This window comes from Rhinoraja longicauda, chromosome 5 (assembly GCF_053455715.1).
Source record: "Rhinoraja longicauda isolate Sanriku21f chromosome 5, sRhiLon1.1, whole genome shotgun sequence".
NCBI classification, from domain to species: domain Eukaryota; kingdom Metazoa; phylum Chordata; class Chondrichthyes; order Rajiformes; family Arhynchobatidae; genus Rhinoraja; species Rhinoraja longicauda.
Window position 1 is genome coordinate 33,520,634 of NC_135957.1, and position 144,179 is coordinate 33,664,812.

General features: G+C 41.0%; 1 protein-coding gene across 5 annotated transcripts; it reads left to right on the forward strand.

The window, feature by feature from the left end:
• Window positions 1-664: 664 nt before the first annotated feature.
• On the forward strand, window positions 665-64,890 carry lpin1a (lipin 1a). 5 transcript variants are annotated; one of them, XM_078399271.1, is made up of 21 exons: window positions 665-728; window positions 5,704-5,904; window positions 6,524-6,619; window positions 18,155-18,489; window positions 24,697-24,807; window positions 26,594-26,701; window positions 28,818-28,947; window positions 30,711-31,026; window positions 33,577-33,670; window positions 33,767-33,954; window positions 37,246-37,339; window positions 37,904-37,973; window positions 43,052-43,144; window positions 45,302-45,369; window positions 46,492-46,633; window positions 47,467-47,615; window positions 47,705-47,791; window positions 51,936-52,088; window positions 52,975-53,089; window positions 57,305-57,408; window positions 62,815-64,890. In XM_078399271.1, exons 2-21 carry the CDS (start codon window positions 5,713-5,715, stop codon window positions 62,978-62,980), a joined length of 2,811 nt encoding a protein of 936 aa, XP_078255397.1. In that variant the 5' UTR covers window positions 665-728; window positions 5,704-5,712; the 3' UTR covers window positions 62,981-64,890. The 5 variants fall into 5 exon arrangements, 4 of the variants coding, with proteins under 4 accessions (XP_078255397.1, XP_078255399.1, XP_078255398.1 ...); XM_078399272.1 differs by lacking the exon at window positions 665-728 and adding an exon at window positions 1,254-1,329; XM_078399273.1 differs by lacking the exon at window positions 26,594-26,701.
• The last annotated feature ends 79,289 nt before the right edge of the window (window positions 64,891-144,179 follow it).

The window sequence follows — 144,179 nt, forward strand, 5'->3', positions numbered from 1 at the left end:
ATAAGATTTTTGTTATTTTCCCAGTAGGTTTCCAATCCAGTTCCCTCAATCTCACCCCTCTTGATCACTCAAGGTTTCCAAAATAGCACTGTTCCATCAAATAATCACAGCTGCCAGATCTTTCACTTGTATTAATGCCACAAAAGAAAAGCAAGTTAATTCCTGTCCTCCATCTCCCCTATCTCCATACTCGCTGATTGATGTCCTTTTGCTATTATGGACACACTCAGTTTAAGCAAACATAAAATAAAATAAAACCAAGCGATGTTCATATCAAACACTGAGTTCAATGAATTGATCCAATCATTCAAGTATTTCGAATAAAACAATAAAAAGATATTACGATTAAATAAATTCTGTTAAAATATGATGCATAATTATTTCAAAGCTCCTCGGAACTTTCACCTTGAAACTATTGGGCAAGACAAGGCAAGGATGGATGCGTGTTTTAAAAAATCCCCCGTTGATTCTGGTTTTGAAACATAACCTGCCCGGTAAGCCAATAGAAGTTTCCATGCAATGACGACCTTGTTAATTGCATGCAAATTGAATCATCCAAGTGTGCTTCCTTGAAGTGCCGACTCTTGCTTGATTGGCCGAGCAGATCGCCTCAGGTTGAGCCCACCGCCTGGCATGTTGGTCGTCACATTACAGACTAATGACTGCACTCAGGACATTGCGAACGGGAAATTCTCAGCCAAACCAGGAACCATTTCATCGGGCAGCAGGTTGTATTTCTTGCAATGTATTTTAGTGAAGAAAATATGTATTTTCTGAAATAAATTTTAAAAAGAAACGTTGATAACCCAACATCTGCGGTTGATCAAAAAGTTCTGCTTTCTTTCTGTTCGCAGTATTGCCTCAGTTTTAATACTGGTCTGAGGAAGGGTCTCGACCCTGACCTTCTCTCCAGAGGTGCTGCCTGTCCCGCTGAGTTACCCCAGCCTTGTGCGTCCATCTTCGGTGTAAACCAGCACCTGCCGTTCCTTCCTCCACATGCCTCAGTTTTGATATTGGCATTCTCTCTCTCTCTCTCTCACTCACTCACATATCTCTGTGCGGATTCATTGAACGTGTTGTGTGCAAACACTACTAGTCTGTGAGAACCTGGGGGCGGTGAACTTGGCGCGTGCGCAGACGGCGCTTGCTCCCCCGCCCGTGGGGAGCGACGTCAGCGAAGCCCCGCCCCGCCCCCGCGCGGCTCGAGCTCGGTGGCGCGCGCCGCCGCGAGACGCCAGTGCGAGCAACAGGCGGCCAACGGACGGAGAGGCAGCGGCGCCGCTCAGTTCCAGCCCTCGCCCCGCCCCCCCCCCGCCGCTGGAGCCGAGGGTGAGCGGGCAAGCAGGCGCCCCCGGGGCGAGGGGCAGTGATGGGTCGGGTAGGGGCTGGCCGGCGGTGGTGATGGAGGGGGACAGGCAGCCAGAGGGGATGGTGTGCGCTGGGTCCTGTGACACGGACATTGGCCGGAGGGGAGCGGGACGGGGGGGAGTGGGACAGGTAGGGAGGGGGGGGGCAGGGGGAGAGGGGGGGGGCAGGGGGAGAGGGGGGGGCAGGGGGAGAGGGGGGGGCAGGGGGAGAGGGGGACGGGGACGGGAGGGGAGCGGGACAGGGAGGGAGTGGGGGACGGGGGGATAAGGGAGGGAGTGGGACAGGGAGGGGGATAAGGGAGGGAGGGGGACAGGAGGGGGGGAGTGGGACAGGAGGGGGGGAGTGGGACAGGAGGAGGGAGGGGGACAGGAGGGGGGGAGTGGGACAGGAGGAGGGAGGGGGACAGGAGGGGGGGAGTGGGACAGGAGGAGGGAGTGGGACGGGGGCGGGACGGGGGGGGGGAGTGGGACAGGGAGGGGATGGGAAGGGGGGTGAGTGGGAGAGGGGTGAGTGGGAGAGGGGGGAGTGGGACGGGGGGGGCAATTGGGAGTTGGACGGGAGGTGAGCGAATGGGGATTGGGGCAGGAGGGAATGGGGCAATTGGGAGTGGGACGGAAGGTGAGCGAATGGGGAGTGGGGCAGGAGGGAATGGGGCAGGTCGTGGGGCAGGGGTGGACTGGGGGAGTGGGTTTGGAGGGACTGGGGCAGGAGGCGAGGGACTGGGGGTGATAGGAGATGATGGGATGGTGAGACGAGATGGGGAGAGAGTGACAGAGGGGGGGGGGGCGGGTGTTTGCCTGGGAGGTGCGGAAGCGTGATCGGAGGGAGATGGGGAAAGAGACATGACGGGGGGTGGGATACATGGGGGGGCTTGATGAGACTGGGTGGCATGAAGGTGAGAGTGACTGGAGTGGGGGGCATAGGAATGTGATGGGAGTGGGAGGACATGGAGGGGAGCGTGACAGTGGTGGGCGATGTGGGGAAGGGTAGGATCAGAGTCTTTATGTAATATGGACCTTGTGGAGAGTGTTTAAATGGTAATTGATGACTGACAATAATGTTGGACATTATAGTGGAAACTTTTGGTGTGCACAGAATTTTATGGGAATAAAGGGTTACGAAGAAAAACGTTAATGAAACGTAATTGTGAATGATAACAAAATTTACCTGTGTACTGTGATTGCAGTGTTAAAAACATTACATCACCAATACTAATGAGTTGAAACATCGAACTGACATCTTGGCCTGACATGTTTCTACATGCATGTAGGATTTTTGATCTGTTCCTCATTTTTGTTTGAGATGAGCTATCATAAGTTTTCAAAAGCACTCCTTTGCCTTCAGGCAGCTGCAATCTGTCATACAGATGATTGATGGACTGTCATGTAGAGACTTGACCAAATATCTCCACATTAAACGCAAGTCCATTACGCACATTCTGTAATAATTCATTGTAAAACAAGCAAACAGTGCGGTGAAGTTATTGCTTATGGAGGGAAATTTTTGAAGTGAAGTGAGATATTGGTGGGGAGTGGCAAGATGGTTGGGGGAAACAATATTGGAGATAGAGGAGATTACTAGAAGTTTAAAAAAAATGCTAATGTCTAAATCAAACTTTGAGCCATAAATATATAACAGTAAGAGGGCAAATAAAACTGAAATGGCAGCGTTCTTTAGTTGTAAATTATTTTCTTTTGAGTGGAGTTATGACGATGGGTATATCTTTTTGATTCCTGAGATATTTATTTGCAAGTTAGATGCCAGTTTGGGAGTAGGAACTAAAAATTGAAGACAAGATGATGATGCAACAGGAAAGGAAAGAGTCGAGTCATGAGTGTTTTATTGTCATATACCAATTAAATTCTTACTTGCAGCTGCACAACATATGTAAACATAGTACTAGCTTATTTGGAGGTTGTGTGGGAAGGAACTGCAGATGCTGGTTTAAACCAAAGATAGACACAAAAAGCTGGGGTAACTCAGCGGGACAGGCAGCATCTCTGGAGAGAAGGAATGGGTGATGTTTTGAGTCCCAAAACATCACCCATTCCTTCTCTCCAGAGAAGCTGCCTGTCCCGCTGAGTTACTCCAGCTTTTTGTGTCTACTATTATTTGGAGGTTGTAGTGTTTAATAGCTGGTTGTAGGGGAGAAGCTAAGAAGCTAAACCTGGATATTACAGTTTTCAGGCTCCTATACCTTCTTCCCGATGGCAGGATTGACATGAGGATGTGGTCAGGGTGGTGTGGGTCTCTGATAACGCTGGCTGTGTTTTGGTCCAGGAAAGTGACAACTGTTTGATATGGGTGGTGCGCCTAATGGAGCAGGAGACTCCAGGGTTGTGTTTGTGGCATTGTCTTGCTTTTTTTCACATTTGTTCATCCTTTTTGTTGTTACTTTGTGAGAATCCATTATTATGCTTACATAGAAAATCGGTGCAGGAGGAGGCCATTCAGCCCTTCGAGCCAGTGCCGCCATTCATTGTGATCATGGCTGATCGTCCACAATCAATAACCCGTGCCTGCCTTCTCCCCATATCCCTTGATTCCACTAGCCCCTAGTGCTCTATCTAACTCTTAAATCCATCCAGTGATTTGGCCTCCGCTGCCCTCTGTGGCAGAGAATTCCACAAATTCACAACTCTCTGGGTGAAAAAGTTTCTTCTCACCTCAGTTTTAAATGGCCTCCCCTTTATTCTAAGACTGTGGCCTCTGGTTCTGGACTCGCCCAACATTGGGAACATTTTTCCTGCATCTAGCTTGTCCAGTCCTTTTATAATTTTATATGTTTCTATAAGATCCCCTCTCATCCTTCTAAACTTCAGTGAATGCAAGCCTAGTCTTTTCAATCTTTCCTCATATGACAGTCCCGCCATCCCAGGGATCAATCTCGTTAACCTACGCTGCACTGCCTCAATTACAAGGATGTCCTTCCTCAAATTAGGAGACCAAAACTGTACACAATACTCCAGAAGTGGTCTTACCAGGACCCTATACAACTGCAGAAGAACCTTACATTATCTACCTCGTTACAAGTGACAATAATAACCCTAAATCATTAAGGAGATAATTGTTATATGCAATTTTACTTTGTTTGCTTTGACTTCAACTTGTTCCTACTCCAAGGCTGTTATCTGATATCTCAAGAATTAAAAAAGATATATAAAATAACAAATAAGCCCACTTGTTGGATGCCTAATTGTCAAAGCTCCAAAAAAAGTTGCATACTAAAGGACGCCTTCCATTTTAATTTGGAATTAATTTTGAGTTTCTCAAATTGAGTAGAAATTGGGGTTGCTCATAAATGAAAACAATTAAACCTTTTTCAAATGCTAAAGAGTAAAATTACTTTGTCAAGATTTAATATCACAGTTAATAAAAGCCACAATTGATAAGCAAATAACTTACAATTCCTGCATATATCCCGAATGTATAATCATATTTTCATCTGATCAGAAAAATCTGTAAATTGAATTGATACTCTTCACAATTGTTCATTAATCTTTAATGATGATATCTTTAATACAGGTAATGCTGCTATGATGTTTGTTTCCATAGTGCTAATTGAATATAACCAGAGAATATAATGTGGGTTTAATTGGTATAACTCATTTGTGAGAAAGAACTAGTGAACCATTTAAAATTGACTTTGGTAATTGGCAAGCAGAGAAAAACCTGTCTTGGATTTAAACATTGTAGGGGGGAAAACTGTTTCCATTTATCCTCCATGCAGTAATCAGCCACCATTGTTTTTTAAAAACATAGCTGCTCCTTGCACTGTGGTAGGCCAATTAAATTGACAAGTGATTGTTTCTGTTATCACGTGTAATGATAATGTGATATTCACGTTAATATTTTTAGATTGCAATACCAAAAAATAAACTTATAGTTATTAAAAAGACCTATAGTTTTGAAAATCCTGAGGGAGAAAAAGTAACTTTGTTATTGTGACTCTGAAACTCTCCAGCCCCTAACTCCCTTTTTTCCCATTGACCCATTTTTTATAACACAACTTTCTAAAACACAAGGTTTTCCGAGGGACACAACTCGTGTGTTAGCGGAACTAACTGTACTTTTGGGCAGACATTTAAAATTTAAAGAAACATCACTGGAGTTTAGCCGTGGAGTTTATACCTCCAATATTAAAGCCTATTTAAAATTTCCATTTCGAAAGAGTTTTTATATTTGCAATTCATTTTCCTGAACACTTCCCTCTAATGAACTTTAGAATCTCTTATCTCGATCTATTAGACATTATTAAAACCTATTTCCTGCCTTGTACTTTTATTAGAAAAGAATGAAACATTTTTGTAAAGAAATACTACTTTTGTTTCAAAGGCACAAACCATGAATTACGTTGGACAATTGGCCGGGCAGGTATTTGTCACGGTGAAAGAACTTTACAAGGGATTAAATCCTGCTACTTTATCTGGCTGCATTGATATCATCGTTGTCCAACAGCCAGATGGCAGTCTCCAGTGCTCCCCGTTCCATGTTCGCTTTGGGAAACTAGGAGTTCTTCGATCCAGAGAAAAAGTGGTAAGTCAGCAACAATCTTTTAGTTTATTGCGGGATATTCTTTTACACACAAGAATGACTAGTTAGAGACACATTGTAAAATTGGAACAATTGAATATGTTAAATGTTAAGAACTTGTCATGAGCCCTGCTTGAGTCTTTTGTTGGATAGCTAGTCCACAACAGAATATTTGGATATTAAATAATTGAATTATTTAATAAAGATAGAATCTTTAAGAAAGATAGAATTTATATTTGGAAGATCAGCCATGATCTCGTCCAGAAATAATGGATTTTGCATCTGTGGCATAGCTGTTGATTTTTTGAGAAACATGCAAAATATTGTATTTTCATTAGTAATGTAAAAAAACAATTTTTTATTAATGTATAAAATGACATTGACGCAAAATATGGTCCAATGCTGTAGGCAGTCAGGTAACCTAAATAGTGAATGTGATTAGGAGTGTTATGTAGGGTAAAACCTACAGTTCAATCTTCATAGATGCGTGTATACAGAGATGATTCATGTAATGTAACACGGCCAACCAACAAAATCAACTTTTAAGCCTTATGGAAATGTAATCACTCTTGGTCTGATTTTCGTATAATTTTTCATTGAAATGTGTTTTTAACATTTTTAGGTGGATATAGAAATCAATGGAGAATCTGTACAGCTGCAGATGAAGCTTGGTGACAATGGGGAGGCCTTTTTTGTTCAAGAGACAATAAATAATAAGGTAATATATCAGGTTTTATTTCTGAACTGCTTTCCATGTATTTCCAGAGAAAGACTGGGGCAAGGCTCCTGAAATGTTATTTAAAAAATGTTTGAATGAATGAATAGTCTTTATTGTCATCCAAAAACATGTTTTTGGACAAAATTACGTTACCCACAGACAACAATGAGAGGCAATAAAAAAGAAAGCAATAAAACACACAATCACAAAAACTAACATAAAACAAAAAACATCCATCACAGTGACCTCCTCACTGTGATGGCAGGCCAGAATGTCTTCTCTCTTCTCTGCCGTCTTCTCCCGCGGTCGGGCAGTCAAAATTGCCACGTTGGGGCTCCCGACATTGAAGCCCCCGCCGGGCGGTGGAAAATCCCGCGGCCTATTCCAGGCTGCACCGGACGGTGAAAGGTCCGCAGGGGGCCGACCCAAGTCTCGCGATTTGGGGGGGATGAAGACGCTGCCACTGCCGGAGCTCCCGAAGTCAACAGGGCAAAAATGCCTAAAATACTTTTTCAGGCCACCTGCTTCCCCACAACCCAACAATTTGCCCTTCTTTCTACTTCATTGAGACTTATTTTTCTTTGCTGCATATTGTACATAAAAAATAACTGGGGAAAAAAACAAGGTATGTGGTGGATGTGAAAAATCTGCAGAGGGAAATGAATAATTTAATTACAGGAGTAAACATTTTACAGTTGGAGTTTCATGTGGAAAATAAGAACTAATTCCACTTTGGTAGAAAGAAGAGAAAACCATTGCATTGTTTAAAGTGGAGCTTTTGAATGCTACAGGAGGAGGATCAGGGTGCCCTTGAATATGGTAAACAATGTTACCATATTCAGGAAGGCAAATTGAACATTTTCAAAATGATTGAGTGCAAAAATCTTGCAGAGCTGTGCAGTATGATGTTGAAGTTATATAAGAAAATAACGGCAGATGCTGGTACAAATCGATTTATTCACAAAATGCTGGAGTAACTCAGCAGGTCGGGCAGCATCTCGGGAGAGAAGGAATGGGTGACGTTTCGGGTCGTTTTGTTTCAGTCTGAAGAAGGGTCTCGACCCGAAACGTCACCCATTCCTTCTCTCCCGAGATGCTGCCCGACCTGCTGAGTTACTCCAGCATTTTGTGAATAAAATGATGTTGAAGTTATCCTGGAGTACAGTCTGGATATATTGTATCTTTGAAAGGAATCTTCTCAGATTCTGTGTTACAGATGAGCTCATTAGGGGACCTATGAGTGTGATGGAGGAGATTTTTGGTGGCATGGGTGGAAAAGTTGGTTGTGAAGTGGCGCACTCCATGTATCATTGACACTGGGTTCTGGAAACATGGACTCGCTCAGAGTGCTATCCTGAATATTCCTTCTTCGCACTAATTGATCATGACCCAGGGATTACAAGGAATCAGTGGAGATGTTACATCTTGTAAGGAGGCTTTGAAAACATCCTGCCCATCTGATAATCTCTTGATGATGCTCAGAATAGTCTCCTCTGGTTTCTCGCAGTTGCGCTCAAGCATCCCCTCTCCCTGATGGCACCTTTGGTTCTCAAAGGATAAAGGATCTTGACCCAAAACATAATTTGTCCATTCCCTCCACAGATGTTATTTATCCCGCTGACTTCCTCCATCACTTTTTTGCTCAAGAATGCCCTCTTGTGTCTCCGATGCTGACATGTATTTGCTTATTATTCTAGTGGATTTGGAGTACTTTACATTGAGGGCATTGGTAGTATCTCTCCAGTACCATAAGGCCTCTGCTGGTGATCGAAGGTGGGCAGGGATCACTGCTGCCCTGTAGACTGTATTTGTCCTGAAGTTGAAGTTTTAATCTTCAAAGAACAATTTCCTTAGTTGACCAAAGACCATGTTGGCGTATCGAAGACAATAATGAGTTTCATCGTCAATGTCAATATCTCTCCAGATATAAGGGATTTGCATCGGAGGCAGTTCAGAAATGTTTAACATCTGGTTTCCTGAAATGAAGAGGTGCCCTTAGGAGGAAAGGTTGAGCAAGTTGGGCCTATAGTCACTGATGTTTAGAAGAATCTTGTTGAATTATACAAGTTTCTGAAGGGATGATTCTGAGAAGGTGTTTTTAGCTAGTCACAGACCGAAATACAACCATCTACCACCACCCTCTACTTCCTACCATTAACCCAGTTCTGTATCCAATTAAATAGCTCACCCAAGATACCATGGATGTCTATGGCCTTGCCCTCGTCAACCTCCTTGATCTTCAAAAAACAGAATCAAATGTGTGAGATTTGATTGCCCATACTGACTATCCCGAATAAATCCCTGTCTTTATGCATCAGAATACTCTTCAGTAACTTGACCACCACAGTTATTAGGCTTAGTGTTTGATAATTCTCAGGATTTTCTTTACAGCACTTCTAAATTAAAGGCACAACATTCCTTTGGCACTTCATCTGTGGCTAATGATGATTCCTATCTTTCAGCAAGGACTCCAGCAATTTCTCTAACTTACCATGGGGGTCTGTCAATTTACCTGCTCAGGTCCTGGAGATTTTTACCTTCATGTTTTAGGACATCCATTACCACCTCCACTGTAATATGGACTATCCTCAGGATATTGCCATTATCATTCCCAAGTTCTCTTGGTTTGGTGATGCACGAGAATTTTATTTTATTGGGCAGCCTCGATAATTTAAGGTGTGTTGTTCCCCATCTGTTGTTCATCTAAGATTCTCATTGTCATCCAAAAGCCTACAGAGCACCCTATAAACCCCAGGGCCTTTGTTGAGGTGCTTCTATTATTGTCTACCTGCAACTTCCAGTGTTCCAGAGAAAACAATCCAAGTCTGTCCACCTCTCTCCCAAGCTAATATCTCGAATCCAAGCATCATTCTGTTAAACCACCTGTGCACCCTTTTCAAAGTCCCCACATCTTTCCTGTAATGGGGCTACCAAAACTGCATGCAGTGCTCTAAATGTGGCCTAACGTAGGTCCTATAAATCTGTACCATGACTTCCTGATTTTTTTTTCTAATCAATGCCCTGACCAATGAAGACAAGCACACCGTATGCCTTATGAGCTTGGACACACAAGATCCTTGTGTACGTCGATGCTGTTAAGGATCTTGTCATAAATTGTATATTTTGCCCTTGCATTTGACCTCCCAAAGTACACCTCACATTTGCTCAGATTAAATGTATCTGCCCATTTCTTGTAGCTGATTTATATCCTGCTGTACACTTTGACAGCCATCGTCACACTCCACAACCCCAGCAATCTTGACGTTATCTGCAAACCTACTGATCAACGCATCTAATATTTACTGTAATAAAAAGAAATGTGAGGTGTTGCATTTTGGGAAGTCTAACATGGGCAGGACCTATAGAGTGAATGGTAGGGCTCTGGGGAGTGTTGTAGAGCAGAGAATCTTGGAGTGCAGGTGCACGGTTCGTTGAAGGTCGAGTCGCAGGTAGATAAGGTGGTCAAAAAGGCTTTTGGCACATTGGCTTTCATCAGTCTGAGTACTGAGTATAGAACTTGGGCTGTTATGTTGCAGTTGTATGAGACGTTGGTGAGACAGCATGTAGATTATTGTGTTCAGTTCTGGGCATCATGTTGTAGGAAAAATGTTTTCACGCTGGAAAGGGTACTGTGAAGATTTACAAGGATGTTGCTACGATTAGAGGGTCTGACTTATAGGGAGAGGTTGGGTAGGCTGGGACTCAATTCCTTGGAGCGCAGGAGGATGAGGGGTGATCTTATAGAGGTGTATAAAATCATGAGAGGAATAGATCGGATAGATGCACAAAGTCTTTTGCCCAGATTAGATGAATCGAGGACCATAGGTTTAAGGTGAAGGGGAAAAGATTTAATAGGAATCTGAGGGGTAACCTTTTCACACAAAGGTTGGTGGGTGTATGGAACAAACTGCCAGAGGAGGTAGGCGAGGCAGGGACTATCCCAATGTTTAAGAAACAGTTAGACAGGTACATGGATAGGGCAGGTTTGGAGGGGTATGGACCAAGCGCAGGCAGATGGGACAAGTGCAGCTGGGACATGTTGGCCGGTGTGGGCAAGTAGGGCCAAAGCGCCTGTTTCCATGCTGTTTCGCTCTCTGACTATCTACATTTACATCCAAAGCATTTATATCACAAACAATAGAGGTCCCAGTACCGATCCCTGTGGAACTCCAGTGGTTGCAGTCCTTCGCCTGAATATTATCTTTCCACCATAAACCACTGTCGTCTATCAGTAAACCTGTTCCAAATTCATACGACCAAGTAAGTCACTGTTAATCCCGTGCATTTTAATCTTCTGGATCAGCTTACTATGTGGGACTTTATCACTTGTACTTGCAAAATAACACTGATGAAAATCTGAAATAAAAACAAAATGCAAAAGACTTGACAAGTCAGGCAATATGTGTGGAGAGAAACCAAGTAACTTCTGTTTCGGATGAAAATATTTTGATGAAAATATTCTGATGAAAGTTCATTGACTGGAAATGCTTAGTTCTTGATTTTGCCTGCACTACTGATAATTGAATTGTGTTGTTGCTTTCAGAGATTTATTTACATGCACCCCCTGGTGTCTACAGCAACACACTTTAAAACCATTATTTGTGCATTTTTTTATTACATTTTATTGTAATTCCTGTAAGCGAGCAATTTGCCAAGGAAGGTGAAGTACATTTATTTGTGATGCTATAGGTCCTTTATCCTCCTCCCCAATCAACGATTGACAAAATGATTGGGGGTGAGCACACATCTCTGCAGGGCACCAGTTATGGAGTATTATCATGGAGGATGTTTTGTTCTATCCTCACTAATTGTAGATTATGGATCAGGATGTTGAGGGTCCAATGCTGACTCCCAGGTCCAGGAGTTTGGAGATGAGTTTGGTTGGGATTATTGTGTTGAAGGTGGAGCTGTAGTCAATAAATAGCAATCTATCGGGGATGTCTTGTTACTCTGGATATTCCAGAGGTGAGTATAGGGCCAGGAAGATGGCATCTGCCATGGATCTGTTATGACAGTAGGCGAACTGCAGTGGATCAAAACTGTATGGGAGGCTGGAGTAATAGTGCACATCTCATGAAGCACTTCATAATGGTAGTGCCACTGAATGGTAGTCAGTAAGGCGCGGTATCTCGCTTTTCCTTGGGACCAGGCTGCTAGTGATGTAGGAATCTCAGAATAGAGCACGTAGTGGTTAAAGATTTCCTTGCATACTTCTGCCGGCTGGTCTACGAAGGTCCTATAGATGTGGTTGGGGACGTCTGGGCCAGTTGCTTTCTGTGGGTTCACTCTCAAGAAGGCCGATCTGGCCTTTGGGACTGCGACCGTGGGTGCAGGCACACCCAAAGCTGATGGTGTAGATGACATAATTCCACCAACCTACTGTTCAAAGTGAAGCATGCATTAATTCCGTTGATAAAACAACGTTGGCACAAAGACGGTAACTATTTTCAGGATATATTATGGATCAATCATATTTTTGATATGATAAGATTCTCATTCCTTGAATGGTTAGAAAGAAGGAATAGTTTAGAATGAATGTGACTGAACAGCATCACCTAACACTGGTATCTGTAGTGTAAGAAAATAACTGCAGATGCTGGTACAAATCGAAGGTATTTATTCACAAAATGCTGGAGTAACTCAGCAGGTCAGGCAGCATCTCAGGAGAGAAGGAATGGGTGACGTTTCGGGTCGAGAGTCTGAAGAAGGGTCTCGACCCGAAACGTCACCCATTCCTTCTCTCCTGAGATGCTGCCTGACCTGCTGAGTTACTCCAGCATTTTGTGAATAAATCTCTGGTATCTGTATGTAGTTTCACAATGTTATTTTTTATTACTGTTATAATGCTTTGAAAGATTATTGTCAGTGCTGAAAATCACAAAAAACAATTGGTTCAGAGTTTCAGCTATTCAGTATCACACATAAATTACTTTGATATCATAGTTGGAAATTATAAAGTTGGAGTCTTCGTTCCATATGATTGGGAGCTTTGCTATTCGGGAAAAAACCCAGCCTATGTATAAGGTTTGGAATTTTATACCGTTGCAGATTTATTTAGCTTGATGTGTGCCCAAATTTTGTAATGAGACCTGGGCGTAGCCTAAATATTTCCTATTACTCATCTGTCTATCCTCCTCCTTCCAGTCACTTTAACCTTGGAGATCTCCTATATTCACCACATTGGTCCATAAAGAAGCATTTCTTGAAGTAAGGGGTTTGATCAGTCTTTCAGTATCCCTTACCTGTTATCTTCACAATTAGTTTTACTAGTTCTTTCCTGAAGGAGGTTACAAATGTCAAGATGAGGGACTGAAAGATTCTGAACTTCCGTCTTTGGAGCTTTAATTTTAATCCAATCTTGACTGATGGGTGGAACTGTTCCTTTGTTCTGACTCTAAACATATGGGTCCATGAAAAATTTATGTGGAGCAAAGTTGGAAATCAGATGATGTAGGGCTGGTTATTTATCAATTTGAAATATATTGGTTTAATATTCAGAACGGTGAAAATAATTGATCTTGGTGTTTTAATTCTGATTAAACCATCACCTAAGCAACAGCATCATAATAGTGTGCTCCAATTCCAATATAACCAAATAGGATGTGCCGATAACTAAGATCATTTAAAAGGAATTCGGACAGATATCTTCACTGACTGAACCATCATGGTTTAATGTCTGCATTTGAACCTGAGGTGATTGGTTTTCCTTCTTTGCTGTGTCTCAGTCCAGATCTGCGTTTAAATTACATTGCTGTAGATTTTGCAATTGGGATTAGACCTTGAAGAAAGCTCTCCTTAAAAATGTAGCTGCCATTGAGGCATATAATTAGCTTTTCTGCTGTCAGGAGTTAGTTTGAGGGATTCTTGGAGTTCACCAGTTGATAATGTCATGAACAAATTAGGAAGGATGGAAGAAAATTTTAATTAATGTTTTAAACTCAAAGAGAGTTAAATAATTTAAGCAAACTTACATGGTTAGGGTAGAAGCTGAAATATAACTTTATAAAAGGATAAAAATGCAATTAAAATTTTCAACAATTCAATTAATTTCCTTGGTTACAATGCAGTGCAGACCTGTGGAGGAGGGTTGCATCACTAACAGCAACCTTGGCTTTCCACTTTTTATGCATGTGTGGAAATCTTGCGGCATCTGCACTTCCTTCCCACGCATTGATAGCTTCACCACTGACTATTGCAATGTACAGGCCATTTTATTGTTGTTGCCTTTCAGGTCAACATTGAGGCAATAGTTATCCTTAATTACTATATTGGGTAGGCAACATTGTATGTCTGAAACAGCACTGTACTCTGAGCCCAGCGTAAGAGGAAGTTACTAAGCGGACGGAAAAAATAAAAATCACCAGATGAAATAGTCTCTGCTGCCTGTATTCATCTTCATGCACTCAGTTCCATTTGCATCATTGGAACCAAGTCTGTGAAACTGAGCATAGCCATGGAATGCAGCACCTGCATCTGTTCTAGCACGAGCACCAACATCCAATGTCATCCCTGGGACTTTCTGCTTCACTTTATTTGCCTGATTACTTCCTAAGCGGCAGCCACTCTTTGACCCCATACTGCCTGTTTAACTCACTTACCGTTACAATGTCTTTAGTCCATAATTCATCCTTTGTGCATGGTTTCAACATTGAGGAGGAAACATATACAATAGCGCAATGGTTGTATTGCTTAGAAATCCGTGTTATAGAAAATTGCGTTCTAAATTAATTGTGTCAATGGGGAAAAGGGAGTTAGTTGGTGGCCAGTGAGTTACAGGCTCTCAATGACAAACTTTCCCTGCAGGATTTTCAAAATGAATGGTCTTTTCCATAACTACAGGTACTTCTGAATGTTTGCATTCATTGAATAGGATATAACAATGATTATATTAGGGAACACTATTTGTATTGCAAGGGCTGTGTTGTTTATAATACAATTTTGATCAGGAGCTAGAGAACTACTTAAAAGTTACTTTGGAAATTGACAAGCAGAAAAAAAGCTGCAAATAAAGTCAGGATTTTTAAAATATTTCTTAAGAACTTAGTATCAGTTTCACAGTCATTGAAATTGACAAGCAAATGCATCCATTGACATTTGTGCAATGATACTCTATTAAACAACGTAATGTATTGTCCTTTTAGTATTTTTAGCTTGCAATACCAAAAATAAAATTATTGTAATTTTACTTTTGAAAATGCTGCAGGGAAAAAAAAAATTGTTATTGCAAGTCTGAAATTTTCCAGCCCGTAACCCCTTTCCCTTTGACACAATTGCTTTTTTAACACTATTTTCTATAAACATAGAAACGTGGAAAAATAGGTGCAGGAATAGGCCATTTGGCCTTCATATTGGCCATTCAATATGATCATGGCTGATCATCCAAAATCAGTACCCCGTTCCTGCTTTTTCCCCATATCCCTTGATTCCTTTAGCCCAAGGAGCTAAATCTAATTCTAACTGGCTCTTGAAATATGAAGTTTCTTATAAACTCAGCTGTGGCAGAACTACCTGTGCAAGTTTATTTTTGTTACCCTGGCTAAAACTATTAAATGCTGTTTGACACATTGTTTAATAGCGTATTCCAGGGTCAATAGAAGCGACCACTTGTCAATTTCAGTGGCTCTCCATGGTAAAAGTAGCAGCTTTGTTCTCCTGAGACAATGATCTCTGATTATTAACTCGGAGGCTACATGGAAATGTCTTTTACCCTAGACAGTTTTTTCTCTCTGCTTGCCAATTTGCAAGGTAACTTTCAAGGGATCCTCTAGTTCCTGATCGAAATTGTATTGTAAGAATTAGGATATAGCACTATAGCAGAACTACCTTGTTTTACAAGAATGTTGTTTAAACTAATTTTGCCTGCATGATATTTTGCCTTGGTTATGAGAACAATGCAAAAATGTAGATATTCGTACAATGTTGGGCTACTCAGCTTTGAATCACCATAGCTGTTGTTTGCTATTGTCCATAAAGAATACCCATAATATACTTAAAGAATGATAATTATAGACAATAGGTGCATGAGTAGGCCATTCGGCCCTTCGAGCCAGCACCGCCATTCAATGTGATCATGGCTGATCATTCTCAATCAGTACCCCGTTCCTGCTTTCTCCCCATACTCCCTGACTCCGCTATCCTTAAGAGCTCTATCTAGCTCTCTCTTGAATTTATTCAGAGAATTGGCCTCCACTGCCCTCTGAGGCAGAGAATTCCACAGATTCACAACTCTGACTGAAAAAGTTTTTCCTCATCTCTGTTCTAAATGGCCTACCCCTTATTCTTAAACTGTGGCCCCTGGTTCTGGACTCCCCCAACATTGGGAACATGTTTCCGGCCTCTAATGTGTCCAACCCCTTAATAATCTTATACGTTTCGATAAGATCCCCTCTCATCCTTCTAAATTCCAGTGTATACAAGCCTAGTCGCTCCAGTCTTTCAACATATGACAGTCTGTTAAGGGTAGCGGAGTGAGGGGGTATGGGGAGAAGGCAGGAACGGGGTACTGATTGAGAGTGATCAGCCATGATCGCATTGAATGGCGGTGCTGGCTCGAAGGGCTGAATGGCCTACTCCTGCATCTATTGTCAGTCCCGCCATTCCGGGAATTAACCTAGTAAACCTATGCTGCACGCCCTCAATAGCAAGAATATCCTTCCTCAAAATCTTGTAAATCTTGTAAATCTTGTCTGACCAGGTTAGCGGTTACAGCAATGGAATTTAAGTCACGTCAGGTGTCATGGTTATAGTTTCAGTTCTACTTTTGTGATATGTAGAAATCAGGTGATGATAACTGAGTTAATTTCATTTTCCCAGAAGTTATGATCTGGGAAAGTAAATTGGAAGATTCTTGTAATAGGAATTTGACATTATATTTTGACTTACTTAAATGACTTTGATGTGCAATCAATGTTTTCTTTCCATCAGGGCTAGTACTATCCAAAGTGAACATAAATGTTATATTTAAGGCTTTTCATATGTGTTTTAATATATATACATTTATTTCTGTGGACATTGCTGCACATCTAACAATGGTGGCTGTGTGATATATTGTAGAGTGCAAAAAGTCATGACAGCTTTTTGTGCTTTGGATGTGTTGAAGGGGTACCAATTAGTCTCACTTCCTGTCTCCTCTCATGGTTCAGCAAATTCATCTTTTTCAAGTTGACACCTTTTAGTACCATTTTGAAAATAAAATTTGTAGCACTCTTTCTGTAAGTGAATTCAAATTCAAAGCATCTTGCTGTCGTATTTTCTAGAGCATTCATGCTTCTCCAAACCCTTTCTGTGCCATCTCCCGCAACCTCTTCCAAAATTGGTTTTGTTTGGCTTAATGCCAGTATAACAGCTGGAGCTAACTGTTTCATGTTACCATAATATTGTGACTGCAATGTTAAATTCTGTTCATCAGCTGTTTTGTTTTCATTCTTGCCTTGCTCATGTTTTGCTTATGTAGGAGGACATTTCCCCCACTTGGTTCCCTATAAAAGAGAATAGGATATATGTCGTATAAGAAAATAACTGCAGATGCTGGTACAAATCGAAGGTATTTATTCACAAAATGGTGGAGTATCTCAGCAGGTCAGACAGCATCTCGGGAGAGAAGGAATGGGTGATGTTTCGGGTCGAGACCCTTCTTCAGACTGATGGTCTCGACCCGAAACGTCACCCATTCTTTCTCTCCCGAGATGCTGCCTGACCTGCTGAGTTACTCCACCATTTTGTGAATAGGATATATGTCCATCTACTCCCCCCCGATTCCCCTGTCACCAGGGGTAATGCACAACAAGGTAGCATATCTTTTGCACATGAAAGTAAATAGGAGCACTCGGGGAAAACATGCAGACTTCACCTGCAGCCGAGGTCACCTGAGTGGCTGGAGCTCTGTGGTAGCCACATTCCCTGGTATAGCGCTGTGCCCTTGCTCTCCCTCCCGTCCCCTCACCTGTCTGTGCTTTCCCCTTTCAAGGTTAACATAAGCTGTTGAGATGGTGGGTGAGTGGGTGTCCAGTAGTGTTTGGAGGAGAGGATATCCAACATTTGAAGCAGTGAGATGGTCTTTTGAAACTGTTGCAAAACCTATTTAAAAATACTGCAGAATGACAAACAGTTGTACAGCTGAGACTTGTGTTGCACTTCTTGTTTGTCTAGCATAAGGACATCAGTATGACTCCTACAGTGAGTCTGTGCCTTGGACGTGGCCGAGAAGTTGTATACCACAAACCATTAAAATCCAACAGGAACTAATGAAGGGCACCCAAGTATTGTTGCTTACCCATTTAGTATGAGATATAAACCAGTAACTGTTCAGTTAAATTGTTTGCCTTGTACCTAAAATGCATAGCACAATGTTGTATTTGACCCGCTTGATTCACTGAGTTCCTCCAGCAGTTGTTTTTTGCACTTATTTGCCCTATTTCTTTTATAAAAAGTACTTGTGACTTTAAGCAGCTTCATGAGATCTATAGTCAGTGATACACAAGGGTAAGAGGACATAAAATTCAGCTGCAATTGAAATAATCATTTATTGTCTTGTAGGTAAATGTTCCTTCACACCTTGCCACTTCACCGATAATAACTTCTGAAGGTGCTGCATTGATGGAGGCCACAGTTGGAAGAAGCTTTCTTGATAAGCAGAGAAACCTGGAATCTACTGGAACCTTGCAAGCTTCAGCATCTGTTCACATTACACCATCCTCTTTAGAAAACCAATCAAACAGCAGCTCTGCGAAGAAAAGAAGAAAAAGGAGACGCAAATCGAGGCTTGATAGCACAAGGAGAGATGCTATTGGTGATACTTCAGAGAATGAAGACATGTTTCTTATTGAAATCAGCTCTGAAGAAGAGACGGAATTAACTGAGACTCCAACAAGGTATTTAACAAAACAATTCTCGTCAGTGCAGAAATGTAAGAAACAATTTAAAAAAAAATTATAGGATTTTTATACTTCTGTTCCACTCACCTGTAGCTTTGGATGTGAAGACATTGTATCCACTTGTTTATTGTTTTCTCTTGAATAGATGTATTATGGTGAATTTAGTCTTTGGATCAATTTTGACAATTTTTGGTTGGGACCCATATGAGTTTTTTGTTCCTCTCTGCACTTGGATTGTTTTCTCTGGAATGCTGGAGTTTGCAGGGAGATTTGATAGAAGTATATACAATTATGAAGGGCATGGATAGGGTAGACAGTCAGAACCTATTTCACAGAATGGAAATGTCGATATACTACAGGGCATATTTTTAACTTGAAAGGGGCAAAGTTTAAAGGAGATGTGCGGGACAATTTTATTTTTACCTAGAGGGTGGCGAGTGCCAGGAATGTGCTGCCGGGGGTGGTGATGGAGGCAGATACTACAGTGGCATTTAAGAGACTTTTGGATAGGTACATGGATATAGAGGGATATAGATTATGTGCAGACGGGCAAGGGTTATTCTTGGCATCATTTTCAGCATGGAAATTGCGGGCCCAAGGCCTGTTCCTGTGCTGTACTTTTCTTTGTTCTATATTTTGCTTTCATATAGAAGCTGAAGATGGTGAATTTTTGGGACTATAAGTCTCTCTAGTTTGATATACACACTGAGGTTGTAGTCAGTCTCCCGACTGAACATACCAGTTAAATGGGGCATACTACAAGAACCTATCAGAGCATCAGAATTTCAAAACTTTTGAAAATTGACTTTTTGTTTGTCATAATGTATACAGCCCTTCTCAAGTAAATCAAATCTCCTTCCTCTGCATTACACACCCTTCTGATCTCCTGTTGCAGGGTCTTGAGCTGAAATGTCAGCAATTCCTTTCCCCCCACATTCTTAGTCACGTGTGTTTTTTAAAAATCCGGTAGAACCTGCCAGTGTGTATGAATTTCTTGTTCATATCTATCTGCTAACTAAAGTGTCTGTAAAATAATGATGGGGCTTGATGGTAGCTAACATGGTGTACAATTATTTTTTAAACTTAATGTAAAATTGTGAGTTCTTGGTCAGCAATTATCAATTTAATGTTCTTTATTGTTGTCACAGCTCGTTTGGAGAAGGGAGCTAAGACTGTACCCTCTGGCTGCTCCGATGGTTTATGATGGCTTGCTTGGTTTGGAGGCATTTTCACTAAGAGGCTGTGTGGGGGGCATAAACATATTTCCTGGGGTCAATGATTCAACCTAACAATAACATGGTTAAGACCAGTTAGTTTTATTTGCCCATGCAAAGTTAATAAGTAATTCGGTCTATTAACATTGGAACAGACTTCAGGCCTTGTTCACGAAGCAGAAAACTGTGAGTATGTGAGGCAGCATCTGTGGCGAGAGAGAGAGAGAGAGAGAGACCAGAATTAATTTTGTGGGTCAATGATCCTTCATTAACTATTTTTGTACAATCTGCTTCTGTGGCTTGTAGACTAATACAGTCTGTGTGTGAGCCTCTTTTCCCATTATTCTAGTTTGCATTTATACCTTTGGAGCAGCTGCTTGAAAATATCTGGAACAAACAGAGTAGGTTGCATGGTAGTCTCCTCTGCTATATGATTCTATGATTCCACGACAGCTGATTAATGCACTCACTGAGTGTAGAATGTGAGAACATTTAATTCTTCAGGATGCCAGCGACTAAGTTTAGTAGCAAGCCGCATCCAAATTAGACTTGGTATTTGTTTTGTTGATCATTGCTTACGTACTGAATGTCCCATGGATCATCCAGCCCTTGCGGTGTCACTTTTCAACGTTGTATGTCATGTAATAGATTTTTAGAGCCCCAACAGTCTTCATAGATTTCCTTGTTGATAATCTCGGGCATTTTTAAAAGAACTTAACATCAATTATGATTTTAGAATACAAAACTGGGGCAGATCTTTCACCTCTGTTATTGCTTATACCAGGATTTAAATCTGGTTTTACCCCGAAATACTCAATTGCCAGCACTGGCTGAGCCTGCAGTTGCAGCAGCAGTACCTTCTGCCCTACTGCTGCCTTGCACTGATGGACTCTGCACGGTGTCCTGTAGCACAGCAAGATTTTCTACCGGGATGTGACAAAGAAGCCTGCACCATTCAACCCAGCATAGTCTCAGTGATCGCAGTTCAAATGGGAGAATCTGCTGCTGGGAGAAATAGTTTGTCACTCCTACTATTTAAGTTGGGCATAATAATTTAAATTGATTTTCCTATATGAATGTTTCCTTTAGTGCAAAAAAAAAAGAGATTTTAAAGTTTTTTACCATGACCCACTTGTTACTCAATGTTCGATTGTCAAGGACATTCACAAATATTCAGTGGTTCCAGTTGAGTACGTGAGGCATGAGGCATAGATTCACCAGCTGTCAAAGCCATTTTGAGTGCAGTGGGCTGGTTGTTGGCCCCTCTGCTGTACTAGCTGGTACCAAAGTGCTGTGAGCTAACCTACCAGGGATACTTTGTCCAAAGGCAGCCTGCAGTAAACTGCACAGTACAAAGCGAGATCACTGACTCTAGGGCAACAATAAATTTACTCCTTTATTTTCTTTGAAGAAAAAAACTTCTGTGACTGCATGGGATTTCTCCGGGTGCTCAGTTTTCCTCCCACATTCCAATGACATGCAGGTTTGTAGATTAATTGGCTTCTGTAAACTGGTGTATGGGTGATGGATGGCTGGCGAGGACTGAAGGGCTGGTTTCTGCGCTGCATCACTGGACTAAACGCTGGACAAAGGGTCTTTGACATGACAGATTAACCTGTTTCTATTTTCACATCTGCTGTTTGACAGTCGGAATATTTCCAGTATTTTCTGTTTCTCTTTCAGACTTCTAGCAACTGCAGTTTTTAGATTTCTTTTTTTTTCTATAGGAGTTGAATTTATGAAAATACCTGAGTACAATGCCCCTTAGTGCCTAGTGCAGCTTACTGCAGAAATGACTGGAGATCAGGGGATCTATGTTTCATACTTATATAATATGCCTTGGTAATCACATGTCTGAAATCTAAATATGTTAGTCACATGTCTGGAATGGTATGTTGGCATTCATAGCAAGAGGATTTGAGTTTAGGAGCAGGGAGGTTCTACTGCAGTTGTACAGGGCCTTGGTGAGACCGCACCTGGAGTATTGTGTGCAGTTTTGGTCTCCTAATCTGAGGAAAAACGTTCTTGCCTTAGAGGGAGTACAGAGAAGGTTCACTAGATTGATCCCTGGGATAGCGGGACTTTCATATGAAGAAAGACTGGATAGACTAGGCTTGTACTCGCTGGAATTTAGAAGACTGAGGGGGATCTTATAGAAACATATAAAATTCTTAAGGGGTTGGAGAGGCTAGATGCGGGAAGATTGTTCCCGATGTTGGGGGAGTCCAGAACCAGAGGTCACAGCTTAAGGATAAGGACTGAGATGAGAAAACATTTCTTCACAGAGTGGTGAGTATGTGGAATTCTCTGCCACAGAAGGTAGTTGAGGCCAGTTCATTGGCTATATTTAAGAGGGAGTTAGATGTGGCCCTTTTTGCTAAAGGGATCAGGGGGTATGGAGAGAAGGCAGGTACAGGTTACTGAGCTGGATGATCAGCCATGAACATATTGAATGGCGGTGCAGGCTCGAAGGGCCGAATGGCCTACTCCTGCACCTATTTTCTATGTTTCTATGTCTGTGGTGACTTTAATTGTGTGCATAGGTATTTGTTTCAGAATGAGAACAGAACAAATGATATATATTTATGCATTCAATCATTTGCAAATATTGTTCAGTGCTGGACAGTTCTTAAAAACCAAACTATAAACTTGAATCTGCATTTCACATTAACTCCCGAAAGGGATTAAAAACAAGTTTGTCCAAGCTGCCCTGCACATTTTCAATACATTTTTCATAGTTTTCATAGAGAATAGTTCTCTTTTATTCAGTTTACAGAATTTCGATAGCAGTTATTTACTTTGTAGGTTAATCACTCAATAATGAAATACAGGTAAATTTAAGACCGTTGTAGTTTTCAGTGTTTATTTTGTACAACTATATATATTCAGTCAAATGTCTTAAGAGATTTAAAGATTGGATCCCACTCTTCTCCAACAACCTTTTTCAGAAGATTTATTTATAAATATTGTTGATTGGTTGATAATGATCCTGTTTCATGTGATGTACACAGGTTACTAACACTGCCCAGTCACGTGCAATCCAGAGTTAGATCAAAGCTCAAAGTTATTATATTTGTTTAATATAAACAAAGCAGTGGATGCATAATGATGGCTTGTGTGTGCTAAAATGTAAGGTATATTCCTGCAAATTACTTACACATCCCAGAGGAGTTGTAATGTGCCATGACCAGCAAGAAAAATATTTGAAAGCACACCTTCAGAATATCAAAATTGTTGCAGCTATGCAAAGGTTAGTGGTTTTGCAGATAGTGAAGATGGTTGTGAAAGATTGCAGCAGGATCTGGATCGATTGGCCAGATGGGCGGAGGAATGGTTGATGGAATTTAATATAGAAAAGTATGAGAGGTTGCATTTTGGGATGTCGAACAAGGGCAGGACCTACACAGTAAATGGTAGGCCCCTGGGTAATGTTGTAGAGCAGAGGGATCTAGGAGTACAGGTGCATGGTTCCTTGAAGGTCTAGTCGCAGGTAGATAAGGTGGTCAAAAAGGCTTTTGGCACTTTGGTCTTCATCAGTCAAAGTATCATATAGAAGTTGGGAGGTCATGTTGCAGTTGTATAAGACATTGGGGGGACCGCATTTAGAATATTGTGCTCAGTTCAGATGTTTGCTTACACTAAAGATTGCAGCTTATATCCCAATGGTATGAATATTGATTTCCCTAACTTCAAGTAACCCTTGCATCCCCTCTCTCTCCATTCCTCCCCCACCCGAGTCGTTGTACAAGTTCCATTGTCGTCCTGCTTAGTTTCACTGTTTGTACCACACATTATCACCTCTACAGCAAACAATGGACCATTGTGGGCTCCACCTTTCCTTGATCATTGTTGCTGTCTATGATTTGTCCTTTTGCATACCTTTCATTAATTTGTTCTTTGTACATTTTCATATCTTTCGTTTTCCTCTCCTCTGACTCTCAGTCTGAAGCAGGGTCACGACCCAAAAGGTCACCTGTTTCTTTTCTCCAGAGATGCTGCCTGAACCGCTGAGTTACTCCCGTTTTTTTAGCCTATTTCCTGGCTAGAAATGATAGATGGATTAGGTGAGGGGGGGGTTTGATAGGCAGATGATTGGACTAGCTAAGATGGGGCACCTTGGTCGATATTGACAATTTGGGCCTGAGGACATGCTTAAAATTCCAAAGGTTCACTATCCTGAGCGTGAATATATATCTCCTTACCCCTATCCTAACTAGCGATCACCATATTCTGAACTGTGCCCCCAATCTGGGACTTCTCAGCCACAGAAAATATATTCCCAACAGATGCTGGAAATATGAAATAAATTAATAAAAACATGTAGAGGTCCAATAGCATTTGTGGAAAGAGAAACACAGTTAATGTTTCAGGTTGACCTGAAAAAAACTCATCCTGCAAATGCTAATTGACTTGCTGAGTGTTTCCAGCACCTTTGGTTTCTGTTTCCTGCATCTAACCAGTCATTTTCTTTAAGAGTTTTATGTTTGATTAGGACCTCCTCTCATTCTCAAGTTGTAGAGGATACAGGCCTCAATTGCTGGATCTCTCCTCGTGGCAACCCTACCTCCTTGGAACTAGTCTAGTGAATCTTTGCTGAACATTTTCTCTGTGGGAAATATTTACTGGATAAGGACACAAAAACTATGCTCAATACAGATATCCCAGGGGCAATATTGTCAAGACTACACAATTTCAGTTAGTTTTCATACTGCACCAATGCCATATCATTGATGTAAATATTTGCTCTGGAGATCTAAAAGCAGATGTTAAAATCTAGTATTTTATAAATAATTTTCACTTCATCTGATTGATAAATATTGTGAAATTGTATTCCAACAGGAAAATAATGATGAAAAGACTGACATGTTGTTCATACATTTGTCTTTTGATCTAGGTGGAATTCCATTCCTTTCAACAATTTTTCTTGAATGAATGGTAAATGGTCTTTGAACGTTTCCAACTAATTATTGCTTTCTTTTTCCTTTTCAAGGAACTCAACATATATGCACAGTGACCAACAAGTGCAGGCTAGAGCCTTGGTTAATATAACTCAGTCTTCAGTGCATCCCCATTCAGACAGTGAATGTTCATCCAGGCGCAGGTATTGATCTTTATTGAGTTTTCCAAAGCCTCAGACTCATTCCTGCACTAACTGTTATTGCTGTTTTACCTATTTTTTCTGCAGAATTTATGTATTTATTGTGGAAAACAATTTAAAAATGTGTTAACATGTGAAAGATGAAGTTACAAAGATGGTGATGAATTCTTTTTAGCCTCTATTTAGGAAAGTTAATTCCTTCCACTGCACCATCTTAATGCTGTTATTCATCTGCACAATTAAAGTGATGTCAGAGGACATAGGTTTAAGGTGAAGGGGAAAAGATTAAATAGGAGTCTGAAGGGTAACCCTTTCAGACAGAGGGTTGTGGGTGTATAGAATGAGTTGCCAGAGGAGGTAGTTGAGGCAGGGAACTATCCCAACATTTAAGAAACAGTTAGACAGGTACATGGATAGGACAGGTTTGGAGGGATATGGACCAAATACAGGCAGGGGGGACAAGTGTAGCTCCGACATGTTGGCTGATGTGGGCAAGTTGGGCTGAAGGGCCTGTTTCCACATTGTATCACTATGACTCTATCATTGAACAGAAGCACCAAAACACTCTTTAGATTTCTAGTTTCTACTCAAATGGCAGAATAACTTCTCAAAACAATTTATGGTAAATCAATGTTCTTTTGAGGACCAGTTTACGGAGGAACAATATTAGAGCAGCTATTGGGATAGCAGTTTCAGTAGTTAACAAAATCAAAAGACTTATCAACATATTAGAAAAGAAAAGATAAACTGCTCACAAAATGCTGGCATAACTTAGCGGGACAGTCAGCATCTCTGAATAGAAGGAATGGTGACGTTTCGGGTCGAGACCCTTCTCAGACCTGAAATGTCACCCATTCTTTCTATCCAGAGATGCTGCCTGTCCCACTGAGTTACTCCAGCATTTTGTTTATATATTCAGTTTAAACCAGCATCTGCAGTTCCTTCCGATAAACTGCTCACCATAGTTTGACAAAGGACAATAAATTTTCAAGATTAGTTCATTAGTCAATGGAAAAATCACTTGTAGTGAGTTAGTATCAAAAACTAAATGTATAGGCCTTTTTATTTTCACCTGATATATCCTTCACCCCCAACAGTTGTATGGTAATCAATCAAGTTTGGATATCCTGTACTGCTCCATTGAAATCTCCAGCTTTATCCATTTTATTTATTTAGGTCAGTTAAATTTAGGGTTTGCAGTCTTCATTATTAATTTCTTTTCTAATTTCAGCAATAAAATCGGTGCTTAATTTTCAACAATTACTTTAATTTAAATTGTGTTAAAAACTTAGGATTTGATGGCATAAAAAGATTTACTTTCAGTATTTGAAAGATGTGTGTACATCATATAAATATTAATTCATATTCATTCAACAATAATGTTCCATTTTTAGGGGAAAAATTAAGAACCAGAGAAATCATTAGTCTTATTATAGTTACTGGAGCAAACAGGAATTAATTTTAATTATTCAAATGTTAATATTTTTCTGTGAATGAGATGAAACCATCATTTGTTGTCCCGCACCGATTTTTATTGTATTCTGCTACGCTGAGCCTCTATTTTAAAGTGCTTTGCAAGTTCAGAGGAAAACGGTGCTGTGTTTGTCCAGCTCAGTAGACTTCAGTTCACATGTTGTTAATTGTTGATACAGCAAGTGTAATGCAGGGGTGATGTCTCAGCTGGTTGCATTGTTGTCCTTGTCATTTATACACTCTGTATTCAGATATTTCGGCAAGAACCAAGCAACGTAAATAATTCTGCTTTTTATGCTGCACTGCAAAACTCCAGTCTGCCTGTAGAAAGCAAGCAATTGACGTCACTTCTTTCGGTTATCGTTACTGGAGGCTTGTCTAGCTCTTGTCCACAACCAGAGCCTCTTTATCCATCAGTGCTCAGGTATAAGAGTGCTTTTGCACATACCAACAGGCATGTATTGTGATGCTACTAATGCATTAATTAGCTGCAATGATGGTGTTTGAGCATGTTGACGTTTTAAGTGTTCCTTCTAAAATGTTTCACAATTTTTGGAAGTGTGTTAAATTTCAGTTTGAAACCATACAATGCATATGTAACCCCTTCTGGTATATGCATTGTGGGACCTGGTGATATTTATGTGGAATATTTGCCTGTGAGCTGTTTTGCATCACATATTTAACCAGTAAAATTCAGCACAATGTTGTTGTTTTGTTGGCTTTATGGATGTGGAACGCTGGAATGTTCCTCTGAAATGAAACTCCTTTGGACCATCTGTTACAGTGATACTTTTCAGGAAATTTCATATGAATAGCTTTTTTGTTTTTAGAATGAATGATAGAGCCAGTTAATGAACCATACAAAAAACCTGAGAAGCAAGTTAAATTTTGCTTCAGTAGTTGGAAATGGCCAAGAAGGTCTTAATGCTCAATAGTATTCTGAATTAACCAGTTGGGAGATAAAAGATTCAAACTATGTAATACAGCAAGTCTTTGGATTTCGAGTAGGTTTGATATTGAAGGGAATAGGGAGTTAAAAATTGAGCAAGATTACAACTAAAGTGAGGAGGCTTTTAAAAGGGTGGCACTGTGGCGTAGAAGTTATAGCTGTCGCCTCGTAGCTCCTGCATTCTGGTGCAGACCTGATCTCCAGTGCTGTCCATGTGGAGTTTGCATGTTCTCCCTTTGACCTCATGGGTTTCCCCTGAGTTTCCTCCCACATTGCAAAGACCTGTTGGTTGGTAGGTTAATTGGCCACTGTAAATCATGCCAATGGATGTGGGCAGTAGAAGAATCAGGCTGGAGTTGATGAGCATGTGAGAAAGAATAGGTTTTCGGGAGATAAATAGGGATCGATGGGATTAACTTGATATCTAGCACAGGCTCAATGGGCCAGGTGGTTGTCTCTGGTTTCAGCAGAAATACGAGACATGGGTCACAATGAAGCAAGAGGGATGCCAATATGCTTATTAAGTCTTTTAATTGATAAGGCAATGTCAAATCTGAGCTTGCAGCACTGGAGGTTTGGATTAAGTATTGAAACTGAACTCAGAAATTCAATTATTTTACGTTTTTATTCCCAGGAGGCACCAACTTCAAAATGTACATGGGACATATTTACATCATACAATTAGAAAGCATAAATGGTTGCTGTTGATGAACATTGACCCTTTTTTTTAATCATCTTTAATAGATGGCAGATTTGTTTAATATGGATTCATCACGAGAGAGAGAGAGAGAGAGAGAGAGAGAGAGAGAGAGAGAGAGAGAGAGATTTAGTTAGTTAGTTAGTTAGTTAGTTAGTTAGTCTCATTGAATTTTAAGCCAGCAAGCATGGGGAAACAATAAAGATTTTATTACATGAATAGTTTATAAGGTCAGCTGGAAAAACATACTATGTACATATCTTTTTGCTCCCTGTGATGGCATTTCAATGTAGTTCAATCTATCAACATTTCCTGGCCCAGTTTTTACATCCCTTCCTTCAAACAATTCTTGGGAGTGAAATGTTTGCTGAGAGGAATCCTCAAAAGTCAATCGAGCTTTTAATCCATGTTAAAAAAAATTACATATTTAAAGAGCAGGTTAATGAGTCTCTTATCATCCATGGTACAATTTCATCTGAGCATTAATAACTAACTACTAATATATCATGTTTAATAGATAATGAGTGTATTTAATATTTTTGAATATTGTCTTTTTAAAGAAGCCATGAAAGGACTGCAAAATTTTCCAGTAGAAATACAAAGACGTGGAAAATTAGCTCCTCACATCACATTGAAAATGTTAGAATGGTCATTTTGAACCCAATATAGAGTAGTGCAAGTTTCCATTTGTATTCCATCGAGGAAAGTTGAGCTCATTAAAAAGCGGCAAAGAAACATTTTCAAAAGTTGTGAGCTCAATCTTCCATCTATCCATACTTAAATAAGTATAAACTTGTATTGTGCCATTGGTTTACATTGTGATAGCGCACTGATAGCTGTTTATTTTCCTTTTAAGAAAATTTTCCATTGAAGATTTCCTCAATTATCTTACAGTCATTCAAGGTTTCGCTCTACTACGCCTAATAGTGATTCCGAATTGGTCAACAAGTCATCGGAAAGAGGGCTACAAAAAATAAATATGCAAATGCACTGGGCTTGGGGAGAACTACCTCACACTGCCAAGGTATTTATTCACAAAATGCTGGAGTAACTCAGCAGGTCAGGCAGCATCTCAAGAGAGAAGGAATGGGTGACGTTTTGGGTCAAGACCCTTCTTCAGACTGATGTCAGGGGGGCGGCACAAAGGAAGGATATAGGTGGAGACAGGAAGACAGTGGGAGATCTGGGAAGGGGGAGGGGAAGAGAGGGACAGAGGAACTATCTAAAGTTGGAGAAGTTGGATAAACCCACTGACTCGCACAGCTATCTGGACTACACTTCTTCCCACCTGGATTCCTGCAAAAAGTCTATCCCCTACTCCCAATTCCTCCGTCTACGCCGCATCTGCGCCCGGGATGAGGTGTTTCACACTAGGGCATCAGAGATGTCCTCATTCTTCAGGAAACGGGGCTTCCCCTCTTCCATTATAGATGAGGCTCTCACTAGGGTCTCTTCTAGATCCTGCAGCTCCACTCTTGCTCCCCCTCCCCCCACTCGTAACAAGGACAGAATCCCTCTCGTTCTCACCTTCCACCCCACCAGCCAGCGGATCCAACAAATCATCCGCCAACATTTCCGTCACCTACAACGGGACCCCACCACTGGCCATATCTTCCCATCCCCTCCCCTCTCTGCGTTCCGCAGAGACCGTTCCCTCCGTAACTCCCTGATCCACTCGTCCCTTCCTACCCAAACCACCCCTTCCCCAGGCACTTTCCCCTGCAACCGCACGAGATGCAACACCTATCCCTTTACCTCCCCCCTCAACTCCATCCAAGGACCCAAACAGTCTTTCCAGGTGAGACAGAGGTTCACTTGCACCCCCTCCAACCTCATCTATTGCATCCGCTGCTCCAGATGTCAACTTATTTACATCGGCAAAACCAAACGCAGGCTCGGCGATCGCTTCGCTCAACACCTGCGCTCAGTCCGCATTAACCAATCGGATCTCCCCGTGGCTGAGCACTTCAACTCTCCCTCCCATTTCCAGTCTGACCTTTCTGTCATGGGCCTCCTCCAGTGCCACAGTGAGTCCCACCGGAAATTGGAGGAACAGCACCTCATATTTCGCCTGGGCAGTTTGCAGCCCAGTGGTACGAACATTTTAAATACCTTCGATTTGTACCAGCATCTGCAGTTATTTTCTTACACTATATTTTTCACACTGCCAAGGTATCAGGAAAGGATTTCAAGGTTATTTAATTGTGAAAGTATATTCATAATGGTGTTTTGTAAGAATACAAACACCTTTTTAAGTATAGAGTTTTTAGCCCCACATCACCCCAAAATCTTGAATTCTGTGCAATATCATTATACCCCTTCATCTCTCTCTACATTAATAAATATAACTTTTTATGTATATTTTAGCTGTAGCTTGTGCACCTAATATTACACCTGATATCTTGAATTTAAAATGTACTTCCATGTACGATTGACAGTGAAACTCTCAAAGTATTTGTGTGCAATGTTTTACAACCTGATCTTTTAAAATTGGCTGATATTTTCATTTGGGATTTATCTGCAACCATAAACACACAGGTTGCAAGCTAAATCAGATAAGTGGCACTATTATTTATTTTCCCTCTTACACTTTGGTTTTCTCTTCATTGTGCTTTTTGTTTTCCCCTTCTCACCCATATAACTTTTTTTTTAATGCAGTCATAGATAGTGCCTATAGCAATGAATAGTGGACATGCTCTTAGTAAAACTTCATCTGTAGATTATTAAACAATATTTGGTAACTTTTTTGTGGATAGATAAATGTAACAAATATTTATACTTTTTCAGCTCATTACTCATCAGAAAGCAGAAGAACTTAACAGGGTAAACATTACTCCATCAGGAAACACTCACTTCAGGACAATTGACAGTGACCCATTTGTAAATTCTCACGACAATTCAACTCCCCCACCATTAGTGAAACCTGAGCCTTTAACAGTCGGAGAAATTATGTCTCAGTCTATGGACAATTTCACATGTAGTTCAGAACACTTTGAACCCCCCATAGCAATTACTCCATTGGTTCAAGAAAATGAGGATTCGAACAATACCGAGAATTCGATCAAGCCAGTCAATAAAACTGATTCCCCATCCAAGAAGAAAGGTAAGATTTCCATGGAAGTATTATGGACTAGCTAATCCATTGGCATTTTATTGTAAAATGGGGCTGCCTAATAATAGTCCTATTTTTTTTGTTAAATACTTGGGTGTTAACTTTCACTGGAAATGAGTTTTAGAGTTCTAATCCTGGTACTAAATACTGGGAAAATTTGGGATAGTTGAAGGTCTGAATCCTTTGCATCAAATTAAAGTAATTCTGTCTTATTTAATCCTAAATGTGCAAACTGCTCCGTTTGAAAAATACTTTCTCTTGGCAGTTGAGAATCTAGAAATGGATTCATGTATTACATACAGTGCCCTCAATAATGTTTGGGACAAAGACCCACCATTTATTTATTTGCCTCTACTCCACAATTTGAGATTTGTAATAGAAAAAAATCACATGTGGTTAAAGTGCACATTGTCAGATTTTATTAAAGGGTGTTTTTATACATTTTTGTTTCAGCATGTAGAAATTACAGCATACAGAAATTATACATAGTCCTCCCGTTTCAGGGCACCATAATGTTTGGGGCCCATGGCTGCACAGGTGTTTATAATTGCTCAGGTGTGTTTAATTGCCTTAATGCAGGTATAAGATAGCTCTCAGCACCCAGTCTTTCCATCATCTTTGGAAACTTTTATTGCTGTTTATCAACATGAGGACCAAAGTTGTGTCAATGAAAGTCAAAGAAGCCATTATGAGACTGAGAAACAAGAATACAACTGTTAGAGACATCAGCCAAACCTTTGGCTTACCAAAATCAATTGTTTTGAGCACCATTAAGAGGAGAACACTGGTGAGCTTCCGAATCACAAAAGGACTGGCAGACCAAGGAAGACCTCCACAGAAAATTCTCTCTATAATAAAGAAAAATCTCCAAACACCTGTCCGACAGATCAGAAACACTCTTCAGGAGTCAGGATTTGTCAATGACCACTGTCCACAGAAGACTTCATGGACAGAAATACAGAGGCTACACTGCAAGATGCAAACCACTGGTTAGCTGCAAAAATAGGATGGCCAGGTTTCAGTTTGCCAAGAAGTACTTAAAAGAGCAACCACAGTTCTGGGAAAAGGTCTTGTGGACAGATGATACGAAGATTAACTTTTATCAGAGTGATGGCAAGAGCAAAGTATGGAGGAGAGAAGGAACTGCCCAAAATTCAAAACATACCATCTCATCTATGAAACATGGTGGTGGGGGTGTTATGGCCTGGGCATGTATGGGTGCTGAAGGTACTGGCTCACTTATCTTCATTGATGATGCAACTGCTGATGGTAGTAGCATAATGAATTCTGAAGTGTATAGACACATCCTATCTACTCAAGTTCAAACAAATGCCTCAAAATTCATTGGCCGGCGGTTCATTCTACAGCAAGACAATGATCCCAAAGATACTGATAAAGCAACAAAGGAGTTTTTCAAAGCTAAAAATGGTCAATTCCTGAGTGGCCGTCAATCACCCGATCTGAACCCAATTGAGCATGCCTTTTATATGCTGAAGAGAAAACTGAAGGGGACTAGCCCCCAAAACAAGCATAAGCTAAAGATGGCTGCAATACAGGCCTGACAGAGCATCATCAGAGAAGACACCCAGCCACTCGTGATGTCCATGAATTGCAGACTTCAAGCAGTCATTGTATGCAAAGGATATGCAACAAAATACTAAACATGACTACTTTCATTTACATGACATTGCTGTGTCCCAAACATTATGGTGCCCTGAAATGGGGGGACTATATATAAACACTGTTGTAATTTCTACATGGTGAAACCAAAATGTATAAAAAATACCCTTTTAATAAAATCTGACAATGTGCACTTTAACTCCATGTGAGTTTTTCTATTACAAACCTCAAATTGTGGAGTACAGAGGCAATTAAATAAATGATGGGTTCCAAACATTCTGGAGTGCACTGTTGAAGTAGAGTAGATGAAACGCCACATAATCTGGTGATACTGTTGAAATATAAATAGTGTTCTTCGGTGATCTGTTGGTGTTTAACCACAAAGGCATTTTGTAGCCATGTTCTTGGCCCTGTTCATTATTTTTGGACAATATTTTGCATTGTTTTTGCAGCTCCTACATCAGAATACATTTTTTACGTCTTTATTTCCTGACCAAAAGAGTAGTTTCCTTTCTCTCTAAAATCTCCTTTCTCTTTTTCCACTGCTCAATAAGTATATTTACAAAATATGTTATTCTTCTGCAAACCTATCTGTTTTTCTGAAAATAGTAGGTTGGTGCTAGGGAAAGTGTAGAGAATTAGAATGTTTAATTATGTTCAGTTAGCTGGGTGTCTGAGGGCTGAGACCACTTGATGAAGTGAGCTTACATCTGCACTAATCTGCCAAGATATGTTTCATAGAAGCTGATGATATAATATTGAAGTTGGGGAAAATAGTCTGTTTATTTAAAAGGACGTGTATTTTACAGGAATAGTTATAATTGAAAGTTTGTGTGCAACTTCCTATTGATGGTGAGCATTGGTTTAGTTGTGGTGAAACTTAAGCCCGTAATTGTTCTTTGTTTCTTTGCTCGTTCCAAGATAAACGCAGCCACCACCTGGGTGCTGATGGTGTCTACCTAGATGATATCACAGAGATGAACCCTGACGCTGCAGCACTTTATTTTCCAAAAAGGTAACTGAATTGAATGCATAAATATTCTTTTAAGTTCTCTCAATCAAGGTGTAAATGTTCCGACATGCTAAAATACTGTAATTATTTATTCTGCAGTGAAACCAATGCAGCTGGTCGAAACTGGTCAGAACATGAAGTACATTCGGAAAGTCTGTCACCACAGTCAGTAGGAAGCTCTGGAGTGGACAGTGGTGTTGATAGCTTCTCTGACATTCTTGGGGACTTGCCAACTATTGCCATTTCGCTCTGTGGTGGGCTAAATGACTACAAAGAATTAACAAATGGTAATACTTTTAAGGTCTAATCCTTTGTTTGCCACAGAAATATTGTCAGGCCAGTTCTGTTAAATGTGTACTTTGCAGAAATGGTAGATGAACCAATGTGGTGTGCCAACTGCCATTGTAGTTGTAACTTGTTTTACAGAAGTAAGTTCGTGTCGGAGCCAGTGAATTCTTGACTTTTCAGCATGTGAGGATGCCATTCAGCCTACCTCCCAGCTTGCTGGTTAATTCTACTTACTGGTTCATGACTTTTGTAGGCCTGGAGTTGCATTCAGGCCAAAGCAGTTAAGGACAATTGTTTTCCCTCTGGGAGACAATAGCAAATAACATGGGATTTTTACATAAACTCTCAGTTTATGGATATCCTTACCAGTCTTTCCATTGTGTTCATGGTTTATTTAATTCCTTGAATTTAAATGCCCCAACAGTTAAGTGGGATTTGAATTTGTGCTTTTGATCAATACTCCAGATCTTTGGAAATTAGTTCAGTAATAACCATTGAGCTACGTGGCCTGGTTGATGACTTGAATAACGCCTTTAAGGAATCAGACACAGAATATTTCCCCTTGGAAATATTTCAAGTAACAAGCCCCCAAATTGGTTTTTTTGGGGATATATTTCAAGTTGCAACCCCCTACATTTGTCTGGCTTTAAAAATGTTTAATTTGGATACTTTCTGTAGATGTTTTTGTTCTAAATGGCTTATCTACTGCATGATTCTCATTATTAGCAGATCACTTCACATGAATTGTGTGGAAGAGCCCCCCATCAAACTGATTAACTGACATTGAAAGGCGAGAAGGGTATATGGTTCGGTGTAGGAAAGAACTGCAGGTGCTGGTTTAAATCATAGGTAGACACAAAGTGCTGGAGTAACTCAGCGGAACAGGCAGCAGGAGAGAAGGAATGGGTGACATTTCGGGTCAAGACCCTTCTTCAGAATATATGTTTAAAAACTTATGATTATAAGAATATACACAGGTATTAATGATGCAATGTAGATCCTCTGCTACTGAGATTACAGAAACATCTGTGGAGTCCAGCTGTTCCGGCTTGAAGAGTAGTTTGCTGTTGGATTGAGGTTTTCATTAATTTCCATGGGGGATAAGGAGGAAATTTCAGAGATTTATTTTGTAGGTTTTACCTGTCATTATTCACGTCCCTCAAGAAATTAAACATAATGGGTACAGTTTATGACACATTATATTGGGTTTGCAGTGAAAATGTATGCGGTAAATCAAATGATATTTTCTCATTTTGTTGAGACTGAGGCTGATGAGAAAGCAGAATTTTATTTTAAAGGGTTTGTCATGCTCAACCCAGTTTCTGATAGAGCTTTACTCCACAATGCCACCCTGCCGAAAATTGAGTATAAATGGTAAAAAATATTGAAAAGCTTTGGAGATGGCTGCTATGAGTGTGAAAATAGCATACTCATGAAAAAGACATGATCTAAGATCACAAGTTGAGGGAGCTTTCATTCCCATCAATCGTGGGTAAATGACAATAACAACTAAATTTTAAAAGAAAAAAGAAAAATGTCCCATTTCATGAAGAAAAATATCCTCAATTTCTTTTAAAAATTCAAACATTCATGCTGTGGACTAATTTGAATATTGTCTTTAAGTATCGTTTTTTTTGTCTCCACAGTATCTTTTGGAATATTAGAATTTTTGGCGACCCTAAAATCTTTCTTTTAAATCTGGTTTCATTAAATTGGTTGCCAGTTATCAAATGCGAGTTCAGTAGGGGAATGGGACATAGTAAATTGGGTGCCTGAGAGATTTTTCTTGATACCACTTGACTCCAGTTTGTATTGTGGCTTGATGTAATTTTGAAGTTGAGATCAAAGACTTGGGAGAAGGCAACTCCAAAATGAAGAAAATATAGTAATTGTCCAAATTGTTTAGGAGGCAAAGAAAATGATCAATAAGATATGTAAAAGTTCTGGGTGAAAGAGAGGTGATGGAAGACGTAATCCACAATGTCTTTCTAATAGATTTTGTAATAGATTAAATATTTTCAATCTTTATATTGCAAAAAAGAGCTATAAGAATTGTCAGTAAGGCTGGTTATGGGTTGGCATTATGGGTTGGCCAACCAACCCATTATTTATGAAATTATATGCCCTAAAATTTATGGACCTAGTAGACTTTAATACTCTACAAATAATGTTTAGCGCAAAAGAACACTTCCTGACTGTATCCAAGATTTGTTTTCAATGAGGGAGAGCAGGTATCCACTCAGGGGAAATTATATGTTTGAAAAAAAGAGGGTAAGGACAAATGTGAAAAATAGATGTGTGACTGACTGTTAAAGGGGCGATTTATGGAATAGTTGCAACAATGAATTAAAAGAGTGTAGTAATATGTGTAAATTAAAGAAAATGTTCAAAAAAATTATATTTGAAAGGTACAAAATATGTGATCAGCACTGGGAAATGACTGACATGACAGAAATGATGGTTCTTGACTATATTTGTGTTTCTTTCTGTTTTGTTTATCTGCTTCTGACTTATGATGTTGTGTTTTTTTTAATTACATTTTGTTAAGTATTAAGGGTAGGCACAATAAACTTTGGCTTCTGCCTACACCTTTTTTCAGTCAGAAAATATCATTTGTGATTATATTACTTTATTTTTGATACAATGATTTCGTACTATTTAACTTTCACAACTGTATGGCCAATCTGTTGTATTGACCGGGAAAATAGATAAATAAATAAAATCAAATAGAGAAATAAATAAGTAAATAAATAAATGGATAGATGAGAATGAAGATTGGGGATCGTTTGTAAAATGGATATTTAACATGTTTAACTAAATCTTGACAGTAATGAACAAAGCCAATAAAACCAGAGTGGCTCCATACATTCAGAGCATGAATCACTTTGTGGGATCGCATTTTGAGTGTAGTCCCACAATCTAAGAGGAGGCAGACTTGTAATACTGAGAAGCTATCGATTGGAGTCAAAGAGCTGGTCTTGCATGTTGGCAAGTCTGGAAGTAGTATGGTAATGCCAAGTTTAGAACATTACTTTAAATTGTGAGAGTAGGTTAAGTGAGCATGTGTTCAAATTGATGTGGTGATTTTAGCACTGATATCAGAAAGCTGTTCACACAATGTGGAATAACTTGGATACAGAACCTTGGAATGTTTTAAGAAACATTATTATAACAAGAACCTTGAATTTTTTTGGGGATGGATGAATAAAGGTAGACTAAATTACCTTAATGTCTTACGGTTTTACCATTGTGTTAAAAGGCTTAATATACTAATGTTTATGTTCTTGCAGAACAATTTATGAGGCGTTCTATATCATATCAACAGTTTGCAGTGAATCCAGGAATCATTGATGATCCCAATCTGGTGGTAAAGATTGGAAGCAAGTAAGTAGAACATACAGAATAAGAAAGTAAAACATTCGCACCAACTGATTGCTCATAATGCATTATAATTTGAAAGTAGATTCTATAGTAGCTTCGAGATCCATTATGAATTAGAACCAACATTCCATGATTAGCATTTGCTTTCACCCTCTATTGCTCAAATGTTTTGCCAGAGTAAAGGGACACTAAAAAGATACAAAAGTGTTAAAGGACTTAATTGATATGTTTTTGAGCACTAGACAGTTTATTGAAGTGTTTTTAAAATTTTTAAACTAAGGTCTTGTAGTTTGTAGAATATTTGAAATTGCTGGTGGGAAGCAAGATGTTAATTTATATCATTGCATTTTACTAATTTATCACAAATAACAAGAAGAATTGTTAAGATAAGCCACAATAATGTTCATTTTTATAGTATCTTTCATTTATAAAGTGTTGATCAGTTGTATAGTGACTACATTGCAGTACAATTAACCTCGTATGTCACATTTAAAATTATACAAGGTTAATTAAACATCTATACTTTGAGTGATATTAATGTTATCTTTATTTGTTGACAAAAACTAGGTATTATAATTGGTCAACAGCTGCTCCTGTGCTTCTAGCTGTTCAGGCATTCCAGAAACCATTGCCAATGGTAAGTTAACACTTAAATGGTAACCTTGCAAATGGGATCCAGAAGTCAATAACTGGAGGATTTAATTATTTATTGACCTCTTTTTTAGGTGTAGGTATGTTCAAGGTATGATGTGATTATGTACTGTACATTATGTCCTAATTTCATTCCACAGAATGGTACAAATATTATGTATCGTTTTGATGAATCTCCAAGGAGTGAATTGGGCATTTTCAAACTTAATTCTTGTGTATTTTAACTGAACGCTGTAGGTCTGTGCAGATTATTGTTCCTACTCCAATTTTCTCCCTTCTGTGTCAATGGTGCTTTGTAGCTGGCTGGACACAAAATGTTGGAGTAACTCAGCGGGAGAGGCAGCATCACTGGAGAGAAGGAATGGGTGACCCTTCTTCAGACTGTCAGGGGAGTGGGCAGGACAGAGATAGAATGTAGTTGGAGACAGTAAGACTGGTGGGAGGACTGGGAAGGGGAAGGGGATGGAGAGAGGGGGAAAGCAAGGGCTTTTTGAAGTTCGAGAAGTCAATGTTCATATCGCTGGGGTATAAGCTAACTAAGAGAAATATGAGGCGCTGTTCCTCCAATTTGTGCTGTGCCTCACTCTGACAATGGAGGAGGCCCAGGACAGAAAGGTCAGATGGGAATGGGAGGGAGAGTTAAAGTACTGAGCAACCGGGTGATCAGATAGGTTAAGGCGGACTGAGTGGAGGTGTTCAGCGAAACGATCGTCGAGCCTGCGCTTCGTCTTGCCGATGTAGAGATATTGACAGCTGGAACAATGGATACAGTAGATAAGGTTGTAGGAGGTGCAAGTGAACCTCTGCCTCACCTGAAAAGACTGTTGGGGTCCTTGGATGGAGTCGAGGGTGGAGGTAAAGGTGTGCATCTCCTGCAGTTGCAAGGGAAAGTACCTGGGGAGGGGGTGGTTTGGGTGGGAAGGGACGAGTTGACCAGTGAGTTGCGGAGGGAACGGTCTCTGTGGAAAGCAAAAAGGGGTGGAGATGGGAAGATGTGGCCAGTAGTGGGATCCCATTGGAGGTGGCGAAAGAGTTGGAGGATTAGTTGCTGTATGCAATGGCTGATGAGGTGGAAGGTGAGGACAAGGGGGACTCTGTCCTTGTTGTGAACGGGGGGAGGGGGAGCATGAGCAGAGCTGTGGGATATCAAGGAGACCTTAGTGAGAGCGTCATCTACAATGGAAGAGAGGTACCCCTGTTTCCTAAAGAATGAGGACGTCTCCGTTAATCTAGTATGGGAAAACCTTATCCTGGGCGCAGATGCGGTATAGACGGAGGAATTGGGAGTAGAGGATAGAGTCTTTACAGGAAGCAGGGTGGTAAGTAGTGTAGCTTAGATAGCTATGGGAGTCGGTAGGTTTGTAGTAGATGTCGGTCAATAGTCTCCTGTGATGGAGAGGGTGAGATCCAGAAACGATAGGGAGATGTCGGAGATGGTCCAAGTATCAACCTGAAAAGTCACCCATTCCTTCTCTCCAGAGATGCTGCCTGTCTCGCTGAGTTACTCCAGCATTTTTTGTCTACCTTCGATTTAAACCAGCATCTGCAGTTCTGTCCTACACATTTTGTCTGCTCCACTGCAAAATCTCCTCAAGGTATGTCTACTTTGTAGCTGGCTGATAGGAAGCAAGTGAAATGTCAATTTTTCCCACGGGTGGATATTTGGGCAGAAGAATGACATAGAAAAATACATAGAAAATAGGATGAGGCCACTTGGCCCTTTGAGCCCGCACCCTCATTCACTGTGATTATGGCTGATCATCCACAATCAGCAACCCATGCCTGCCCTCTCCCCACATCTCTCGACTCCGCCAGCCCCCAGAGCTCCATCTAACCCTCCCTCAAATTCATTCAGTAAACTGGCCTCCACTGCCCTCTTCGACCGAGAACCCCACAAATTCTCAACTCTGGGTGAAAAAGCCCCTTCTCATCTCGGTTCTAAGTGGCCTCCCCTTCATTCTTAGACCATGGTCCCTGGTTCTGGACTCCCCCAACACTGGGAAAATCCTTCCTGCATCCAGCCTGTCCAGTCCCCCAATAATTCCATACGTTTCTACAATATCCCCTCTCATCCTTCCAAATTGCAGTGAATACAAGCCCAGTCTTTCCAATCCTTCCCCACATGACAGTCCCGCCATCCCGGGGACTAACCTCGCGAACCCACGCTGCACTGCCCCAACAGCAAGGATGTCCTTCCTCAAATTCGGAGACCAAAACTGCACACAATACTCCAGGTGTGGTCTCACCAGGGCCCTGTACAACTGCAGGACCTCATTACTCAAATCCTCTTGTTGTGAAGGCCAACATCTCCAAGCAAACACATCCCCAAACTCCTAGACCTAGGACTTAATTCCCTCTGCCACTGGATCCTTGACTTCTTGACCAAGACTGAATTTAATCCGAACTAGTGTAAAGGGTGCATTTTGGGAAGTTGAATATAATAGTAAATGGTAGGATGCTTGGGGGCATTGATGTACAGAGGGACCGTAGACACAAGTCTCTAGTTTCCTACAATACTAACAAGTGGATAGGATGGTATCAAAGGTATACGATTGGGAAGTTGAGAATAAAAGGTGGCGAGTCATGCTGCAGCTATATAAAACTATGATTAGGCCACATTTTCAGAATTGTGTACAGTTCTGGTTGCCATGCTAAAGGAAGCATGTTGAGGCGTAGGAGGGGGTGCAAAAGAAGTGGATGGGAGTACATTAGCTATAAGGAGAGGTTGGACAAACTTGGATTGTTTTCTCTGAAGCATTGGAGGCTGAAGAAAGACCTGAAGCATATTCAATTATGAGCAGCAGAACTGGGATAGACGGTCTTTTCCCATGGTGAAAATGTCAAGTACAAAAGAGCATAACTTTAAAGTGAGGAAGGAGGGATAAAATTAATGTGTGAGATGTCATTTTTAACACAGTAGTGGAAATCTGGAACGCACTGCCATTGGAGTTAGTTGAAGCAGAAATGAGACATTTTGACATGTGCATGAAAAGGCAGAGATATTTACCAGGTGCAGGCAGATGGAATTTGTTATATTAGCTTAATGGTTGACAACCACGGTGGACCCTAGACGCAGTTCCTGTGTTGTGCTATTTGATGCTCAGCAGATTCTCCATTTCTGTGGTGTGTGGTTTCAAGTAGCACAGCCAACGTTAGATGACATTTGGCTTTTTGTGACTGCTTTTCCCGTGATTTATTCTATTCTCTGGAGAATTGATTGGTTCAGTTACGAGAACTGGTTGAAGTATTGCTTGCTAAGAGCTTCTGATTTAAGTGTTGGACATTTTAGGAAGGATGGTGGATTGGGGAAGGAGATGAGAGGAAATGAAGTATAAGCTAGCCTTGCTGATGTCCTTGTACTCCAGTATTTGAGGGCTGAAGATGTTTTCAGTTAGCAGAAGCCTCGTGGTTCAGCCAGTTCTCGGTCCTGAACACTTGGCTGAATCTATATTCTGCTGGACAAGAAGTCATGTATCAATGTTCCAGGCCAGGGGCTAGCTCACAGTTAGTCTACAAATTCTCTTCTTGACCCTATAATTCTACTTAGCATGTGATCTTGCTATAAACCGAGCAAAATGGCTACATGATGTCGCAAACTAATACTTTTTTCTGCAAAGAAAGGAAATGAATTCAGTTGCCATCTGTAATAGCACAAAATTAGTAGGCAGTTAATTCCTTATGCCATCTCAACTATTGGCATGGATATATTGCATGTTGATTTATTGGCTTAATTTAGTCTTGTTTGCTGCACACTTGTACGAATAAAGCGACAGTTTAATTCATTTTCTTTCTTTGCCAGCCTCTGAACTTTTAGAAATGCTCGTCTGTGTGGTCAACAGACAATATTCTCCATTTTATTCTTGGGAAGGTTATTGCATGTTGCTGGCAAACTGTGCGTTCTGTGCCATTGCTTCTTGAATCCAAATTATTGATTTTGGCTATTTTATCTAAAATAACTTCTAATGCTTGCCTTGTCAGCTTTAAGAGATAATAAGACAGGCATAATATATGCCTGTCATACATATATTTAACTGGGGTAAAATTAAACATGGATTAAATGGTCACCTATTTTCCATCGACATTTTGTTGGATAAAGGAATTTGATATCTAAATTTCCAAGGCCCTTGAGTTTGTCATTGGACATGCAACACCAGTGTATACTTTGGAGCTCTGCTGTAGCCAGAAAGCTGTGTAATGTTGTTCATTTTTTAGATAAGACTTTCAGGTCCTATTTATTTTAGTTGGGATGTGATGGGTTTAATATCCAGGCCAAGCAGACCCAAAACAACACCCTGTTCATTTTCTCCAGAGATGCTGCCTGACCTGCTGAGTTAGAGTCATAGAGTGACAGTGTGGAAACAGGCCCTTCGGCCCAACTTGCCCACAACGGCCAACATGTTTCAGTTACACTAGTCCCACTCGCCTACGCTTGGTCCATATCCCTCCAAACCTGTCCTATCCATGTACCTTTCTAACTGTTTCTTAAACGTTGGGATAGTCCCTGCCTCAACTACCTCCTCTGGCAGCTAATTCAACATGTGCTTGCATCGCAGTGAGAAATATATTGGTTTATTCATGTACTGTGATTTCCTCTCCACATTTGGATTTTGAGTTTGTTCTTGAGGCGAATTTACTCTCAAAATATTATCTTGCATGAGATAATAGTTGAGCTTCAATGGATTCCGTAATGGACCATTCTGCAGTCAAACAAAGTAATAATTTTAAATATCTTCATATGTGGACACTAAAACTTTAACTTCTGATTAGATGCCAAATTTTATTCTTCATGCTGCTATGTTTGTACCCTTCAAAACTAACCTTTTCTTTTTTTCCCTCTTTCTTTGGCCATGACTTTTGATTTTTTTAAATCATTCAAGCACTCGTGCCTCAGTTACCTTCATTCATTACTCAAGTTCACACTATTTTGTGTTGCAGAGATTAGTTATGTGGCCACAGTATGTTTATTATTTCATTCACTTGGGAGAGTAGCATTTTATGTTCTTTTGTATGGCATTTATGTTAACCTTTTTATTCCATTAGTTACCTTTGTACATTTTAAAACAGGCAACAATGGAAAAACTAATTAAAGAAAAGATGCCCAAGAAAGGAGGCAGGTGGTGGTTTTCATGGCGTGGAAAAAAAACCAGTCTAAAAGTGGTATGTTGCTCTGTGCTACTCCCAATCTTAGTTTGAAGTAAAAATAACATAATAGTTTAAGTAATGTTACCTGACAAGCATATCACAGCCTGCTAAATATGTATTTGATCATGAAGAGTGTCAGTGCAGTAACTAAGAACACATACACGTACACATGCGCACACACACACACCAGGAGGCAGCAGAAATTGAATAGGTTCTCTGCATTGTAGTGAGCAGTATTTTGGATATTTATTAGGTTTGCCCTTTTCAAACTTCAAGTCTTCTGTAGCATTAGATAGGATTGAATTCTGATGACAATATCTGGGTCCTACAGTTCTGAGTGGTAGCAAAACCCACAGTCATCGGCACAACTTGCTTCCGCTGTCAAATCTTTGCTTGCAATGGCTGGAGTTCATGAAGTGTTGGACTATTCGACCATACTATATTGGGCTAATTGCCCAGTAAAATATTGGAGCAGTCCAAATGGGGGAGAGTGGCTGTAGGAAGCCAAGTCAAGGATTCTCATGGGATCTCTCTTCAGATGATTCCTTGTAGAATGCTCATTACCCATGTATGCTCAGTTCCTTGTGCAATCTGCTGGATTCCAGCAGCATATTCCAATGGTGCACTTATAAAGGCATTTATTTAGGAAAAATATAATTCATATAATTTTAATTAATGACAAGCGCATGCAAATTTGGGACTTTAATTGGGGTGACATTATGCACATGAATTGCACAAGGTTCTAAATTAAAATATGTTGACATTTAAAAAAAAGATGATATTCAACATAGTATTAGTAAAATAAGTGTGTTCTGAGACATGAACACCAGATGGCACAAGAGAACTGTTTTACAATAAACTAACTGTTTTAGAGTTTCTATAGAAAAAGGCTTGTATTTATGCACCTTTTTTGACTCTAGGATGCTGCAAAGCCAAGAAACATTTTTCAAAGTGTAGTCACTGATGTTGAAACCGCAGCACTCGGTTCCTTCAGAGTAACGTCTCATAAAAAACAATGTGATACTAATGAAATAAAATGGAGATTCGTTCTCTAAATGTTTCATTTGTATTGTGATCATAGAAGAACTGATAAATTGGTGATTTCAAAAACATGAAGCTGATTATCAAACATAAATTAAAAGCACTTAATTAAGTGGAATCTTGCTTGTTACATTTCCTCCCATATTTTGCAAAATTAAACTACGTGTCAGTATAAATATTATTGATCTATAAGAAAGAAGCTTCGGTAGTTTAGGATGAAGGAGATTGAATTGCAGTTTTTTAAAAACATTAATCCTATTTTGGAATCTTCTCCTAGGACACATTGAAATAAGTTAAAAAATAGTGCCATGAGCAAATGACAGATGTTGCTGGAAGCTGGGTATTTTCTAGCAAAATGATTTAATGTACAGTAGGCATAAACAAAAGAAGTACATGACTATAATTTGCATAAGTTTACAGCCTTTGTGGCATTAAGCACACAGCTGCAAAATTTAGCAATACACATCTGTTATATGCTCCTGTGAGATTGTGTTGGCCATAAAACTACAGGAGGCTGCTTCTTGATCTGCACTATAACTCATAATAAAATCATTTTCTTTATTTTCTGGCTCTCAGCATATGCAAAACAGGGCAATATTAGAGAGTAATGGATAAGTGAACATATTAGTAAATTTTATATGGAATTTCTTTCTAATGTCTTTTGAAATTATTTATTTGTATTTGGCACAATCCTATAAGATCCATCTTAATATTCATAGATTTCAGCTAAGTATTCCCTGTTGTCAATTGCACCCAATTCTAATTGTGCCAGCTATGAATATCAGCAGCTTGAATGCGGAATTGGTTGTGATTCCGTGCATCTCTTAGTGATAAATGTGGATATTTCTTTTCACTATGGCATGAATAGGACAAACTATGAGATGGGAAAACCTGTTAATAGTTATTAAAATAGTTTTTATTATTTGAAGCTCTGTTTGACTGTTTATCATTCGAATATCTTGCATTTTTTGATATCAAATGGCATATTGGAAACTCTCAATTATACAGTAGTGCAATACTTTCAATGAACTTTGTGGTAGGTGTACAATCTTGTTCAATTTTATGCTGGAAATGTAAACTTTGCATATAATTTTTGAATGGGGAAGCATATGTCTAGATTGTCTGTTACAGGAACAAGAAATTGAACAGATCCAAAGTAGACAGGATGCAAGACAGCAGTCTACACTCCCTGGAAGCAGGTATGTAGCTGCTGCAAATCTGACTCTTGTTTTTGACAACATTCTTTAATTGAGTCCTTCTGTCACCGTTGAAGGACTATCAATGCGGTTAGCTTTAAGAGGACGCGAACAGACATATCAACATCTTATTGAAACCTCTGGGACTAACTGTTCTTTGCAGCTTACAAATTATCCAAATACTGTAATACCTGAAGGACTTGATTTTTTGTAAATTACTTCTGTGAATATTTTAAAATGCTGCGGTGAAAATCTATTAAACATTCAAATACAACAATTTATAAAACTCAGCTAATTACATTGAAGATTAAATTGTCAAAATTGTTTCAGAAGGAAATATGAAGCTCTGGCATAGCAGATGTGTCGAGTTCCATATTTTGATATTGTAACCATAATTGGTGTTACACTTCCTGATTCTTGACCTCCTGTGCCAAATACTAACATTGGATGTGGAGAAAAAAAGAGGAGATGCAATCCTCTGCTGTTCTCAGTAATGCCCACCAGAAGCTGTGAGATAACAGTCTATATTCACTGCCTTCTCATTCCCCTCCATCACCCTTCCTCTACTGTGAGGAAACATCTGGCCTCTGCCATGTTCACCACTCCTGTGTCATGGACAAGATTAGACGTTTCCACACGGAAATGGCAGGCTTAAATTCCTCCCCTTCCATCCAAAACATAGTGTATGTGTTACACCACTGAGCTGCATCTAGAACTTACAAATATGAAATCAGTTCTGACACACATTTAACACCCAACTAAGACCATTTATATAAAAATGGAATATGTATGCTTCATTGGAATGTTCCAGGGCAGAATTATAACTTTGTTAACACTGTTTGTCCAATGGATATTTTTTTAGAAGCAGGGAAATTCCACTTTCTAATGTAACAGTGCCATCTTTGTGACATTTGGAACTGTCAAATTGATATTCAAGAAGCATGCTTAAACGTAGTTTAAGTTTGTTTCATTATTACAGTAATGTTTCATTATTAGATAGATGTTGGAGGGGGGGGGGGGCTCCACTGCCTTTGTTTAATTGGTATGGTGATATGGTTATTTGTTCTTTTGTTACTTGAATTGGTGTAACTAGTCAGTCAAGTTCTGCACTTGAATTTCTGCTAGGTTAAAAGATGAATCATCATCAAGTGATGAAGATGTCAGAATGATCAACCATATTAGTGGTGTGGGCCAGCAAGATCACGATCTTTCATCTTCATCCTGTGTTTCATATGTGAAATCCCTTCGCCTCATCTCTGACCAGCTCGTAAGTACAAAATTCAAAATACGTAATTGTGGTGATGAAGGTAGAGATTGATCGGTTTTGATCGGGCATCAAAAGTTACAGGGAGAAGGCAGAAGGGGTTTGAGAGGGAAAAATAGATCAGCCATGATTGAACGGCAGAGTAGACTCAATGGACTGGATGGCCTAATTTTGCCCCTATGCCTTATTATCTTATGATATTGGGAAAGAACTTCCAGTCCGTTTAAAAATCATGCCATAAGCGATTTTAATTGCTATCTGCTAATTGTGCTAAGAGTCCTACATCATATGCTTGTTCAGTAATATCTAGATCAGGACACCCCTGCCAGCTCAGAATTACTTCCTAGCAACCCCTCTTAATATTTATAAATTTATGTCAAGTTGCACTTTTTTTTCCGAATTCCAGGAAAGACACCATAATATGTGCAAATTTAATCTTTGAATCCCTATATCTATCTAAGAAAACTACACTACACTCTATTCAAGGCCAGGATGACCTTTCCAAAGAGTGGTGTCTGGAACTGCTCTCAGTAGAACTTCAGTGTGGTCCGTATAATTGTAGCATAACTTTTGACCCCCAACTACTCTCATTCTTTAGATATAAAAGCCAGTGTCCGTTAGCAATTCAGGTTATTTTCTGTTCTTCCAAGAATGAGTTTGTAATTTTGACGAGACAGTGCACCTATGGCCTAATGGATTCAAACTGAACATTATAATTACAATTAGCACACTCAATTTGTTTTGTGCATAAAAAGTTTAATCCACAGTGTAGAAAAACTGATATAACCATTTGACACAAACCATATTAGTGGACTTGTGTTTTATTTGTATTACAGAAAAGTCTCCAACTAAAGGAAGGCCCAAATGATGTTGTGTTCAGTGTCACCACACAGTACCAGGGCACATGTCGGTGTGAAGGAACTATCTACCTCTGGAACTGGAATGACAAAATTGTTATTTCTGATATTGATGGAACAATTACAAGGTGCATTTTACCCAGACATGCCTTCATATACTGTTATTTGAAGTTATGTCATAAGTGAAATAGTGAACAAGTATTTTATATCTTTACAGATCTGATGCTTTGGGGCATATCTTACCCACACTTGGTAAGGATTGGACGCATCAAGGCATAGCAAAGCTTTACCATAAAGTGAGCCAGTAAGTTTTACTGCAGCTTTTACAAATGTGTACAGCATTTTGTTCTATTTTAACTTGTATATTCTGATCAAATTCATGTCTGTTTTGTAAGTCTGTACCAGCAACAGCATGAAAAGTTCTTCAAGTTGAAAGCAACTGAATTCTACACAAATAAATCAGAATAAAAAAACAAGCAGTCCTCAGGTTACAACAGGGTTCTGTTCCTGAGAGCCATTCATAACCTGAAGATTTCATGTTTGAAAAGAACCAAAAGTCTGTCTGTGACAGAATCTCAAACAGCTGTGACAGAGAGCAAGCAGGGTCGAGAAGAATGGCTGCCAGCTGTCCTCACCCACTCAGTGAGTGAGGGAGTCTGCCTTGCGCTGTCAGCTCTGCTTGACTGGCTGGACCCAACCCCTGATTGTTTTGGCGTGGGTGAGAGGGGGGGTGGGGGGGGGTCTTGGAGTAGAAGGCACACAGATTACCCTTTTCCACCATGCAGAAAATGTCTGCAGCACTGCAGTAACTGGCAAATCCTTCCCCATCCATTCCACTCGTTGGCATGTGCGGTATCTCCAAAAATTGGGTGTTTGTGAACCAGTGGCACCGATAGAAATAAAAACAGAATATCTGGAGGCATAGTGTCAGGCAGCCAATGTAAAGAGGGAGTAAAATTCACTAAATTTTCATCAGAACTTAAATAAATAGGACAGTTCCTTTTTCTTAACAATGCTTACCATTTAAAAAAAGAATAAACCTGCGTGCTGGTAGTTCCCTTCACATTTGCTGGGTGTTCTACCATGCAAGACAATTAAGTGTTTTAATGTGCATTCACTGATATGAAGACAAATGAAGCAACCATTTTGCACACCAAGGACCCACAAAAGGGCAGTTAAAGTACATTGTTGGGTGATTTGTTGAGATGCATTTGTTAATCATAGCATTATTAAATCTCCCTTGCTATGTTATTCTACAAGGACAATGGGATGTTTTATCTGCCCTTGAACATGGAAATCGGTCTGTTTCTGGTGCTATGAGTACACGGAGTGGGACTAATATCCACAACAACTAATGACATCCTAACTTGTGCGAGTGCTATCACTGCCGGAGTAATATTCTTCAGTTCAGTTCAGTTTTTAATTTGCGAAATGTTAATGAATTTAGAGAGAGATTTATTGCCATTACTCTGTTGGTTTATCCACTGGAAGATTGAATCTCCCAACAAATTTAAAAGGTTGATGGAAAATTCACATCATTTGGCCCCAATGACTACCGAGGATCTGCTTTGCCTGGTTCTGTAGTCAACCACTGTGGTTGACAGGGATAATTGATCACCATTGTATGGGCCATGAGTGGACCTCCAGAATTTGTCTCCATGCTGAATTCTGAAAGTGAAAAATCTAATTGCAATTTCTCAGGAGAAAGAAATGCTCTGATCATATTTTGCATCAAAATTATATGCCGTACATATGTTCATGCCGGTTATTTTATATTCCTGCTCACTGAGATGAGGAACATAATACTGTCTAGAACATAACATAGAACCAGGAGTAGGTTGTCCAGCACCTCATGATTGCTCCACTAAAATCATGGCTCATCATACCTGAGAACCACTTGGTTGAACCAACTCCTCCCTTTGTTTCCTTAGCATCTAAAAAATGTATTGATTTCGGACTTGAATATACACAGGAATGGAGCCTCTGCAGGCTTACTAAAAATTGCAATCATTTACTGGGCTCTGGGTGAGGAAATTACTTTTCAACTTGTCCTGAATGGTTAATGTCTATGTTTGAGACGGAGGCCTCTAATTCTGGACATCACAGTACGGCAAATGACAGCACTGCATGTATCCTGTCAGGCACATTAAGAATTTGTGTGTTTCAATGAGCCAACTTCTCAATTTCAGACAGTACTGGCTTAATCTGTCCTCCTTTGATAAACCTATTATACCAGGAATCAATGTGTTGAATTTTTCCTCGGGCAGGGAGACTCGACCCATGTCGAGGCTTCCAGATGTTCCCGTGGCCAACACTAGACTACTGAAACAGCACCTTCAAAATCCCCTCATGGGAAGAGATGCCCTGTTTGGTGGGGGAAAATTGAAAGATGTTTACATGTTAATAGATGTAGCATGCCCACTGACATTTGGGAATTTGGAGCCTATTACTGATCAGTGATGGAGAAGGATGTCAGATGATATTGAGATCCTTGCATCCATACATTTGGTAAACAAACAAATGATGTATAAACTGTGGGTGCTGCACCATGTCAAACTATCCACTTAACTGTGCCTTTGGACACCTCATGGTTTCATCAGAGCCCATTGAAACAGAGTTGAAGCAAGTTGCTCTTGATCTCCAGTGAACTGGTTAAGAAGTAGATGTAATGCCATACACAATTGGATCATTTTGTTAAGCAGCTCTCTCCAGCTCGCTATGCCAAATTTGTAGGGCTCTTTCTGAAGATAGGAAATTAGAGAGAGAGATTCACAAAATCTGATGTCTGGGACTGTACCTTGAGATGAATGCGGAGGAAAAGATAAATTCTTTAATACTGCAGATTTAAAGCACAAATAGTAAATGTCGTCAAAGTAACTTAATCACGTTTCCTGTTGAAACAATAACGTTTCTGTATTTGAATTCCTCGTGGTGAAAGAGGGCAGTTGTGGGAAATAAAACATTTGTCCACAAAGGACAAAATACGATTAAGTTCTCTCAAGGTAAGCATTCTCCAGTCAAAACATCAGAACAGGAAATTAGAATGTTCTGTGAAAGTCATAGTTGAAGAAATATTTTGAAGTCATGAATAAAGAGGATTATTTAATTCTGTTTGTGGTGACCTTAGGCTTCGAATGTCATCCTATATCTGCATTATAAATTAAGTGAACAGCAAGTAGATAAATCAAACTTTCCCTGTCATAGTCTTCCGCAGAGTAGGAATTATGGCAGCAGAGGTTTAGTTAAAATAATGCACGAGGGCATTAGGAAAATGTAAATGCACTTTTCCTGGACAGTGTAACATGAGAATCTACCTCTTTGAAATTAATAAATTTACAATAGCGGGCTCTGAGAGAAACAGATGGATTTTGCCCTCCCAATCTACTGCATGGTTATTTCCTACCCACATCCCCGGGCCCCCCTGGTCCAGAGGCAATACCCCCACCCTCTCACCTCCACCAAACCCCTCTCCCCCATGCCCCAATGGACTCCTATTTCCCCTGCTATCTCCCACATCTCCAGTCACCTTTCTGCCTTCCACTTTCGTGCACTCATTTTCCATTCTTGTTTCTAATTTCCCTTTGATTACCCCCTTTTTTTCCTCTCCCGTGCCCTACTACCCACATTTTGTCTACTGGCATTAAATTTCACTTCTCTCTCTCCTTATCTGACACATTTTTAGCGCCTTTACACCTCAAGCCTTTGTCACTTACTCCACCCATCTGCCAATCAACATCCCCCCATCCCATCTGAATCCACCTATCACCTGCCAGGCTTTGTCCTGTACCCAACTCTTTTCCAGCTTTCTTCCCCTCTACAATCAGCCTGAAGAGGGGAACCAACCCGAAATGTGGCTTGTCCATTGCCTCCCCAGATGCCGCTTGACCTTCTGAGTTCCTCCAGCACCTTTTATATTGACCATAACTGAAATATTTTACAATAACATTTGTTATAAGCTCCCGTGAGATTGTGCTGGCCACAAAACTACAGGAGACTGCCTCTTGATATGCACTATAACTCATAAAAAAAATAATTTTCTTTATTTTCTCACTCTCAGCTATATGCAAAATGGGGCAATATTAGAGTGTAATGGATAAGCGAGCATATTAGTATATTTTATATGAAATGTCTTTTGGAATGATTTATTTGTATTTAGCATAAACCCAAGCGATTCATCTCAATATTCATAGATTTCAGCTAAATAGTCCCTTTTTTCAATTGCACTCAACTCTAATTGTGCCAGTCATGAACAAGACCCTGGATGACATTCCTGAACTTGCTGTTCTTGCAGAAATATTGAGGGTTATCTTAGTTTAAAATAATGATATATCGTATGTGCACAAGGCCATGATCGTGATTGTTACTGTTTATTCAGTGGCATGATGTTCAAAGCCTGGAAAATGAAGAGAATACAAGTGGCTGAACATATTGTTTTAATTTTTCTGCAGAAATGGGTACAAGTTCCTGTATTGCTCAGCGCGTGCCATTGGGATGGCTGATATGACACGTGGATATTTGCACTGGGTTAATGAAAAGGGAACAGTCTTGCCAAAAGGCCCTTTACTGCTATGTCCCAGTAGTGTATTCTCAGCATTGCACAGGTAACATAACATTTATTGCTTTTAGTTTTGTTTTTCATATTCTTTCATAATGAAAATTCTGGCATCATCTATGATCAAGCCCGAATGTAAAGATAATGTAGATTTTTTTTCTCTATTGTGCTCCAAAGATATAGCCACTACTTGTTAATACAGGTCCACTACTGATTTTCTGGAAACTGGTGGTCCGGTGGTGCCCCCTTTAATCCAGACAAAATTATGAAAGCGCGCTTGAAACTCCCCCCCCCCCCCCCCCCCCCAGGAAGTCTCCCTGAAAATGTGGCACCTGAGCCGGCTGAGGCAGCCAATCTTGACCTAATCGGGACTTCCGCGCCGATCTGCTGGCCGAATCTGCCCCCTGCTGCCGAAGCCGGCAGACCCGTTCCCATAACAGACCTGCGGCTGATCGGTGGGTCGAATTTGCTCCTTGTGGCCGAGGCTCTGGAACTCTGGCCCGGCCGCAGGCAGCAGATCCATTCCCATAGCCGACTTCCGATATCTCGGCGCTTAGGCAGACTGTTCTGGTACCGTTGGACTCCTCTCAGAGGCTGTGACCTCAATTGGTCTGGCAAAATAAATAATCCAGAAAGGCTCTGGAACCAAGGCTGCCAGAAAATTGATGGTGGATCTGTATTACTACTATCTTGCTTACAGTTAACATTTTAAGATTTCTTTCAGACGAGTGCTAGAAATCTGAATCCTTCTGAACAGAATTACATGAATAAACTAAAAATATGTGCATTAAGTCCCCTAAATGATACTGTCTATAGAATCCAAAATATTAAAACACATGCGGTTTCTTCACAAAAGATAGCAGTATCTTTTTATGAAAGGCAGCCTTGATCTGTCATGCCAAGTAAATAACATATGTATTTGTTTTTAATTTTAGAGAAGTAATTGAAAAGAAGCCTGAAAAGTTCAAGATTCAATGCCTAACAGACATCAGGAACCTCTTTTATCCAAATAAAGAGCCCTTCTTTGCTGCCTTTGGAAACCGATCGAATGTAAGTCAAACCCTACCCTGTGAGGACCATGACCACATGAAGCATGCCAGAATGTAGAATTGTAATCAGTCAGTACTCTCATGCACATTCGAGATGCTGTCCTTTAAAAGCAAAATTATTTATTTTAGTGAAAATGTTACTTGGAATGCTATTTCTGCAAGTTCAAGCACTCTTTCATTGAATTTACCAGCTATTGCACCTTCATTGCTGCTCTTCGGTCTTTTACGCCAGAGGAATGATTTTTTAGTTGCTAAGATTCTTAAAGCAGTGCAAATGTGTAAAACAAAATCTTTCAAAATAGGTTGGAATTTAATTGTGATTAATGAGTGAACTTGTGTAGTTTTTTCATTTCAAATCACTTCATTTCAGCAGATATTTTTCAAAATTTGGTAAGGCTTTCGAATTGTCTCAATATCCCATTCATAATAACTAGCCCCCTCCAGAGATGTAAGGAGAAGGGGAGGGTCAGAGATGATAAATTGGACAGAAAGGAAACACAGAAAAGTAAGTAATAAATGAAGGGAACACCCAGAAGGTTGGTTGACAGCTGCAGAGAGGCCCAACCTTTTGTCAGAACTGGAAAGTACTTTTAAGCAAATGTGGGTTGGGATGGGAGAGAGGAAGGGACAGGAAGAGTTTTGGTCCGGATTCGAGGGCAGGTGTGTTTAAGTGATTATGGGTGATGACACAAAGCAGGCACTGGTTATAACAGACAAGTATAGAAACAAAAATCTCCAGCGCAAGTGTGAATTGATTTAGTCGCACAGGAAAGGTTGAGGGTAATTTGGAAAATTTGACAAATTGCAAGGAAAGGCAGTTGAGAAAATATGGCCTACAGTAGATTCCAGGAGTCTATCCCTGTTCCTGATGAAATCTTGATGAACAGTTGATACACGATGAATAGATAGCACATGGGATGTATTTATTTTATCATCATCTTTCTCTGTCTGCCCAACATACCTCCGTCAACTGCATCTTCATTTGCTGGTGGTATTATCTAGGCTGCATAAGAAGAAATTTATTTTGTGTGTAATTTTACGGCAGATAAAATGAATGAATAGTTTTGCTGTTGGTTGGTAGTATGATGAAAGCAGAATTCTTGATGGCCTGAATGCCAATTTCTCATCCGTACTCTGTATGTATTTAACAGAGCAAACATTCTGCTTACCCAAGTGATGCTTGACATTTGAGGCAGAATTTGTGCAGCTGTTTCAATAGATGTTCATCATTGACTCCATCAGAAATCAAAGTTCAGCACAAAAGTGAGGCCAGGATCTAGATCTGGCATTGCTAGAATTTCCTAGTCAGCCATATAAAGAGTTAGGCTGCTTTTTAGGGGCCTGCTGCTGTCGAGGCCAAACAAGTTAAGTGGTTGTTGGTTGGACTCTCATCTTTGCCATCTCCTTTTCGTGCTTATGCGGGACGTAGTGTACGTGGGTCATACTGATAAATCACTGGTGACATGAAACTGAAGCGTAAACTGGAAGGGTTTGGCAGCATGATCTCCGTTTAACTGCCAAGGATAGTACTTTGATCCAATAACAGTGTCTCTAACCATGTTTCAAGTCATAAGAAAGTAAAAAGAGCAGCAAAACCAATTTGCTCTTCCTTACTCCCTCTTTGCCATAAAGGGCAATGCTCCATTTCCTTTTCTTATTGGTTGATGTGCTTTGTACATAAAAACATTCTGATATCTCTAATTGCACAGAATTTTGTAAGTTGACAGCACATACCGTCCATCACCAGCTTCCTGGCCTAAAAAAGTACACTTTCTAGCTTTTGGTCCATTACTTTAAGTTGGCACTTATCCATATTTCTCTCAGATGAGGCTAGGCTTTCTTCCTTTTTATTTTCCTAGGCAGTACATCAGGGTTTCTCGCTGGGCTTCTAACAAAGGGGCCCAAGATTCTCAGTACCATCCCAGATGTGGAATGGTCATTGGCCAGAGATTTCAGCCAGTAGGTGAGAAGGTCACATTTTCTTAAGGAAGCTTTGAGCAACCAAATTTGAGAAGGATTCCTCACAGATCCTCTTGATGGAGTCAAAAAAGATTATAATGATTTCATATCTCCTTTTTTAGATTGGATTAGTGTCCACCACCCCTTTCCATATTTGGGTTACTTTTGTTTTCCTCAGCTTCCTTCTATGTTTTTTTTTTCTATGATTGGGGAACTAGAGAGATTAGGTTTAAGGTGAGAAGGGAAAGGTCTAATTGGAGCTTGAGAGGCAGTTTTTCCATAAAGCGGGAGATACGTGTATGGAACGAGATGCCAGACGAAGTAGTTAAGGCAGGTACAATAACATTTAAAAAGGATTTGGATAGGTACATAGGAAAGGTTTAGAGGGATATATGAGACAAATGCAGGAAATTGCGGCCAGTGTATATGGGCATCTTGCTTAGCATGAAGGAGTTGGGGTGATGAGCCTGTTTCCGTGCTGCATGATTTGACTCTAAGTGCAACATTGCAAGAAAGACAGATAAATATGTTGGACACCGAGTCAGGCTTGTTTGACAAGAACTTAAATCAGTACTGCCATGTCACTAACTTCTTTGCATTTACTTTTCACACCAAAGTGTGTATCACATTTTTTCGTTCTATACTTTAAATCTTTGCCTACTGCTTTAAACTGCCTCCATATTTTTGTAGACTCTTTTCATTTTCCTTGTTGTTTATTTTCCCATTTAACTATACTGTAAATAAACTTGGATTTGATTCCTTCATCTAAATAAATGGCAATGGTCATTTGTGTTTCAGCAACTGGGCCTTGGGTGGTATGGTGCAAAGGCAGCCCCACGCCACCTTCTGCCAAATTGTCACTGATTTTACTGTCTCTGACGTTGGGACATTAAATAATTCAGAGATTTGTGTGTACTGAATTTTTAAAAGATGCCTGCCTCTGTCTCCAGATCTGCAGTGCTTGAACAGCTTTGGTAATCAATGGTGTCTCAGACAATACATTGGGTTTGACCTGTGCCAGGTGTCTGGGCAGCTGTTTTTACCAGGTGGTGCTCTAAAATCCCATCTAGACTTCCCCTCTGTTGGACTCTGGGTTTCAGCAAATAACAGCACGGACACAATTGGACCATCAAATTTGGTAGCAAGTCCCAGACTTGCAGCTCTTGCACAAAAATCCTAGACTGACTTCATTTTGAATGGCTGAATGCTGACTGCCCCAACCACAGTCGGTATAATTTGGTCAAAAGGCTCAATTGAGAAATGTATCTTTCTACTTTGGTTACCATATATGAGTGTAGATTCATCATAGAATTGGCTATCTTTTATATCAGCAACTCAAGTATTTGAATTGAAGATGAGGTTCAATTTCCAGAGAAAATTTGTGGAATGCTGCCTCGGTAGAGTATTTCAGACCTAATCGTTTGCCTTTTTTTTTTGGTAATACCTTAAAATAGACTTTTTAATTTCCATCTTAATTTTTTGATTGCCTGCTGTATTCATAATGATTCTTGCATGGCAAATCATCAGTCAGCAGCTTTTCTACAAATTCCTTTGCAAGTTTATAAATGTATAAAATTTGTAATCTCAATTTTTAAAAAAACACAAAAATCTTTAGGGATTCCCAGCATCTAAAAATATGCAGTTGCTGCTTATTTAAGCAGTGAGAATGATGGGTGAGATTCCTTACCGAGGTGTTGTTCACACAGTTTTTAATTGTGTGTACCAGGTGCTGGGCTAAATGCTGAAGCATTTGTGCAGTGTGCTAGGCGGCTTTGCCTGTTCTGAATCAACCCATCACTAATAGACTTGCTTTCCTCTCCAAAGACAAGTGCCAAGGAAGGAACATGACTCTAGTAGAAGTGAGAGCATCTAGCTACCACCATAAACAATTGGAATGCTCCCAATTGTTTACAGTGGTAGCTAGATGCTCTCTGCGACTAATTTAGTTTTGAGAACATCCCCTCAGTATCTTGAGGGATAACTATTTTTTTTTAATTGTTTGGATATTGGTCAAGCCTTCGTGCCTTATTAGTGGATAAATGCTTCAGATTTTGTTTTAAGTCTATTACTTATCACACCTATTTGTAAAATCATTTCATACTCCAGCCCAACCCACAGACTGTTCTGAATGAATAACTTCCCACGAGTATTAAAAATTACCAGAAACATTATCTATTTCTGAATTGTTTCAGATGTATAGTAGATTACATTATATATGATCTGACACTGTAAACATTGTTTTTTCCCCTTCTTTCAGGATGTTTACTCTTATAAACAAGTTGGTGTCCCGATCAACAGAATTTTTACAGTCAATCCTAAAGGTGAACTAATACAGGAACATGCAAAGACCAATGTTTCATCGTGAGTACACCTTCATTTCCTAAATTGTTAGAGGCATATCTTGTTTTCTCAGAATTTACTTCAATACAATGCTTAGCGTGGAATTAGGTGCATTTAATGCATTTCTTGTTGCTTGGAAGTATTATCTCTGGCCTTAGGTTTTGTTTTTATAGTTGTACAACACTGAATCGGCCCCTTTGGGCCAATACACCCCTACTGTTTATCCACCACCCATCCGTACTAATCCAATTTACCTGCACTTGGATCGTAGCCTGTTTTGCCGTGGCAATTCAAGTGCTCGTCTAGATACTTAAATATTGGAAATTTCTCTGCCTCAACACCCCCCCACCATCCCCCTCAGACATTGGGTTCCAGTACAAATTAACCCTGGGTGGGAAAGAAAATGGTTCCCAAATAATCTTGTTTTAAACAGCTCGGCTGTGTGGAAAAGTTTTTCATAATCCGGGCTGTCTATTCCTATCATCAGCTTCCCCCTCAGCCCTCTCTGCACCCAGCCTCTCTTCTTAACTGAAATATACCATCCCAAGCACATCCTTGTGAATCTCTGCATCCTCTCCAGTTTAATCACACCCTTCCTATACTGTGGGGATCAGAATTGCACACAATATTCCAGCTGCGGTCTAAACAACAATTTATAAAGTTGCACTTGTATTCTTGGCCCACTTAATGAAGGCAAGTATCCTGTTTGCTAACTGTGCTGCCACCTTCAGGGATCTTTGGGCCTGTATTGGGCTAGGTCATTCTGATCCTCAATACTGCCAAGGGCCTTTCCATTCAACGTGTATATCCTATCTTTTTTCGTTCTCCCAAAACACATAATTTTACACTTGCCAGGATTAAACTCCTCTGCCATTGCTCTGCCCATCTTACCAACTAACCAATTATTGTTCTTTAGTCTAAGACTACTCACCCCACAATCACAAACCACCAATTTCCGTGACATTTAATCATACAATGAGGGGGGATTCAAGTACTCACCTAGACACTTAAATGTTGTCAGTGACCTAGCTTCCATCTGTCTTTCAAGCAGTGCACACCAGATTCCTACCACTCACTAAGTAAATAAGATCCCCCCATATCTCTTATCCCTTACCCTAAATTATGTCCTCTAGTTTTTTTTCTATCTCCAAAGGAAAGGTTTCCTGTAATCTATTCCATCTATATATCTGTCATAATTTTGCACAGCTTAATCGTGTACCTCTTAACCATTTCTAGTCCAGGGGAGCCTCTCGTCAATCTCTCCCCACAACTGAACTGCTCTACCCCAGGCAACATACTGGTGAATCGTCTGTCCAGCCTCCAGCACTTTCTCGTTCTTCCTATACCTTAGTGACCAGAAATATATGCAGCTGAGGTCTGACCAAGGTTTTATGAAGCTCAAATAAAATCTCCCTACTTCATTATTCAATGCCCCGACTAATATATGGGGCACTGAATATAGAAGTTTGTCCTATATGTCTTTCTGAGCACCCCCTCTCTCTCTCTATTTTGCCACCTTCAAGGATCTATGAACCTGTACTCCTAAGCCCCTCCTTCCTCAATATTCTCTAAAACATTACCATTCATGGTGTATGTACTAGCCACATTAGTGCTCCTAAAATGCATCAACTTGTGTTTTTCTGGATTAAACTCCATCTGCCATTTTTCAGACCATTTCACCAACACATCCATATCACTCTGCAGCCCAAGACTACTTTTCACTATCAACAACTCTGCGAATCTTTGTGTCATCTGCGAATGTACTGATCTTGCCTCTCCTATCCACATGCAAGTCATTCAGATACATTACACGTACCAAAGATCCCAAAAGTTAACTAATTCTTGTGGAACACCACTGGTCACAGGCATCCAATCGCAAAACAAGCTTCTACCATTACCTTTCATCCCCCTACTGCAAAGCCAGGTTTGTTTTGAGTTTGCAGACTTGCTCTAGATCCATAGGTCCTTTTGAACCTGTCTCCCACATGAGACTGTTCAAAGGCATTATTAAAGTCCATCTAAGTCACATCTATTGCCCTGTCCTCATCAATACGCTTTGTGTCAATACTAAATCTTCAGTTTAGTTTAGAGACTCTGTCAAATTGGCCAGATAAAATCTGCCCTTGACAAAGCCAAGTTTACTGCCTATAATTTGTTCCTGCTTTTCCAATAAATTCTCAGATCGTAAATTCTCTTCCACTGAATTTTTTTCCAATATCTTCCCCACCACTAATGTTAGGCTCCGAAGTTACCATGCTTTTTCCTGCTGCCATTCTTAAAAAGAAGGATCATTAGCGCAGCGGTAGAGTTGCTGCTTTACAGCGAATGCAGCGCCGGAGACTCAGGTTTGATCCTGACTACGGGTGCTGCACTGTAAGGAGTTTGTACGTTCTCCCCGTGACCTGCGTGGGTTTTCTCCGAGAGCTTCGGTTTCCTCCCACACTCCAAAGACGTACAGGTATGTAGGTTAATTGGCTGGGTAAATGTGAAAATTGTCCCTAGTGGGTGTAGGATAGTGTTAATGTGCGGGGATCACTGGGCGGCACGGACTTGGAGGGCCGAAAAGGCCTGTTTCCGGCTGTATATATATGATATGATGATATGATATGTTTACTGACCTCCTCATCTGGTACCACACTTGTGTCCAAGGAAGCTTTAAAAATCACAGCCAGAACCCCATAATCTCTTTCCTTGCCTCCTATAGCAACTTGGCAAAAAATAAACCCACCTGGTTTATTTATGCAGACCAGCACTGGAACTTCACATACTACACAGATTTCACCAACTATGAAGTCTACATCCTTTTGCATACCAGTGTAAAATATTCATTTAGGACCTCATCTATATCTTCTGGCTCCAAGCACAGATTGTCCCTCATGGCCCTTAGTTTTTCTCTGGTTCCTCTTTTGTTCTCATTATACTTAAGGAAAACCTTCAGATTTGCCTTAATAATCCAGTCTATCAGTGATTACTCGTGACTCCTCTTTACCTTCCTAATTTCCTTTATAAGCACCTCCCCTGTCATTGGTTCCTTCTCCCCATCATAAGCTTTCTTTTGCTTCTTTGTCTAATGCTCAAAATCACTTGATCTATAGTTCCCTATTTTCATTACCCTTGGCTTTTACCATTACAAGAACATGTTGACCTTGAAATCTTGTTATTTCTCCTTTGAATGCTTTCCACTGTGCAATAGTGGATTTACCTGCAAGCAGATGCTTCCAATCTACCTTGTGTTAATGAAATTGGCCTCCCCAATTAAGACCTTTATTTGTAGTCCATCCTCGTCCTTTTCCATAAGCACGTTAAAATATTCAAAGTTAGGCTCACTATCTCCAAAATGATCCTGCATTGTCACTCCCTCCACTTGACCAGTTACTTTCTCCAAGGCAAGGTCCAGCAATGTAGATCATTGGTCTATCTACATACTGCATCAGAAAACTCCCCAGGGCGCATGTCAAAAATTCCGTGCCATTAACTTTAAGGCAAACCAGTTAATACAAATGAGCTTGAAATTCCCAGTTACAATAACCCTATCCTTCTGCATCTCCCACTTGTGATCATACCTCCTTTGTATCACAAACAGTAAGGTTGCTGGCATTGACTCTCCTGCGTTAGACCAAGAGACACAGGCTTCCAATCACAAAAATAGTCTACCACTATCACCTGTCTTTGATTACAAGGTGATTTTTGGATACAATGTTAACTTGCTTTGAATCTTATTGGCTCAATCACTTGGTCCAGTCTCCCAAGTGTGATCCTGTCAAATTCTAGCTGAATTTAAGTGCACTACAAAAAACTGCATTACCTTCATCTTCATCGTCTCTTCGAAAAAATTCAATCAAATTGGATAGACATGATATTTCCCAAGCAAAGTTATGCTATCTGATTTATCCCTGTCTTTCTGTATGTAGATCAATCCTATCCCTCACCTTTTCCAATAATTCCCCTACCACAAACAGAGTTGCAAGCCTGTATTTACCTGATTTATCCCACCTGTTTTTGAATAAAAGCATCACAGTTGTTGTCATGCAAGTCATCTGACACCGCTTCTTGGACAGTGAAAATTTAAGAATCTCTGCCAGGGCCCCAGCCTTCCCTTTGCTTCTCTTAGCAGCCAGAGACATCTCATCAGACCCTGAGATTTGTTCAGCAGTAAACCAATGTATATCTGTAATCTCTTTTCTTTTTAATGAGAATAGTTGTGGAATTTCACTATTCCCCTCCCTGAATTCTCCAAATTAAATGTCCTCCTCCTAACTGAATACAGATGGAAAACATTCATGCCAGGTCTTCCGAGCATGCCCTAGCTTCATTCAGGTTGATCCTTTGCTCCCCTTGTTTATCTAATATACATAAAATGCTTTGGGAATTTTCTTAACCATGTCTTCTTAGTTATTTTTCATGGTGCCTCTTTGCCTTCCAATTTATTTATACTTTCTATCTTCCTGTTGTGTCTTACCAATTTTTGGTTCTCTATGCTTGCTATTTGTTTTCTCTTTATTCTTCATCCAACCCTTGATATTCAGGGTTCCTTGGCATTGCTGTCCCTGCCTTTTACCCTCATGGAATGCATTGGCCTTGAATTTGATCTCTTTCACTTTTAAATGACTCCCAGTCTACCGTTACCAGTTCATGTTGTATGGCATTGAAATTTTCCTTCCCCCAAATAAGGACCTTAATTTCCAGACATCCATATCTCTTTCCATACTTACTTTGTAACTTTGGGTTTTGGCTACTACCTCTCCTCTTAACTATCACATCTTCCACTGGCACATCAAGCACTTACCTGGGTACATTCCCGGTGATTTGATCCAATGCCATCCCTTCTCTAGTAAGGCAATTTACATACCTACAAATATATATCTCGCTGTACCACAAAACTGTGTTATCCCTTTGCTGTCTTATTGACCCCACCCTACCCATTTTGTCGTTATGCCTCCTATGCTGCCATCTGTCACTCTGAGTTACCTTGTTTTTTTCCTGAATAAGAACAACAATATCCTCATGTGCTGTTCTCAGAACACAAGGAAAACTTTGACAATGTCATTTTGGAGTTTCATACTTCCAGTACTAGTTAACTGACCATAAATCCTTTAACAGATACATCCAGCACAAATGAAGGCATCTACGTGGAAATTTGTCCTTGATTAATAAAACTGTACAATATTGTGGCAGATGTGGTTCTTCAATTTCATTGTCTTAAGTGGTGAAACTTCAGAAGTTAAGTACAAAACTAAATTGCTGTCAGATAAGCAATTGCGGATATATTTTCCTGTTGGATTTTACTGAGCCATGGGACACATCAATTGGGATATAACGTTGCATATTAAGAATGTGTTTGAGAATACGTACATAATTCTCCTGCTTGTAAATGTATGTAGGGCTGTAATGCATTCAATTTCTCATGCAGAACTATGTGTTTTCCAGTTATGTAAGGCTGAGTGAAATAGTTGACCACGTGTTCCCTCTACTGAAGAGAGAACATTCCTCTGACTTTCCTTGTTCGGACATCTACAGCCAATTCACATACTGGAGAGAGCAGCTACCTGCTGTGGAAAGCCGGGACCTTCAAGCTTCCTCGAGTTCAACATGAAAGCATCATGAATTGGTTTTTGTAGCTTAAAGGCAGGCAGGCAGGCAACATGTTCTCACTGTTTTATGCTGTCATTTCCTCTTTCCCTGGCTTTATGGAAGCAGGAAAGTTCCTTTGCTGTCACTGAGCATTTTACTCCATTAGTTGTTAAGAATCTTGCAGAGTGAAGTCGTTTGGAGATGAGTTGCATCTTAAATACCAGTTTTTATTTTGTAAAAAAGTCATTTATGTTACTGACATTTTTGTACCATCTGATCTATTGCTATCACATTTACTTTAAGATCATTCTCCTCATTTATCATTGTGGAAAAAACAGTGTTTCACTCAAATTTACTATTTATTTTTCTCAACAAACAAAACCATGATTATTTATAGAATGCACTTTTAATAATTAGTTTGAGACACTTACTTTTGATCCGGCTCACAAAATGCTTCAGTAAACATTGTTTCGAAAGCTCAACTAGCTTAATCATTTGTCTTCACCAGATGTTTTTCACCCACCACCCCCACACACATCTACCTCTTTTTCCTCTCCTGAGGGCAGTGACTCCAGCTGGCCTATAGTTCTGCAGCTGGAAGCTGTGGTTTACAACTGCACCAATTTTCTCATCCACCGCTCTACGTACATTCACTTTGTCAGGAATAATGTTTCACAAGCAAGTGCAGGAGCAGCTGAAGACGGCTTTAGCCTGCTTCAGCATAGGATGTCCATTGAAACTGGTAAATTTCGTTGGTAGATAGTTACTTGATTAAAATGAGGATAAATGATTTTTGCATTTTAATTTATAAATAGTTATTGCATACACTAATGCACAGGGTTTAACTTTCTGCAGAAAACATAATAAATAGGTGGTGCTTCTCATACGGTCTTAAATGCATTGCAGGGTCACATCTTGCAAATATGTTTGTAATTATGGCTAAATAGTTGTAATACAGATCTATATTTTCTAAAAGCAGAGTGTATAGATGCTGGAAATCTGAAATAAAAATAAAAATGATGGAAACTGAACAGATCAGGCAACATCCATGGCATCTGAGAAACAGTAAATGATGACTGTCAGATATCCAATGAAGATCAATGTCATGAAATGTCCACTATTTCTCTCTTCACTGATGCAGATCCAATCTGCTGATCACTTCCTACATTGTGTGTCTTTAAACATATCTTTCCTGTAAGGCTATAGATTCAGCTTATGATAGTGTTTTGGGATTGTTGCCCTTATTGCAGCCTGTAATTCAGGATAATATCTTGGAAAAATACAATCACGGGTCTTGTTCCCAGGCCTGTGCCAAGGGCTGAACTGTGGAACGTGGTTGGAGGAGTTGATGTAATTCACTCGACCGTCTTGTTTAGTAAATAAGCAACAGACCCAAGTAGTAGTGTGCACATTTTAAAGATCTGTAAATAAATTTGGCTGTCTAAAGAGAGAAATTTTAAATTTTACTTAACTAGAAAGGATAATCTTTCAGTGAGCTTGCTACATAATTTGACTGACTCTCTTTCCACATTGATTATTTTAAGAACTCTTTGAACTCCAATATAGAACTACTTAATCATTTGTAAGGGGGAGGCGAGTTTTAAAATGAATCCTCAAATGACATCTGGCTTAGCTCTAGAATAATATTAAAAATCTGAATATTTCCTATACTCTTTCATATATCCTAGTATTGTCACAATTTGGAAATCACCGTTCTTGTGATGCATGCAAGGTTATGACTGGGTTTTATAGCTGTGACAAACATGGGAAAAGTTGGGCCCCGAGCATAATGCAGAGGGTATTTTCTTTCTATGAAAGATAAATAATTGAAGCTTTGTTTTCAAATCTATTGTTCTGCTACATTTACAAAAACTATCACAACTCCTGTGTACTGAATTGCAGTGTTGCTGGAGATGAATAAAATTTTCAATAAATACAGATTATTATACTATAAAACTGTGTCTGTTACTAGTTTTTACCTATAGCTAATCTATATTTAGGAACTGTTTGGGGAATTCTAAATTAAAAGGCCTTGTACAAGGTCACGGTAAAGTGAGATGAGTTTTTAATATGCCCAAGGAGGAGAAGATGATGAGGCAAAGAGGTTTGGGATAAACAGAGGGAAAGGGATCTTTTGTGGGCTGGAGTCACAAACTAAATTGTCAGTTCTACCACTTTATTGAGATTGCTGCATGGCATTTATGAATGCAGCTTTACTTTTTCGTAAAAGCAATTATGAAAATGAGTATCTTTAAGGAGGAATAGTGAGGCAGTAGACAGGATTTAAGGGGTTCAATTGATAGGCAAAGGAACTGGGAGAGGCACAAGAGAAATCAAATATGCCTACTTCATTGAATAGCTACATACTACAGTGAATCTAATTTATTCATGGCTCAGTGATAGATAATTAAAGATTAAGATCATGAAAGAACACTTTTTATGCACCACTGTTATTCATGGTAATGTTCAGTGAGATCTATTTTAGGCATAAGTTATTCTACCGTTGTTGGAACTTTGAATCAAAGAAACATCCTCTCTACATCCACTCTATCCAAGCCTTTCACTATTTGCCACATCCTTGTGCACATGGAAGGTGGGGTGGGGGGGGGGGTGTAGGTGTAGTCACCTAAAATTGGTGAATTTAAGGTTCATACCGTTAGGTCGTAAGGTATTAATAAACTAAGTATTACTTTCACCTTGAGGGTCTATGACTGCCGTAACATTTTGAAACAAAATAGGATTTAATTTAACTTGCTCAGCAGAACCTATTGGTATAGGCCATGAGTCTATTTTATACCTGCCTAATATTACTCTCCACGAAGGTCGAATCACCAAATGTTTAAAATTTGTATATAGCCAAATGGAGGCCAAAATGTTTCCAAATGATGGGTGCAAATTTCAAGCTAAAATATCAGGGTTCATTAGGTAGTCGATAGCCCCTTTAAGTATGTATCAATGCCCTATTTAAAAAAAATAATAATATCGGGCATGCTTTTAGGAAAAAAAAAACGATATGCAGGAAAGTTGTAGTGTGTCTACAGTGTGATGGCAGAATAGTCGTATTAATCAGCTACCATCCAGTGGACTGAGCTAAATATCTGGTATTGGCATTGGTTTATTTTGTCATGTGTACCATAATACAGTGAAATCTTAGTTTGCTCGCTTTCAGTCTAATCATACCAAGAGTACAATCAAGCCATGTACAAGTACAGCAGGTAGTGCAAAGAGAAAAAAAGAGTAAGAATATAATATTACAATATGAATGCTTTACAGATGAAGAGTGCAAATTAAAAAAAGTGGAAGGTCTGCAATGAGGGAGGTCGGGAGATCGTAACTATACCATTGAAAGGCAAATTGGATCCTGTCAGGTCAACTGGGAACTCGTGCTCAGTATTCCTAAGGCCCTACCATTGATAAGTCTGTCCTACCCTTAATAGTCCTCCCAAAATGCATCATCTTGCACTTACCAGGATTATACTCCACCTGCCTTTACTCTGACCATCTTTCCAAATCTTCGCTTTTATCCTGTGAACCTTCTCAGTACAACATTATCACCAAGTTTTGTGTCATCTGCAAACTTACTGAATTCTCCAACTATAATGTCACTGCTTACTGTGGATATAGATGAGAAGCATTTAAGACCTCATCTACATCCATGCATAGATTGCCTCTTGTTCTCTAATGAGGCTACCCTAGTGCCCTAAACATACTTTTGTTTTGGCATTTTCCTTAATCTTGTCCACCAGTGATATTTCTTTCTGCCTCTGTCCACTTTACTTCCTTAAGTAGCTTTATATACTCTTGAAAGGCAACTATTGTTTTGGAATATTTTAATGGAGGCTGAGAAAATGTTGCAGGGAAAATGCAGTCATTCAAAGGCAAAGGATTAAAGTTTTGTGATTGTACCTCAAAACGTCTCTATTGGTCCTTGTTGAGGTGTATTGGTCCAAGGTTTATGCAAATTGGGCCTCTGAGTACTGTCTGAAAGATACGCCAGTGTTGACATATGTACACAGTGTCATTGTGAAGTCAGATGGAAACTCCAACTATTCCAATAGATATGTTTTAGTTGAAAAGGAGACAATCAAAATCTTAATGTCCAGTCCTATAACCAGCCCCAAAACAATGATGAAGAACTGGGAGACAGCAGTGGGTATTAAAGCCACTGACATTTAGCATTTAGGATTATGTTGTAAATCAGTAGATTATAATAATTACTATCAATGGATTACCTCACTTTGATTTTTTTAAACTGGACTTAGGAATCCTGTTGGATTTTATTTAGTGGCATATGTGCTACCTCTATAGGGTCACAGTCATTTTTTATTTCCCTGCTGATATGATGTGGATGCCATGTCTTCAGTGGTGTAATTCTGGCAAGCACCTTCTGACTAGCTAGTGCCAAATAAAAGTGCAAAGCCAAGGATTTTCAGCTTCTTTGGACAATGCAGCGAGCTGAGCGATGGGTCAGAAAAATAAATTGCATTCTTTCAGCTTGGACCACTTAAGTTATTTGCATTTACATTAAAATACAAGGCTTTTTTTCTGTGATAAATTAGGACAAAATGACCATTGTCAGTTTCATTTTGATCCTCTTTTCTGATTCATAAAATATGCCACTAGGCTTAATTATGTAGACTTTTATGAATTTGTAAAATAAAGTGTCCTGTTTAGGATGTGTGCACCCCAGGGAAGGCTAGGAATTAGTCCCCATCCCCAACTGCTCCCAAGAGCCACCTTCTTGAACACCTAATGGCAAAATTATTTCTGACAGTGCTGTTGGGCAGGGACACACACTTCTAAGTCACCATGACATGTAACATGAGAGGAACCTGCAGCTGTAAGTGCTTTCTTTGCCTGCAGATCTTGCCCTTCAAAGTGGTGCAGGTGATGGTTTGGGGATGTGTCTTTAGAGTGGCCAAGCAAACAACTGTGAGGCATTTTGCAGATGCATGTAATGATGCAGCCACAGTCATCTAACTTTGTGGGAGTGAAAGTTTGGGCTGGAAGATGAAATGCTACGTAGTCACTTCAACAGGATATACAGCATCTTGAAAATAGATTACGTTTTTGTTTGTTTTTTGGTGCTATTAATGTCATAGAGATACAACACAAAAACAGACCACTAGGTTTGCAACAACCATCAACCACCCATTTACACTAATCATACATCAATCCCACATTCTCATCAATTGCCCTCACATTCTACCACTCATCTACACAGGCAATTTACAGAGGCTAATTAGTGAACCAACCCGCGCGTCTTTGGGATGTGGGAGGAAACCGGAGCACTTGAAGGAAAACTACATGGTTACAGGAAGAATATGTGAACCGCGCACTGACAGCACCCGAGGGTAGGATTGAAGCTGGTTCTCTGGTGCTGTGAGGCAGCGGGTCTCCTAACTGCACCACTATGCCGCACATTTATCAAAACTTGCATTGTACAATTTGGAAATAAAAGAGATTTGTGTGCAAAATTAGAGCACATGGTATTGGGGGTAGGGTATTGACATGGATAGAGAACTGGTTGGCAGACAGGAAGCAAAGAGTAGGAATTAACGGGTCCTTTTCAGAATGGCAGGCAGTGACTAGTGGGGTGCTGCAAGGCTCAGTGCTGGGACGCCAGTTATTCACAATATATATTAACGATTTAGATGACGGAATTAAATGTAACATCTCCAAGTTTGTGGATGACACAAAACTGGGTGGCAGTGTGAGTTGCGAGGAGGATGCTATGAGGCTGCAGGGTCACTTGAATAGGTTGGGTGAGTGGGCGGATGCATGGCAGATGCAGTTTAATGTGGATAAATGTGAGGTTATCCACTTTGGTGGCAAGAACAAGAAGGCAGATTATTATCTGAATGGTGTCAGATTAGGGAAAGGGGAGGTGCAACGAGACCTGGGTGTCCTTGCACAAGAGTCACTCAAGGTAAGCATACAGGTAGAGCAGGCAGTGAAGAAAGCAAATTACATGTTGGCCATAGTGAGAGGATTTGAGTATAGGAGCAAGGAGGTCCTGCTGCAGTTGTACAGGGCCCTGGTGAGGCCACACCTGGAGTACTGTGTGCAGTTTTCATCTCCTAATTTGAGGATGGACATTCTTGCTATTGAGGGAGTGCAGCATAGGTTCACCAGGTTAATTCCCAGGAAGGCGGGACTGACATATGATGAAAGAATGGATTGACTGGGCTTATATTCACTGGAATTTAGAAGGATGAGAGGGGATCTTTTAGAAACATATAAAATTCTTAAGGGATTGGACAGGCTAGATGCAGGATAAATGTTCCCGATATTGGGGGAGTCCAGAACCAGGGGTCACAGTTTAAGAATAAGGGATAGGCCATTTAGGACTGAGATAAGGAAAAACCTTTTCACCCGGAGAGTTGTGAATCTGTGGAATTCTCTGCCACAGAAGACAGTGGAGGCCAATTCACTGGATGTTTTCAAGAGAGAGTTAGATATAGCTCTTACGACTAATGGAATCACGGGATATGGGTTGAAAGCAGGAACGGGGTACTTTCTGTATTTTGGATGATTAGCCATGATCATCTGGAATGGTGGTGCTGGCTCAGAGGACCGAATGGCCTATTCCTGCACCTATTTTCTATGTCTCTAAAACAGTAAACCCAAGCTTTACCAATATATCTCATTAAACGAAAATGGTTATAATTTTTCGGTGCTTTTTTTCTAAAATCTAATGTTGTCAGAGAGGTATGCTTTTTAAAAGATTGTATTCAGAACATACATGTTCAGAAAATAAGGTTTTGAAAAGTTGGGAACAATGTTTAGGGCGGGATGGTGCTGCAGCTAGTAGAACTGCTGCCTCACAAGTCCAGTGACCTGGGTTCATATTTCATATTTTTATTCATATTTCATATTTCAGATACAGCGCGGAAACAGGCCTTTTCGGCCCACCAAGTCCGCGCCGCCCAGCGATCCCCGCACACTAACACTATCCTACACACACTAGGGACAATTTTTACATTTACCCAGTCAATTAACCTACATACCTGTACGTCTTTGGAGTGTGGGAGGAAACCGAAGATCTCGGAGAAAACCCACGCAGCTCACGGGGAGAACGTACAAACTCCTTACAGTACAGCACCCGTAGTCAGGATCGAACCTGAGTCTCCGGCGCTGCATTCGCTGTAAAGCAGCAACTCTACCGCTGCGCCACCGTGCCGCCTTGGGTTCAATCCCCACCCCGGCAATGTCTTTGTGCAATTTACATGCACTCCCTGTGACCGCTTGGGTTTCCTCTGGGTGCTCTCCCACATCCCAAAAATGTGTGGTATGATAGATTAATTGGCCTTGTAAATTGTGTAGATGGGTGGTAGAATCAGGGAGGCATGTGAATAGAATAAAATGGGTTCGGTAGGATTAGTGTAAATGGGAGTTTAACGATCAGCATGGGCTCAGTGAACCAAAAGGCCTGTTTTTCTGCTGGGTTTTAGTTTCCTTCCACACAATGTAAATGTGATTGATGTCTGGTGACAGTAACTTGCTCCTAGTGTAGGTGGGTGACAGGAAAGAGCGGGTGGAAATGGTGGGTGTGTCAGTTGTTGGAAAATAAGTAGGGGAAATTGGACTGTTGCGAATGCTTTGAGACCTGGCATGGACTTGCTGGGCCAGATCATAGAAAATATCAAAATATGAGAAAAAGATACCTAAAATGTAACTTTTGTTTCTTTCCGTTACACATTATTTAGCCTGCTGAATTTTTCCTTAACTTGACTTTGTTTAAGATTTCCAGCATCTGAAATATCTGGAAACGCTGCAGTTCTTCTGGTGAAGGTACTCTCACAATATTGTTGGGCAAGGCATTCTAGAATCTAGGATATAGAACTCGTGAATATGAATGAGGGGACTGCATTAGATTTAAAAGTCAGGTTGGTGTGCGACCCAGAAGGGGAACCTGGATGTCGTGGTATATCTCCGCAAGGTCTTTGTCCACCTTGGTGCAAGGATTTGCAGGTTTGCGACGCCTTGCTGGGAGAAGTGAGATAAGTAACTGCAATGGATTTTGTAAATGGTACACACTGGAGCCTGTGCATCCCAGCAGTAAAGGAAGGAATGTTTAGGGCACTGGACCAGTCAACCAGGCTTTTTTCTCTGGATGGTGTCAAGCTTGCCGAGCGTTACAGAGCTGCACTTATTCAGGCATGTGGAGAATATTCCACGCATCTTAGTAAGGACGTGAATCATTCACCACAGGACACACAGCCTCTGACATGCTCTCCAAACCACAAAATATTAAGGGTAAGTAATTAATTTCTTCTTTTTGGAAGTGATTATTGCCTGACACTTTTGTGGGAGTGAATCTTAATTGCCACTTTTCAGCTCATGCCTGAACATTGTGCAGGCCTTACCGCATGCATATGTGGACTACTTTGTTTTTTGTAGAAACAAGGAACTGCACGTGCTGGTTTACTGAGATGCTGGAGCAACCTAGCAGGTCAGGCAGCATCCCTGGAGAACATGGATCGATGAGGTTTCGGGTCGGGACTTCTACAGACTGTCTGTCTCTACTTTGTTTATTTACCGAGGTATTGAGAATAAAACTTAACATGGTGCAACTAACCGGTAAAAATCACAACTTCTGACGTTATGGTGGAAGGAAGCTCATTGATGAAGCAACTGAAGATAAGACACTACGCCAAGAAACTCCTGCTAATGTCAGCCTGGGGCCGGGATGATTCACCTCCAACAACCAGAACCATCTCCCGTTGGGTTTTTTTTCTTCACTTTTTATCCAAGCTCAATGTTTGTAGCTACTGCCTCATCTGAGCTCTAAAGGGTGCTACACCTCTCCTTTTCCTTTCCTCTAGTTCACAACGGGAGTCGCTATTCCCTCTGCATTTCCTGTGAACTGTCATTTCCTTCCAATTTTGAATAATCTTTTCTTAAGCCTTGGGTTAACTTGCCTGCCTATTTATGCAGTTTGTGACAGACTCGCCTCTTTAATTACTTCACCTGCAAGGCACGTGGGATATGCCCCACATGTCTGGGTAGCTACACCTACAGTAAATCTCAACAAGCTTTACACCATCCAGGTTTTTAAAAAAACTGCTTGATTAGCCCTCCTCCCTAAACATTCATTCCACCCCTAGGTTCAATCCCCACTTCCTCAGTCGGGCTCCTGTCCTCCACCTCTGCTCTTGCCGGTCCAAGAATTGATAGCTACTACTCACTGAGAGCAGGAATACCCAATTCCATGGGAATTTATACTTACATCTTGCAAATCGGTTTACCGTCACTGGGGAAAAAGGATATTCATATCTTTGAAAGAGAAAAAACTGCATATTTCAGAAAGAAAGTTGTGCATATCTCACAGCTTTGCCGTTAGCAGCATGCTGCACTGACAAAGGGGCATATTCTGATCCTGAAGACTATTCCGACAACTACATTTTTACCTCACTCGCAGATTTTAGCTCACACACTATTCCCTTTGTTCTCTCCCAGTCACCCCCTTCGCCTCTCCTGCTGAAAACGAACTTGTTTTGTTTCTCTTCCCAATGAAGGGTCACGGACCTGAAACTTTGAGCAAGTCAGGAGCCATGGAAAGAGAAATAGTCAAACAGCATTTCGGATTTTAAATTCATATTTTTGAGCACGAATACGAATACAATCCCGGACACGCCTTATCTAAGCCACTCACAGCCTCTTGGGATGTACGAGTATGAGAAGCCATTCACACATTTCAAATTAAAGCTGAAAACACCAGAATCTCTCTGCAGATCAGGCAATCTCCAATGGTCTACCTATGTAGAAGCCACCTGGCCTCCTGAGTATTTCTAGCAATTTTGTTTATTTCAGAATCAGCAGTATTTTGCCTCAGGACACCTATTTCTACTGTATTTCGTGATAATGCAAACACTTACAAAAAAAATCCTTACAATTGGGCTTACTCTAGTGGGATCCATCCCTGTTAATTGCTTTAATTGATACTTCAGCCTTTTGTGCATAACAGGCAGTACAGCCTAGCTGTAGATAGTTCAGTTTTGCAGTAATTAAGTTAGAAGTAGGATTTCCATCATCAAACAAAAAGATTCTGATTTCCGTGAGAAGATCAGCCATGATCATATTGAACGGCTCGAAGGGGCGAATGGCCTACTCCTGCACCTATTTTCTATGTTTCTATGTAAGTGAGATGAGATAAAAGAAAAGGAATGATTTTGCTGCGAGTTTCAATTCCCCTTAATGGACATTATTTTACTGAACTAAAATTGCAACTTCTATCAAAAATATAGTTAATAGTTAATGATTTTCACAGTAAATCCTGGAATTTGCTCTCAGTTGCTGCACTGTGGAGACAATTCTAATGGTGAAGACATCTTTTGTCTTTGATTTGATACAAATAATAAAATGCATGTTCTGATTGTTCAGGCCTAGCAGCAAATCATTAGTTGAACTGGTTGGTGCTTTGTCTGGCACACATTAAAGTTACATGCCCCGCTTGCAGGCAGTGTGGCAACATTTTACTTTCCATCAGTATCTCAGTCATTATTCATCTTGCAGAGAATCCCTAAACTGGTATCAGTTGACCTCTTCAATGACAGCAATCTATTTTTTGATACAGGAAATCCATTTTGTCTAACATTACTTTTAATGAGTTCGGCAACTGTATGGCCTCTTCCTGTGACTCATCCTGTGTTTCCCAGACCGGAGACTGTGGTTTTGTTTTATATTTAAATCTAACTGCTCTGCTCGCAAATGTACTGACATCTTTGAAAATAAGATCTTTTATTTTTTTTAATGTAGATGCTCAGGATTTGCTACTTATTTTAAGATGCAGCAGAAAAAGCAAAATTAATTACAATTATAGCTGACATCAGTTAATGGGAGGATGATTAATAAGGACATCTTTGTGGGATAATTTTGGCAACCGTTGATTTTTTAAATGCAATTAAATCAGTACTGATTTATTTTTCTTCTGAAAAGAAATAACATTTTCTGGCATCCCAATTAATAGTACTTCATCTATTCCCTTTAATAGATCATGGTATGAGTCTTTTCGTTCTCACTTTCTGCATCAAAGCTCACAAGAAATCTTTCCTTGCGCACTTCCTGTGCCTGGGGCAGGCCTGGACACAGGTTGAGCACATTCGTTTTGTTGTAAAGGACATAGAGGGCAAGACTTCCAAATTAACAAAATGACATTACATTAAAGCAGTTGAACACCTTCTAAAGTATTTGACAGGACAATGAATGAGGACGAGAAGAGGTTAAAGCAATAAATATAAAAACTCAGAAGATCTAACAATGCACAGGACTTAATGACTGCCCTTTCCCAGAACAGGTAGAAATGCCCTTTGAGAGAAGCAAGTCAGAACTAAATAGAGAAGGAGAATTGATCTTTGACTGATAACATTTGGAAATTAGTGAGAACCTTTCTGGAATTGCTATGAGATTAAATGAATAAAGGTTGAGAATGTGCTAATTTGCCCAATGACTTTTGAAAGGGAGGAGCTTGAGGTTATCTTATAGCCTGGTTGTAAACTGAAACATGCAACAATACAAGTCTACCTTTCCATTGAAAACTGCACAGTTGTCTTCTCTAAAGGAATTTTATGTTTTTGCCAGGATTTTTCAGGCTGATCAGCTTCTGGCAGCGTTTAATCCAAAATGTCATCTGCATTGCCACCACATTTGTTCCTGGGGGAAGTTTAAACTGCAGCAGGTGTTACGGGATAAAGACTGTTGATCTTCAGTGTGTACCCTCGCTAAGCCTAACGCTGCATTTACATTGTCAGTTCTGGCCCTCAAATGAGTAACGATATTGTCCACCTTGGTCAGAAAATGTGCTCTTTTTGCGTGTCTTGGAGTTAATGTTAATTCCTGACACATGAGAACATCTTGGCCAAATGTATTTAAATGCATTTCTGCAGGGAATGGTCAAGAACATTCTCACCATTTAAAACACTTAATTTTAACCAGGCAGAATTTAGAACATAGAACAGTACAGCACAAGGACAGGCCCTTAGGTCTGCAATGTCTGTGCCAAACATAATGCCAAAACCCTTGTATCTCCCTCCATTCCCTACATATCCATGTGCTTATCCAAAAATTGCTTAAATGCCACTATTGTATCTGCCTCAACCGGCAACCTTGGTGGTGTATTCCAGACACTTACCATCCTCTGCAAAATAAACTTGCTCTGTTAAACTTTGCCCCTCACACCTTAAATCTATGCCCTCTAGTATTTTGTTTTTTCCATCTTGGGGAAAAAAATGATGATTTACTCTGTTTATGCATCTCATAATGTAATTCAGATCTCCCTACAATCTTTAGCATTCCAGGGAAAAGAATCCAAGTCTGTCCAACCTCTCCATGTAGCCAATACCCCCCAATCCAAGCATCATTCTGGTAAAATTGATTTAAATAAGTGCTTTTAAGTGATTGGTGTTGTTGGTCACTGATTTTAAATAGTGACTTCAATCTCTGCAGCTACCTCAAGAAAAATAGTATGAAATAATGCCAACTAATGAATCACACAGTCCGCATTGTCACTCGGCCCAGCTGACATCGGTCAGTCCTGCCTTCCGTCTCATCCTGTGTAGGAAAGAACTACAGATGCTGGTTTAAATCGAAGAAAGACACAAAATGCTGGAGTGACTCAGTGGGACAGGCAGCATCTCTGGAGAGAAGGAATAGGTGATGTTTCGGGTCGAGACCCTTCAGTCTGAAGAGGTTATTCCAGCATTTTGTGTCTATCTTCCGTCTAATCCTTCTCTGCCTCAGGCCTCTGTTTTCCCTTTGAACACTCTGCGTTCTTTGAGTTCTGGGTTCTTGTGCATCCCTGACTTTAATCACTCCAGTATTGGTGGCTGACCTCTCCTCGACCCTACGTTTTGGCATTCCCTCCTTGCTCATTTGTCAAAACCTTTGCTCAGCTGTCCTAATAACTGCTTCTTTGGCTTACTTTGCTTGATAGCATGGCTGTAAAGTCCCTTGGGATATTTGACTACTTCAAGATTATGCAATCTTCTTAAAGGCTCTCGATCCTGGAAAGACCCCAGAGATTGGAAGATAGCAAACATTTCAAGAAACGGAGAGAGAAGTAGGGAACTGTCGCTAATGCTCCCAAGAGAAGTTGTTGGGAAGATGACCAACTCCATTATTAAAGGTTTGGGAACAGGAAATTAGTAAAGCAAATCAATATGGTTTCATGAAAGGAAATCAGATTTGACACAACTAACAGTATTCGTGGAAGATGAAACCAGTGAAATACAAATAAAAGGGAAGCCAATGTATGAAGTAAATTTGATTTTCAAAAGGCGGTCAATATAGTCAAAATAAGGAATGACGAGTGAATTGACATAGTTAAAATTGTGCTTAAAGACAAGAAGATAGTAGGAATAAATGGGATGTTTGCAAGTTGACAGAGTACAGATAATAGGCTGCAACAAAGGTGGATGCTGGGATCTTGGCTTTCAAAAGCTGTAATGGTGTGATAGATGAAAGGGCACAGTGCAATCAAGGGTCTCGACCCGAAACGTCACCCATTCCTTCTCTCCCGAGATGCTGCCTGACCTGCTGAGTTACTCCAGCATTTTGTGAATAAATCGATTTGTACCAGCATCTGCAGTTATTTTCTTATACAGTGCAATCTATCCCAGCTTTCTGATGATGAAAAGCTACATGGCAAATGGGGCTGGAAAGGAAATACAAAGGACCTGATAGAGAGGTATGGAGAAGTGGGCGATCAACGGAGTAAAATGTGGCAAAATGCAAGGTTGTTCACTTTGGTGGGAAAAATAAGAAAACCAAGAAAGAGGATTTAAAATAGTGAGAAAATATTAAACATTAGTCTTCAAAGGGTTCGGGTACATTAAAAAATGGGACAATAAGCAATTATGAAGGGAAATGAAATATTGATCTGTCTAACAAGGGAAAATCAGTGTGAGATGAAGGGAGCCTTGATGCAATTAAACAGGAATTTGGCGAGAACCCACCAGAAGTAATGTGTGAAACTTTCACTTGCACGCCTAAGGACGAATGTCCTTTCACTGAGCCAAACTTACTTTAAATATATTGGCAGAATTGTAAAGGTTGTGTTAATATGCATATACACAGCATCTTTTCAACAGTCTTTTGAAAATCCAAATGTATGTCAAACTGGAAAATATTGGTTATCCTCAATGATAAACCACGGCATTAAAAATATTTACTGAATAATAATTTAATCAACTCTCGCAGCTCAACACGCTCCAGGCCAAAACTGCCCATTTCAATAATGCCACATTCACCATCCTAAACCTTTGTTTCCTCCACCACCATCATCCAATGGTTGCAGTCGGTACCATTTGCAAAATGCGCCAAAGTTCCTCAACTAATCACTGCAATAGCATCTCCTGTTTCTTCTATCACTGTGTACAAAGACAACAAACCACAGGAATACTGCCAACTGGAGGTTTCCCTCCAGTTGGGTCTATGTCCTAGAATCCCACTCCTCCAAACCGCACTTCCCCGCCACCCAACAGCTCTGCAGAAATACACTCAGAAAACCTGTAACTGTTCAAGAAGGTGGCTCACCACCTTCTTCTTGAGGGCAGCCTGGTGGCGCAGTGGTAGAGTTGCTGCCTTACAGCTCTTGCAGCGCTGGAGACCTGGGTTTGATCCTGACTACGGGTGCTGTCTGTAGGGAATTTGTACCTTCTCCCCGTGACCTTCGTGGGTTTTCTCCAAGATCTTTGGTTTCCTCCCACACTCCCAAGGACTACAGGTTTGTAAGGTTAATTGGCTTGGTAAATGTAAAAATTGTCCCTAGTGTGTGTAGGATAGTGTTCATGTGTGGGTATTGCTGGTTGGCGTGGACCTGGTGGGCCGAAGGGCCTGTTTCCGCGCTGTATCTCTAAACTAAACTAAACAAAATGGAAAGTGAATAGTCAGTGCTGGTTTTGGCAGTGGTACCCAGATCCCCAAAATGAAAACATAATGAAAGGAGTCTATTGCAGATTGCAAGTCTGTATCATACGGATCTGGTGCCAAGCTCTTGTGCTTTTAAAAATGTATTTTCTTTAGTTTAATCGTGAATATATTCCACTTTAATAATCCCCTGGGTAAAACTTTAAAGAAGTGTCACAGTTCTAATGTCTGCCTACGATACCACTATCATCTGCCAACAGGTAAACATACTGTTTTTGTTTAAAAACTAAGAAAGTGCACAGTGGCACAGCTGGTAGAGTTGCTGCCTCATAGAAATCCGGATACAATCCTAGCCTTGGGTGCTGCCTATGTGGAGTTTGCACGTTCTCCCTGTGACCCTGTAGGTTTCCATCCGTTGCTCTGATTTCCTTCCACATGTAGATTTATTGGCCTCTGTAAATTGCACCTAGTGTGTAGGGAGTGGATGCAAAAGCAGGATAACATACTACTAGTGTGAATGGCTGTTCTAAGATCAGCATGGACTCAGTGGGCCAAAGGGCTTGTTTCCATGCTGTACCTTTCAATCAATCACTTAGCATTTGATTGCATTCGATTTATTTCAGCCTTCAGAACCCCTCGTGTGAACCTATGAGTAATACAGGGACTTTAACAACACAGAAAACCTGGAGGGATTTCAAGGCCGTCGTAGTCTTGATTTGTGGCTCAGATGTCAGTCAAACACATTGCCAATCCATGGTTTCTGAGGTCATTCAAATGCTTTGTAATTGTTTCTGGGTATCCATAATTCTGAATGTAATGAAGGCACTAATGAAAACCCACCACATGTACCAGTATTTATTTCCAAATGAGTTGCTTGACTTGGTTTGCCCGAAAGCCAGAGACAGCCCTGTGCAAGTAATTGCTTTCCTCTGCTCAGCTCCATAATTCCAGTGAAGCGCAATCAATTTTACTGCTGGCTTGTTCATTTCCCATTCCAAAACTGTCATGGAATATTTTATAAATGCTGCCAGACTGCATCAGATTCCTCAGATTTATTGGACTACAGGGCTCTGGCACATTATCAGTAAGGTCATTAGGTTGTATCCTTAGTTTATCAGCTATGTCCTAATCAAAAAAAAATCTAATGCTAAAATATTCACGGACAAAATTCTATCCTTTTCCAGCCCCCTGCCATATATATTCCATTGTAATAAGGTAAACTTTTAAAATAAAATGAAAGTTAAATATATTTCAAATAAATAGAAAAGCTAGGCGTTTATGTGCTTTGTGCGCTATTGTTAATCAGTCAATGAAGCATTAAGAAGACAGAATGTACATCGACCAGATTAAGTAAAATGTTAAAGCAAATTATCATTGTTTCCATGCAGGCCTGAGGGTACAGTGACACTGTCTAGTCAGCCATATCTTTATTGTTAAATACCAAATGGCAGATGAGGACACCTCAAGGCTGAGTGGATCTGTGTCCCTTGCCTCACTTATTTGAGCAAAACCCTTATTCGCACACACCACAGGGAGTCACTAAACCAAACATCTTTGTCACAAAGGCAAATTACATAAATAATTTGATTCTGGTTGAAAGGATGTGCCTGAGCCACCATTTTGCAGTGTGTCTCCACGCTTCAAGCGAGCTCCACTTCTCATTATATTTTAGAAGTTGTTCCTTAATATCATTGCTTGCAAGCTGCTCAGCTGCACCTGCCCACTGCTGCCTGTGTGGCTCTGGAAACACTGTGACAGTGGACAGCTGCCTGCCTTACCACCTGCCCTGGGCGAACTTCCATTTGACAAAGCTGAAGCCATATTCAGCTGTTGCACCCCTAATTCCACCCCTGCTCTAGTTTAGCCTCAATTACCTCCCTAACTGTCCATTACCAGACAGCCTGGTTTACGAGCTTGGTGTTCTATTCGCACGTGTCAAAGCTTTCTCCATGGACTTTCATTCCTCTTTTGAACACTTTCACGCTGCTTCATGTGTTGGTTACTTCTCAAGGTCTCTGTGGAACCGGACAAACAGCAACAGTGCAAAATGTGATGCCCTTCATCACCAGTGGCAGTGAGAGAGGAAGGAAAGTAGGAGCTCCTGAGTCTGTTCTTGGCTACAGTCCTGAGATGACATCTTCTGCCTGGAAGCCGCGGCAATGGAATATGTGTTGAGTGCTGACTGCAATGAGATCGGTCTCATCTTACCTAATGTGTCTTCTTTCTCACCACTAACTCATCAACATAAGCATCTGCTAATATCCCTCGAGGTTTGGAGAGCAGGCAAGGCAGCCTAATGTTTTAATTAGTGGCAACATTTATTTAACACCAATGTGTATTACTATGCAAATCCCTGTCTATCTCATCAAGCCTGAAGTTACAGTGTACTATGGGTCCAATTCTGATACATGCAGAATATATTTCAGCTGGCACCATTTTATTTTTAAGTATAGACATTCTAAAATTACTTTCTTTACTGGTTGGTTCTCTTCCAACCCTTCCAATTTCTTCTTTCCTTCCAGCTCTGAAATTTTTTGTTGTTGTATTTATGGCAATAAATTAATTATTAAAACGAACTCTTCTGGATTTAGACCTCATGGGTACAATTTTTCAACAGTGTATTCAAAAGCTGGAGATCTCCCAGTAATCACAGTGAAATCTGTAAAGAACATGTTTACCTCGCAAGACCCCACCTTGGAAAAGGGATCTAAGTCTGTACCAGGAACGGGCACCCACAGGCCCATTAAAGACCCAATTAATTTTATTTACCCTGCCAGCAATAATCAAAAAAGTCAGCCAGATTTATAGGAGGTGCTGCCTTAGAAAGGCAGCTAATATCATCAAAGAACACACAACCCTGGCCATGCTGTGATATTGCTACTGTTGTCAAGAAAAAAAGTACGGGAACCTGAAAACCATGACCTCTCAGTTCCAAAACAGCTTCTTCCCAGCGGCAATCATGCTCTTGAACATTGCACAACATCAACCACAACCCTAGCTCAACAACTACGACCTACTATGGACTTTCTTCTGGTTGCACTACATCCTTCAGTTTTGCACTATTAAGGTCTGGTTACTGAGTATTACTAATGATTAATATATTGTACTATTGATTTTTACATATTTTTTTGTGTGTCATTGTGTTAATGGACCTGTGGAGCTGCAGCAGGTAAGAATTTAATTATCCCTTTGCCCGTACACATGACAGATTAACACGTTTAAATCTTGGGTAATTCGGTGCCCAATGCTTCATCATAGAGCCTCTCCTTACACCAAGCTGCTAATAATCTACACTAAGCATGCTGAGAATATAAGAAAATAACTGCAGATGCTGGTACAAATCGAAGGTATTTATTCACAAAATGCTGGAGTAACTCAGCAGGTCAGGCAGCATCTCAGGAGAGAAGGAATGGGCGACGTTTCGGGTCGAGACCCTTCTTCAGACTGATGTCAGGGGGGCGGGACAAAGGAAGGATATAGGTGGAGACAGGAAGATAGAGGGAGATCTGGGAAGGGGGAGGGGAAGAGAGGGACAGAGGAACTATCTAAAGTTGGAGAAGTCGATGTTCATACCACTGGGCTGCAAGCATGCTGAGAACATCATTTCAAATGCAGCTCAAAGTGAAACTCATTACATTCACAGGCTGCCTGAACATGAAAGAGGACCTTGGGTCATGCTCATGGTCCATTTATCAAAGCTTCATCAATGTTAGAGCAAGGTTCATTCCAGAATATCTCAGAGGACAACAGAATAAGAGCTGTGCTGTTGAAACCTGAAGGAATGTAGGTAAGAGTCGCCAGGGGTAAGGGATCCTTGGAGGGAAATGGGTAGGGAAAGTTTGGATAGGAACGATTTAGAGGAATATGGGCCAAACACAGACAAATAGGACTAGTTCAGATTGGACATCTTGGCCAACATGGACGAGTTCAATGGTTTCTTTATTGTCATATGTACTAGGTAGAATAAAATACTTTTTAAAACTTTTTTTTTTACAGTGGGCTGAATGGCCTGTTTCTGTGCTGTATGACTAAAAGATGAAATGGAAGCCAAGCCAAGCTGGAATGCGGTGAAGTTGGAGGGGACCTTTGCTGACCTGGACCTTCTCCGTTGGCAGTGTAAGGCCACACACAAACTGGAAGAAAAGCATACCATAATCTGCTTGGGTAGCTTATGATCCCACAGAATGAACATTGAATTCTCCAGTTTTAAGTAATATATACCCCAAATCATTTCCCTACCTCCCCCACCCTTCTCTTCCACCATCTCAATCTTCTTGCTCTTTTTTTTCCTTCCATCTCCCATCCCCTTCCCATATTTCCTTTTATCCTCTTTCCCCTCCCCCCTGTCCCCTTCCGCCCATATCCATTCCTTCAGTTTCACATTTCACTCCTTGTCTTTCCTTATCTGACATCCTTTAATCTCCTTTTCAATAGACAATTGACAATAGACAATAGGTGCAGGAGTAGGCCATTCGGCCCTTCGAGCCAGCACCGCCATTCAATGAGATCGGCTTAACACAAAATCTGGAGTAACCCAGCGGGACAGGCAGCATCTCTGGAGAGAAGGAATGGGTAATGTTTCGGGTCGAGATTCGTGCATGGTGCTAGGCATCGAAGTGCCCATCTGGAATTAGATCCATCATTTCCCAGCAGGAATTTTGTTCTTACTAGCATTTCCCCTGGTGTAAAACTCTCCCATCTGACAGCTCTCATTTACTCACAAAACCACCTAGTTTTATCAACCCATTTTCCTTGAAACTGTACAATTTAAAAGTGTAGTTTGAGCAAACTACACATTGTTGACTTTGAGACCACTGATCACCAACAACTTTAGATAACTTGTGTACTTTAGGCCACACATAAATTGGAGGGTATGAACACTGGATTCTCCAAATTCAAACAGAACCACTTCATCGCACACCCCTGCTGGTTCTCCTGCACCTCCCCACCCTTGATGGCCACAACCATAATCACCATGCTCCTTTCCCCTACTGTGAATGCTCATCTCCCATCCCCGATTCCCCCATTTCACTCTTACTCCCCCCACTCTTTCCCCTCCCCTCTGTTCCCTTCTGCACACGTCCTTCCCTCTGGCTCTTCATTTTACTCCTCATCTCTTTCCTTATCTGACACCTTTTTATCTCACTTTCTCCTCGAGCCTTTGTTCCTTACTCCAGCTATCTGCCAATTATTCCCTCCCCCTTATCTGTATCCACATATAACTTGACAGGCTTTGCCCCATCCCAATCTCTCTTATCGCCTCCATTAGTCTGAGGAAGGGTCCCAACCCAAAACGCCATCTGTCCATTCCTTCCACTGATGCTGCCTGACCCGCTGAGTCTCTCCAGCACTGTTTTGTTCCCTCAAGATTCTCGTGTCTGCAGTCTCTTGTGTCTCCTCCCCATGTGAGCTTTGCTCGTGCAGGTCAGTGTGACGGTCACACTGGGTTCCCAAGCCCCAGGCTCATCCCAGGCTGTTGCTGCTGCTGACCTCTGCCAGTATCGCTCAGTTTGCTGCTCACAGCTGCATTTGGCAGGCCACCCAAACTCCGCACTCAAGGACAGGGCAAGTCATCCAGCTTTCCTCCTGCCACAGGAACAGGCCTAGCCTAGCTGTAGTGCAGCTGTTCACAGACTGTGCTCATGTCCTCCCCCCCCCCCCCCCCCCCCTCCACCCTGAGAACCTGCTCTAGCAGGAGCTATAGCCCTGGATGGTTTCTATGGCCCTCTTGCACAAAGAACATGCTTTCTTCGTGACCTTCTGACCCAGTCAGCATTCTCCCATCCACCACTGCGGTATCCTTCCTTTCACTGGAGGAGTGTGGTTTTGTGTGGTTTCATGTCCCGTTAAATGCGCAGGAGGGTGGCAGAATCTGGGGGAGGCATGATGAGAATGTGGGAAGAATTAAAAGGAGCCTTTAATGTACGATGAGCAGAAATAAGTAGTTGTAAAGGTTCTTATCCAACTTTCACAAACTGTGTCGTGATGCATCGTGCTATTATAATGTTGTAAAACTGGCATGAAGTAATTTGTAGATCACTAGCTCAGTAAAATTCAGTCCCCAAATCCTTCAGGATGCTGCCATCCTCATCCTCCTGAACATCTCCAAATGTAATGGGTCCATTGTTAGGAGTTCAACGTTCAACTAACAAGGCCCTAGGCCTTGAATGTGTAGAAAAGAACTGCAGATGCTGGTTTAAATCGAAGGTAGACACAAACTGCTGGAGTAACTCAGCGGGACAGGCAGCATCTCTGGAGAGAAGGAATGGGTGACATTTCGGGTCGAGACCCTTCCTCAGACTGCTGGGTGACATTTTGGGTCAAGACCCTTATTCGGACTGGGGGATGACATTTCGGGTCCAGACCCTTCTTCAGACTGCTGGGTGACATTTCAGGTCAAGACCCTTCAGACTGCTAGGTCTCGACCCGAAACGTCACCCATTCCTTCTCTCCAAAGATGCTACCTGTCCCGCTGAGTTACTCCAGCATTTTGTGTCTACCTAGGCCTTGAATGTTCTCTGCACACCTACTCTACCTCTCTCACCTTCAAGTATACGCCTTGAAATTTATCTTTTCAATTTTTACGATCACCTCTAATATCTTCGTATGTGAATCAAAGTCAAACTTTCATTAAATGACGCTTTTCTTAGACTTCTTGGAGCATTTGCAAGTGGTTGTAATCATTGAAAATCTCCAGGGGATCTTCTCACTCACAATCACTTCCTGTATTAATCACACTTCATGTAGACAATTTTCCCTGAGAGTATGTATTTTTTTGCCAATTTGTAGACTTATTTAATGTACACTTATTTAATATTTATGGTACAGTTTGATAAGTGGCTCATTATTAATCTTTTCTATTCTACAGAATATTATCTATATATTTCCCAAAAGTTCCATCTCAGGCACCAGCTTTCATGTCAGATTTGTACAAGATTGTCCAACAATATTATAATTAATGATAAATGTATTATGTGACGCAATAGATAAAAGACTGGCAAATAGTCTGTGGGGACAGCTGAATGATGGAAATGTGGTGCGAAACTAAATGGCCTGCACTTTCCCACTTCCCCCGTGTGAACTGATACGGTGATCTTAATCAACTCAAACAATCTCATCAACTCTTGATGCTCTGTTTCCAGGGTTTAGCTGTTTCCACGTGCTTTGAGGAACATAACTCACTGAAAGTGGCAATACAAGTAGATAGAATAATAATAGCATAAGGAAGATAGACAAAAAATGTTGGAGTAACTCTGCGAGACAGGCAGCATCCCAGGATAGAAGGAATGGGTGACATTTCGGTTCAAGGCAGACCCTTCTTCAGACTTGCCTTCATTGGCCAGAGCACTGAGTATAAGAGTCAGAAAGTCATGAAGCAACTTTATAGGAATTTGGTTAGGCTGCATTTGGAGCATTGCGTGCAGTCCTGGTCGCCACATTACCGGAAGGATGTGGAGGCTTTGGAAGGGGTGCAGAGGTGATTTACCAAAGTGAAGCCCGGATTAGTGGGTATTAGTTACAGGGAGAGGTTGGACGGATTTGAATTGTTTTCTCTGGATCGCCAAAAGTTGCGAGGTGACCTGATAGAAGTAGATACATTTTATTATAGGGTAAACAGTCCTAACCTATTTCCAAGGATGGAAATATCAAATACGAGAGAGCATTGCTTTAAAGTAAGAGCAACAAAGTTGAAAGGAGATGCGCGGGACAAGATTTTGTTTTTGCACAGAGAGTGGTGAGAACCTGGAATGTGTTGCCAGTGGTGGTGGAGGCAGCTGTAACAGTGGCATTAGATAGACTTTTCAATAGGCATTTGGATATGCAGGGAATGGAGCGATAAGGATTATGTGCAAGCAGATAAGAGTTAGTCTTGGCATCATGCTCGGCACAGACACTGTGGGCCAAACAGCCTAGTCCTGTGATGTACTGTCCTATGTACTATAGTTACGTGTAATATTCAAGGAACAGACTGCCCATCAACATCACCCCCCCATCTGTATCCACCTATCACTTGCAAGGCTTTGTCCCACACCCATTTCTCTTTTCCAGCTTTCTATCCCCTACTCCGGTCTGAAGAAAGGTCCCGACCCACAATGTTGTCTGTCCATTCCTTCCAGCGATGTTGCCTGACCCATTGAGCTCCTCCAGCAGTTGGCATAGTAATTGGTTGTGATAAATTGCCCCTTGTACAGCAGCCAAGGGGTAGAATCTGGGGGGAATCGAGGAGAATATTTAGGATTACTGCAACATGGGTGGTAATGGTGAGTTCAGACTCGATGGGCTGAAGGGCTCGTTTCTGCGCTGTGTGTCTCAATGACCCCATGGCTTCATTGTTTCGATTTGAACTTGTCTCTTGAATCTTGCAGAGCATCCTTTCATACCCAGCTTTCCAAAAATCATAAAAAGAACATTCACAAGAATCAAGCTGGGAATACTAATGACTGTGGGCGAACATATTTCATCCCATTATCATATCCTCCGCTTTACTCGGGCCTCAAAGCCAGTTTTGAAACTCACACACCCACACCACAAATTCACAGGAGGTCCAGTTAATGTCCTGTTTCCAGCTGAATGTTTCTGGTCACATTAGCCTGGATACAACTTCAAGTTACTTATGCCAATAAGCCACTATAGAAGCCTGGTGCAAGCTGGAACTGACAAACCTCAATATTAAATTTAATTCCCGAAGGGTCGAAAATTGCTCTGAGTCATATGAAATGGGCCAAATTATATGGTTTGATGGGAAGATTAGCTGTTAGTAAGTGATACCAAACAGAGGGTGAGAATAAAGGTTTCAAATGGAAGAATGGCACCCCAAATTAGGAAAGTAAAACTCCTAAAACCATAGCAGTTATCGTGGGCGAGTATTGACTCTATATCAAAACACAAAGTACTGGAATAACTCAGAAGATCAAGCAGCATTTGTGGAGGTAATGGACAGATTCAGTTTCAATTTTACAGTAGTTTATTGTCATGGATTGTCACAGGTACAGTGCAATTTTTTTTTCTTGTGTGCTAACCAGTCAGCAGAAAGACAATACATAATTACAATCGAGCCATTCACAGTATACAGATACATGATATTTCTTCACACTGATTTTAGTGGGAAAGGGAGGGGGGGGGCAAAGTTTGAAAATAGATGGCGGCAGAACAAAGCCTGGCAAGTGATAAGTGGATATAGGCGAGAGGCTTTTGATTTGCAGATAGGTGGACAACGGTTAGAGATATAAGGGAGACAAAAGGGTGTCAGATAAGGAGAGAAGAGGCTTGAAATGTAAAGCCAGATTGGAGGGATGCATGTGGAAGGGGTCAGGGGAGGAAGAGAGGGTGGGGAATAAGAGAGGGAGACAGAATAGCGGGGAGGTGAGTAATTTATGTTGAGTATGTTCTTAGGCTTATATTGGGGTTGATGGAATATTATTTTGAAGGGGTATTCACTGAGTTTAGCCATTCATTTGCAGGGTTTGACCTTCCTGTGAGGCTACTTCCAGAAGGTTGAAGCCTGATTTGAGCCTCCAATGTTCCCTGGTCCCAACACCAGAAGGTCCTTTGGCTCCCTCTGGATAGAGAACATCTCCTGTACTCTGCACTTCCTTGAGCAAGGCTCCTTGGGCAGGCTGCAGGAGTTGTTGTATTCTTTATCTCCAACGTTGTGTCATTCCTCACTGCTGCCAGGCCAGATCTACTTCTGAAAGCCAGCACCTGCTCCTGCCACAACCATAACTCTCCTTAAAGACTGGCTTTAAGCAATGCTAGATAGCCACATGGTATAAGAAGATAACTGCAGATGCTGGTACAAATCGAAGGTATTTATTCACAAAATGCTGGAGTAACTCAGCAGGTCAGGCAGCATCTCGGGAGAGAAGGAATGGGTGACGTTTCAGGTCGAGACCCTTCTTCAGACTGATGTCAGGGGGCGGGACAAAGGAAGGATATAGGAGGAGACAGGAAGATAGAGGGAGATCTGGGAAGGAGGAGGGGACGGGAGGGACAGAGGAACTATCTAAAGTTGGAGAAGTCGGTGTTCATACCACTGGGCTGCAAGCTGCCCAGGCAAAATATGAGGTGCTGTTCCTCCAATTTCCGGTGGGCCTCACTATGGCACTGGAGGAGGCCCATGACAGAAAGGTCAGACTGGGAATGGGAGGGGGAGTTGATGTGCTCGGCCACCGGGAGATCAGTTTGGTTAATGCGGACCGAGCGCAGGTGTTCAGCGAAGCGATCGCCGAGATCGCCACATGGTATGATCTTCCATGATAATTCTCAGCACTGGGGCCCCGGGGCATGCACCCTCTGTACTCTCTATACACTCACAATGTGTGCCGACAAATTCTGCTCTAATTCTATTTACAAGTTCGCAGATGACACTACCATAGTGGGCTGGATCTTGAACAATGATGAAGGAACGCAGAGTTTAGTAACATGGTATCAAGACAATACATCCACGTCCACGATAGTGATGTTTAAGAGGCTTTTGAATAGGCATATGAACGTGCATGGAATGGAGGGATATGGATCATGTGCAGGCAGATGAGATCAGTTTAACTTGGAATCATGTTTGGCATAAACATTGTGGGCCGAAAGGCCTGTTCTAGTGCTGTATGTTCTATCTATGTTGTTCATCCACAACATCAACAAAACAGGGTGGTGTATACAGTTTGGATTGGCAACTGCTCTGCCGTGACCACTAGAAACGGCAGAGAGTTGTGGATGCATCACGCAAACACCACGCCATCCCCTCCCCGCACCCCAATCCACCCCACCTACACTTCCATGCTGCCTCAGGAAGTGTGGCCAACATATCAAGGCCAGAACAAGGGGCCACAGTTTAAGAATAAGGGGTAGGCCATTTAGAACGGAGATGAGGAAGAACTTTTTCAGTCAGAGACTGGTGAAGGTGTGGAATTCTCTGCCTCAGAAGGCAGTGGAGACCAGTTCGTTGGATGCTTTCAAGAGAGAGCTGGATAGAGCTCTTAAGGATAGCGGAGTGAGGGGGTATGGGGAGAAGGCAGGAACGGGGTACTGATTGAGAGTGATCAGCCATGATCGCATTGAGTGGCGGTGCTGGCTCGAAGGGCTGATTGGCCTACTCCTGCACCTATTGTCTATTGTCTATTGTCTATTAATTGCACCCCGGTCTTTCTCTCTTTTCCCCTCTCCCATCAGGCAGAAGATATAAAAGGTTGAAAGCACATTTCACCAGATTAGGTACAGTTTATTCCCTGCCGTTATCAGACTATTGAATGGAACTGTCACAAGCTAGAGGTTGTGGTTCTGAATCTACCCATTGTGGACCTTGCACTTTTATTTATATCTCTGTAGCTACAACACCATATTCTGTTTCCTGGTTAACTTCTCTTTGCATAACCTGTTCTATTTGTGGATGATTTGATTGTCCTCACGTGTGTATGATTTGACTGCAGAGCATGCAAAACAAGTTACTCACCGTATCTCCATATACATGACAATAATAAACCATCAATAATAGCTGTATGTAATTTGGACTCCTGTTGTAATATCTAATAACTCAAGGTAGGCGTGCTGTGAGTAATGTAAATAGTGTCCATGTGCCATTTCTTTTGTGGGAAGAGTTGACACTATTGAATTTAAACTCCCATAGCTAAATATATTCCTGTGTGTGTTTGTTAATGCATCTTGGACACATTGCACCATGTTGTTTCAAATTCTATTTTCATTCCAATGGATATTTCAAATTAGCTTGTTTGTCTTAGATCACATTGATATGTTTAGTACAATGATTCAATTATATTATTCATTTGGCTGACTCTGATGTTTAAAAGATGGTTTGCACCCTTGCTGATATATTCAAGTTGACAAGGGCTTATTTTCCAACTGTCTACTAATCAGCGGCAGTCTGAGAATGCTATAGTGTACCCACAAGAGCATTTAATCAGGCTCAGAATGTGTAATTCTGGGTATGAAATTGGTGCATGCAATGAGAAAACTGTTGATTATCGCACTAAGGAAAGAGGGTCCTATCTGGAGGAAGGGCCAGAAAATCAGGGTCGTTTCTGGACAAAGCAGTCTGCCTTTCCACTCACTTAATCATTTCATATTATACCAGACTGCCAGTTATTAAACGGCTAATCCTCCAAGTTCCAGCATCCTTGTGTCATCTTGATAGAAGAAAAGAGATGGGTGTTGGCGAGACAAATCTTCACGTACGGTTCAGAACCCTTCGTCAGACGAAGTCTGGTGAGTCTGTAGAAGGGTCCTGACCCAAAACATCATCAGTCCATGTTCTCCAGAGATCCTGCCTGACCCGCTGAGTTACTCCGGCATTTTGTGTCTTTCCTTGGTAAACCAGCATCTTCAGTTCCTTGTTTCTACGCACGTGTTCCAGGTCAATTAAGAGACCTGCTGAGAGATGCAGACCCAAGCCCCAGATAGATATTGAGATACAGCTGGTCAGATGCCTGCAGAGGGCGGCTTGAGAAAGAACATGAAAAAAATGGGGGGAAACAAGATATTTTGTATAATGTGCAACTGAGACTGTTTCCAACAATTGTTCAAAACCAAGCTTCACCATTAAGATGCCACTGGAGTGTTACTAATTGCTCCAAGAATAGAAGGAAAAGACACTCAAATCTGCTTGATCCAATTTGGTGTCAGGTCACACTCTTGTCCATGAGGCAGAGGTTGTGGAATTTGACTCGGACATACAGAAGCAATACGAGAATCTCCTGAAAATAACTGACCGCACCAGCGGAAGAAACAATTGAAAGCCATGGACCTGAAATATTTACTTTGTCTTTATCTCTCTCCTTTAGTGCTGCCTGACAGGTTAGTATTTCCAGTACCCTGTACTTGTAGAAGTATGAACGGTTTCTTTATCCACAGATGCTGCCTGACCTGCTGAACATTTCCAACATTATTGGTCAAGGAAATAATTCATTGATGGTAATGCATTTTGGGATTATCTGAGATTTTTAAAGATATGAAATAGACACAAATCTTCCTTTCATGTTCTCTTTTTCATAATCTCCTGCCTCTCGCTTCTCATCATATCATATCATATATATACAGCCGGAAACAGGCCTTTTCGGCCCACCAAGTCCGTGCCGCCCAGCGATCCCCGTACATTAACACTATCCTACACCCACTAGGGACAATTTTTACATTTACCCAGCCAATTAACCTACATACCTGTACGTCTTTGGAGTGTGGGAGGAAACCGAAGATCTCGGAGAAAACCCACGCAGGTCACGGGGAGAACGTACAAACTCCTTACAGTGCAGCACCCGTAGTCAGGATCGAACCTGAGTCTCCGGCGCTGCATTCGCTGTAAAGCAGCAACTCTACCGCTGCGCTACCGTGCCGCGGTAATTCCAACTAGGGATTTCCACAGTGGACCCACCTTCTCAAGTTGGTCTCTCCACATCACCACAGGGTGGGACAGTGTGCAACGGTATAGTTGCTGCCTTACAGCACCAGAGACCCAGGTTCGATCCTGACAACGGGTGTTGTCTGTATGTGGTTTGTATGTTCTCCCCGTGACCTGCATTGGTTTTCTCCGGGATTTCTGTTTTCATCCCACACTCCAGTCGTACAGTTTATAGGTGGGAATGGCTTGGTAAAATTGTAAATTGTCCCCAGTGTGCGCAGGATAGTGTTAGTGTGCGGGGATTGCTGGTCAGTGCAGACTCGGTGGGCCTGTTCAGTGGGTGCCGAGCCGCCATGAGTTTAAAACAAATATCCAACCTCAACAAAGCTGCATCCTATCATTTTAACTCACAAAATGGCAGGACACAGCATGAGGGAATGCAAAAGGTGACTGATTAAATCCAAAGAAGTCAAAGCCAGAGTAGGCAATTCGCTCCTGGTCTACCATTCAATAAGATAATTTATCACTGGTGTTACATTCCTACACTGACCTTGTATATTGGATAATGCAACCCTCTGCATTCGTTATAATCAGTCTGACCATCATGTGAGTAGGAATACTTTTCTTGTCTCCTGAATGCCCAACCACTTACTTTGAAACTGTGATGCATTTCTAGACATTCCAGCCATGGGAAAGTCAACCTCACACTTACTCTGCCAAGCCCCTTAAGAATGTTGTGCATTTCAGTGAAGTCACCTCTCATTCTTCTCAGCACTACAGAGCACAGTTCTAATCTGCTTAATCTCCTAATCTCTGTTTAATTGCATAGAGTGCTCCGTCCCTGGCCTTGATTATAATCATGTATTGTCCTTTCTTTGACTGGATAGCACGCAAACAAAAGTTTCTCACTGTACTTTGGTACATATAACAATAATAAACTAAACTGAAACTCTGGTGAACCTTTCCTGTTCTTCCTCCATCATAAATATATCTTTCCTTTAGACAGGTGGACCATACCAAAACGTTAAAAACTGGACATAGATGTCAAAGAAAGGATGAGAGATATGCAAAAAGGTATACAGGGAGAAGGAGGAAAAATAATTATTGGATAAAGATTTGAAAACAGAACAACGAAGATAGAAAGTCAGAAAAGTCAATGAGTAAGAACAGGCTCAGGGGACAACTGTAGAATAGTGAAGGATACATAGATACATAGACAATAGGTGCAGGCGTAGGCCATTTGGCCCTTCGAGCCAGCACCGCCATTCAATATGATTATGACTGATCATTCAGAATCAGTACCCCGTTCCTGCCTTCTTCCCATATCCCTTGATTCCGCTAGCCCCTAGAGCTCTATCTAACTCTCTTTTGAATACATCCAATGAATTGGCCTCCACTGCTTTCTGTGGTAGAGAATTCCACAAATTCACAACTCTCTGGGTGAATTTTGTTTTCCTCATGACAATAGACAATAGACAATAGGTGCAGGAGTAGGCCATTCGGCCCTTCGAGCCAGCACCGCCATTCAATGTGATCATGGCTGATCATTCTCAATCAGTACCCCGTTCCTGCCTTCTCCCCATGCCCCCTGACTCCGCTATCCTTAAGAGCTCTATCTAGCTCTCTCTTGAATGTATTCAGAGAATTGGCCTCCACTGCCCTCTGAGGCAGAGAATTCCACAGATTCACAACTCTCTGACTAAAAAAGTTCTAAATGGCCTACCCCTTATTCTTAAACTGTGGCCCATGGTTCTCGACTCCCCCAGCATTGGGAACATGTTTCCTGTATCTAGCGTGACCAATCCCTTAATAATTTTATATGTTTCTACAAGATTCCTTCTCATCCTTCCAAATTCCAGTGAAAACAAGCCCAGTCGTTCCATTCTTTCATCATATGTCAGTACCGCCATCCGGGGAATTAATCTCATGAACCCATGCTACACCCCCTCAATAGCAAGAATGTCCTTCCTCAAATTAGGAGGCCAAAACTGCACACAACACTCCAGGTGTGGTCTCACAGGGCCCTGTACAACTGCAGGAGGACCTCTTTGCTCCTATACTCAACTCCTCTCATTATGAAGGCCAACATGCCATGAGCTTTCTTCACTGCCTGCTGTACCTGGAGGTAGATAAAATGGCAAAATAATAGAAAACATAATTGAGAAGTAACTTTATTGTTCAAAATCCAGTTGAGAATGGCAAGGCTGATCCGCTGTTTTGGAAGAGGGTAGGCTGCCAAACAGACTTGCTCTTTTCTTGAATTATGTTTTGCACCCATGTCTTGTTTTATTCTTTTTATTGCCCTGCTGGATTTTACGGGGAATGTTTAATTTATGGGTTTTTTGTGTGTTTGTCTGAGCCCATGTGCCTGTGATGCCATTGCAAGATTTTGTGCTTGAACTTGTACCTCATTGAACTAATGCATATGGCAATAAACTTGACTTGAATTGGGGAAACTGGATTGGATGTCAAATAGTCAATTGCATCCCGGTCCATTTTCTTGAATCCAATAATAATTTAACACAAATGAATTGTACTTTCGGTGGAATTGAAATAGTTGTTAGGAGAAAGATTATTTCTTTTGTCCTGTGCACAACACCACAAGATGTCATATAATAATCACAACATTAATGATCATGCTGCCAAATCAGCTCAACCAAAAAAATTGGTTGGAACATGTGAAATTAACTGGCAGGCAACTTCATTGCGGCAAATTCAAGACTGGAAGTCCGTGCAGAGAGTAGTGAGGACGGCTGAGAAAATCTTCGGGACTTCACTTTCTTCCATCCAGGGCATTGCTCACGAACATTGCTTGTCCAAGGCCAAAAATATCACTAAAGTTCCCACCCATCTCCATCAAGGACTGTTCACCCTGCTGCCCTCTGGTCAAAGGTACTGCTGCATAAGGAGCAGAACAGCCAGGTTCTGCAATAGCTTCTTCCCCCGAGCCATCAGACTCTTGAATTCACAATGATCCGCCGCCATTATTTTATGTGCAAGTTACTTATTTATTTATTTTTCTTTATTCAATTTTTATTATATTGAAGCCAGTTGCAACGGAATTTTGTTCAAATATGCACTCGTCTGTATAGTTTTGAATGACAATAAAGTTATACTCATTCATTCATTCATTCATTGACATATGGCATTTCACCATTCAAATACCTACTTAGCTACTGGACAATGACTTTTTGCAATTCAGTATCTTGGTGTATTCAATTACAAACCTGTTTCACTAAAACAAAAAGACAGATTTGTTCATCTTTTTTTCATCTGCTGTTGATTCCAATTTTCTGCGGCTAAGCACAAAGACGCTTCTTTTATTTGTGTCTTGTCCTCAGCACTTCCTTTTTCCTCCTTTGGGACAATTTAATTTCCTTGCGGCCTGTTGCCAATAGAATTTAACTTTGCCTCTTTCCTCCTTGCCATCTGGAATTCATACCAACAATTGATTGAGCTTTCATTTGTTCAGCATTCTACAGATGTTACCTAACCACATCAGCTTCCTTTCTCCTGATTATTGCACACATTGTAAGGAGAATGTTCTTCTTCCCATTTCTGGTTTTCCCATTCCACAGCCTCATTTGGGGCCCACAATGCTTCCTTTTGTTTCCTGCAGCTAAATATCAGCACAGCTTTGTGTCATTCTAGCTTTCCTCCAAGCTGCCAGAAAATTAACAACCCAGCCTTACTTAAACATCAAATTAAATTTTGAAATAAAATCAAGCCTTTCCTACAATGTGCTATTTTCCTAATGGTGATTACATTGCAGTCATTACTGTTTAATTATTTAGTAATACTTCGGACGAGTAAATACCTTCTGGTTCTCTCATAACTGCTAACAAATGTAAAAAGAAATTCAGGCGGCAATCAATGCAAAACAAAGACATGTCGAGTTAGAAGAGATTAGTGACCTCAAATTGCAAGTGAGCGATTAGAAATGTTATAGTGATGAACTTTATATTAGCTCATTGTCATCTATTCCACGGTGCAATGAAAACCCTTGTTCACATAAAGCCCACGCATAAACAGTACATAGAGTAATGATAAATAGAATGATAAATACCATGATGAATGCAAAACAGCAGAGAGAGAGAGAGAGAGAGAGAGAGAGAGGCAGAGAGAGGGGTAGAGAGAGAGAGAGAGAGGCAGAGCGAGAGAGAGAGAGAGAGAGAGAGAGAGAGAGAGAGAGAGAGAGAGAGACAGAGAGAGAGAGAGAGGGAGGCAGAGAGAGAGAGGCAGAGAGAGAGAGAGGCAGAGAGAGAGAGAGGCAGAGAGAGAGAGAGGCAGAGAGAGAGAGGCAGAGAGAGAGAGAGGCAGAGAGAGAGAGAGGCAGAGAGAGAGAGAGGCAGAGAGAGAGAGAGAGAGAGAGAGAGAGATCTCTAATCAACAGTTCAGCTTTTATAGCATTCTGGTAGCTCTGTGGTTACTTTTATTTTTCATTTCAAGATTATTAACTGAGTTTAAACTCCGCAGCTGGTCAAGTGGGACTTGAATTCAGGTCTCTGGGGTTGTTAGCCAAGGCCTCTGCATTATGACTAGAGTAACCTGAACCCACCCACCATTACTGCATCGAGTGAAAGACTGGCTTATAACACAAAATAATTAATGATTTAAGCAAATGAAATTTGTCAGTGTCAGCTAATGGGAAAATACTGAAATCTGCAGGGACAAAGATATCAAACTCAATTTCCAGGATGGACACAAAAAGCTGGAGTAGCTCAGCGGGTTTGGCAGCATCTCTGGAGAAAAGGAATAGGTGACGTTTCGGGTTGAGAACCTTTTTTAGACTCAATGTCCACAGTTACAGCTTTAAAAACTTAGCATCAACTATTGTGATTTTCTTACTAACTACATTAAAATTTATATTACAAATAGTCTTTATTTAACTTTTTCCAATAAATTCCTGATCAATGGTTATCTATTGTAAGTGTTAAAGGCAAACAATGAGTAACTGATTTTCAGAGTAACAAAAAAAAGGACACAATGTGCTGGAGTAACTTCGCGCCTCAGGCAGAATCTCTGGAGAACATGAATAGGTGAACATGTAGGGTTGGGGCCCTTCTTCAGACTGATTGTAAGGGGTGGGGTGGTGGGGGGGGGGGGGGTGATGGGAGAGAGGAGGGCATGACAAAGCCTGGTAAGTGCAGGTCTGAAGAAGGGTCTCGACCTGAAACATCACCCATTCCTTCTCTCCTGAGATGCCACCTGACCCGCTGAGTTACTCCAGCATTTTGTGTCTATCTTCGATTTAAACCAGCATCTGCAGTTTTTTTTTCCTTAAGTACAGATTGATACAGGTGAGGGTTTTGTTTGATAGGCAGCTGGTTGGACAAAGACTAGAGATGAAAAGACAGAGGGTGCATGACAAAAGGATTCCTTTTGACAAACTCCCCCCCCCCCAATTCCCGCATTGACCTTTCTGACCTGGGCCTCTTCCATTGCCAGAGTAAGGCCACACACAAACTGGAGGAACAACACCTCATATTCTGCTTGGGTCGCTTACAACCCAGGGCCGTCTTAACGCATGGGCCTGATGGGCACTTGCCCGGGGGCCCACGAGCATAGGGGCCCCATGCTGATCTGTGTATGTTAAGTGACTTGCAATAAATAAATACTACTTTAAAAATGTAGGTTCAATAAGTGCTTTTTTCGCAACATTTTCGGTCACTAAGTGCTTCTCACAGCGATCTGTAAGTGCTTTTCGCAACAATGTAGCACCCTAAGTCCATCGCTAAGTGCTTTTCGCTAAGTGCTTTTCGGTAAGTGCTTTTCGCTGGCACGACAGGGGGGGGGGGGGCTGGTAGGGAAAGGGGGGTGGGGGAGAGTAACGGTAGGGGCCCCAGTACACTGCTTTGCCCGGGGGCCCATAATGCTGTAAAAACGGCCCTGTTACAACCCAATGGTGTGAACATTGAATTCACTGATTTTAGGTAAGCATATGAGCCTCCCCCACTTCTTACCCCCCATAACCGTTTCCCCTTCTCTTTTGTACTCCACCTGAACTCACACCTATTTCTCCCCTCTCACTCCTCTTCCTACATTCCTTCCTTCAGCTACACAGTTCACAACTCTTCAATCCTTTTACCTCACACCTTCTGTCTTTTCATGTGGGTACAAGGAACTGCAGAACCCGTTTTACAAAATGCCTCACAAAGTGCTGGACCGCCAGGCTTTGTCCTGCCCCGCATCTCTTTCAGGTTTTTATAATGAATCTGAAGAAGGGTCCTGACTCGAAACATCAGCTATCCATGTTCTCCATTTATGCTGCTTGACCCGCTGAGCCACTCCAGCATTTTGTGTCTTTTGTAACAATAAGGAGAAACTTGCTGGCACAAATGAGATGAATTGAAGGAAAATGTGATTATTTTTATATTTAGTGTTGTACTGTATGCCTGCAAATGTCCACTGTGTCACTCCAACACTTTGTGTCTATTTTGTAAACCAGCATCTGCAGTTCCTTGTGTCTGCAAATGTTTATTTTCCCAGTTTGATTTATAGTTAGTCCTTTATTTCCCTGAGTATAATTACTGTAATAACTGCTAATGTAGATGTTGACAGTATTGTTTCCGCTCAGTGCTGGTGATGGGGGATCTTTGCCCACTGGCACTGTATGTTCAGAAAATTACCCTCAGACAGAGAGCCCAAGCTACCTATTTCTAATCATTCCAATGTTCCAAGTCATTCATATGCAGCCTGCTCCATTCAATTGCAGACAGCCATTTACAAACCTGCATATCATTTTGCTCTGTATGTTATCCAAGGCGTCAGGCCTAATATCTTTGCGGCTTTACCAGTTTTATATGGAAAAATCACAGGTCGTCTCTGTGTAAAAAAAGGTGGAAGTTCAAAGTGGGGTTTTGTCTCAGTGCTGCTCATCAGATCTAGTTTCAGGCGGCCTACTTTTATCACTGAACAGCTCTCCACAATGTAAGATTTCAGCACCATTACAGCTGTCATGGATTCTCTTGTTTTGCTGTAGATTTCCATGTGTCAAATATACTGTATTATAATTACATTTATAAATAGTCCAATAAGAGTTATTAGGGATTAAGTAAATAGGGAGTAGAAATATTGCAATTAACAGTGCCATTAAATTCAGAATTTGTTGGAGTATCATTTCTGCTTTAGATACAGAACAACGTCAAACTGTGACTAAATTGGCAGCAATTCTGAGAAAATTAAGTTAGAGGTTTTGCTCAAATCAAATTAATTAAATGGCCACAGTCTTCACCAACATCTTCAGCCTTACATCTCAATAGTCTACCTGAACCATTTGCTTCAAGGGAACCTCCAGCATTCCAGTCCCTCGAAAAGGTAAAGTTACATCACCATGACACCGCCCAGTAGCTCTCACATCAATCATAATGAAGTGTTTTGACATCTTTCAGCAAGATTAAAGAGTTCACTGTTGACCTAACGAAAATAAGGGAGGTGGAGGGGGGGGGGGGATTGGAGGAGTCTATTGACAACCCCATTCTCATCAACAGGCAAGCTGTAAAGATTGTTGCAACCATCATAAGCACATCACATTAACCATCACAGTAAGTTCATGTACAACTCCTCTAACCTCATCTATTGGATGTGGAGGTCCCAATGTGGCCTCCTGAACATCGACGAGATCAAGTGTAGACCTGGCGAACACTTCCACTCGGTCCGCCAAGGTCAACTGGATCTCCCGGTAGCTAACGATTTTAACTCCCCTTCCCATTCCCATACTGACCATTCTGTCCTGGGCCTCCATTTTCAGAGTGAGGTCACACGCAAACTGGAATTTGAGCACCTCGTCTTCTGCTTGGGTAGTTTACAACCCAATGGTATGAACATTGAATTCTCCAATTTTAGCTAACTACAACCCGGTCCTCTTGGGACAGCTGGATCATCATTCTGCTGTTTTGCACTCATCATTGTATTTATTCTTGTATTTATCATTACTGTAGGTGTAACATTTACTCTATAAGAAAATAACTGCAGATGCTGGAACAAATCGAAGGTATTTATTCACAAAATGCTGGAGTAACTCAGCAGGTCAGGCAGCATCTCAGGAGAGAAGGAATGTGTGACGTTTCGGGTCGAGACCCTTCTATGAGCTTCATGCAGAAGGAACGAAAGAATTTCATTCCACCCTTCTGTACATGACAAGAAACAAATCTGATCAATTTAATTTGCATATTAATCAAAACCCACCATGAATTAGAGAAAATCAGCAGTGCTTCAGAATGCACCATGGAAAATGACTGTTTACTTTTTATATATTTTGCTTGACGTATTTAAGAGTGGTAACTTGGTGGCAATTGATTAACTGAGCTGAAAATCACAGAAGGCAAAAACACAAGCATGGTAGATATCACGGCACAAGAACACCACTTGATGTGTAAACTTATTTAAAATAGTTTAGTTTAGTTTAGAAATACCGTGAGGAAACAGGCCCTTCGGCCCTCCGAGTCCCCGCCGACCAACGATTCCTCACACACTAACACTATCCTACACACACTAGGGACAATTTACATTTACACCAAGCCAATTAACCTACAAACCTGTACGTCTTTGGAGTGTGGGAGGAAACCAAAGATCTCGGAGAAATCCCACGCGGCCACAGGGAGAACGTACAAACTCCGCACAGACAGCACCCGTAGTCAGGATCGAACACGGGTCTCTGGTGCTGTAAGGCAGCAACTCTACTGCTGCGCCACCATGCCGCCCATAAGTGAATGTGATTTTCAAAAACTGTATAACTACTTGGAATTAAAATAATTTTTATTACAAATCTTTTAAAACCTATCAATGGTCATTTTCAAAGAAATCAGATTAATGTTTAGAGCCTTTCTGAAGTCCCACAGCTGCTCTAAATGGCAAAAAGCCCCGGTGGCGATTAAGTCTGAGGTTGTGGCTAGTTTTGTGGGCAGGTTTAGCTCCTATTGCAACATTTAAAAAATAACACTAACGATCACGGAAACTCACTCGGTGCTGAAATCAATTTGCACTTTAAACTTTTTGATTCATTTAGAGTGGTTTCACAAAAACAAATCTTTGACTTAACAAAAGCAAATTGCCATTGGCCTGAAGCAATTTGAATTTTACATCAATTCCAAGTTTGCAGGATGAACAATAAATTTAAAAGCACAAAATATCTGTATGAAAGAGCAAAGAGAGACTTCCTTGTTGAGGTGAATTATTCCATCTCACTCAAATATTGGTCAAGCTGTAGCATGATGTAACAAATTTATGAAAATAAGAACACCAAAAAGTATTGGATTTTAAGCCTTGTGTTCCCTAGTCCAAAGGTCCCTGAAAAAGACAGTACATAGACTGACAAAGAAGGCAGATGGCATTCTTGACTTTATTGATGGGGCTTTGAGTATAAAAGTCAGAAAGTCTTTTTAAACGGTCTATTTCCAAACTCTATGGACTTTCCAATTGGATATTCCAGGAGTGGGGAAGGAAAGATCTTCAAGCTAGTGCAATTTTAAAGCCAATTTGTACTAAATTGCCAATTGTGCACGAAAAAAACTATCCAAGCCACCAATAGATTTTCCCAGAGTGTAAATGTCAAACATGAGAGGGTATAGCTCTAGGTTGAGAGAGGCAAAGCTTAAAGGAGACGTGGGGGCAGAGTGGTAGAGGCCTGGAACGTGCTGCCAGGGGTGGTGGTAGAGGCAGACCCGATAGAGGCAGACCCGATAGAGGCATTTAGATGGGCAAGGAATGGAGCAATATGGATCATGTGCTGGCAGGGGAGATCAGTTTAACCTGGCATCATGTTCATCGGCGTTCGTGTGGGCCGAAGGCCCTGTTCCTGTGTCGTACTGTTCTATGTTAAATGATCTTCAGTGAATAACTTTGCAAGTGGGAAATGCCATGCTTGCTTCTTCAAAACATATCGACATCAGAATGTTGAAGAGTTATTCTTAAAATATAATACATCTGCAATTTAGTGCAGTGAACCAAATTCAAATTTTCCTCAATTTCATCAAACATTTATTTCACAACGGGATCGGAATGCAATCACTGTGAGATTAGATGGCAATATTTAGAAATTTGGGAACACTGCTGCTTTAAAGGCACTAACACTTTAAAGCTGGTAATCTAATCACTGGCAATGTAATTAGCAAGCCATTTCCTCCCAGTGAGATTGAAAATACATAATTACACTATTTTCAATCCACACTTACTTTTAGCTTGCCACAGTTGGTAAATTATGATCTTCTTTTGGTACTTACTAAAAGATTACAACAACGGTCCATTCCTGACTTTTATAATGATTCAACTCCATTGGATTCAAATTAAATTCCACAGCAATCTATTCTCAGCAAGTAACTTCTTTGCATTTAATTTGAAATGCTGCAGGTGGTGCTATTTTGATGGGTGACTGTCAAGTGGAAAAAAATAGTCCTGGCTCACGATGAGAATGTCATGCAAAGCTCTTTGTGTCTGTCAGCACATTCCAGGAAGGTCATGATAAATGTTGCATGGTTCTATATAGAAGCAATTTTTTCCTTCCACCATGTATTGCATCACTCGGCAGCCTCTTGACTTAGTTTATTCAACTCCCATGATCGCTGAGCCCTCCCCCATTGTGGCAAGGCTTTGACTCTTCTGAATGCCGTATGAGGATCATCATCAGGCCTGGCTGCCCCAAGGATGCTGGAGGTTGTCCGGCGACTTTTCCCAGAGGTGCTGCTCAATTTCTCCGAGGTCCACAGTATCCTTTTGTTTGGTTAGGATCTCAGGATGTTCTGAAAACTTTCAGGACTGCTGTGTGATCCATTAGCATTATTTTTAACCGAGAGATCAAATGAACCAATACATTCTTCATGGTAAAGAATGGCTGATGTGCTACGTAAGACAAGCAAGCCCTCAATCAGCAAGCAAGTAAATTGCCTTTTTGTCTTTGAATCTCTCCTACATTGCAACCTATCAATGAGCTTTGCTTAAGCTCTTTCCTCCTCTCCCACCTCTGAACTTGTTTAAAATGGTGCGGAGTATGCATAATATTGGCTCTGCATGATAATTATCACTTCAAGCCTGTCCTCCTTCAAAGGTCATACCAGGAGGCTAACTGCTCTCTGGGCTGTAACCTTGTAAGTGGAAAGGTTCATCGGCAGTCTCTGCAGAGTAAAATGGACACATGCCATTTAGTCTCACATGCATTAGTCCACACACTCTGACACAAACTTCATTAGAGGCTACAGAAACCATAGAGTACACATCTAAAAATTCAGCTTGAAACCTTAACTCATTTCTCCCTCTTCAGATACTGCCCGACTGTGAATCGTTAATGCCACAAACATTTATTCAGATAAAGATCACATCCCATCAATATAGTGCTGAATTCATAATAAATGGTGTTTAAACATGAATACAACATTGAAATCTAAAATATTCATGTTTTAAAACCAGGGGTATTAATTAATCACAGTTAGTGAACATTGCTAATTCATCACATTTGTCAGCACTTTAAACATGTCTATCAAAGCAAAAGACCCACATTCTCTAAATAAAACTTTAAGAAACCTCAATTCTCAATACATCCATTTTGGTTTAAGTGAAAATCATGAGTCTCCAAACCCAGACTTCCCTAAGGTCCTAAAACCATTGCATTACGTAAACATTTTAACTGTCGTGTCCACGTGGCCATAACACCCATCATGTTAGAAGTCTAATTTCTTTGACCTAACCTAATGAAAATAAAATTGACTTTTAATAATAATAATAATAAATTTTATTTGTCATATATAGGTTGGCACAGGGTCAACGTTACAATGAAATGTATTTGACAAGACAACGGGTCACCTCAGCATTAATATTCCAAGGATAAATAAGATTTTTAAAAATGACATTAGTAAGGTAAAAAGACAATATTAAAAGTAGGTAAAGGGACAATATTAAAAATAATCAACATATATGATTTGAAATGTGTTTATGAGTTCAGAAGCCTGATGGTAGAAACTGTTCTTAAGTCTGGTGGTACATGCAGCCATACTCCTGTATCGTCTGCCTGACGGTAACAAGGAGAACAGCCTGTGTGCTGGGTGGCTGTGGTCCTTGATGATGCTGCGTGCCTTCCGCAGGCACCGCCGGTAGAAAATGTCCTGAATGGCCAGGAGACAGTTGCCAGTGATGTGCTGTGCCATCTTCACCACTCTCTGTAGTGATTTATGGCTGTGGGCAGAACAGTTCCCGTACCAGACTGTAATGCAGCCCGTCAGCAGGCTCTCGATGGTGCATCTGTAGAAGTTTGTGAGGATGCTGGCGTTCATGCCAAACTTGCTCAGTCCTCTCAGGAAAAAGAGCTGCTGGTGGGCCTTCTTTGTTATTGTGTCCATGCGCAGTGTCCAGGAAAGGTCCTCAGTGATGTGCACACCGAGGAACTTAAAGCTGCTGACCCTTTCAACCTCAGCATCACCGATGTGGATGGGGAGGTGTCCACTCCCCCGCTGCCTCCTGTAGTCCACGATCATCTCTTTAGTTTTGCTGACATTAAGAGAGAGGTTATTTTCCTGGCACCAGCTGTTTAGTGCCTTTTCCACCTCTCTGTAGGCCATCTCATTGTTGTCTGTGATGAGGCCCAAGGTGGTCGTGTCGTCAGCAAACTTTAGGATGCTGTTTGAGCTTTGCTTAGCAGTACAGTCGTGCGTGAACAGGGAGTTCAGGGGAAGACTGAGCACACAGCCCTGTGGTGTGCCTGTGTTGAGGATCAGTGAGGAAGAGGTGTGGCTGCCAATTCTCACCACCTGGGGCCTGCCCGTCAGGAAATCGAATATCCATCCGCAGATGGATATCCACAGATGGATTTCCTGTTAATGTAAATATTTGGAGAGAGATAAAGAGAGGAGCTTTAGCACTAACTTAAAATTATTGGAGGGAGAGTTGTTGGCTTTATTGTCTCGGGTAACAGCTGCCCTGCTGGATACAGGACGTATCTGAAAGGCAAAATTAACTACAGTAGACAAAAGGAAATGCAGATGCTGGAATTTTGCATCAAACATTTGGAGCACTTCGGCAGGTCAGGCAACATCTCTGGACAAAATGGATAGTATAAGAAAATAACTGCAGATGCTGGTACAAATCGAAGGTATTTATTCACAAAATGCTGGAGTAACTCAGCAGGTCAGGCAGCATCTCAGGAGAGAAGGATTGGGTGACCTTTTCGGGTCGAGACCCTTCTTCAGACAGTCTGAAGAAGGGTCTCGTCCCAAAAGGTCACCCATTCCTTCTCTCCTGAGATGCTGCCTGACCTGTTGAGTTACTCCAGCATTTTGTGGACAAAATGGATAGGTGATTTTTCAGGTTGGGGCCCTTCTTTATATTGATTGATGAGGGAGGGATTGACTGTTCAGTATGACTTCCACACAGGATGACAATCGTACAGATCAACCAACAGAGGGGGCGGGGATGTAACTGGGAATCGCCAGCCCCAATACTGCAGAGAAGCACCTGGTGATGTAGTGATGTACTTCTGCAGTTTCCTGTCAATGCAGAAGCCCAATTTGAAATGGTGTGTTCAGGCACCATAGATCCATACTGTGGGTAAAGATCCAAGGCGAGGACTCAACTTGGACCACCCAGTATCAGACCTGTTCCATCGAGGTCACTCCCTCATCCTTCTCCACAGGCTCCACCCACATCATGCCCTGCCCAAAACCTCATTGTTGGAATACATTGGTGGCAACCTTAGCATGGGGCGGTTTCACTTTTGATAAGGTTATCCGATTCTTCACCCTTTGCCCAGCTCCTGAGACAATGCCTCAGCAACCAGAGATTAAGCATACTGGGCCTACGAAGTTGGAAGAACGAGAGATGATCTCATTCAAATTTTGGGAAGAAAATTAAAGGGGCTAAACAAGTTTGATGTTTCTTGAAGCAGTGGTCACAGTCTCAAAATAAGGACTTGGGCATTCAGAATAAAGATGAAAAGAACTATCTCCACACAGAGAATAGGGAATCTTTGAAACTGACCACCCAATAAGCTTGTGAAGACTCGGTGACTGAGTGTATTCAATGCAGATGTTAATATATTGTCAGATATAAGAGAATGGACAAAAGTGTAGAAAACTGGTAGTAAAAGAGCAATCATGATCTCACTGAATAGTGGATCAGGTATGAAGAGCCACATGGCTTAGTTCTGCTTCCATCTCTGGTATTATTGTGCAATTACAAGGGAATTTGCTGTTGAAATTAATTCTAATAAAGAATATAGATTGAGCTCTTCATCATTGTTTAGTTTAGTTTAGAGATACAGTATGGAAACAAGCCCTTCGGCCCACCGAGTCCACGCCAACCAGCGATCCCCGCACATTAACACCATTCTACACACACTAGGGACAATTTTACACTTATGCCAAGCCAATTAACCTACAAACCTGAGCGTCTTTGGAGTGTGAAAGGAAACCGAAGATCTTGGAGAAAACCCACACGGTCATGGTGAGAAGACAGCACCCGTAGTCGGGATCGAATCTGGGTCTCTGGTGCTGCAAGCGCTGTAAGACAGCAACTCTACCACTGCGCCACCATGCCGTACCTTCATGGAAACATATGTGGCCATTGCGCCTAAAATTTGCAAACCATAGGTGCTCTACCGACATACTTCACTCTACTACGCTGCCCTTGGCATTGAAAATCCACATAGACTTTGAAAACTGTGGACTGCTTTGCATATTTTGACAGATATCCCTCTGTAAAGGGAGACATGGACATTAAAATCCAGCAGAAAGCTGACAGACAAAAAAGTGTTTGAAAATCAAGACCACAATCAAATACGGCACAAGGCTCATGATCTCCCAAGTTATCCCTGCCTTTCCATGCGATTCTGATACATGAACAACCTACAGTATGCACCTCAAAACCTTGATGCTTCCACTAGTGGGAGAGTCTAGGACCGGAGACCATAGCCTGGGAATAAAAGGATGTACCTTTAGAAAGAAGATGAGGAGAATTGTCTTTAGTTGGAAGGTGGTGAATCTGTGGAATTTATTGTTGCAGAAGGTTGCGAAGGCCAAGTCAATGGATATTTTAAGGCGGAGATTGATAGATTCTTGATTAGTGGGGATGTCAGAAATTATGGGGAGAGGGCAGAAGAATGGAGTTGAGAGGGAAAGATAGATCAGCCATGATTGATTTAGAGAGTAGACTTGATGGGCCGAATGGCCTAATTCTGCTCCTATAACTTATGGACCTATGAACTTATGAAAACCCAGGAGAGATGACACCAATGACAAAATCCTCTGAACCCACCAGCAGAGCAAACAATCGGAACAGGCCAACATTGGCAGACCATATCTTTCACATGCCCAACCCCAGACTCCCAAAACAGACATTATATTCTGAGTTCCATCATGATCTGATGTGCAGAGGATCCTCAAATCCTTGCTGGTTGTCCAAATTACTCAACCTTCTGATCTTCCAATCCTCTGATGGTGCCAGAGGAATGGATGCCGAGCCATCCGCAGTGTACAGATGCATGATAAAGGGAATAACTAACATAAAGGGTGCATTTCTGCTTGCAGTCTTCAGAGACTGCAGTGTTGGTTCAGCAACATCTGACCCATCGCTAAAACATTCGATGGTGCGTCACACATTGCATGCCAATAGCAGCCCATTACAATTTCTAGACCAACAAAAGGAAGAGTCAATGAATAATCCCTCCCAAATTTTGTCTTTATCTCCTGACCGCAGGCATTCTTTTATTTCAGTGACCTGAGATCACTGAGATCAGCTGCAGAATGCAGGCTTGCGATTTAAAGCTGCAACGACAATCACTCATATAGTATTCTTTTGCTTGTACTCAGGGTGATGTAATTTCCTACTTACTCGTTGGGTTTGTCACTTAAAAAAGTTAACTTCAGATTGCTCTCTCATTACTGACATGACAGATGACTAATGGAAAGCAGATAACGGATTTATAAATTTCAACTTCATGGTGTTTAGAAACAAGGAAACATAGAAAACAGGTGCAGGAGTAGGCCATTCGGCCGTTCGAGCCAGCACCGCCATTCAATATGATCATTGCTGATCATCCTAAATCAGTGCCCCGTTCCTACTTTCTCCCCATATCCCTTGATTCCATTAGCCCTAACAGCCATATCTAGCTCTCTCTTCAAAACACCCAGTGAATTGTCCACTGTCTTCTGTGGCAGAGAATTCCACAGATTCACAACTCTTTGGGTGAAAACGTTTTTTCCTCATCTCAGTCCTAAATGGCCTACCCCTTATTCTTAAACTGTGGCCCCTGGTTCTAAACTCCTCCAACATGAGGAACATTTTTCCTGCATCAAGCCTGTCCAATCCTTTAAGAATTTTATATATTTCTATAAGATCCCCTCTCATCCTAAATTCCAGTGAATATAAGCCCAGTTGATCCATTCTTTCATCATCTGTCAGTCCTGCCATCCCAGAAATTAACCAAGTGAACCTACGCTGTACTCCCTCAATAGTAAGAATGTCCTTCCTCATATTAGGAGACCAAAACTACACACAATACCCCAGGTGTCGTCTCACCTGGGCCCTGTACAATTGCAGTAGGACCTCCTTGCTCCTATACTCAAATCCTCTCACTATGAAAGCCAACATGCCATTTACTTTCTTCACTGCCTGCTGTACCTGCATGCTGACTTTCAGTGACTGATGTACAAGGACACCCAGGTCTTGTTGCACCTCCCCTTTTCCTAATCTGCCTTCTTGTTCTTGCCACCAAAGTGGATAACCTCACATTATCCACATTATACTACATCTGCCTTGCATCTGCCCACTCACCCAACCTATCCAAGTCATCCTGCAGCCTCATAGCAACCTCATCGCAGCTCACACCCAGCTTTGTATTATCCGCAAACTTGGAGATGTTACATTTAATAACAGTTATGAAAACAGTTATGAAAGCTACAGTTATGAAAACAGTAAACAGAATCATTACGAAATTCTAAAGTCCATTGTCCACTGTGTCCTCTGGGGCCACATTTCCTGAAAGTCAATCAGTAGTGGTAAATCCCACCATTAATGGTAATGTTCTTATATCATCTGAGAGGATATATTTGCTACAGTGTTTAAACCTCTGCAAGTTGTGCATTAAACAAACAGATTTTAACTGATTTGATTCATTTAACTTTTCCTTGCTCTTCTCCCCTCTGGCAAGAGGTACAGAAAACGTACACCATATTCAGGAACAGATTCTTCCCAGCTGTTACTGGGCAACTGAATGGCCCTCTCATCAGCAGTTCTGACCTCCCATCTACCTCATTGGAAAGCTTTGAACAATTTTGAGTCAGACGTAAATGTTACATTGAAGGGTCCACTGAAAGTTGTACCCTTTATCTGTGCACCGTGGACAGCTTAATTGTATTCGTGTATTGCTGTTTCTCTGACTGGATAGCAGGCAAACAAAAGCTTTTCACTGTATCTCGGTAGATGTGACAGTAATAACAAACTGACCTAAAAACTACTGCCTAGCTGACAGGAAGCTGAATTTTGAAAGGTCAATTAGAAATTCACATGCCGATCCAGGGATTGCGTATACTCCTGGTCTGTTCAATTTCTGGCAAGAGTGAAAACAGGGGAATGGTGCCACCAAAAGAAGTTAAATTGGGTGAAGTTAATGGTGATTAGGGAAAGCATGACTTGTAGAGTGCATCAGTCCATATGGAAGGAAATGAATGAGTCTGTCACACGGACCAGGAGAGTTGTTCATTGACCTCAAAGTACAATGCACCATTGACGTTTGTGCCACTCACCTCCTTACATCAGGATCTTACTGGGTCCTCTGCTGGTTGTCAGAGAACTTGGTCCACATAAAGAAAAACATCTGGAACTACTTTCAAGGCATCTCAAATGATGGGTTTCTATCGTTTTATTCAATCACAGAATAACTTCCAGCATGAGGTTCCTTTTAAATTAAGGGCCTTTGTATTCAAGTGGTGATAGCACATTTAAGCTAACTACTTTCTTTAATTCTGCAATGAAGCAGAAAATGCTGCAAACACACAGTGATGCTAACAGCATCTGAAAAGAGTAACGTAAGATTATTGCATTCAGTGAAGGCTGCTTAAAGGAAAATTATCACAATGGTATTCAAAAGTCAAAAAGCCTATTTAAAAATACCAATCTTTTACAGTAATTTCAAATCACCAGTGTATCCATTCTTGAATGGAGAGATCAGGTCTATACATGATATTCCAGGGGCAGTACACAATGCCACTAGGACCCAATCTAATTCCATTGAGATATATTTACTCTTATACACAAATCCTCTTGCGATAATTACCATCATACCATTTGCCTCCCTAATTCTTAACGGTGCCACATTTACCTTGTTCACCTGAATAATGCAGTTAGCATCGGCGTTAGCAGATCATAAGATCATAGGATCATAAGTGATAGGACAGGATTAAGCCATTCAGCCCATCATGTCTACTCTGATCATGGCTGATCTATCTCTCCCTCCAAACCCCATTCTCCTGCCTTCTTCCCATAACCACTGATACCCGTACTAATCAAGAATCTATCTATCACTGCCTTAAATATATCCATCGAAGGCCTCCACAGCCTTCTGTGGCAAAGAATTCCACAGATTCACCACCCTCTTACTAAAGAAATTCCTTCCTAAATAGTTGGATAGTTGGATCTCCTTCCTAAAAGAATGTCCCTTAATTCTGAGGATGTGGCCTCTAGTCCTAGACTCTCCCATTAATGGAATCATCTTCTCCACATCCACTCTATCCAAGCCTTTCACTTATCTGTACGTTTCAATGAGGTCCTCCCTCATTGTTCTAAACTCCAGCGAGTATAGGCCCAGTGCCACCAAATGCATATGTTATCAATATTTGTGTGCAATCTGAGCCTCCTTCAAACATTTATTCAAAAGACGGCTCACCTGTTCTTCATTTAAAAACCGAGGCCATGCTGGCTTGAACGATTAGTTGAAGATACATTGGTTATTTAGTACGATGAACATTGCTTGCTGCAAGAAACGTGTGCCCGCTTTAAACTAGCGCAGGTCCCTGAGGTAGGTAATACACCGCTGGTTGCATAGAGTGACCATGCAATACCTTGCTCGAGTGGAGACGTCGGGACAATTCCTCTGTGAGACAATGTCACCTCACTAAGTGATGATAACTGATTTCAAGAATATAGTTTATATATTGACACTGAGTTGTCAGTACTCGGTAGTGAAATGTCGACCTGTGCAAGGGCCGGCACAAAGGCACAGCAATAGAGTTGCTGCCTTACAGCACCAGAGACCCAGGTTCAATCCTGACAATGGGTGCTACATCTATGGAGTTAGTACGGTCTCCCTGTAACCGCGTGGGTTTTCCCTGAGATCTTCGGTTTCCTCCCGTACTCCAAAGGCGTACAGGTTTGTAGATTAATTGGCTTGGTATAATTGTAAATTGTTCCTAGTGTGTGTAGGATCATGTTAGTGTGCAGGGAATCGCTGGTCGGTGCGGACGGTGGGCCGAAGGGCCTGTTTCCACGCTGTATCTCTAAACTAAACAAAACTAGAAGAGATGTAGAACAAACGGCTGACTTGTTTTCATCCAATGGGGAGTATCTTGCAAAGTCAATATTACAACCCGAGTCAATATTAACCTGATGGCTTACTGGCTGATTTATGTCTGAGCAGATGCCTCAAACAGGCGTTTTCCCCAACTGCTAGTTATGAAAATCCTGATGCAAGCAGCAAGTTTCTGTTCAATTGAATATTGCTGTTAATGGCAGCTGGAGCTAAGCCATCAGTTCACTGTCTGAAATGGCAGCTTCATCAGAACAGTCTAATTGGTTGGAATTAAGGTCAAACACAAACATGTGACCCATTTTTTTCCAGACTGTCTAATGCCAAAACATGTTGCGGCTTTCTGGTTTTATTAAAGAATTTCAGCATATTTATTCTTTATATTACTTTTTATGTCAAAGAAGATAGGAAGTGCAGAAAACAAAAATAATTCTGGTTATTGGTCTGTAAATCATCCTAATCTCTGAGTTTTCAAAAATGATTACACAAGACTATAAGACTTTAAAGCGTAAGTAATGCAGAATCCACCAGGTGGTGTCTGCAATGGCCGCCTCATCAACAGTCTGTCTGTCTCGTCCCTTCCTTCTTTGTTGTTTTTTAGTATGTGTTAAATGTATGTTTTAGCGTTCTTTAGCTTGTTTTATGTGGGGGTGGGGGATTGGGGGGGGGCTGTTGGAAACTTTTAAAAATCTTTTATCTCGACAGAGATGTGATTTTTTTTTCCGTATTGTATCTCCGTCCGCACTGCGGCCTAACATCGTGGAGTTGACGGCCTCTGCTGGAGATGGACTTCGGGAGCTCCGACCGCGGGAGCCTGCGGACTTAGCATTGCGGAGCTGGCGATCCCTGTCGGGGATCGACCTTCGAGCTCCAACCGCGGGTGCCTGCGAACTTTAACATCGCGGAACTCGTGGTCCCTGGTTAGAGACCGACATCGGGAGCTCCAAGCCGCAGGAGCTTCGACTGCCCCGATGCGGGGGCTTTGATCGCCGGCTGAGGGATCTTCGATGGTTTGACTGCCCCGACCGCGAGAGAATAAAGAGGAAGAAGTTTAAACTTTAATGCCTTCCATCACAGTGAGGAATGTGGGGAATCCACTTTGGCGGATGTTTATGTTAACTTTTATGTAATTGTGTGTCTTGTTGTTTTTGTTTAGTATGGCTGTATGGTAATTCAAGTTTCACTGTACTTTAATTGGTACATGTGACAATAAACAGACCTTTAAACCTTTGATTTTTTTTTCTTTGGTGCTTTGATTTGCAATCACGTCAGTGAAATGTAATCAGACACAAAATTGCAAATAACATGCTAGCAAATGTTCTGTTAAATCCAAGCCTCAAGCAATTCTTCCAGTGGAACTGTTTTTAGTTAGAAACAATGCAACATACACTGTATGTCCTAGTTTTCTGAACGGTCAAAGATGGGCTTTGCTGGCTCATTCAGCTACAATGCTCTGCTGATATCTCAGAGGCACGCACTGTTGATGTTTCTAAAGAAAATCCCACAACAGGCAGCCAACTGTGCCTGTACATATAATTTTACTGATTGTATGCCTCCTTGTCACCTTCCACAGCTAACAATGAACTGTTCTACATTTCCTTATTATCATCTGCTTTGATCCATCATTTTCACAACTTATCCTTCCATATATCCAGACTCCCTCTCCCATGACTCTCAGTCTGAAGAAGGGTCTCAACCTAAAATGTCACCCATTCCTTCATTCCAGAGTTGCTGCTTGTCCCACTGAGTTACACCAGCATTTTGTGTCTATTTGTAAGTGTTGTCTCCTGACCTCTAACATATAATATTCTGGTGGTGACTTTGAGTGACGTCAGGCATTGCCGTAAAAGAGGCAACCATTTTGCCGAAAACCTTTGCTTTGTCTGCCAAGGCCAGCTGCAGTTACTGGCTGCTAAACATTTCAACTCCCCTTCCCAGGGTGGAGTTAGTCACAGCATGGGCTTGCTGATGGGGGTTAGTTATAATCTGATGTAGCCTTCCACAAACTACTCTTGACTTTACCAATTGGATAGCAAGATGAGAGGGGCACTGCTAGTCACTTTCGAGGAGTGGAGGAAGCTCTGACTGCAATCCCCCAAACAATGTAGAGGCAGGTAACCATTGCACCTGTTTTTCTGTTGTTACTCTTTCCCCTGGACCAAAACTTACATTGATTGTTCAACGAGATGATCACTGGACCAGCGTGCGTGAGGTTGGTAACACCAATTCTTCCAATGTGTCAAACCCGTGAGCTCAGACTGAATGGAGACACAAGAAACTGCAGATGCTGGTTTACAAAAAGACACAAAGTGCTGGAGTAACTCAGCGCATCAGGCAGCATTTCTGAAGAATATGGATAGGTGACCCTTCTCTGGCAGTATGGGTTGGGACCCTGCTTCATGCTGATTATGGTTCAAAAAACCAAGTGCTTCTGCTCAGTGAGTCAGGCAGCATCTGTGAAGGGGATGGACATACAATATTTTGGGTCAGAAACTTTCTGCAGAGAAGGGGGGTGGGGGGTGGGGGGGGGGTGGAGGAGGAGAAAGCTGGAAATGCTTCACATGAACGCAGCTTGGCCACATCTCTTTACGTTTCCACCAAAAATCACCAAGATGGCTTCGCTTAGTCCGTTCAGCAATTTGAATTAAAAGCCCTTTCCTCCACTTCTATCCAGGCTTTGCCTTCAAACAGGTAAAGATGCAGTGACCAGGAAACAATGTCATATGCAAATGCAGTGGGAAAGTCATAGGTGACAGTAGAAACATACAAATATTATGTCGCTGCAGTGGGAAGTGAACTCAATCCAGTGTGAATCCTTTCACGTGTCTGATGAAATAAACATTTAACATTTGTCAGCAGAAATTTACAATTCACTTGCTGTTTGTCAAGGCAAAGCACTGCAAAATTGTTTGAGAGGAGTACATTTAGCTCCTCCACTATATTTTGATGATCGTATGACTAAAAATGGCACAATTAGAACAAAGGACAATGGGAGATCAGCTGTGGGGGGGGGGGGGGGGGGGATAGAATAAAAGGAGGAGCCGGCGTACTTTATAACCTTGTCTGTGCCGTAGTTGGCAGCTATTTGTATACATTGGGTTTGCAGGCAAATAATTTCACTGTGCCTTGTCGCATGTGACAATAAAGTATTCCATTCCATTGTGTATTGGTGTAATAAATACATGAGAGCAGGAATCATATCCCACTGGTGACATGGCTCAATGATTTTATTTGTATTGAGTGGCCCTGAGCAGCTCTTGGAGATTCTGCAAGGGTCACTCAATATAAATAAAATAAACCTCTTCTCTGTTAAAACTATTGATGGATATTGCCTTGTTTGTAATTACAGACATGGTACTTGAATCCTCTCATCGGGTAATGCAGTAAAACATATTCTGATGGCCTCACAGATCATCTAGCTGTCAGATTCACGTTGTGTTTTATTTCAGGCACAAAACAAATAATAAAATAGTTTTAAAAGCTCAAATGTGACCCCAGAAATCAATCTTTAAAGTTTCTTGTGATCGCAGACTCCACAGAGAAGCATAACTACTGGTTTCAGCTAACACTGGTGCCAGATTCACCTCACTTATGTTTTTCTAATTAACTCTGGTAAAATTGCAAGCATTTACTTCTATCATTTGCAAAGAATGTTGTCTTGTCCCAAGCTGATCAGAATTAATACTGCTGCTGTTACTCCATGAAAAACTGATGGAACTGGTGCTTGTTTAAGAATTCACCTCCAAAAACACACAAGCACTGAAATGCCCCAGAAATGCTGTAATTAATTTTAGGATCAGTTTCTTTTGAAATATTATATCAAAATGAGATGAAGGTCACAAAATCCCCTGAAAGGACGGAAAAGGCATTTATGTTCTTTCTTGAGAATGTACTCTTAAGTTATTTCACATTAAGGATTAAATGACATTATTCATGTTAAACGGACATGCCCTTTCATAGCCAATAATTAAAAAAAGAAAGGTATGTTAATTTTGATGAAGAACTGTGCTAAAGAATTTCAATTAATACGATAATTAATTAATCTCTATAAAATGAATGTGAAGCTTAAAGAGATGATCTTGCTTTTCTGAGCATAACCATTAAGCCATTTTTTACTAGACTCATGCCCTTCCAAATGGAAGTTTTATATTCTCTCATTTAGACTGATCATTCAAGACTTAAGTGTGATTACTGGTTTAATAATCAATCTCTAAAACATTCTGTTCATCTTTGTAACAACATCATGAAGTACTATGATATTCAGGATTGTATCATACTGTGGATCAAGTAATTTTGGGCCCACATAAGTGCAAAAGAGGTTGTTTAACATGGATAGTTTAATTATCTACCTCTACCTACTTATTCCAGTTGGGATTTTAGCTTTGCAGCTGTTGGCAGTATTATTGCAACTGTGGTTCATTAACCTCCGGACTGGCAGTGAACCCTGGTGTCAGTGCATGTCTACATTCCGGGATGTTGAACCATGTACCTACAGCCGCTGAATTTCCCTTTCTTAGAAGCACCGCGACTGCTTTTAGAGCACTTTCCATTAGATTGTGGTGGGTGTGTTGACAATGTTGCATGAGTGCTTTCGCATTAAGTGGAAACATTTGCAAACCCGCCTGTACCAAATTATGGGCTGTTATCTACCACAACCTCATCTGGAATACTGTATCTGTCAAATTGAGCTGTGAATGACACCCGAGGAATTGAGGATACCTGCTTTTAGGAAGTTGGTAAAATAATCAAGTGTCACCAGGTTGATTATGAAGACATTCACTTCCATCTTCAACCAAGGTGCATCTGGCATCTTGTGTTCACTCCATCTTCTTACCTCCATTGATCTGCACTCAGTAATCTTTCAGGTGAACATTCCTGGCCTGTGTATTTATTCATAGGGTGCATCGTTAGGCTGTAGGAACAGAGCCACTCATTGTAATTTTTCTGGGACTTGGTGGAGGGTCTTCACCACATTTACTCAGATGTATCAGAATATCTTCAACTGCCTTCTTCAGATAATGCTTCCTCCTCTCTGCTTTACTCAAAATATTGGATCCTCAGATTTTTGAGCAGATCCACAGCCACCAAGACTGACAGTCAAGTGAAGGGAGCATCTACTAAGGTGATAATCTCTGTCTCTGTCAATCTTTTGAACTCAATTTTCAATTACTCTTTGACAGCCTGAGGTTGCGTAGGCTGGGACTCTATTCCTTGGAGCGCAGGAGGATGAGGGGTGATCTTATTGAAGTGTATAAAACCATGAGAGGAATAGATCGGGTAGATGCACAGAGTCTCTTGCCCAGAGTAGGTGAATCAAGGACCAGAGGACATAGATTAAAGGTGAAGGTGAAAAGATTTAATAGGAATCTGAGGGGTAACGTTTTCACACAAAGGGTGGTGGATGTATGGAACAAGCTGCCAGAGGAGGTAGTTGAGGCTGGGACTATCCCAACATTTAAGAAACAGTTAGACAGCTACATGGATAGGACAGGTTTAGGGGGGATATGGACCAAACGTAGGCAGGTGGGATTAGTGTAATTGGGACATGTCGGCCGATGTGGGCAAGTTGGGCCAAAGGGCCTGTTTCCACTCTGTTTCACTTTATGTCTCTATGACAACCAGTGGAACACATCCTCGGCTTGTTTTCACTGTTCAGCCTGAACGTGTCCAGGTTGAGAGAGAACTAGGCAAGGATCCCAGAGCAGCAAAACCAAGATTTGCTGATCAAATGCCACAAGAAATAAAAAAATACAAACACTGTAGACCATGCGGTAAGATGTTATGTGGAGTTACTGAAGACACAAGTTAAATGCTGCAAAATTGTTGCACACTAATATGACCTTTACATTCTATATTTTGCACTGTTTTAATCCATGATTGCAACTCATGGCAAACACACACATCCACCTCGCTCTAACATTGTGCATATGATCAATTCCGTCTGTTGTTACCATGCTTAGGTTTAGGCATATTCTTTCTTTAACCGTAGATAAGGATGAACAGAACACACCCAGCGCGCAGATCATAGAGAATTCGGAACAATTCTGTTTCTGAACATTTTCTGAGCTCTCCTAAGTTCATAAAGTACCAATGAATCTTTTTAAACGCATACAAATCAAAAGAAAAAATCACACCTATCGGGATACTGATTTTGGATGATCAGCCATGATCATATTGAATGGCGGTGCTGGCTGAAAGGGCCGATTGGCCTACTCCTGCACCTATTGTCTATGTAAGATCTCTGTATTACATTTTGATTAAGGTAACTTCCTGTTTTAATTGACCATCTTCATCCTGTTTGCCTGAGATCATGAATTGTCTGAGATATGAATGTTTGATGTCCAATCTTTGCAAAACAAAAATGCTTTCATGGAATAAAGTGAGTTTGTCTTCAAATCATTATTAATTAGTCCCTCCCTCTACCCCACACACACATACATACACAGAAAACACTGAGGATAGACCCAGTCACATGTCTTATTATTTAAGCGATGACTTGTTACTTTGGAGGTATTTATTTCACAAAATGCTGGAGTAACTCAGCAGGTCAGGCAGCATCTCAGGAGAGAAGGAATGGGTGACGTTTCGGGTCGAGACCCTTCACATCACATCATATCACACCACATCACAGAGGTCCTGAAGGGAAAAGTTTGTATAAATAGGCACTTCAGAATTTATTATCAGCTTCAAGCTTGTTTGAAATCACTGGGTTCCCCACAGCACCCTAGGGTAGGAATATTGGTCAATTTTGGTTCACTATGAGTTATGTGTTCTCACTCCAAGCATGACCACACATCTTGGTGGTCTGTATGCTTATTTTATCCTATCCCTGGATGAAATTTGTCCTTGAGCTTTCCGTCTCCTTCACGCACATCTGCAAATCCATCCAGAAACAGCTACTTGTTGAGTTTAATACATGCACTGGCAGAAGCATGCAAACCCATCACAGTCTCTTTCTGCACTGTAATCAGTTCCATTTGCTGGGCTGCAGGGTTACAAAAAATTGGCCCATTTCAAGTACAATCCACTCCAACTAGTATGTGCCATTCTTTAAATTTTGAATTTCCAATTTGTATTGGCCCACAGACCTCATACAGTTGTACTTGCTCTTGCTTCGTCTCTACAAGCTTCCTTGTCATCTTGATAAGAATGGTATTACTCTATTCCCCCTCATTTTTCCAGAGTGGCAAAGATCTGTGTTGGTTCCTTTGCCTCCTCTGACTCCTTCCATTTCCCTCATGCCTCGGACCAATGTCCTGACTTTATACTTGTCAGGCTGTCCCTCAGATATACCATCGCAATTGCAGTCAGCTTGTGTGATATTTTTACCTAGCCTTGATAGATTACCAGTACTCTTCTCCATACTCCTTCTGCAGAGGGGTGAAAAGAGATTTATAACATAACCTCTTACAAACTAGGCATTTCTACTTCCGCCATTCAAGATGGGTACCATGATATTTTTTACATTTTAGACTGTCATTTTCACTTATCTGAGAACCAGAGGACGTAGGTTTAAGGTGAGGGGGGAAAGATTTAATGGGAACCTGAGGGGGTAACTTTTTTTATACAAAAAGTGGTGGGTGTATGGAACAAGCTGCCAGAGGAGGTAGTTGAGGCAAGAATTATAGCAATGTGTAAGAAACATTTAGACAGGTACATGCACAGGGTATATGCACAGGTACATGCACTGGATATGACCAAAAGCAGGCAGGTGGGACTAGTGTAGATGGGGCGTCCTGGTCGGTGTGGGAAAGTTGGGCCAAAGGGCCTGTTTCCAAGCTATATGACTCCATGACTCTATCCACAATTAACCTGGAGAAGAATCCTGACCCAAAACATCACCTAGCCACGCTTTCCAGAGACGTAGACTGACCTGCTGAGTTACTCCTGCACTTTGTGCCTTTTTTTGTTCTGTTGTTCTGTTTGACTGTTGGACAGAATCTTTTTGCCTGCTATCTAACTCATTGACATTGGACAACTCTGACGGTGGGCAGAATTTGACATATTGCAATGGGTGTGTATCTCTCCATTCTGCAACATGAACTCTACATTCTGTTGCAGATCAATAAATCCCATGGATATTCCAAGTTAATTGCCTCACCTCTCGACATCTTTCCTCGCCCTCGTACCTCCCAATCTTTGATTTTATTGTACACATCACAACACTAAGTTGACAATTGGGCACAATTTCAAAGAACTCAGTTATGAAGAATTACATACTTCTGAAATAACTGGAATTGGTCTTCAATCTACAGGTGATAATGAATCAGCAGAAGCATCTGACCTAGTTTTGTTCTATTTATTGTTCCCCATGCAGTTTAAATAAAGCAACATGTTATGAAATATTCATTACCATGTTTCTCTCATCAAGCTGCTCTGTGATCTGGCCAGTACTTCAGAAATTCTTTGTTTTTAAGTCAGATTTCCAGCATAAGCAGCATTTTGCTTTCATTAAACATTATGCAGATCAATTGGTATCATCACATAATCAATTTCCAGTTTTGGAAGCTCGAGAAGAACGAAGCGTTAACTGCAAAGTGCTGGAGGAACTCAGTGGGTCAGGCAGCATCCATAGAGGGTTTGGATTTGTGACGTTTCAGGTCGAGACCCTTCTCCCAACCCGAAACACCTCTCTCCCGAACGTAAAAAACTCCTCTCTTTGCAGCTTTCTCCCCCCAACTCCAATCAATCTGACGAAGAGCCCCGACCTGAAACATCGCTGATGTATTCACCTATCCGTAGATGCTGCCTGACCTGCTGAGCTACTCCAGCACTTTGTGTTTTGCTCAAGAATCCAGCATCTGCTGTTCCTGTGTCAACCAAATGTTAACCTTTGCTTGGGAATCAATTGACAGTGGGTTTATTTTGTAGACTGCTACTGAAGTATGGAATCTAATTTTGCATTCCTGTTGTTGGTAATACTTAACTGACATCGTCATAAAAGCTGTTAAAGATTCATTACTCTTCTTGCAATCACAGAGTGCAAGTCAAATGGGCAGCTTTGTACTGGAAGATGTTGAAACCTCTTGAATATTGTTGGAGTTGCACTCATAGAAGCCAGTGGAGTGTATTCCATCTGGCTTGAAGCTTGTGCCCTAAAGATGGTCAAAAGGCAGTGGCACCATGTTAGTATATGAGTTACTTGTCACAAAGGCCAGTTGGATAATTAAACCTTGGTGAAAGGTTCAAAGAATATCTGCATCCGCAACAGAGAAGGCTCCATCATCTTGTTTTTGGCAAGTTTTGCATTGTCAGGCAATGATATCTTGGCAGAAGGTGGTACATACAAGGCTGTGTCAGAATGCATGTAGCATCAGTTCTCTTTTAATTCTGACCTCCATGATAAGCCTATTGAGTGTGCATTTATTTGGGAGGATAAAGGCAAATTTTAAAATAAATAATACATATACTTATTCTGGCAAGGTAAGGCATGCCCTTTACCAAACTTTTTTTTACCAGATGCATGTACATAAAATGTTATTTTATCAGTGATTAGCTGCAACTTAACAACATTCTCATAGTACTCATCTGGTAACACATCATGTTTTACTCAAATTTTAGTCTAATGCAAGTAGTATCACGACGTTTAAGAAACATTTAGATAGGTACATGGATAGGATAGGTTTAGAGGGATTTGGGCCAAATGCAGGCAGGTTTCTGGTATAGATGGGATTGTTGGTCGGTGTGGGCAAGTTCGGCCGAAGGGCCTTTTTTTTCACGCTGTACGACTCTGTGGGTCTAAACTCTGTGACTATATGGCAGCAGACACAATTAGTTGGTCAAGTAATTGGTTGCCATGTCGTCTGTTGCTGAATGTATGTCACAAAGGTGCAAGTCAGTCTTACAATAGCAAGAACACAATGTGTGGAATCATGCTCAATTTGACACGGAGCCTGGACATCCCCAACCACTGCCTCCCAACTCGTATTCTCCTTATGCTAACCATGGGACAGATGCATGGGTCCAAGTATCCCAGGTCTCCTGATCTTGCATTTAGGTAATGAGGAATACCAAAGCACTGTGGTGACAAGGCTTTCATAAAACTAATGGCAGAACCTTGTTTCCTGTCAGCGACTGTGAGATATGGAGTTTTAAAGGTCTCTGAATTACAATGAAATTGAAAAGGAACATTAGAATGCTTTAAATTATCAAAAATAATAAAATTGATTTAAATCACAGTAAAGCGTTAATGTATACTTAAATATAACATTAAAGTAAGCTTAAATGTAACACATAAATACCTGAATTTATCTTTTCCTTCCCAATCTCTTGGTCAGGGACTCCTGTTCAAATGAATGGTTTCTCTGATCCTACACCAAGTATTGCTGTAGAGGCGGATTCTCCATTTTAATTCCGGAGAATCCCAGCACTTCATGTGTTTGCCACTGGACCCGAGTTAGACAGAGGTAATGAAGTAAAGTGACTGATGTGCTGTCACTCAGGCCAGCCTGGAACTAAGGTGGGGCTTTGTGTGCCTTGGATGTACCTGTATGCAAGTAGTTGAACACCAGTAGTTCCAAAGCCGCCTTGATTTGCGCCAATGTTCACTTTACTGAACAATGGTTATTTAGTGGATGAAGAAAAATATTTATAAAGTGTTTAGACAAAACCATGTTGCTCTGCTAAATTCACTGTGATTGCATAGCATGGAAGTCGTCCTAATCTAATTGGTAGTGAATAGCTTGGATTTGGGCATGTTATCATATTGATAATCACAGTGAACCTTTCAGCTTTTAAATATAACAATGGTAAATATGCACTTATCGAAAGGCATCATGCAAATAATACTTAAATCTGGCAGCGTTTCTTCTAGCACTCGGGGCACAGTGTGGGTAGCAATTCATGGATCAGAGGTGACCTTTCCTCTCCTATGAGATATATATTTAATGAATCACTTTTCAGTGTTTTTGCACGCATATTAAGCCCTTTTCATTCTGAGAATAATACATGTGTTAATCTTTTGTTCACAAACATCTAAATGTTAGTCTTGTAAGTTTCCTCATTCTTTTCCAAGAATATCGAGAGGTTTGTTTGGTCAGGTGTTCAATGTTCTCAAAAAAATATTTTTAGCATATAAACTAACATACTCTGTGTGGTGTCTCAGCTACACGGCAGCAGATAGGAGAGCTCTTCAGCGGGTCGTCTGCAGAGCGCAGAGGATCATTGGGATACAGCTACCAGCCCTGGAGGACAACTACAATGCACGCTGCCTCAGGAAAGCCACCAGCATTTACAAGGACTCCACACACCCATGCCACCATCTGTTTGAACTACTCCCATCTGGCAGATGTTACAAGGCCTTCTACGCCCGCACCCCCCAGACTAAGAAACAGCTTCATTCCTATAGCTATACAGCAATAGCTGCTCTGAATCGGACCTTCTGAGTGCCCCCCATGATCTGTCTCTGCCCCCATGGTCATCTGGCACAACTGACCCTGCATGAATCTTTTTGCACTTTACCTTGTTTCCTTTTTTTTCCCCCTTCTTTTAGTTGTTTTTGTTTTTGCCGTGTTTTATTTATTTTATAGCAATCGATATGGAAGTGGCATTCTTAATCTCGTTGTACTTGTACAATGACTATACAGATATATTGTATTGTATTGTGTTGTAAAGTATAACAAATCATTCCTTTCTGCAATTATTGCAATTCACTGAATCAAGATTTCAAGAATTAGCTAGATTGACACTAATTAATCTAAATAATGAGCATTTGTTTTCTGAGACTTGGATAACATTTTTTTTTTAAAGAGATTCAAGTTTAGGGATTCCAACTTTAATGAAAGAAAGCCATTCAAGTTTGGAAAACATAAATTTCATTTTCTTATAGAGATACAAGAGACTACAAATGTTGGAGTCTGGAGCAAAAAGCAAACGACTGGAGGTACTCAATGGTTCAGGCAGCCTCTGTGAAGGCGGAAGGATGGCTGATATTTTGGGTTAAGACCTTGAGTCAGTCAACTACCTTCCTCCACAGATGCTGCTTGTCCTGCCGCATGCCTCGAGCAGTTTGTTCTTTATGAATTCAGTTGTGATGAAGATGGTTTCCTTGCACTCAGATAACTGTTACTAAAGCTGAATCTCTGCAAGAGGTCTTCAGGGTGGAATGTGACCAGGCCATAAATACTAACTACCAAGCCTATCCTTCTCAGAATTAGAAACGATTCTGTAGATTGCTGGCATATTTTGATGGATGGACAGGAAATTGGCAATAGACAATAGACAATAGACATTAGACGATAGACAACAGGTGCAGGAGGAGGCCATTCAGCTCTTCGAGCCAGCACCGCCATTCAATGTGATCATGGCTGATCATTCACAATCAGTACTCCATTCCTGCCTTCTCCCCATATCCCCTGACTCCGCTATCATTAAGAGCTCTATCTAGCTCTCTCTTGAAAGCATCCAGAGAATTGACCTCCACTGCCTTCTGCGGCAGAGAATTCCACAGATTTACAACTCTCTGACTGAAAAAGTTTTTTCTCATCTCCGTTCTAAAAGGCCTACCCCTTATTCAAACCGTGGCCCTTGGTTCTGGACTCCCCCAACATTGGGAACATGTTTCCTGCCTCTAACGTGTCCAATCCCTTAATAATCTTATATGTTTCAATAAGATCCTCTCTCATCCTAAATTCCAGTGTATACAAGCCTAGTCACTACAGTCTTTCAACATACGACATTCCCGCCATTCCGGGTATTAACCTAGTGAACCTACGCTGCACTCCCTCAATAGCAAGAATGTCCTTCCTCAAATTTGGAGACCAAAATTGCACACAGTACTCCAGGTGTGGTCTCACTAGGGCCCTGTACAACTGCAGAAGGACCTCTTTGCTCCTATACTCTACTCCTCTTGTCATAAAGGCCAACATGCCATTAGCTTTCTTCACAGCTTGCTGTACCTGGATGCTAACTTTAAGTGACTGATGAACAAGGACACCCAGATCACTTTGTACTTCCCCATTTCTTAACCTGATACCATTCAGATAATAATTTGCCTTCCTGTTCTTACCACCAAAGTAGATAACCTCATATTTATCCACATTAAACTGCATCTGCCACGCACCTGCCCACTCACACAACCTGTCCAAGTCACCCTGCATCCTTATAGCATCCTACTCACAGTTCACACTGCCACCCAGCTTTGTGTCATCCGCAAATTTGCTAATGTTACTTTTAATCCCTTCATCAAAGTCATTAATGTATATTGTAAATAGCTGCGGTCCCAGCACCGAGCCTTGCTGTACCCCTCTAGTCACTTCCTGCCATTCTGAAAGGGACCTGTTAATCCCTACTCGTTGTTTCCTGTCTGCCAACCAATTTTCTATCCATGTCAGCACCCTACCTCCAATACCATGTGCTCTAATCTTGCCCACTAATCTTCTATGTGGGATGTGTTAGATGTGTGCTCTTTGCAATCTCCTTCTCTCTCCCTTTTTTTATTCCATTTTAAAACCTATTTCTCTTCAATATTTCCACAGCTCCCAATATGGCACCCAAGCCAGATGACTCTGTGTGCTGGTCCCAGAAGTGGATCTGCAATCATGCCGAACAATCGTTCCACTCATTTAAACCTCTACTCCAACAGCAGCATGTCTTACTCTAGCTATGCTCTTCTTAATCTTACTAAATGTTATTCCCTTTATCCTGTATCTGCATGCTGTGGACTGTTTGATTGTAATCATATGTAGTCTTTCCATTGACTGGACACCACACAACAAAAAAGTTTTTCACTGCACCTCAGTACATATGACAATAAACTAAATTAAAGTTCGGATGAACAGCTATTGAATGGAAAAGATAACAATTTATTTCCCTAGAGAAGCTGCCTGACTTGTTGAATATTTCCAGCACTTCTGTTTTTAATTTGCATATCGAGCTTTCATGACATTTTCTTTTGTAAATGACAATTTTTAAATCTGCAAAAGCTGGAAATCTGAAATTTAGTATCAGAGGTATTCGCTTTGCTTGATCTGTTCCTCCCTCACCTCCTCTGCAACTTAAATCCAACTTGTCCCTTTTTCAGTTCTAACAAAGAGACCGTGGCATAAAACAATAAACATTTCAGCCTGACCTGCTGAGTGTTTCCATCATTACCTCATTTTCTTTATTTTTTCTGCTTCACCCAACATTATGAGCATATCCCTCCATTGAATTCTCTTTCATTGCCTTTAATGCACATCAGCACATTGTTGTCGAACACAATTCCAAAATTCACTCCAAGACCGTTTCTGTGCTGGTGCAAGTTAAACCAATTAATTATTTTCTAAGGAAACATTACATTTAGCTGCAGAGACCTTTACACTTTGTAGTTGGTTCCAGGAAAGAACACGGCATTTTATGGAGACTGCTGAATAGATACTTTCTGACAGAACCTTTTCTCTACAAATCATATTTTATTTGGAAACAGCTCATGAACTCACTCCAATGTACCTATTATTAATGGATAAAAGCTGTGGATTTATTGGCCTGTTAATTCCATGTTGTAACATCTGGATCAAAGAACATTGACGTCCATTGCATTCCTTATTATTGGTTCAAGATGACATCCGTGCTAAATGACTATCTGTAGTGACAGGAAATAATGTGGTCAGTGCATACACTAATTGCTACAATTTACTCCAGTCTTTTGAAGTGAATAAAATTAGGAGAATAAAATAGTTCATTAACATCTATATGCAACCAAATACTTTAGCTGACCAATACGGAATTTATTCCGGGACACAAAAAAGCTTGAAATGTTTCATTTTCAAATATAATGGCAAAAATGAGTTGCTGAATATTATTCGTCATGTGAAATGATCCGAGAGTTTCTTTTTTTCTCCTTCTGAAGTTTACCAGTGCAAAGTGAAGCAGCCTTCTGTCGTACACACTGATCTTCTATTTCATTGTAATAAGGCAGAGGACAAAGTGAGCTAATAATAATAATAATAATAATAATGCATTACATTTATATAGCGCTTTTCATATACTCAAAGATGCTTTACAGGGATTTAAAGAACATAGGGAAGTGAATAAATAGATAAATAAGTAAACGAACAGAGAAAGGAGACAGAAGGTGAGGTGACCTTCAGTGGTTGAAGGCAGTACTGAACAGGTGAGACTTCAGTGATGTTTTGAATGTGGTGAGTGAGGAGGAGTCTCTGACGGTTTGGGGTAGTGAGTTCCATAGGGTGGGAGCAGCGATGGAGAAAGCCCTGTCCCCCCGGGATCTGAGTTTGGTCCGGATGGGGGGGGGGGGGGGGATAGGAGATTGGCAGCAGCAGAGCGGAGGGTGCAGGTGGGAGTGTGCCTGTGGAGGAGGTCGGTCAGGTAGGATGGGGCCAGGTTATGGAGGGCTTTGTAGGTCATGAGGAGGATTTTGTACTTGATTCTCTGGGGGATGGGGAGCCAGTGGAGTTTGTAAAGGACGGGGGTGATATGGTCACGGATCGGGGTGTGGGTGAGTAGACGGGCAGCGGAGTTTTGAATGTATTGAAGTTTACTGATGATTTTTGAGGGTGCGCCATAGAGGAGGCTGTTGCAGTAGTCCAGACGGGAGGTGATGAAGGCGTGGATGAGGGTTTCTGCAGCTGTGGAGGAGAGGGATGGACGGAGACGGGCAATGTTTTTGAGGTGGAAGAATGATGTTCCCATCGCTCTGTTTTTTTCTTTCGCACAAAGTGAATTTTAACTCCAATGCGCCCTCAATAATTTAAATTGTGGCGCTTCAGTCCCATAGTTTAGCAACAATATACAAGATCACATTTTGGTTTGGCTCCAAGTTAAACATTCCTAATGACCATGGCTGGGTCAAGCTTCCTTCATTTTCCTCTGTTGGATCATAATCAAATCATCCATTGATTCAAAGTATCTACAAAGCTCTTTAAAGACAGGATTGAAAGGTTCCATTTATACTGCAGTGTGCTTATCAAGACCCTAAGGCATCTAAGATCATATGAAGTGAGATATGATGAAGTACAATGTCAAAAAAACCCCACCATTTTTCAATATGCAGAAATAAAGGATTTTGGAGGTAAATCAACGAGATTAATTATTGCTTGTTGCAAAAGATACAATACATTATCATCTAATATGCCATCATATTCCTCCAGGGTAAAGCATGCAGATTGAGCGACATGCTGGTCAAATGTATTCAACTTGCAATTTTAATAATCACAATGATCTGTCTGACTTGCAAAATAAATAACTGGTACATTGTTTCATTAATAAATTTACTCTTGTATTTTAATTTTGGTGACTTATTAGATTGTGTCACATGTGACAGGTTTGTGCATGGACTGGTAGATGAACAAAGCCAGCCAAGGCTTTGAACCTAACACTACACTTGCATGTAAAACTACCATGTTGATAGAAATAGCATCTGCGAATGCGCGTGGATTTTGTCCACCACAACTGACTGGTAAAGCTGAGGTCTGTAGTCTCAACACCAGAGCAAAGTTCAAGGCGCTGACACCAAATCCGAAGCATACTGCTGACATCACCTCAGCCTGATGCTGTGGTTGCAATGACCAATAAACGTTATTCATGTTATTCATTTTAGCATGTATTTGCACACTGTGGATGACTCGATTGTAATCACGCATTGTCCTTCCATTGACTGGTTAGCATGCAACAAAAGCTTTTCACTGTACCTCAGGTACATATGACAATAAACTAATCTCAACCTCAATATGCAAGCAAAATTTCCCTTACAGTAATTATCATGGTCCACTAGCCTTGGAGAGTACAGGTACATTTCTGAATTCCCCGATAGTGACTGATTGTCACTCAAACTGGATTGAAGAACCAGCCACCCTCTGTCCTGCCTCTCCCCTTTTCCAGCTTTCTTCTCCTCTTCCTTCCAGTCAGCCTGAAGAAGGGTCTCGACTCAAAACGTCACCTATCCACGTTCTCCTGAGTTGCTGCCTGAGCTGCTGAGTTACTCCAGCACTTTGTGTCCTTTTGTGTATGAACCAGCATCTGCAATTTCTTGCTTCTACTATTTGAAGGAAAACATATCAGTTTGTGCACGCTACTGGCCCACCCAGAGAACTGATGTCTGACAAATTCTCCGAGCTCCATCTACTTTTATTTGTAAACTTTCTGAAACAGAAAGTTGTCAAACATTCTTTCATTGCTTCAAAAGGGATGAAGGACTTTAACTATGTAGCCTGTTTGGAGAAATAGTGGCTCCTGTCCATGGAATGAGGATGTTATGAGGAAATCTGAGAGGTGTACTTAAAATCCTAAAGGGTACAGACAAAATAGACAGAGAGGTGGAGGGGTCAAGAACAAGGGGACATAGAATGACGGCAATTGGGAAAAGAACCAAAAGTAACACGAGGAGAACTTTACCCAGGCAGCGAGTGGTAAATGTCTGGAATGCACATCCAGGAATAGTAGCTGAGGCAGAGCCAGCTGCAGTGTTCAAAATTGGGCTAAATAAATATATAAAAAGAAATAATTTTCAGGATTATAGGGCAAGTATTGGAATGTGGGACTAAATGCATTGCTCTTCATTGAACAATGCCATTATACATTCAACAGGAAGAATGTCCTCCCTCTGTGCTAGAACCATTCTGTTACTCTGTGCAAGGAAGTAGCTAAAAGGTCAGTCAGAGATGTAAAAGAAGCTCAATAGACAATTGACAATAGACAATAGGTGCAGGAGGAGGCCATTCAGCCCTTCGAGCCAGCACCGCCATTCAATGCGATCATGGCTGATCACTCTCAATCAGTACCCCATTCCTGCCTTCTCCCCATACCCCCTCACTCCGCTATCCTTAAGAGCTCTATCCAGCTCTCTCTTGAAAGCATCCAACGAACTGGCCTCCACTGCCTTCTGAGGCAGAGAATTCCACACCTTCACTACACTCTGACTGAAACAGTTCTTCCTCATCGTTCTAAATGGCCTACCCCTTATTCTTAAACTGTGGCCCCTTGTTCTGGACTCCCCCAACATTGGGAACATGTTTCCTGCCTCTAATGTGTCCAATCCCCTAATTATCTTATATGTTCAATAAGATCCCCCCTCATCCTTCTAAATTCCAGTGAATACAAGCCTAATTGCTCCAGCCTTTCAACATACGACAGCCCCGCCATTCCGGGAATTAACCTAGTGAACCTATGCTGCACGCCCTCCATAGCAAGAATATCCTTCCTCAGCTCTGAGGCAAGTGTTGCACAGATACTCAAATCTCAGGAATTAGCATTGCTCGGCACATTTTTTGCCGAAGTATGGAACAACCACTTATTTACTACAGCATGCTCTCCTGCAGAGCTCTGGGTGAAGAGAACACACTTGAGCCTTGTTCAACCATTTGTATTCATCATTCACAATTGCGTTATCAGCCCAAATTGCAAGGCAAATGCACACAAGCTGGAGGTAGGATCCAGGGGAGAGGTTTGTGGAACAAAAATATAATTGGTTTAAATTGGCAGCAAAAAATGCTAATTGCCTCTGAGGATCAAATGATCTCTGATTGAGATGATCCAAGCAAGTCGTGACTGGCTCAATCACGAGGTGCTTACGTTGGGTCCAGTGTCGACAAAGAAATCGAACGTACAAATTCAGAGCCAGACCAGGATATCAGGAAGACTCTAAAATATCGGGTGCTATATTAAATTTATGGCAATTGTTCATTAACTTTGTAAATTGATAAAAGGATAAAAATAACTTCTGATGAAAAAATAGTGGCTATGCTGTTCTCTCTACAGCTGTGCATTCTGTGACTCTGAGTGAAAAGGTGAAGTATGTGCTGAGCCTGTTTTGCGACAATGTTCAGTAGCATTGTCACATGCACTCATACTGCTGTGAAGCCCAAAGTCTCATCCTCTAGATCAGTCTGAAGAGCTGTCTCGACCCAAAACATCATCCATTCCTTATCTCCAGTAATACTGCCTGTCCTGCTGAGTTACTCCAGCACTTTGTGTTGATCCTCTCATCGTCTAGGCTGTTTAGTACTCTGCAAGCAGAGAAACCACTATTGCATTGTTCACATATGTGCTGTGCTTCAATATACTTGTTAAGCTATTACAAAGAACATGGCTATTGCTCTGGTCTGCTGTTACCAGTCTGAAACTTCAACAACATTGTGGGGAAATAAATATCTGTGCTGAAGGATGGAAGGGGAAGTCTAACCAATGGCAGATGTCATGAGATACCAAGCTGAAGCACTATCTGGACCAGAGCACTTTACTACATTTTATGAAAGTTATGAATTGCAGACCATTTAGATCCCAAGAAGAATTATAGTCCAAACAGATAACCACGTAAAATATTTATTCCCTTACCCAAAATGGATAATTTCACTTCCTACATTATAGACGGTATCTTACTAGATGAGTCTCCAGGTACATTGTCTAAATTTTAATTAAGATTATTGTGTTTATTTAAAGCCCCTCTCACCATTCCGAGTAGTGATCATTTTTGATTTATAGCATGAGGAGCTAATAATGCGTCCATTTCTCAAGGTTGGTCGCACCCATTTCTTTTAGTTTTGCAGTTTTAACTGGCTATTTCTTTCATGTTTTATTTCAAGATGCAACCTCTTACATAGATCATGTCTCTATGAATTGACATTTGATCCAAAATGCACAATGTCTGAAGGAGTGAAGCAACCCGGAACATCGTCTGTTCTTTTCTCTTCGCTGATGCTGTCGAACCCACTGTATTCCTCCAGTATTTTGTTCTACTCATGATTCCAGCATCTGCAGTCACTTATGTCTGTACAATGTCTAGGTTGCATTGCAAGTTGGAACACCAATGACACTGCACATTCCTCATTGTAAATCACTGAGCCTCTCCTCTTCTCAATGACTCTAGACAGCTGAAGAACAAACACTGCAAGATCATTTAACCTTGGCAGCAACCTAGTAATTCAATTTATTAAAGGTAAACATGAACTCTGGCAGAAAGTCAAAATTGGCTTCCAACTTGATCATAAAACATTTAACTTGCACCTGCTCTGATGCAGAGAATACAAAACATTACTTTTTCTAGCTTTAAAAAAAATAATATTAGGTCAGGAATAGATCAGGGAGGGGTGTGTTAATATTCTGGGCTTTAGGGCATGTTATTAAGAAAGAGGTGTCGTCTTGAAGAACATTAAGGTGGATGTCCAACGAGCTTAATGGGATCAATCCCAGGATAATGAGGGAGACAACGTAGGACGTTGCTGGGACAGGGTCATGATCTTTGTATCCTCTTTTGAATCAAATAAGGTTCCAGAAGACTGAAAATGGCCTTTATTTAAGAAGGACAGTTAGATAACCCAGGAAATTATCTGTCCATGAGCCCATACACTTGTCCAAACTAGCCTAAAGAAAAGTGTCCCAACCCGAAACGTTGGGGATCCATGTTCTCCAGAGATTCTGCCTGACCCACTGAGTTACTCCAATTCTTTGCGTCTTTTTTTGTAAACCAGCATCTGCAGTTCTTCGTATCCAGCTTGTATGTTTCCTTAGTTTCCTACCCTGAAGTTCCACTTCATGTATCAGGCCTATTAGATACATTGGCCTAGTTCTGGTCCCAGTGGAGAACTTTGCACAGCACAAGAAATTATATGCAGAGACAAAATTACAAAAATACTGGAACCTCATGAAACAATGGTCAATGTTCTTCTGATCTATGTTCCCAATAAACACAATACTGAGAAAGGAGTATATGTTCACAAAAATGTAGGGTGACCAGTTACAGTTCCATTAAGTTTTAGTGTGAAGTGTTTCACTTCTGCAGTTGGTCTCGTTAAATCAACAATATATATATATATATTTAAATGAATTAAAGGCCATCACATCTATGCACGTGAACACTGTTAATTGGAATATTTACCCATCTGGGAATATAGAGTTAAGCTGATTTACTTCTTACTCTTACCAACCTCAAGTAGTGATTGCTGGATAATACCTATGCCTCTGAAGCATTTAACATTCCTGACAAGTTTTCCCTTTGTTTTCGCCAAAGCTCAAGCAATGACCTTTTAACTGCTGTAGCTGAGATCAAATACATTAGCACAAGCTGGAGAATACAACCTTGTCCCATCCTATTTCACGTAGATGCTTACAGTCTAAAGAAGCTGAACCATATAGAAAGGATGAAGGTCAGGCTGCGAGATTAAGGTCATACTCATTGGCTGACAAAGCAAATGATTTTGTAAGATGGTGCATGACTGAAAAGACAAAGGGGTAATGAGACAAACACAAAGGATAGACATTTGTCCTTGGAAGTACAGTGGTTACAATCTTGCATGTTCAAGAGATTGACAACTAATTCCAAATCACTATATAGAAGAAATATTGTGACAGCTTCAATAATATTTTCTATTTGTCACAACACCAGTTCATACAAATGCAATTCTATTATGAGGCTTCACTTTGTTGTGATATCACAAACAACAATTTATAACACATTTTCATTAAAACACCTATTTGGAATTGCAGTCGAGGAGAATTTTGAATATCTGGCTCCACAACTCTGTGGGACCAAATAAACCCAGCTTACTAGCAGCAACTGACTGAGTGTTCATGTTTTCCAATCATGATGCCTCGCTTCAATCACAACCAGTGCAGTCCTGAGAGTCCGTTGTTGTTTAGTGCTCACGTAAATTCTTGCATGAATTGAAAACAAATTAGGGTCTGGCCAGGAGATCACAATTAGAGCACAAATATCCATAGAGATCCATAATAAGCCGCAATGTACTGTAACTGAAATGCTCTCTTAACTCATCTCTTTATGAGCATTATGATAAATGTTAGGCCAGGGTTTCCCTTTACGAGTGTCATTAAAACTGTAATGACTTCAGTAACTTTGACGTGTCTCAATGTTATTTTCCTAATGGAAACAATACGACTTGTATTTTGTAATACAGCTCATGTTTCAAATATATGTTGGCTTTTGGGAGGCAAATGAAAATAACTCTATATATAAATAACTTGGACGTATATATAAATCATGGACGTAAATAAATGTAGATGGATTAGTGAGTAAGTTTGCTGACAATACCAAAATTGAAGTAGTTGCAAACTGTGAGGAAGGCTGTCGGAAGATACAGTGGAATGTAGATTAATTGCAGAAAATGGGCAGAGAAATGGCAGATGGAGTTTAACCCGAGTGAGTGAGTGTGAGGTCGTTGCACTTTAAGGGGTGGAATGTAAGTGGAGTGATTACAGTTAATGGCAAAACCCTTAACAGCAATGACGTGCGGAGGGATCTTGGAGTCCAAGTTCATAACTCACTGAAGGTGGCAGCACAAGTAGATAGGGTGGTAAAGGCAGCACATGCTATGCTTGCCTTCATTGCTAGGAGCATTGAGTATAAGAGTAAGGAAGTCAGCTCTAAAAAACTCTGGTTAGGCCGCATTTGGAGTATTGCATGTAGTCTGGTCGGCCCATTACAAGAAGGATGTGGATGCTTTGGAGTGGGTGCGGAGAAGGTTTTGCGAAACGCAGAAACGTAGTTTCAGCTACAAGGAGAGATTGGATAAACAGACTGTTTTCTCTGGAAGTGAGGGGAGACATGATAAAATCATATAAAATTATGAGAGGCATAGATAGGGTAGACAATCAGAACCTTTTTCTCAAGGTGGAAATGTCTGACACTAGAGAGCAGAGCTATTAGATGAGAGAGGAAACATTTAATGAAGATGTGTGAGGCAATTTTTTGTTGTTGCACAGATTGATGGGGCCTGGAACATATTCCTAGGCAGGTGGTGGAGGCAGATGTGGAGACACCATATCAGGCTTTGATGAAGAGCAATTGGGTACCCGACCTTGTTGGTCAATATGGCTTTCTTACTTAGTCTTTTATTCTTCTATCTTTAGAATATTGTTGTAGGATTAGGTTTAGCTTTATTATTGTCACATGCACCGAGGTACAGTAAACATCTTTATTTTGGGAACTATCCTATCAAATCAGATGATGTATATATGAATGCTATCAAACCAAATTCAAGTACAATAGAGTGAAGAGAAATATTAGTGTGGAGAATATAGTTCTCAGCAAGGTAGTGCAATAGTTCCAGAGAAAATGTCCAATATCCGTAATGAGATTGAAGAGAATCGGACTGTACCCTATCTTCTGGAGGGACTGTTCGGAAGACTTAAAACAGGGGGGGGGGGGGGGGAAGAAGCTCTTTTTTGTCATGTTAGAGGCATAACATAAATGCGTTTTTATTTCTGTTGTTAAGATTGAATGGCAAGTAGATTCAGTACAGCCAAATCCAATTTAACTGTAAAGCTGCAAACCCTGCCTGGCCTGCTTCCAATGCACCTTGATTTGTTTCATTACAAGAGGAAATCACAGAACTTGTAGAAAGCAAAGGAGCAAAGGCGGTTCAGGGACCATTTCTGTAAAACATTCCATCTGCATCCTCATAGCTGTATTTGGAAGCATAAAATGTAGTCAGTAGATCTTTATGAGACCTCTGCTGGGATGGTTAGGAATTGGGTAATGAAGTGATTTGACCACAAAGATGAAAACTTTTAAATGAGGGTATTGGGAGACCAAGAGATAATGCACGTAACTGTTTGGGGTAGGATTTGCTTGAAATATATTTTTTAGGTAGAATGATTTTTAACAAACTAGGATTATCTTTTAATGCTCTCCTTTCTGATATGGTCTATCATGTTTCTGTTTTGAACTTCAAACTTCTGAACATATTTTTCTTGCATTTCCTAGCTTTGTCCAACCATTCACCATCTCCCTTTATTCCATCTGCTTTCCCAGCATCTCGCTCCTGCTTCCATTAGGCAGTTCTAAGAAAAAAGTTTCCAATAATTTTTCTCCTCAACATCATATCAAACTTCTTGGCAACTGTTTGCAACTGGCAGTATTTGAAGATGTAATACCTTGACACCTTTAGCCTGCTTCCTATGCCATTCATCCCTTTGTTCTCTTTATTTCCTCCCCCACCTGCAACTTAAAACATGCCTGTTCTCTCACTTTTAGTCCAGATGAACAGTCTATGACCTGAAATATTGACTCTGTGTCACTCTTCATGGATGTCGGTGGTTTGGTGTGCCTGACATTTTCTGATTTTAGTTTTAGACTTCCAGATTTTTGTTCAGCTTTACATTCTCTCTTTACATGCCAAGCTTGGAGATGGTGTTCAGAGTAAAGCCCCAACATAGCCTACCTTTGCCAACGGGACTCAAGCAAGCCAGGGTTGGCACACACATTGCCAGCATCTAATTAGCTAAGTCAGAGCTGAATCCTGACAAAGCTAACACTTTACCACAATCAACAATCTGGTCACAAGTTACATCCAAAACTGCTTCTTGCTAGAGAATTTATGTTTCTCAAGTTTCAACTCATTTGCATTACACTGATTCTGAAAGTAATTTTAAAAAGTGGTGGTGCCTACCTTTGATCACAATGGTCTGGGTGATCTGCTTTTCATATGAGGCACGTGGTCTGGTGTCCATTGTGTGCATGAAGAGATCTGAAATATAATAATATCAAATAAATATAATTTAAATTCATTTGATTTCATGGAATTTTGAAATATTATTGAGGGTATGTTGAGCCTCATGGATAAAATTATTATATTGGATCAAGTGAGGTTATCCAGCCAGCACCTCTGAATTTCTATACTTAATTGTGCATGGGCAGATGTTAAAAGTCACTATTAGCTTTACATAGTAATGAAAATGAACACTGATGACTCCCATTACACATACAAGTTCCAGACCAGAATATTTGTTGATATTTAAGAATGATATTTGATATTGAATATAAAAAATAAACAGTGGCTCAGCACCAATTGCTGTGGCACAACACGTTACTGGTCTCCAGTCTGAAAAAATATTTTCCTTCGTCAGCCTCCTTTGCCTGGCTTCAAGAAAAAAAAACTGATTGGCTAGCCTGCTGACCATCTTGACTCAGTCCTTGCCTTTCCAAATACATGTAAAACCCATCTCTCAGAATCCCCCCGATAACTTTCCCACCACTGCTGTTCAGCTCACCGGTCATTTATTCCCAAGCTCTTCCTTGCAGCTGTTTTTTGAACAGAGACATGACATCAGCCACCCTCCGATATTAGGGCACCTCCACCTGGCTACTGGTGATACAAATATCTCTGCCAGGGAGCCCACAATTTCTTCCTTAGCTTCCCACAATGTCCTAGGATGAACTTGATCGGGTCCCAGGGATTTATCTACCTCTAAGACCTCCAGCACCTCCTTTTCAGTGATGTGGACTTTCTTCAAGACATCACTATAATTTCCCGAGCATTTATATATATTTCCATGGTAAATACCAGGTGAGAAATATTCATTTAGTACCTCGTCCATCTCCTATGGCTCCACACATAGATGACCTTGCTGGTCTTTAAGGGGCCCTACTCTAAGCCCAATTACTCTTTTGCCCTTAATATATTTGTAGAATCTCTTTGGATTCTCATTTGCCTTTTATGCCAAATGAGGACTAATTGTGTTTCAAAAAAAAAACCCAGCATATTTGTTTGGAAGCTCTTAGCTCTTAACTCAAAATATATTGTAATATGGTCCATATTTAATCTGGAATTTTTACTGATGATAAAGTTACCCGCATGGCAAATATTTCTTCCCCAGCCAGGAATTCAACCTGTGGATAAACCCCCTTTCTTCAGTAAATGATCAATTTACATTCCTTCGTTTAAGTGAATGTATTTTGATTTCTGCTGTTGTTATGTCAAAGGTTAAACTGCATTCAGTCACGTTCCAGAAAAGAGGCTATTCTGTCTATCAAACTACTCATTTCATTAAAAGATTTTATAACCACGCCTCCCCCACATCTACAAGGAACACAAAGATAATTACAAGCAAAATTGTGTTGAAATGGGGCAGTGGAAAATACAAGACCATCTCAGTTCTCTGCAGTTCTTGTGAAACAAACAAATGAAAATGCATAGTTAGCAAAACACTAATTTTCCATGACGACAATTTGAATTACAGTTCTCAACGTGACTCGGGTGGAAAGGAGGCCCGCAAATTAAATATATTTCCAAAATTTGGGCTCCAGTTAAACCAACATGCAATTCAATGAAATAATGTATTAAAGAAACTAATCTAGCATTGTAACAAAATCCTAGTAGTAATGGTGGTACTCCCTGTAAAACTGCCAGATCAAAATGGCTGAATTGACATTGAAACATTTCAGCAAATTCTTGGTGTTCACAAAGGCAATGTTGCTCCCAGCCGAAAGGCATATTTTTAGAGACTTAATCAGGGTATTGCAGGAGAAGGGCAATGGCATTTTGCAGTTAAAATCTGCAGCCCAGGCACCGAATGGTACCAGCTCTGTAACTGTGTGAGAATCAGGCTTCAGACTACTCACGCAAATCTACTTACTCCCATTTGTCTCATTAGTGTTGGCTTAGCTCCTGCAATCATCTATATAAGGACCGCACACCAAAACAGCAAGAACTGGGTCAGGCATACTGTTGAGATTAAGATTTATGGAGGTAATTTTCTGGCTGTGTTCTGGCGCCAAAGAGTGTTGCATGACTTCAACTCATAATAGAGAGTTGTGGGCATGTCATCTCTTACGTTGCACCCAGATGAATGAAAAATTGTGGCAGTGCATTCATGACTTCCTTGCATCCGTTGGCACCTGTGTCTAGTCTGAAAATTTAAGTTTAAATTTGCAATGAAGCTTGATATGTCTCTTGATTTATTAAATGAACTGGTCTGACAAAACAACAGGGCATCAACAAGATGCCAATGGCACTCTCCTATTAGAGGTGCTGCAGTATATGTGCTGGAAGCAACCTAGTTCACAAAGCACTCCATGAATAGCTCATTCCGATGTCCTTGAAGTACACCTTGCTTGCAACGCTAGATGTGTTGGGAACGCCATGATGATAGTTAGCTGGAACGTGTTGTTGGTTGATGATCATCTTCCAGCCTCTGTCGCTATCTCCGACCATTCCTCCTCCATCTTTCTCCATTTGCCCATCAACTCCTGCACACTTCTATCCACCAATTGCTTGCTGGCTCCCGCTTCATTCACCTCTTTATTTTGGCTATTTGCCCTCTGCACTCTCCATCCTCCTGCAGGGATCTGACCAAAGACACCGACTGACCCTATGCCTCCACAGCTGCTGCCTGAAGTGGAGTTCCTCAAGTAACCTACTTTTTACTCCAGAATCCAGCATTTTCACTGTCCTATGCCGTCAAGCTTTTTGTTAACTCCCTAAATATTTCCTAATGTGGGGCAACAACATTTTTTTTGGTTGCTATCACTCTTGTGAAGCACTTTGATATGTTTGCTACATTAAAAGAATGTAAATGGAAATTGTTATATTTGTGCTTCTAAAGCTTTCCAGACATTTTTACAAAATTTTACCTTAACGATGCTTCAAAACTGTGGTAAAAGATTGATATAAAGTTCTCTTTAATTCTATATGAGCTACAGTTGTTTATTTAGGCTGATATCCTTAACTTACTCCCAGCTTCCAGTCTCCTGGTGCCTGTTCCATTCTCTGTACTCCTGCCAGAATTACAACATCAACTTGAATCTGAGGATCTTAAAAAATACTCTGAATGCATCTACATTGGGAGGTGATCTCATGCACTTTGCATTACATTGCTGTTGTGTCCCAAGTAGAAAATTGGCCATTTTAATGCAGTAACAATATTCAATTCAAAGCTTTTTAGATTTCTATCTAACATTAAATGCTCAGTCAAATAATTTAACTCATGGGGGCTGACATTTAACAACGAAAATACTCAAAGGAGGTCAATCATTGAGCATTTTTCATTTAGTTTTTAATCTTGTGTAATCTTATTTATGCCTTATATCTTAGTATAATTCTGGAGAATTTCAAAAATGCATACATGCAGTTGTAGTCATGGGAGCAATTCTTCAATCTACAAGGAGCCTGTTGCTCCAATTATTTTCAAAGTTGCTGCTGGAGTAGTTTCAAATTAATTCCATACCATTCAGGGCATGACCATACAATCAAATGAAACTTTTCTATTCATTAGGCTAGATTCTAGCAGTGAGTCTAGCAGCGGGATGGTGACAATCTCGTTGAACAATGCTAGAACAAAAATCATGCTCTGAACATTAGCAAGTCTGAGAAGCTGATGATAGACACAAAAAGCTGGAGTAACTCAGCAGGACAGGCAGCATCTCTGGAGAGAAGGAATGGGTGACGTTTCGGGTCGAGACCCTTCTTCAGACTGGTTAGGGATAAGGGAAATGAGAGTTATGGATGGTGATGTGGAGAGATAAAGAACATTGAATGAAAGATATGCAAAAAAGTAATAATGAAAAAGGAAACAGGCTGATGGTAGGGTGTTTGTAGGGTGAAAATGAGAAGCTAGTGCGACTTGGGTGGGGGAGTCGGGAATGCTGGGGCTACCTGAAGTGAGAGAAATCAATATTCATACCACTGGATTTCAGAAAGGCAAGGTTGAAAGTCCATGAAAGATGGACATTAAATGCTGGAGTAATTCAATGGGTTAGGAGGCATCTCTGAAGAAAATGGATAGGTGACATATTGGGTTTGAACCCTTCTTCAGACTGATGATTGGGGATTGAGGAGGGGGGGAGGGGTGGGACTAAAAGCAAGAAAAGATCAGGACAAATCGGAACCTGCAACAGATTACCTCAGGCAGGGGGTTCCTTGATAGGCCAATTGTTGGCGAGGGACAGTGTGATCCCATGAAGGATAGATCTCTACGAGCTGTTAATTGGTTAATCGACTTTTGATGGATGGGGGGGGGGGGCAGTGTTTTAGACGCAAGCTAAAATTAGTGAGTTCGGCGTTCATACCACTGGGTTGTAATGTACCCAAACAAAATATGAGTTACTGTTCATCCAATTTGTGTGTGGCCTTACTCTGGCAATGGAGGAGGCCCAGGACAGAAAGGTCAATATGGGAATGGGAAGGAGAGATAAAATGGATAGCAATTGGGAGATGCAGTAAACTTTGGCAGACCGAGCGGAAGTGTTCAGTGAAATGGTCGCCGAGTCTACGATTGGTCTCACTGACACATAGGACTTTCAGTGAAATGTTGAAAGTCTACGAATCTGTCTTCAATGGCAGTCACTTGCTTTGTGCGTCTCCAAAGATCTGCCTGGGTCCAGCACTTTGATGCAACCAATGGGAAAACTCACCAACGCCTCTACTTCCTCAGATGTTTGTGGAGATCCGGCATGTCACTATTACTCGTTATCACTTTCCCCACAGCTATCAATGACTCCACCTTACGGTGATCATCGCTGCTGGCTTTGATCTGTCCTGCTTTTTTTTCATTGATTTGTTCTATGTACCTTTTTAAATATCTCGGTTCCCTTTCCCCTGACTCAGCCTGAAGAAGGGGCTCGACCCAAAACATCACCTATTCCTTTTCTCCAGTGATGCTGCCTGACCCACTGAGTTACTCCAGCTTTTTGTGTCAAATACTGATTAGTTGCATCATGGCCTGGTTCAGCAACTCAAAACCCCAAGAATGGAAGAGGCTGCAAAAAGTGGTGGACATTGCCCAGTCCATCAGAGGTACTGACCTCTCCACCATCAAAGTGATCTTGAGGAAGTGCTGCTTCAAGAAGGCAGTTGATACCATCAAATACCTACATCACCCTGACCATGCTCTCATCTCACTGCTACCATCAGGAAGAAAGTATAGGAGCCCGAGAACCATTAGCTTCAGGTTCAAAAACAGCTTCTTCCCATCGGTTATCATGCTCTTAAACCACCTTGCGCAAAACTAACCACAACTGTACCTCAGCAACAAATTACTGTATGCTTTTTATAAGTTGTACTACATACTTTGAATTGCACTACTATGGTTTGGTTAACTAGTATAACTGATCATTTATCGCATTATTGATTATTGCATGGTTATTTGCTGTGTTCATGTGCCTGCAAGGAAGAACTTCAATGTACTGTTCCTGGTGCATATGACAATTAAACACTCTCAGCTCTTGACTTGCTATCATAAGGTAATTCATAAAGTGTATCTGTGAGCAATACAAGTATAATCTGTGGTATTGGAAATATCCATCCCAAACTACAGCGACATAGAGTCACATGGTGTGGAAACAGGTCCTCCTGCCCAACTTGCCTACATGGACCAACATGCCCCATCTACACAAATCCCACCTGCCTGCATTTGGCCCATATCATCTAAACATATCCTATCCATCTACCTCCTCTGGCAGCTTGTTCCATATACGTACTAACCTTTGTGTAAAAAAGTTCCCTCTCAGGTTCCTATTAAATCTTCCCCCCTCACCTTAAACCTATGTCCTCTGGTCCTTGATTCGCCTACTCAGGGTAAAAGACTGTGCACGTACCCTATCGATTCGTCTCACAATCTTATACACCTCTACAAGATCACCCCTCGTCCACCTGCGCTCCAAGGAATGGAGTCCCAACCATCTCAACCACTCCCTATAGCTCAGGCCCTTGAGTCCTGACAACATCCTCGTACATATTCTCTGCGTGCTTTCCAGCTTAACAACATTTTTCCTATAACAGGGTGTCCAAAACTGAACACAATACTCTAAATGTGGCCTCAAGAATAGCTTGTACAACTGTAAAATAACCTCCCAAGATAGACACAAAGTGATGGAGTAACTCAGCGGGTCAGGCAGCATATCTGGACAATATGGATGGGTGACGTTTCGGGTCGTGACCCTCCTGATGAAGGGTCCTGACCTGAAACGACACCCATCCTTTTTCTCTAGAGATGCTACCTGACCCACTGGGTTACTCCAACACTCTTTGTCCATCTTCAGTATAAACCAGTATAAACTAGTAAATGCAGTTCCTAACTACACATAAGTTCCCAACTTCTATGCTCAATATTTTGACTGATCAAGGCCATTGTGCCTTGTGAAAAATATAAATATTTAATAAACAGAACATTTCTGTAACTACTTGCTTGATGTTTGCTTTTTATCCTCGTCACGTGCTTGTATTATGGTTTATTAGATTTGATGATTGTTTCTCTACTATGGATTGCTTCGGTTCTTTTCAAGCTTGTTTTTTTCCTCTCCTGGAGATGATGTGGTGGATTTTGACCTGGTGTTAGATCTGTGAGGGATTTCTACATATCTCCCAATATTATTACCGTTGTTTTCAATGGAAATAAAATTCAGCAGTATTCTCTGTCATAAGGTCATAAGGTCATAAGGAATAGGAGTAGAATTAGGCCATTTGGCCCATCAAGCCTACTCCGCCATTCAATCATGGCTGATCTCTCTCTCCCTCCTAACCCCATTCTCCTGCCTTCTCCCCATAACCTCTGACACCTGTTCTAATCAAGAATCTATCTATCTCAGCCTTAAAAATATCCACTGACTTGGCCTCCACAGATTCACCACCCTCTGACTAAAGAAATTTCTGCTCATCTCCTTTCACAACGAAGGTCCTTTAATTCTGAGGATATGACCTCTCGTCCTTTACTCTCCCACTAGTGGAAACATCCTCTCCGCATCCACTCTATCCAAACCTTTCTCTATTATGTATGTTTCAATCATTTTATAATGAGGTCCCCTCTGATACTCCTAGTTTGAAGACCTAGTCTGAAGAAAGGTCTTGACCCAAAACATCACGCATTCCTTCTCTCCAGAGATGCTGCCTGCCCCACTGAGTTACTCCAGCATTTTGTGTCAATTTTGTCTGGCCAGCCATTGACTGGCTATTACTCGTCAAGTTCGAGCTTAATGGTTCCAACTGGAATAAGGTTTCTTAAGGAAAGAAAAGACACAAAGTGCTGGAGTAACTCAGCGGGTCAGGCAGCATCGCTGGAGGACATGGAGAGGTGACGTTTCAGATTGGAGCCCTTCTTCAGTCAGATTGTGATTGGGGGAGGAGAAAGCTGGAATAGAGGAGGGGCAGGACGAAGCCTGGCAAGTGATAGGAGGAGACAGATGAGGGGTGGTTTTGAAAGGCAATGGTTGAATAACAGCCAGAGATGAAAAGTCAAAAGGTGTGAGAAAAGGATAGAAAATGTGCAAATTGTGAAGCCTGACGAAGGATTGTAGGTGGAACGGGAGGAGAGAGGGGGGAGAAATGGGTGCAAGTCCAGCAGGGGCACTGGAAATGGTGGAGGAGAGAGATGGGGTTGGTTGTGTACAAATTACTTACTAAAATTGGAGAATTCAATGTTCATACCATTAGGTTGTAAGCCACCCAAGTGGAATATGACGTGCTGTTTCTCCAGTTTGAGTGTGTCCTCACTCTGGCTCTGGAAGAAGCCCAGGGCGGAAAGGTCGGTATAGGACCGAGAAGGGGAGTTAAAATGGTTAGCAACCTGGAGATCCAGCAAGCTTTGGCGGACTGAGCACCATTGTTCAGCGAAACGGTTGCCAAACATACGGTTGGTCTCGCGGATGTTGATCCGGCCACATTGCGAACACTGAATCCAGTATATGAGGTTAGAGGAGGTGCACATGAACCTCTGTTTCACCTGGAAAGACCGCTGGGGTCCCTGGATGGATATGAGGGAGGAGGTAAAAGGACAGTTGTTCCATCTCCTGTGGTTGCAGGGAAAAGGTCATCGGGAGGTGGTGGTTTGGGTGGAAAGGATTGAGTAAGCTAAGGAGTTGTAGAGGGAGCGGTCTCTGTGGAAGGCAAAAAGGGGTGGGGATGGGAAGATGTGACTGGTGGTGGGATCATGTTGAAGGTGGCGGAAATGTCAGAGAATTATGTGTTGGATGCGGAGTCTGGTGGGTGAACAGGAAAGAAGATGAGGAACTCTATCCTTGTTGTGGCTGGGGGAGGGGAGGACACAGAGGACGGGCAGTGGTTTCCAAACAGATTTCTAAGTTGACTTCTTTCTAGTTGAAATGTTGCAACCATTTTATTTTCAAATAACATTTTGAAATCATTCATACTTTCCTTTAAATTATAATTGGTTTAAGAACAAAAGAAAAAAACATTTTCATCAGTTTATCTCAACTATTATTTTATGGATCCCAGGGCTACATTTCAGTAATGAGAAAAATTACAGCATTAAATCCTAAACATAATTATAAATTGTGTTCTGCAGTATGATTCTGTTTTTATCAAAGACTCTGCAATAGTTTTTTTAATATAACAGAAACCTCTTTCAGTAGAGTCAAAATGGCTAAATCCGAAAACATGAAAGATTCTTATCACGCACTGAACAATGAATCTAATTCACTGTTCACTTAGGGTGTTAAAATTCAATTTACGGTTTCACAGATGTTCCCAGACGCCCAGAAATTAATGAGGATGACTCATGTGCACACAACCTAAATGGAGTGGGTTTAAACAGTGACTCAGATTTCTCCAGCGGCTTTTGAGATTAATTTCAGCAAAATGTTTATTCTTTTATTCAGTTGGGTATTTTTCCCTGCGCTGTTTTCAGTCACTACCTGAATCTCACTGAATGAATGAGAGATGTGACAATTACTGAATGAGTTTTAATTAATTAAACTTCTCATTGGTTTACGTTGGTTAATGTCACCCTTAGTTCTTTAACATTATTTCATCAGATTAGATCCCAGAATAGAAACCTACAAATGTAATATTTCTTTCTCTATTCAAGATATATTTATTTTAATTATAA

What these genes read in the sequence shown, in the direction of transcription:
- lpin1a (XM_078399271.1), top strand. Translation starts at nt 5,713, where the DNA reads ATGAATTACGTTGGACAATTGGCCGGGCAGGTATTTGTCACGGTGAAA. An exon ending in TTCGATCCAGAGAAAAAGTG is followed by an intron (nt 5,905 to 6,523) that starts GTAAGTCAGCAA and finishes TAACATTTTTAG; the next exon opens with GTGGATATAGAAATCAATGG. An exon ending in CTTTATCCATCAGTGCTCAG is followed by an intron (nt 26,702 to 28,817) that starts GTATAAGAGTGC and finishes ATTATCTTACAG; the next exon opens with TCATTCAAGGTTTCGCTCTA.